At 44.9% G+C, this 144,179-nt stretch overlaps 1 protein-coding gene across 1 annotated transcript; it reads right to left on the bottom strand.

Annotated features, from left to right (window-relative positions):
* Positions 1-31,142: 31,142 nt before the first annotated feature.
* LOC311234644 (uncharacterized protein) lies at positions 31,143-123,361 on the bottom strand (the record flags this gene model as incomplete). The annotated part of the gene is made up of 6 exons (XM_084321891.1): positions 123,169-123,361; positions 74,371-74,515; positions 65,613-66,016; positions 64,207-64,326; positions 46,251-46,479; positions 31,143-31,489 (listed from the first exon to the last, which is right to left on the bottom strand). The coding sequence occupies exons 1-6, from the start codon at positions 123,283-123,285 to the stop codon at positions 31,143-31,145; spliced, it is 1,362 nt and encodes a 453-aa protein (XP_084178017.1). The 5' UTR covers positions 123,286-123,361.
* Positions 123,362-144,179: the final 20,818 nt, after the last annotated feature.

Below are 144,179 nucleotides of genomic sequence, written 5' to 3'. Positions count from 1 at the left end.
AGCTGGTGTGGAGGCAGGGGCCGAAAATAAATGCGAAATAGTAGTTTGCAGGCGGTTTTTGCAGAGCGCTCAGCATGTGCGACGCGACTGCTCTTTTTTTGTTGCAGCGGGGCTTGTGATGGTATTTGACTGGGACCAACCATCGCGCAAACAGTGGATTGTCGAGCCAGTTCTCGTTAAATTGGCACTTTCCCATATTAACGAGTGCAAATGCTAAACTAAACTAAACGTAATGTTAGCGTTATCGCTTCGCCTTGCTAACGTTAGCTATACTCCGTTGGTTCCCCGGCCAACACATTACACAAGGAGTTGTGTTGGTTCCGCCCCATTCCGGTCTGCGTGATTCTACAACACGGTCAATGAAAAGTCAAACTTTATCTCCCGTTAACAGTTTTCCCCCAGATTTCATAATAAAACATAAGATGACATGGCATTTTATCTTTCCTTTCTATGGCATTTTTAAGACCTCTGAAAATGGATTTAAGACATTTTAAGACAAACTAAGGCCTTACCCAGATAGCAAAAGACATTAATTAAATGTTGGATTTTGGTCAGATTGGTTATTTTTGGTTGAGGTTGAAAAAGCTATGTCTATTCAATATCTAAATTACAGACACCATTTCAACATTTGAAAAACTGTTGTTGAATCGATTTAGTATAGATGCTTGTTTTTCAATGTTGAAATGCCCAACAATGAAATTACATGGTTACAACGTAGTGCTGATAATCCCCCCTCCCCTCCCCCCTCCCCTTCGAGGGGGTAGGTCGTAAGCAACTCGCGAGGCCAGCTAGAAGATCTCACGGGACTTGAGGCATTAAAAGAAAAACTTGGCGCCATGGTGTCTTCATTCAGCGTGACTAGTCAAGTGCGCACACGTCTTTGGTAAGTCCTTGACAATATAATGTATTATGCTATTCACATTAGGCATGTGCCGGTAACCGGTTTCACGGTTTGAAAATGTCAAAACCCCCGGCCTGGAAAGTAGCGTTAACTTATAACAGCGCGAGCTAACGTACGTCAGCTATACGTCAGCTCAACCATGCGAGTCTGCTAGCTTAGCCAGCTAACGTCAGCTCGACCATGCGAGTCTGCTAGCTTTAGCCAGCTACACAGACCATGCGAATCTGATAGCTTAGCAAGCTAACGTCAGCTCGACCATGCGAGTCTGCTAGCTTTAGCCAGCTACACAGACCATGCGAATCTGATAGCTTAGCAAGCTAACGTCAGCTCGACCATGCGAGTCTGCTAGCTTTAGCCAGCTACACAGACCATGCGAATCTGATAGCTTAGCAAGCTAACGTCAGCTACACTCTGACGTCACGAGAACGGCGCCATCTTTGTATGGGGGAAACAAATGGATTTCTACTGATCAAATGTCTGCGTTGAGCTCTGTTTTTATTACATATTTTACCACATTCTTGTTGATTTCATAACCTTTTCATATAATTTGTTTTGAAAATATTGAGGCCAACATGGCATTTCACTATTTCGAAAGCCTTTCTGGTGATTCTAAAGTGTATGTTTCCCCCCCAAGCCATAGACATGCACTTAGACAGAAAGTTAAACAGAAAGGAAGTTGACTTCGAGAATGATTCCAATAACTGCTATTATTCGAGATCATTCTACCACAAAAGGTAACGTTTATGACAAATATTGAAACATAGTTAGTTTATCTTCCCTATTGTTAGCATTCAGCAACAATTAGATTTGAAAAGTTTCAAAATGGTGCCACCTTGATCAAATAAAAAAGCTACTGTACATTACAGTAGATTTCATTATCTGTTCTCATGCACGCTGGTGATACTAAATCCAAATTGAACTCGGGCATTTGAAAGATAATATATGTATATATATAAATGTGCGAATTGGCTATAATAAGGTAATTTATGAGCCTGCTATTGTATATTCTATGATAATATTTCAAATTACATTGGTCCGGATGGGAGAATTCAGTACAGTATCTACAGAACCTTCTGTTTAATAATCTTCCCTTTATTTATTTTACACTCAAGAAGGTATTGAACAAGATCAGTGGCAGTTTTTAATGTTTGGTCATTATTAGCATGGTGTTATTCACTGTCAAAGATGCAAAGAAAAATCATAATTAATATTCTCCTTGTTTCATCACAATTTAAGCAAGCCTAGTAATAGACACAATATTTCTGACACTGTGAATATACATTAGATAGATAGATGACGCTATACAAGAATATGCAAATGGCCCTTGTAGAAGTGGAGCAATATTCCATTTACCTAGGTATATATTTTAGGCGGATTTTCAGAAAATAGGCTCCGGGTGGAAGAGGTTAAATATTTTAAAATATGTTGGAAGGACCTGATAAATTAATAATTTGGCTGATATATATATTTGTTTTATGCATATATTATTTTAATAATTTTTTCCCCTCTATTTTCAGGGTTGTGCTACAAGAGAAGAGGACTGGAGGATTCACTGCAAAAAAAAGGCCAAGTAATAACAAAAAAATTATAATCAGCACCACCTCTTTTCTATTTAGACCTGTTGTAACCTATACGTTATTATATACCTTTCAATCCGGGAGTTAATGGGTTAAGATGGCTTCTTATGAATCGTATTGGGCTAAAAGACGTAGAGTCATTCGAACTGTAAGGGGCATAGAGAACGATATCCTTAAGGAATATGAGGAATCTCTGCATAATCAAAGAGAAAATATTTACCCCTGTGTGAATAGGGAACCTGCCTTCACAAGCTCCCACTTTTCCCAACTAGATGCACTACCAGCTTCACATGTAGACATAGAAAATGGTCATATAGATGGCAGTGTAGCTGGCAATGATGAAGTTGAGTCCGATGTGCAAATGAAAAATGATCATTCTGATGGTAGTGCAGTAGCTCGAAATGAAGTTGATCATATGCAAATGGAAAATGATGATATAGACGATGAAGCTGGCAATGATGAAGATGAATCAGATTCTCACTATGAGAGCGATGAGGAGCAGCCGCCTAGTCAGGATCTGCTTATAAGGAGCCTAAGATATTGGGCAACATCCTACTCCATTAGTCTTGTTGCTTTGTCTGCTCTGCTGTCCATCTTAAAGCTATTTCACCCTAAGCTCCCTAAAGATGGAAGGACTCTGCTTGGAACACAATCTCATGTTGCAACCACTCAAATGCAAGGTGGCGAGTACTATCATTTTGGATTGGTGCGAGGAATACTTTCACGATTAAAATGTTTAAGTTTACCTCACAACTCTTACTTTACAGTTCAATATAGATGGTCTCCCCCTCTTTAGGAGTTCAAGACTTCAATTCTGGCCTATACTTGCAATCCTGAATTGTGATTACACTAAGTCCCCATTTATTGTCGGTATATTTAGTGGTTTAAGCAAGCCAAAGTGTGTTGTTGAGTATCTGCAGAAATTTGTTAGCGACCTTAAAAATGTGCTGGCTAATGGCATTGTTCATAATGGTAAGAAATTGAATGTACAGGTTTCCTCATTTGTGTGTGATGCTCCTGCTAGGGCCTACGTTAAGAATATTAAGTCACATAATGGTTATTCAGGGTGTGACAAGTGTGACCAAGAGGGTGTGTGGAGGAACAAAATGACGTATCCAGAAACAAATGTCAGGCTCAGGACGGATTCGAGTTATTGTGATATGATTGATGAGGAACACCACTTGAAACAGAAACTCAGTCCTTTAACAGGGATAGTAAAGATGGTTTCTTCATTCCCAATAGATTATATGCACCTCTGTTGTCTTGGGTTGATGAGAAAACTGTTGCATATGTGGTTAAAGGGCAATCTAGCCACTAGGCTTCCTTCACAAACAGTTAACAGTATATCAAGCAAACTGCTGGTGTTACATTCCCACACCCCTGTTGAATTCAATCGCAAGCCAAGAGGTTTGAATGAGCTTGATCGTTGGAAAGCTACTGAGCTCCGATCCTTCATGTTATACTGGCGTCCTGTAGTTCTGAAGGATTGCCTTCCCAGTGAGTTTTATGACAACTTCATGTTGTTTTCAGTGGCCATGTATTTGTTTTTGTCTCCTGGAACTTCTGGCCAAATGGTTGAATTTGCACATAGATTAATGATATCCTTTGTGGGCCACTTTGGACAGTTGTATGGTACGGGTGAGATTGTGTTCAGTGTCCACCAGCTTATACATTTAGCAGATGAATACAAACAATTTGGACCTTTAGATAATGTTTCAGGGTTCCCTTTTGAGAATTATCTTGGCCAAATAAAGCATCTTTTACGCAAGCCACACCAACCTCTACAACAGTTAGTCAAAAGGCTGTCAGAAATGCCACATGTTGAGGTTCCATTAGCAACAGATCAACCAGTTTTAAAGCACATTCATACTGATGGTCCACTTCCTCAACATTTCAGTGTTGCTCTACAGTACACAAAGGTCTCCAGTTGTCGTTTTACCTTGTCTACAAAGCAGGGGGATAATTGTATTCAGGTGGGAGATACAATTGCAGTAGTGCAGAATATAGTCCAGGAAGAAGGTGAGGTCTATGTGATCTACAGAAAGTTCAGACACCAAGAATTATATTACACTTATCCCTGCGAGTCCTCCCTCATAGGTACATACAAGGTTAGAGAGTTGTGTGATGAGATCGGGGTTGGTAAAATTAGCTTTATTAAACGTAAATGTGTTCTGTATCCAGAGGGAAATAGCCTCATAGCTATTCCAATAGCTCATCTGCAGTAGACATCTTATGATTCATGTTTTTGTCATTATAATTTTTGTATCATTAATATTCTAATTTAATTTATTGTACACAGAATGGAAAGTGAGGTGGTGCTCTGGGGCGTTGTACTGTTTCCAAATGGCGGAACTGCAACAGTTCTTTCCAGCTGGTTCAATCCAACGGAAGGTACATTATTATGGCCCCCAAAAAACACAAATTATTCAAAGGCCCTTAAAGAAAACATGATGCCCTGTGAAGGATGGACCACATATGACAAAATTCGGCTCTTAATTACTTGTGGTAAGTATAGTCACTGCTATTGTCTGATGTGAATTGTTCCTCATACTTCTTATTAATGTCATGCTGTATTTTCTGCTTGTTCTTTTACAGACTCATTTGTAAAGGCCAAGCAACATGAAGACAAGTACGTGACTACTGGATGTCTAACCACTGATTTGGAATCTGAAGAGGAAGCAGATGTACGTCGGAAAAGAAGAGCAAGGTACAGTTGAATTCCTCGTGATCGTTTTTGGTTAAACAGAAATGGGCCATGGGCTGGCTCCTGAACAGTGTCTCAAGGATTGCTCAATTAATTGAATTATCCTGGGAGCCTGGGAATGTTAAATGTTTTTTTTTTAGGACAAATCATATGCACGCAGTGGAGTCAGATGAAGAGCCAGACAGCAGGGTGACGCGAAGATATGCCAAGCCACCTGATGTTCATTTCCCAGGTATAGTGGTGACACTTGTCAGTTATGACACTAACTGCTACACCTACTTTAAGTATTGCCATGTATAATTTCATTTATTTATTAATACAGTGCAGCCAGAATCCAGCCAGTACACCTCGGTGCCAACATCAAATGCAAGCAGTGGTATGTCATTATTTACTAACATAGCAGAACAAAATGTAGTTGCATGAGAGCTTTACAAGCATTTAGTTCCTCTGTCAATACATCCAAACATATCAGTCAGGTTATGTGTTCAAAAGTTACAGTGTCCACTATTCATGTCTTGTGTTCCCTTCTTTTAGTCTCTGGAGGAAGCTGCTCGGTCTCTGGAGGAAGCTGTTCGGAGAATAACCAGCCTAATAATGGTAAGTCAATCACTTCACACTACTAAGTCAGGGTGGAGCCGGTGGACAGATTGTAAATGTGCTTTTGATAGCATTCATTGTTCATGTTTTGTTGTGTTCTCTCATTTTAGGCTTTGGTGGAAGCTTCTTGGCACAGTTGGAGTCAATGGACCACTGCAATGATGGTAAGTAGATTAATAAACTAGATATAGCTATGTGATTCTCTCAGCCACTCTTGTGTCTCCAGTCTGTTTCAATAGGTGGCGGTTGGATTACTAGTCCTGCCTTACTGGATACCTTACTGACTGGAAATGTTAGTTAAATGGGTGGAAATGTAAAGTTGAGTGCATATATGAGTAGCTTATTCAGTGTCTCACTATTTTGCAATGAGCTGTTAATGTTGGCATGATATTATATGAGAACTTGTATTTTACAGTGACTAATTACGGTTATTTTAATCCATTTCAGGAGGGAACCACACTGGACAAGTAAGGAATGGTATGTCTTTTGCTTGCTACTGTATATGGTGCTCATTGATACTTTGATGGTGCTTACCTTATTTTGTTAATTCTGTCGCTCTTTCTCTAGGAAAGCCAATGTATAACTCCAGCCCCTACCACACTGTGCCATCAGAGCGAGCAAGGAATGGTATGCATTTATCATCTTAAATGTTGTTTTTTTGGGTAAAATTCCATAATTCGTGTTCAATGTAAACAATGATGTGTGTCCTTTATTCTCTTTCTATTAGACTTCAATGCCAACTATAGCCGTGGCTCCAGATCAGCTGACTTCAACTCACATCGCCTGGGTAAAGATGCCTATATTCCACTTTACCCCCCGCCTCCCCCATACACAATGACCTAATGTGCAATGCTGATGCCATGTTGATTTCTTCAGCTTCAGCTCCTGAAACGCCGCGGGGAAGATTCCATGGAGAGCCCAGTCAAATGTTACAAGGCAAGTATCATTTTCTGATGCATTGAGAAACATATGTCCCTTGTGACTTTACAGTCTTTGTCACTTTTTTTTTTTCATGTAATTTGTCATGGTGTTTATAGGCTTAATATTTAAGCACTTAATGGTTACTATAAGTTAGGGGTGCAAAGACTTAAGCGTCACATTTAAATGTAAATAGTAACGTTGTTGTCATGTGATGATCCCTTTAATTAGACGTGATTTGAATGTGCTGAAGGCCCTTATTGCTTAGTGTCATTCTAAATGATTGAAATGGTGAATCTATCCTTGAAATTTAATGTAAAACCAATTGTTTTTCTTCAAGACCTTGCTGCCAACAAAAACACCAGGATGCTTGCAGAGCTACTCGTGGAGGTGAAGCAAATTTCACGTGACGTTCAGTTTCTGAAGACTGAAATGGCTAAATCCACCTTTAACGATCACGGAGCTGGACCTGAATCACAGAGAGAAGAGAACTTCCCCATCGTGCTGCCACTCACCAATGAGGAGCAGTTTGATGAGGCTGAAGCTGCACTGAAGGACGAAACAGTCCGTCGAAAGATGGTGAAAATTTTTGTATTTTGTTAAAAATTTATTGTTTGAAATCTAAGTGTTTATAATGTCTGAATTGTAGGAGTGGAGGCATTTATTTAGTTTTTTGCTTGGATGTGTGCTTGGCATAGACATATTGTGAAAATAGCCTTGCAATGATATGCGGGATGATATTTATTTCTTAGTCAATATTTGACAATTCATTTAGCTAATTTGTTTGATGGTATTGTTTGTTGAGTTTTGACACAGTAATGGTCTTTCTTTAGAGTTAATAAAAAAAAGTCTTAAAATGTGTACTTAAAACATCATATTCTGTCCATTTGACATAGTACAATGTACACTTTAGCACACTCACTTTTTTTCCTCTCCAATCTGTTAAGACAACCCGCCTGGCATTAATCGGAGGGACCAACTCAGAAAATATGATCCGGCGAATGCTATCCGCTACCATGACAAACTGTCTAGCATGCATCTTCAACTGGGCGGGAAAGGGACCGAAGAGGGCCTTCAAGGACACACTGATGCAGGACTGCATGTTTGGTGAGTCAATCTGCACCTCAAAATACTAGGTTTACTACAGTGGATTTAGCTATTTTGATGATGGATATTTCATTTAATTAAGTATTTTCACTTTTATCTCAAGTAAATACGAATGGATGCATTTTTATCACCATGGAATGAGCCTGATGGAACATGCAACCACTCTTAAAGAAACACCTCACCCATTTCCAACCTTAACGTCATATAAGTGGTCCTCTGTAATGCTCACAATAAGATTTTTTACGAGCATTAATGTGGATCAATTATATGACTATGGGGTTGAAAATGCACCTAAGGCCACCTGAAAATCTAGTACACTAAAAAGGACACTGTTCACTTTGGAATGGAACGTGCCCACTGCAGCTTTCTTGTTTATCTTTAAGTATTCTTTTTTTCTTTTTTCCCAGCGGCTGCTCGTCAATTTGACCGCAAGTTGACTGACTTGATATACAGAGATGCACTGCAGAAGTGGCTGCGTTATGCACCTGAGAGGAATGGCGGGATACGAAGAAAGACAAAGACTTAAAAGGACAAATGGTTTGGAGGACAGTGGGTTTCATGGGAGTTGGATCATTGGAAGCTGATCCAGGGGCAACATTTATCTCCAGCATCTCTGGTTGCAGCTGTCGCGTGCATGCGTGCGTGCATATGTTTAGCCCCTAGTTTAGCCTCCAGGACCACCCCCTAATTTAGCCTCCAGGACCACCCCCTAGTTGAGACTCAGCCCCCCTCAGGACCACCCCCTAGTTTAGACTCAGCCCCCCTCAGGACCACCCCCTAGTTTAGACTCAGCCCCCCTCAGGACCACCCCCTAGTTTAGACTCAGCCCCCCTCAGGACCACCCCCTAGTTTAGACTCAGCCCCCCTCCAGACCACCCCTAGTTGAGACTCAGCCCCCCTCAGGACCACCCCCTAGTTTAGACTCAGCCCCCCCCAGGACCACCCCCTAGTTTAGACTCAGCCCCCCTCAGGACCACCCCCTAGTTTAGACTCAGCCCCCCTCAGGACCACCCCCTAGTTTAGACTCAGCCCCCCTCCAGACCACCCCTAGTTGAGACTCAGCCCCCCTCAGGACCACCCCCTAGTTTAGACTCAGCCCCCCTCAGGACCACCCCCTAGTTTAGACTCAGCCCCCCTCCAGACCACCCCTAGTTGAGACTCAGCCCCCCTCAGGACCACCCCCTAGTTTAGACTCAGCCCCCCTCAGGACCACCCCCTAGTTTAGACTCAGCCCCCCTCCAGACCACCCCTAGTTGAGACTCAGCCCCCCTCAGGACCACCCCCTAGTTTAGACTCAGCCCCCCTCAGGACCACCCCCTAGTTTAGACTCAGCCCCCCTCCAGACCACCCCTAGTTGAGACTCAGCCCCCCTCAGGACCACCCCCTAGTTTAGACTCAGCCCCCCTCAGGACCACCCCCTAGTTTAGACTCAGCCCCCCTCCAGACCACCCCTAGTTGAGACTCAGCCCCCCTCAGGACCACCCCCTAGTTTAGACTCAGCCCCCCTCAGGACCACCCCCTAGTTTAGACTCAGCCCCCCTCAGGACCACCCCCTAGTTTAGACTCAGCCCCCCTCAGGACCACCCCCTAGTTTAGACTCAGCCCCCCTCAGGACCACCCCCTAGTTTAGACTCAGCCCCCCTCCAGACCACCCCTAGTTGAGACTCAGCCCCCCTCAGGACCACCCCCTAGTTTAGACTCAGCCCCCCTCAGGACCACCCCCTAGTTTAGACTCAGCCCCCCTCCAGACCACCCCTAGTTGAGACTCAGCCCCCCTCAGGACCACCCCCTAGTTTAGACTCAGCCCCCCTCAGGACCACCCCCTAGTTTAGACTCAGCCCCCCTCCAGACCACCCCCTAGTTTAGACTCAGCCCCCCTCAGGACCACCCCCTAGTTTAGACTCAGCCCCCCTCAGGACCACCCCCTAGTTTAGACTCAGCCCCCCTCCAGACCACCCCCTAGTTTAGACTCAGCCCCCCTCAGGACCACCCCCTAGTTTAGACTCAGCCCCCCTCCAGACCACCCCTAGTTGAGACTCAGCCCCCCTCAGGACCACCCCCTAGTTTAGACTCAGCCCCCCTCAGGACCACCCCCTAGTTTAGACTCAGCCCCCCTCCAGACCACCCCTAGTTGAGACTCAGCCCCCCTCAGGACCACCCCCTAGTTTAGACTCAGCCCCCCTCAGGACCACCCCCTAGTTTAGACTCAGCCCCCCTCCAGACCACCCCTAGTTGAGACTCAGCCCCCCTCAGGACCACCCCCTAGTTTAGACTCAGCCCCCCTCAGGACCACCCCCTAGTTTAGACTCAGCCCCCCTCCAGACCACCCCTAGTTGAGACTCAGCCCCCCTCAGGACCACCCCCTAGTTTAGACTCAGCCCCCCTCAGGACCACCCCCTAGTTTAGACTCAGCCCCCCTCCAGACCTTAGTGTGACGATGTACCTTGGCACGCTGGCACGCCACACAGGAGGCCGCCCATACTTTGACGTCCTTCCTAAGGCCCGGCCAGACGAACTTGGCCCCTACCAACTTGACCGACGCCTTTACCCCAGGGTGTGAAAGGGCATGAATGGTGTCAAATACCCGGCGGCGCCAGTCAGTTGGAACCATGGGGCGGGGCTGGCCAGTGGAGACGTCACAGAGGAGCGTGGCGCCGCTGTCGTGAAACACCACATCCTCAAGTCGAAGTCCTGTCACAGCCGTCCTGAACGCCTGAAGGTCTGAGTCGGTGAGCTGGTCAGCAGCCATGGCAGCATAGTCGATGGCCGGGTGCACAGGGCTGACGTGCGCCCGGGAGAGGCAGTCTGCCACCGGAAATGCTAATTGTTGGTTTTGCATGCTTATTCAAGTTCAGAAGGTTGTCAGTAGTCGGTAGTCTGAATGGAGTGATGATTAATGATGGATTAATGGATGCTATTTATAGTGTGGATGTGAATATATATGTGTCTCTATAATACTCTGAAGTATTATACTTAGTTTAGCAATAGGTAAAAGTGTTTTTAGATAGATTTAACTTTTAGATTTGATTCTGCGTTGGAATTTTGGAAAACAACACTTCCTGGAAGATTCTATAGGGGTTCAAGGTTCAGAGTTCTGTATGAATATTTTCAATAACTGTTATTATTCGGTCATTTTTGGATGGGAGAGTCAGCTGAATGTCAGCTGATCTGGAGCCACGTGCGTAGTTGGCATCGAAGTCTAATAGAAAGAGAAGGGACACGCATCATTAAATAGTTTCAATGGTGCCACCCTGATAAAATAAAAAAGCTACTGTACATTACAGTAGATTTCATTATGTTCTCATGCACGCCTGGTGATACTAAATCCAAATTGAACTCAGGCATTTCAAAGAGAATGTGTATGTGCGAAGGTTCAGAGTTCTGTATGAATATTTTCAATAACTGTTATTATTCTGTCATTTTTGTATGGGAGAGTCAGCTGAATGTCAGCTGATCTGGAGCCACGTGCATAGTTGGCATCGAAGTCTAATAGAAAGAGAAGGGACACGCATCATTAAATAGTTTCAATGGTGCCACCCTGATAAAATAAAAAAGCTACTGTACATTACAGTAGATTTCATTATCTGTTCTCATGCACGCCTGGTGATACTAAATCCAAATTGAACTCAGGCATTTCAAAGAGAATATGTATGTGCGAAGGTTCAGAGTTCTGTATGAATATTTTCAATAACTTATTATTCTGTCATTTTTGTATGGGAGAGTCAGCTGAATGTCAGCTGATCTGGAGCCACGTGCATAGTTGGCATCGAAGTCTAATAGAAAGAGAGGCATTTCAAAGAATATGTATGTGCGAATTAATTGGCTTTAATAAATGGTTAAAGCAATAAATTGTCTGTTTCTTTGTTCATAGAGCATGTCGTAAAGCAGCTGTTCTCAACCTTGGTTTCTTGAAGAAGAAAAAAATTCGAAATAGCCGATCTACAAGCTTGCAACATATTTTCGAATATTCACATAGAATGGCATAATTATAATCAAGTTTGGAGTCCCCAAATATTTTTCCTGTGAGGTCTTTGTATAAAAAGGTTGAGAACCACTGCAGTAAAGCATATGGACCATTTCAGCATGTTTCAACCTTCCTCTGTATGTTTTTAATATGTCTCATTTAAGCCAAAAATAATCACTTTACTCTATTTGGTGTTTTAAAGTTCTGCAGGGGTTGCTCCAAGCCTGTCTATCAGTGACATCACTGCCATTCAGGCATATGGCAGTAATGTCACTAGTAGACACCTTTTAGCATGCTCCCGGTGGAACTACAACTAATAATATAATTTAGATGTAAAGTGATTATTTTTCTTTATTAATGAGGCATATTAAAAGCATACAGAGGAAGGTTGAAAAAGTGCTGAAATGGTCATTCAATAATATCATTATTTCAATGTATAATGCAATATATATATATAGTTGAATCAATGTTGATGCAATGCTACATTATTTCAATGTTGATCATATCATAGTTGAATCAACGTTGATTCATTGTCGGCTTTCAAATTGAAATTTCTAAATTTTGGTTGAAAATCCAATGTTCTTTCCATGTTGATCATAGCGAGCACTTTCAATGCCATTTTCTATGTCTGATATCAATGTTGATTCCAATCTTCAGCCTGACAAAAACACAATGTTGATTCAACGATTTTTTGCTATCTGGGTAATTATTGATAAACAAATTTAAGACCTTTTAAGACTTTTTAAGGATCCGCGGACACCCTGCAATAAGAATCATTTCTGCATCCTCAGCTCCAGCTAAGCACGTATCCAACACATCATAAAAGCCATTTTGGTCTGGCGGTCTGTAAATTGTGCCGACTAGAACAGATTTAGCCCTTTCAAATAGAATTTCTATAGCCTCATGTAGAGACAAGAGACACACAAACGGCCTAGACGCGTGGATGCTGCCGGCGCGGCCTGGTCACGGGGACGCTGCATTCGCCGTCTGTTCCTGAGGTCTGTTCCTGAGGAGGCTGGAGAGCACTGAATCCTTTGAAAAAGATATGGTCTCTAATCAAGTTTATTGATTTCGAGTGTGTTACCTAAAACACGCATCATAAAAGCCATTTTGGTCTGGCGGTCTGTAAATTGTGCCGACTAGAACAGATTTAGCCCTTTCAAATAGAATTTCTATAGCCTCATGTAGAGACAAGAGACACACAAACCTAACTTAGTGTATTTCTGTAGAGACAAGAGACACACAAACCTAACTTAGTGTATTTCTGTAGACAAGAGACACACAAACCTAACTTAGTGTATTTCTGTAGAGACGAGAGACACACAAACCTAACTTAGTGTATTTCTGTAGAGACAAGAGGCACACAAACCTAACTTAGTGTATTTCTGTAGAGACGAGAGACACACAAACCTAACTTTGTGTATTTCTGTAGACAAGAGACACACAAACCTAACTTAGTGTACAAGTTGACTTGTACTGAGTTACATGTATTTGATAGTAGCTAACAATTGCTGTAACTATGGATGGCGCACTGTTTTGAGTGTGCGCGAGCTCTCTTTGAGTTCTAACGTGAAAGAGCACAGAGGTGGACTACACGGTGATGATGGTAGCTCACGCCATGTTTTGTATGTGCTGTTTTGGTTTGATAACAGGAGATCACCAATAAAACAACCATCAATTGAGTACCGTTGTCGGAGTCTACTTCCATCTCACACCAGACACAACGCAGATTGGATCACGCTACAAACTGGTGCCGAGACAATCCGGATCAACTGGTCAGCGGAAGCCGACCACCGGTGTTGCTGGAGAGACGTGGAGGCTTCATGTGCGGCCTAGACGCGTGGATGCTGCCGGCGCGGCCTGGTCACGGGGACGCTGCATTCGCCGTCTGTTCCTGAGGTCTGTTCCTGAGGAGGCTGGAGAGCACTGAATCCTTTGAAAAAGATATGGTCTCTAATCAAGTTTATTGATTTCGAGTGTGTTACCTAAAACACGCATCATAAAAGCCATTTTGGTCTGGCGGTCTGTAAATTGTGCCGACTAGAACAGATTTAGCCCTTTCAAATAGAATTTCTATAGCCTCATGTAGAGACAAGAGACACACAAACCCAACTTAGTGTATTTCTGTAGAGACGAGAGACACACAAACCTAACTTAGTGTATTTCTGTAGACAAGAGACACACAAACCTAACTTAGTGTATTTCTGTAGAGACGAGAGACACACAAACCTAACTTAGTGTATTTCTGTAGAGACAAGAGGCACACAAACCTAACTTAGTGTATTTCTGTAGAGACGAGAGACACACAAACCTAACTTTGTGTATTTCTGTAGACAAGAGACACACAAACCTAACTTAGTGTATTTCTGTAGACAAGAGACACACAAACCTAACTTAGTGTATTTCTGTAGACAAGAGCCACACAAACCTAACTTAGTGTATTTCTGTAGACAAGAGCCACACAAACCTAACTTAGTGTATTTCTGTAGAGACAAGAGCCACACAAACCTAACTTAATGTATTTCTGTAGAGACAAGAGATACACAAACCTAACTTAGTGTATTTCTGTAGAGACAAGAGACACACAAACCTAACTTAATGTATTTCTGTAGACAAGAGACACACAAACCTAACTTAATGTATTTCTGTAGACAAGAGCCACACAAACCTAACTTAGTGTATTTCTGTCGAGACAATAGACACACAAACCTAACTTAGTGTATTTCTGTAGACAAGAGACACACAAACCTAACTTAGTGTATTTCTGTAGAGACAAGAGATACACAAACCTAACTTAGTGTATTTCTGTAGAGACAAGAGACACACAAACCTAACTTAGTGTATTTCTGTCGAGACGATAGACACACAAACCTAACTTAGTGTATTTCTGTAGACAAGAGACACACAAACCTAACTTAGTGTATTTCTGTAGACAAGAGACACACAAACCTAACTTAGTGTATTTCTGTAGATGTAGCAGAGTGAAGTTGTTATGCTAGAATCATGGACAGAAACTGTTATCTTTCATCTTAAATAAGTAGGCCAAGACGGAAACACTCTTATTTTGAAGGAACAAAGTGGACCGAGCTCACTCTAGTGTTTTGGAGGGGTGCCTTGGTTACTAGTTTATATTAATTTCCTCATATTGAGTTATTGATTCTCCAAACGAAATCCTTTTTGGTCTTTTATAATGGGTTTAGAGAGGATAGGTCATCTTTCCAGTTGAGTATTTGTTGTATTGTAAATACTTTCAACCAATGTACATAATGGTTTAGCCGGTTCGCCGGCAAGAGAGACGTCAGCGGAAGTGATCACTCTCTTTGAGTTCTAACGTGAAAGAGCACAGAGGTACGAACTTTCGGTTACCTAATATCTGGTTTAATTGCTATGTATAACTTGTAAAATTGATTTATGTTTTGGTTTTGGTACTGAAATTGTCCGGTGTGTGATGACATTAATTCGCCCTGTGTAAAACAGCCATAGTACCGTTGTGGGCTAACTCGTATTCTGTTTGGCAATCACAGGTGGACTACACGGTGATGATGGTAGCTCACGCCATGTTTTGTATGTGCTGTTTTGGTTTGATAACAGGTATGAACCGTTGTTTTTGTATTTCGGTTTAATTAATGCTTACACACTGTCTTTCATTTCATATTATTTCATATGTTTTTGCTGAAGTTGACTTGTACTGAGTTACATGTATTTGATAGTAGCTAACAATTGCTGTAACTATGGATGGCGCACTGTTTTGAGTGTGCGCGAGCTCTCTTTGAGTTCTAACGTGAAAGAGCACAGAGGTGGACTACACGGTGATGATGGTAGCTCACGCCATGTTTTGTATGTGCTGTTTTGGTTTGATAACAGGAGATCACCAATAAAACAACCATCAATTGAGTACCGTTGTCGGAGTCTACTTCCATCTCACACCAGACACAACGCAGATTGGATCACGCTACAAACTGGTGCCGAGACAATCCGGATCAACTGGTCAGCGGAAGCCGACCACCGGTGTTGCTGGAGAGACGTGGAGGCTTCATGTGCGGCCTAGACGCGTGGATGCTGCCGGCGCGGCCTGGTCACGGGGACGCTGCATTCGCCGTCTGTTCCTGAGGTCTGTTCCTGAGGAGGCTGGAGAGCACTGAATCCTTTGAAAAAGATATGGTCTCTAATCAAGTTTATTGATTTCGAGTGTGTTACCTAAAACACGCTGTGAGTATAACGGTAAAAGTAATATTTGATACTGAAAATGACTTTGAATGTAGGAAACACTCCTACAGGGAACTTGACTGTGGGGAGAGGGAGAGGGGTTCTAAGTTACACACCGGTTATGCAGTCTACTCCGGCGAGTCCAGGTGGTTCAGGTTCCTCTAGTCCTGGAAGGGGGAGTGTAGAGGGTCACTCTGAGAGAAATGCCCAATCGTTACTTTTCACCCCGGTTGTTCCCTCACCTGGTGAAATGAACAACACTAGTGTTGAAACATCCCCCAGCCAAATGGCCAATTTGATAAAATCCATTGGGTCAGAAATAGGGGAAGCTATTAGAATGACGTTAATGCAGAACACAACCTTGGGGACTTCACCGGTATTAGTTTCACAAAATCCCCAACAGATGTTCCAACCTGACCAATGTGGGAATACTGTGATTGATGCATCCAAAATGAATCTTGTGTTACGTTCAGATGCAAATGCCCCACCCTATTTTAGAGGGGACAGCACAGATAAGTGCTCTGTTTTTGAGTGGGAGGAACTCATGAGGACGTATATCAGAAAGAAAAATAACTGTACGGGGGCTGAACAAGTTGAGGAGGTTATGAACAAGCTAATGGGGAGGGCCCGGGACGTTACCAAAGTATGGATGCGTAGCAACTCAACTGTCAGTGAGGTGGGTGTTATTTTTAGCATTCTGAGGCAACATTTTGGTGATATTATTCACTCAGATCTTCCATTAGCTGACTTTTATGCAGTCAAAGCATATGCAAGCGAGAATCCTCTTGACTATTGGATTAGGCTTAACAAAGCAGCAGAAGCCACAGAGCAGTGTCTTCTTAGTAAGGGGGAACCTCAGACTAGCCTGAGCCAGCATCTAGTTCTCATGTTCATCCGTAACTGCCCTGATAAGGAGTTGTCCTTAGTGTTCAAAAGTAAGCCATCTCGTGAGTGGACAGCATGTGAGGTGCAGGAACATTTGGATGAATATTTGAGAGAGCATAGAGCGAGTCGAGGTCGGTTGACACAACATGTGGTCGCCATTGAGTCATCACAGGAGAGGGTGGTTGTTAATCACGAACAAAGCGTGTCACCTATGGCTGTCAGTAGTCCAGAGTTAGAGCAGCTGTCGTCTGTATCTGAGAATAACACAATGGATAGAGTTTTGAGAGTGTTAGAAATGGCTTTAGGCAACAACACTCAGTCTGTACAAAATGGCCCTTATGTACAAAATGGCTCCCATAAACAGTTCCCCAAACATTCTCAAGAATGTCAGGTTTGTGGCAGTTTGGAGCACAACACTAGGACGCACTGTAGGACGCACAGGCTGTGTTTCAAGTGTATGGGTCCAGGGCATATTGGTATCTATTGTGGGCAGACCACTCCTAGACAGCCCCCTGGTCAGAGACAGGCTGGTCCTCCTCAGGAAAACTAGACGGCCCCCATTCAAAGGAGGACAATGTGGGCCCCTATGGTTTTTCCTCCAATTGCAATGATGATATTCAGTCTGTCTATACGTCCGTTTGTGAAGCAGCACCCAAAGACAAGACAGTAATTATGCAGAATGTGACCAGAACATCCCAAAGTGACAGTTTATTTTTCACCACCGTATTAACAGGAGACAAGGTTGAGTTACAGGGGATGTTAGATAGCGGATCCATGGCTACTTCTCTGCGCGCCGATGTGGTTCCTCGGCTGAGGGAGGCAGGAGTAGTAACGGGTGATTTGATATCGACTACCAATGTTGTTCTTGTGGGGTGTGGTGGGAAACAGACTAGTCCGGTGGGAACGTGTGAGCTGAAACTTAAGCTTTACGGTTTTGAATACATAGTACCAGTCCTAATAGTGGAGGGTCAGGTTGATGAGCTCATTATAGGCGCCAATGTGATGAAGCCCTTAATCAGACAGTTCAAATCCACGGGGGCCTATTGGCGCATATTGGGAACAGCTGAGTCACCATGTCAGGACGAAAACAGTCAGTTTATCAGGTTCATGGCCAATCTTGAGAGATGGAGGGGGGAGGAAATTCCTGACAAAGTGGGAACAGTCAAGTTGAAACAGGCCGTAACACTTGAACCGATGAGTGAGCATGTAGTGTGGGGTCGTCTCCCACCCAGGACAAAACTTTCTATGGGAAGTACTGTTATTGTTGAGCCCAGCGCCTCTCGTTGTGTGCACCGTAACATACTAGTTGGCAGGGTAGTTACACCTCTCTGGGGGGATGGGTGGCTTCCTGTCAAGATTATAAATCCGACTACCAAAGCTATCACCTTGAGAAGGAATGCGAAAGTGGCTGACGTGTATCCATGCATTGCATTAGAAGATTTCGACAGTGATACGAACACGTCAGTCCACCAGAATGCCGGTAGAGTGAGTAGTGGCAGCTCTCACGGCAGTCTTACAGCTAAGAGTTGTGCAAGCAACAATGTAGCTAGGGGGAATGATAGACTGGCTAGTCTAGGGCTCCAGAACCTGTCAGTTGATGACTGTCAGGTCTCACCAGTCTGGAAAGATAGACTGACTGACCTAATTGAGAACTATGAGGATGTGTTTTCTAGACACCGGTTGGATTGTGCTGAGGCTAGTGGCTTCTGTCACCGTATCCGACTGACTGACGATCGGCCCTTTCGGTTACCTTACCGGAGGCTCTCCCCCGCCCATTACCAAAAGTTGAGAGAGACTCTGAACGAGATGGAGGACAGGGAGATAATTAGGAAGTCGAGTAGCGAGTATGCATCCCCCCTTGTTCTTTGTTGGAAAAAGAATGGGGACTTGAGACTGTGCACAGATTTCAGGTGGTTAAACGCTCGCACGGTAAAAGATGCACATCCATTACCTCATCAAGCAGATGTACTTGCAGCGTTGGGAGGCAATGCCTTTTTCAGTTCTATGGATTTGACATCCGGATATTACAATGTCCCACTGCATGAGGATGATAAGAAATACACTGCTTTCTCCTCTCCTCTCGGTTTACATGAATATAACCGTATGCCCCAGGGGCTTTGTAACAGTCCAGCTACGTTCATGAGAATGATGCTCACAATCTTTGGTGATCAGAACTCACTGAGTCTTCTCTGTTATTTAGATGACCTTCTGGTCTTTGGCAAGTCTGAAGAAGAGAGCTTGCAGAGGCTGGAGATGGTATTTCAGCGTTTACGAGAACACAACCTGAAGTTGTCTCCATCTAAGTGTCAGTTTCTGAGAAAGTCACTGAAGTTTTTGGGACACATTGTTTCTCGGGAAGGGATAGCCACAGACCCCGATAAGGTGCAGGCTATAGTGGGTGTGACGGAGAGCGATATTATGGAGTCGGATGGGGTCACCCCGTCTGCCAATAAGATCCGGTCATTTTTAGGAATGGTGGTGTATTATCAACATTACATTGAGAACTGCTCTGTAGTTGCAAGACCACTGTTTCAGTTGACCACGGGTGTGAAAAAGCCACGGGGAGGCAAAGTAAAAGGGAAGAGAGCTGCCCCCCTTCGTAAGCTTAGTGCAGCAGACTGGACTGTGGAGTGTAGGGAGGCCTTTGAGGCGTTAAAAGCTGCATTGGTGGGACAAGCTCTGTTGGCTCACCCTGACTTTTCTCAGCCATTTTTATTGTCTGTAGATGCATCCACTAGTGGACTGGGAGCTGTGCTTTCACAAGTGCAGGAAGGGTGTAGCACAGCCAGGCCCATAGCTTTTGCTAGTAAATCTTTGAATCATGCTCAGTCTAAATATCCAGCTCATAGGCTTGAGTTTCTCGCCATGAAATGGGCTATACACGACAAGTTTAGCCATTGGCTGCGAGGACATAAATTTACAGTGTGGACAGATAATAATCCACTTAAGTACATCCTCACAAAGCCAAAACTTGATGCATGCGAGCAGAGATGGGTGGCTAAGCTGGCACCTTTTGATTTTGACATTCAGTACATTCCTGGGCCTAAAAATACAGTAGCTGATGCACTGAGCAGGGAGCCTTTTACTAAGCCTAGGGTGATGCTCAGGCTGACAAGGACCTCGTATGATGTCTTGTTGAGGGAGGCTAAGGGTTTGGAGGTGGATGACGTGCAGAACATGTTCCGTCTTACCTGTGAGGAACCAGAGGTGAGGAGGAAGGGCCTAGGGTTGTCCACTCAGAGTTCCCTTAAGGCCAGTGGTGAGGTGGGTAGTGACAGTGGGAGCATATCCCGTGAAGAGGTATCTGCTGTACTCCACACACATCGCTGTTGGGAGGATGGCGCAGCTATGAGAGCAGTCTCTCATGTGCAGCAGTTAGAAAGGTTGGTGTCCATGGGACAGAGCCCATTGCCTGTCCTCACTCATGAGGAATTGTACGACAAGCAGTGCCAGGACCCTGTTACTGGTAGAGTCAAATTCTTTGTTGATAGAGGCTGCCGCCCATCTCGAAGAGAGAGAGTTCATGAGTCGAAAGAAACAAACCGCACACTGAGACAGTGGGGAAAACTCACAACCAAATTAGGAGTGTTGTACCGTGTTTCAAAACACATTGTGAGTAAGAAGAAGGTCTTTCAATATGTTGTACCGAGCGCTCTGAGAGGACAGGTGCTGAAAGGGGTACATGATGAGACTGGTCACCAGGGCCAGCAGCGCACATTGTGGCTCACTAGACAACGTTTCTATTGGGACTCCATGGAAAAGGATGTCAAAGAATATGTGAGTCATTGTAAGAGATGTGTACTGAGCAAAGCATCTGAGCCTGAAGCTAGGGCTCCGCTGGTATCTATAGTCACCACTGCACCACTGGAGTTGGTGTGTATTGACTTTTGGTCGGCTGAGGATGCCAATAATAAGTCCATTGATGTGCTTGTTATAACTGACCATTTTACCAAACTAGCATGTGCTTACCCGTGTCCCAATCAATCTGCAAAGACGGTGGCCAGAGTGCTCTGGAATAATTTTTTTTCTGTCTATGGTTTTGCAGCCTGCATTCATAGCGACAGAGGGGCTAATTTTGAGAGTGCACTCATAGCAGAAATGCTTCAGATGGCAGGGGTTGAAAAATCCCATACCACGCCATACCATCCTATGGGAAATGGACAGGCAGAACGCCTAAACCGCACTTTAGGTAATATGATCCGTGCTTTGCCACCTCGTTCCAAGGTGAAATGGCCTCAGATGTTGAACACATTGACGTTTGCTTATAATTGCACAGTGCATGAGACCACAGGGCTCCCACCCTTCTTTTTGATGTTTGGCCGCACCCCAAGATTACCTGTCGATGTTATGTTTGAGAGTGTCCTTTTGGATGGAGATACGGTGGATGTGGACAAGTATGTCCAGTCACTGGGGAAGGATCTGAGGGAAGCAATGGCACTTGCTCAAAAGCATGCTGAGAAGCAACAGACCAGGCAAGCTGAGGTGTATAACAGACAGGTAAAGGGACATTCGGTAGAGAAGGGGGATCGGGTCTTACTGGCAAATAAAGGGGAGCGAGGCAAGAAAAAGCTAGCTGACCGCTGGGAGAGTGCTGTCTATACTGTAGTGTGTAAAAACAGTGTGCTGAACATATACAGTATCCGTCATCCTGTCACAGGGAGGATTAAGACTGTTCATAGGAACTTGATTATGCCCGTCAATTTCCTGCCTCTGCCGTCATGGGACGAGCCAGAGATTGAGGTGTCTATTCCTGGCACTGTTCTGAGTGAGGAAATGACAGATGATTCTGATCAGGATGAGCTGAGAACTGCCCGGTGGGTTGCTCATCTTCCTGAGTCCAGTGTGGAGGGGGTAGTAGATACCGTGACAGGGACGGGTGTATCAGAGCCGGCAGAGGAGCAGGTGGGAAGTATGGGTAGTGATCAACATCATAGAATTACACTTGAGACACATAATGGTGGGGAGCAGGAGTGTAAACTCAAGAAACCACGCCACTTTTGGATGGAGGGACCAGATGCAGATGTTGAATCAGAGGAGTCATACTCTGTAATTGTTTATCAGGATAGTGATCAGTCGTCAGACACGACAACTGTGGAATCATTCACTGGAGACATGATGGCTTCGGAGGAGGCCCCTTGTAGTTCATCCTTACTTGTACCAGTGAGTGAACCTGAATCGGCCATTGTCACTGTCATACCGAGTGTAGTTGGGGTACCTCAAGGGGTTTACACTAGGCTAGGCCAGTTAACAGGCTCATTCAGACGATGGCTGTACAAAGAGTCAGGGCTCTGCTATCATCTTAAAAGATGACACAATTTTCTTTTGTTTTCTTTTGAGTAATTCTTTTTATTTATAATTTTTTTTCTTTTCTTTCATTGATTTTGCTGTTTGATTTTCTTTGAGTCATACTGGTAGTTACGGTTGTCTATTGCATTAGACATGATTTGGTAATTTTGGTGTATTCCATGGTATAAATATGTACATGGCATGTTTTTGTTCTATGGTTAGATGAGGGATTAGCTACCCTTTATTTTTCCTGATCCTTCATCGGATAGCTTTTGAGCTGGTCAACCTATTTTCTAGGTTTGGAATTAAGGGGATACACCGAGTTACATGTGACGCGTTGACTCATTGTAATTTTTTTATTTTCTATTTCTTTGGTTTATACTTACGCTGTTGAGTTGATTGAAGGGAACACTGTCCATGATCTGGCATAAAACAGTAGGGGTGAATGTAGCAGAGTGAAGTTGTTATGCTAGAATCATGGACAGAAACTGTTATCTTTCATCTTAAATAAGTAGGCCAAGACGGAAACACTCTTATTTTGAAGGAACAAAGTGGACCGAGCTCACTCTAGTGTTTTGGAGGGGTGCCTTGGTTACTAGTTTATATTAATTTCCTCATATTGAGTTATTGATTCTCCAAACGAAATCCTTTTTGGTCTTTTATAATGGGTTTAGAGAGGATAGGTCATCTTTCCAGTTGAGTATTTGTTGTATTGTAAATACTTTCAACCAATGTACATAATGGTTTAGCCGGTTCGCCGGCAAGAGAGACGTCAGCGGAAGTGATCGCTCTCTTTGAGTTCTAACGTGAAAGAGCACAGAGGTACGAACTTTCGGTTACCTAATATCTGGTTTAATTGCTATGTATAACTTGTAAAATTGATTTATGTTTTGGTTTTGGCACTGAAATTGTCCGGTGTGTGATGACATTAATTCGCCCTGTGTAAAACAGCCATAGTACCGTTGTGGGCTAACTCGTATTCTGTTTGGCAATCACAGGTGGACTACACGGTGATGATGGTAGCTCACGCCATGCTTTGTATGTGCTGTTTTGGTTTGATAACAGGTATGAACCGTTGTTTTTGTATTTCGGTTTAATTAATGCTTACACACTGTCTTTCATTTCATATTATTTCATATGTTTTTGCTGAAGTTGACTTGTACTGAGTTACATGTATTTGATAGTAGCTAACAATTGCTGTAACTATGGATGGTGCACTGTTTTGAGTGTGCGCGAGCTCTCTTTGAGTTCTAACGTGAAAGAGCACAGAGGTGGACTACACGGTGATGATGGTAGCTCACGCCATGTTTTGTATGTGCTGTTTTGGTTTGATAACAGGAGATCACCAATAAAACAACCATCAATTGAGTACCGTTGTCGGAGTCTACTTCCATCTCACACCAGACACAACGCAGATTGGATCACGCTACATAGACAAGAGACACACAAACCTAACTTAGTGTATTTCTGTAGACAAGAGACACACAAACCTAACTTAGTGTATTTCTGTAGACAAGAGACACACAAACCTAACTTTGTGTATTTCTGTAGAGACAAGAGAGACACACAAACCTAACTTAGTGTATTTCTGTAGAGACAAGAGGCACACAAACCTAACTTAGTGTATTTATGTAGAGACAAGAGGCACACAAACCTAACTTAATGTATTTCTGTAGAGACAAGAGACACACAAACCTAACTTAGTGTATTTCTGTAGAGACAAGAGCCACACAAACCTAACTTAGTGTATTTCTGTAGAGACAAGAGGCACACAAACCTAACTTAGTGTATTTCTGTAGAGACAAGATACACACACACCTAACTTAGTGTATTTCTGTAGACAAGAGACACACAAACCTAACTTAGTATTTCTGTAGAGACAAGAGGCACACAATTGTGAAACAATAGCTAACACAAATCTTTTAATGCATCTTATAACAAGGAAACAACAAGATACACTTCAGAGAAAAAGGGGAAACAGGATAACAAATACAACAGACAAAAAACAAATACAACCTGTCGACTCACAAATCCCCCAAACAGAAGCCACGCTCTCTCACCAGATGCAGCCCTGTGGACAGAACCAGATAGGAAGGAAGGAAGGAGAAAGGAACAGGGCATCAAGTCCTTTAGGATGAATAAATTACATTGTCATCTTTACCTGCCAGAGTTCTTAGAACCTGGGGTCCATTACACTGGTAGAGGGGAGCTCAACACTTCCAGGCAAGGCTGGCTGGTTGGCTAGCAGGCTGGGTGGGTGGCTGGTTGGGTGACCGTGTGGGTGGTTGGGTGGCCATGTGTCTGGGTGGCTGTGTGGCTGGCAGGCTGGGTGTCTGTGTGGCTGGCTGGGTGGGTGTCTGGCTGGGTGTCTGGCTGGGTGTCTGGGTGGCTGTGTGGCTGGCAGGCTGGGTGGGTGGTTGGCTGGGTGTGTGGCTGGCAGGCTGGGTGGGTAGTTGGCTGGCTGGGTGGCGTCTATACTTTCCGTAGCCGCATTTCTGTAGGACGCTCTCTGATTGGCCACTGACTGACGCTCTCTGATTGGCCACTGACATGTTTGCCCAATCGCGTGACGAGCTGTGTCTTTGCCCATTTCCGCGTCGAACAGCCTGCAAACTACCTGGCGTTCTATCGCCATGCTCTAAGACAAACTCTAACCTTAACCAACTTCGAAAGAGTGCCTAAGCTTAACCGTCGAAAGAACTTGCCGTCACGCTCTAAGACAAACTCGAACCTTAACCTACTTCGAAAGAGTGCCTAAGCCTAACCAGTGTAGAAACTGACGTCGGCCAATCAGAGAGCGTCCTGCAGAAATGCGGCTACGGAAAGTATAGACGCGGCCGGGTGGCTGGCAGGCTGGGTGGGTGGTTGGCTGGCTGGGTGTCTGGCAGGCTGGGTTGGCGAGAGGGATTGATGCCTCTCTAAGCATGGATGAGGAAGAGAGGGGGGCACTAGAGAAGAGGGACCCAAGGGGAGTAATGGAGATGGCTGTGGGAGCTTAATACCACCAAATTAAGAGGTGGAAAATCAATAGAGAAATATCATTTGGCTCCCTGCCAAATAATCCTTCCGTCTCTCTCCATTTAAGGAGGGGGTAAAGGGCGGGTGTTCCGAGTGACGAAGTTCCCCGTCGTCATGTCAGAGAATCTCCCCCTGTTGGTAAATCCCACCAGGGACCTGGGTCCACCATGCAGCCTGTGTGGGAGGGGCTCACCGGGGACCTGGGTCCACCATGCAGCCTGTGTGGGAGGGGCTCACCGGGGACCTGGGTCCACCATGCAGCCAGCGGTGGGAGGGGCTCACCGGGGACCTGGGTCCACCATGCAGCCAGCGGTGGGAGGGGCTCACCGGGGACCTGGGTCCACCATGCAGCCAGCGGTGGGAGGGGCTCACCGGGGACCTGGGTCCACCATGCAGCCTGCGTGGGAGGGGCTCACCGGGGACCTGGGTCCACCATGCAGCCAGCGGTGGGAGGGGCTCACCGGGGACCTGGGTCCACCATGCAGCCAGCGGTGGGAGGGGCTCACCGGGGACCTGGGTCCACCATGCAGCCTGTGTGGGAGGGGCTCACCGGGGACCTGGGTCCACCATGCAGCCTGCGTGGGAGGGGCTCACCGGGGACCTGGGTCCACCATGCAGCCAGCGTGGGAGGGGCTCACCGGAGACCTGGGTCCACCATGCAGCCTGCGTGGGAGGGGCTCACCGGGGACCTGGGTCCACCATGCAGCCAGCGGTGGGAGGGGCTCACCGGGGACCTGGGTCCACCATGCAGCCTGTGTGGGAGGGGCTCACAGGGACCTGGGTCCACCATGCAGCCAGCGGTGGGAGGGGCTCACCGGGGACCTGGGTCCACCATGCAGCCAGCGGTGGGAGGGGCTCACCGGGGACCTGGGTCCACCATGCAGCCTGCGTGGGAGGGGCTCACCGGGGACCTGGGTCCACCATGCAGCCAGCGGTGGGAGGGGCTCACAGGGACCTGGGTCCACCATGCAGCCAGCGGTGGGAGGGGCTCACCGGGGACCTGGGTCCACCATGCAGCCAGCGGTGGGAGGGGCTCACCGGGGACCTGGGTCCACCATGCAGCCTGCGTGGGAGGGGCTCACCGGGGACCTGGGTCCACCATGCAGCCAGCGGTGGGAGGGGCTCACCGGGGACCTGGGTCCACCATGCAGCCAGCGGTGGGAGGGGCTCACCGCGGACCTGGGTCCACCATGCAGCCTGTGTGGGAGGGGCTCACAGGGACCTGGGTCCACCATGCAGCCAGCGGTGGGAGGGGCTCACCGGGGACCTGGGTCCACCATGCAGCCTGCGTGGGAGGGGCTCACAGGGACCTGGGTCCACCATGCAGCCAGCGGTGGGAGGGGCTCACCGGGGACCTGGGTCCACCATGCAGCCAGCGGTGGGAGGGGCTCACCAGCCGCCATTCTGCCTCACGGCTCAGTAAGGCCAGTAAAATAATTGACCATTAAAGCTTCAAAATATCAAAATACGTTCTCAGTTTCTCTCCACCTCAATTGAGTTTGTTTGCCAACCTCTTCCTCGCTCTCCCCGCTGTGACAACGTGAGAGTCGTGATGATGTCATAGATGATTATAGATCGTATCAACCAACCAGCTGCTCACGCATTCTGCCCTCTGATCCAAACACCATCTGATACAAACATAACAGCAGTCTATATAATATATATATTTTTTTTAAACTGTGATATGCAGTAGGAAGTATAACCGGAGCTGAAGTTGGTCTGTTTTGATCTATATGGTAGTGACATTTACGTCAAAAGCTGAATGTGGGACAAAATGGCCGCCGTGTGAATATGGTCAATGACAAAAGCGAAATAGGATCAACCTTAAAGAAACAGGCCAACATTAAGGGAAATGTGCTTACTGTCTTCTTCAGAGTCAGACAAGAAGATATATACCAGTTTCCTCTCTGTGCGTTCAGTAGAAAGCTATCCGGCTGCAAACTAGCCTAGCTTAGCACAAATTAATGGAAGCAGACACGGACCAGCTAGCCGAGCTGTTGGCCAGAAACACCTCTCCCAGTGTTTTAAGCTAGGCTAGTGGTCCGTATTCGTTTCCATTCATTTGCGCTAAGCTAGGCTAGCTTGCAGCCGGATAGCACAGATAGTGGGGCAGATTAAGTCAATATTCCATAAGAATCTTTCACTTGGTGGTACAAGCACCACATTTGGCACAAATTATGTCCATGATGTACTTTCTAAGAAAAGTACGTTATCCAGCTGAAAATCCAAGATGGCCGCCAGTTTTCAAGATGGCCGCCTCGTCAAATGCAGAACAAAATTGTTTTCGAAGTAGAACTTGAATGAACCGAAATGTGTTAATGATCCAAACATCAAAAACGAATGTATTCTGACTGGAAGAACTCAATGGTGTCAATTGAATTCCAATATTACGTGACTAAAAATTTGCATTTTCGGAAGCTGTCTGATCACAGATATTGCATTAAGTTGAAGAGCAACATCCATGATCATTCATTGAAATGCTGTGGTCAAGCTCTATTGGTTTGTCAAATCACAACCAGGGCACACTGGTGACATCACTGCTGTGAGACTCTGGATGGGGTGGCAGTGTCGGCTTGTAGTGTACTAGCTGTAGTTTACTAACTGTTGTAGTGGTGTACTCACTGTAGTTGTAGTATATTTTAGTGCTATCTAATAAGCCCCTGTATATATCTCAACTAGAAGTTGAGTTAGTTGTAATATTGTAGTTAGATAGCCGCACCTGAATTGACAGGATGTGCCAGCGCGGGAGAGCCGAGCCAAGGGTAACAGGGCTTCAGTTACCTGGATGGTGTACAGATCAGATGGGACTTAAATGGCGCTGGATGAACGATCGGGATAGGTGTAGGGCACCAGATGCTTGAACCTAGTTGCATCCCATATTTCAATGTGCTTTTATGTTTTGTACGGTTGGGTGGTAAAAGATTCAGGTTCCTTTATTGTCATGTCATTCAGTACCTTACAGCAAGGAAAGAATGAAATTATATTTGTTGTGGTAGGATAGCCCTCGGCCTTTAACCATATAACACAAGATGTCTGCCAATAATCCATTACGTTGCGCTACTAAAACTGACTGGAGGAAGTGTTGCCTCTGTCAGACAGATACGAAAGAGTTGAAGTCTCCCCCTCCCCGTTGTAGTTCTGACGGCTATTCCATGGTCGCCAAAAACATACCACAATTTAAGGCAATCAACCTGTTGCCCATCAGGTTAGACCAATCCAGATTGGATGATGGAGGTGGCATTGGGGATACATTGAGGCAAAACAGTGCAAAGTCTCACCAAAATTGTTGCCAAATGTTTAGCAACTGCAAACTCGAGTATGCCACTAAAAGAGTAGTTGAAACTCCAAAAAGGGGGTTGATCCTTCAACCCAGGCCAACAGGTTCCTTAGCAAGAGCATGGCTCGACCCGTGCCTGGAGGACCGTGAACTACACAGGAGCGCTTAGAGGGGCTGACTGCTGAAAACAGTACCCCAACAGGGGGGGGGGGGGGGGGGGGGGTCTGGCACGCCGTGTACAATGTCATAGTCTATGGGCCGAGCAAATGAAGGTGCATGTAGCGAAAGCTTTCAGTGTTACAACAAGTAACAATGAGAATATCTACAAGAAGAATCCACTTGACACACTAAAGGAAGGATCGACTGGACTATCGTGAGTGTTTACAACAGAAATGGCTTGGGTTATTGGAAATATTGGACCATTTGATGACAATGTGGAGCAATGGAACTGTTATACTGAGCCAGAGCTACATTGGATTTGTTGAGAAACCTGCTTCTGCAGCAGTCTGTGTGTGAGAAACCAGTCAGCAGCATTGTGAATTTAGAGATTCACTAAAAGACACATTGAGAGACAGGCTTGTGTGTGGATTAAGAAATGAAGGTGCACAGAAGAAACTACTGACAGAGAGTGATTTGACACTGGAAAGAGCTGTCAATATCAGTGTAACAATGGAAATGGCATCAAAGGAAGCCCAGCAGTTACATGCAACGACGAGTAGAGTGCACAAGGTCCATGACGGGCAAAGCGGCCAGGGTCTGTGTTTTCGTTGTGGAAAAACAGGACATCTTGAACCAACATGTTAAACATGTTAAAAAAAGGCCACATAGAAATAAGTGCGTGTAGAAATAAGAAGGGCACAGACAATTGCGATAAGTCTGGTTTTAAAAGAAACACTGGACATTACAAAAAGAAGAGACATGTTCATGCTGTTGAACAAGGAGATAGAACAGCTAGTGACTCCTCAGATGAAGAGGAGAGGATAAATCTCCTCCTCTGGTCATTATTTGGGTAGAACACACATATTTTGAATGCCTTCGGGAGACTTTTTTTTTTATAGCCATTTTAATCTAGATCCATCTAGATTAACTCCAGGATTGCAGATAGATTCATCTAGATTAAATTTTTTTTTATCTATGCCCACCTCTAATCATAATATTCATTAATTTAGATTTTCTAAATGCAGAATTGGATTTATCATACTCAAAAACATATATGTCGATGTATAGGCCATCAAAATAGGATTATTCAATCAAAATACAGTTCAAACACTTTAAAACCACTTCGAATGGCGGCCATCTTGAAAAGTGGTGGCCATTTTGTTTTTTCAAGTGGATAACGTACTTTTCTGAGAGAGTAGGTTCCGCAGCACTTGTGTGCCAAATTTGGTGCTTGTAGCACCAAGTGAAAGATTGTTTCAGCAATCTGCTCCACTAATAGTGCTTTTAAACCGGCCGGGCCCCGGTTCAAGCTCCAGCTCCGTTCTCAACCCTCTGAACTCTGGTGCCCTCTGGTGAACCGGCCCGCATTTACACCCATTTAAGCAGAACCAACATTCCACCGTCTCCGTCATCAACGGGGGCGTTACTCAGCGCGAGAGCGCACACACACGCTGTATACGTTTGAAATGAATCGTTCCAGCAAAGTATACTTCTATTATTCGAATGACTTGTTTTAATGGGTATCATGTAGTAAGTCCTACTGTAGAACATGACATAATAGCATGATATCTGATTTATTAATGCCAAATAATGGACGACGACCACAATTGGCACTTGAAAAGTGTAAATGATGGATTAGTCAGTAGTAATTCATGATGGCCCGTTTAGCTCAGCTGGTTAGTCCGCTGCCTGTGGAAAGGTCCCGAGTTCGAATCTCTTGCTTATTTTTCTTTTTCTTGTAACGTTAAATAATTTATCCACTCTGGTGTCCCAAAAAGGACAATAACACCACCTTATGCATACTGCACCTTATGTGAATACTGTGATACTGTGAATACTCTATATTTCAGTTGGTTAGATAGTCAGTTATATTGACTTATTTGTTTACACTGCTTGTGTTGTTTTTACTACCTGTACCCCCCCACCCATCCCCCATGCTGCTATGATGCCTACATTTCCCCAAGGGGATCAATAAAGGAATATCTTATCTTATCAACCAGAGTGGATAAATTAATTAACGTTACAGAAAAAAAAAAAGTAAGCAAGAGATTCAAACTCGGGACCTTTCGCTGCACAGGCAGCGGACTAACCAGCTGAGCTAAACAGCCCGGCATGAATTACTACTGACTAATCCATCATTTATACTTTTCAAGTGCCAATTGCGGTCGTCGTCCATTATTTGGCATTAATAAATCAGATATCATGGTGTGTGTGCGCTCTCGCGCTGACTCGTTAAGCCTTTCCCTACGCATATTCATTTCTGGAGCATTTCTTTATCCACTCTGGTTGGATGGTGTATTGTACTCGCAAATCGCTTCCTGTTGAATGAATCGGTTGAGTGCAATGCCGACTCTCTACTTTCACGTTTGTTCCTTTAACTGTCTGTCCGCCAACACTGAAGCGCTTTGACTGACTTGACTACAGTATTTTTGGTGGTCGGCAGGCGGTGCCCGTCCCGGTCTCTTAGAGGTATATCTCTCTCTCCTGTCGCCTGGCCCGGTCTCTCAGAGGTATCTCTCTCTCCTGTAGCCCATCCCGGTCTCTCAGAGGTATATCTCTCTCTCCTGTCGTCCGTCCCGGTCTCTCAGAGGTATATCTCTCTCCTGTAGCCCATCCCGGTCTCTCAGAGGTATCTCTCTCTCCTGTAGCCCATCCCGGTCTCTCAGAGGTATCTCTCTCTCCTGTAGCCCATCCCGGTCTCTCAGAGGTATCTCTCTCTCCTGTCGCCTGTCCCGGGCTCTCAGAGATATCTCTCTCTCCTGTCGCCTGTCCCGGTCTCTCAGAGATATCTGGGCTCTCCTGGAGCGGAAGCGGATCTCAGACAGCTTGGAGTTGATGCCGGTGCCGATGACACCCTTCCGGGCCAGCGGGAAGCGAGCCAGCGTGGCATCTGCCAGGGGAGGAGGGGGGGCGTCAGTCAGCGTAGCAAAACAATGTAGGAGAGGATGTAAACAGAGCGGGAAGGATGGAGGGAGGATGGATGAAGGAGGGATAGATTGAGAGAAAGAAAGGGAGGGAGGGGGGAAGAAAGGAATGGATGGATGGCAGGGAGAGGATGAGTGGTAGGGAGGGAGGGAGAGAGGGACAGATGGACAGGAGGGAGAGAGAGATGGAAGGGGTTTGGAGTGAGAGATGGAGAGTGGTAGAGGGGCAGACAGATTGGAAGGAGGGAGAGGGAGGGAGAGAGCGAGGGAGGGAGAGAGAGGGAGGGAGATAGGAGTGGATGGGGGGAATGGAAGGAGGGAGAGAGAGAGGAGTGGATGGGGGAACAGAGGGATGGCAGCAGAGCAGTGACAAGGAGGGACACAGCCGTTCCTCAGCACTGCCAGAGCTGTCAGCCCATTAAAAACAAAATTATGATGAATGAAGGGAGACCAGTGGATCGGAAACAGGCCTGGCCCCCGACTGAGACACGCACACGCACACACACACACACACACACACACACACACACACACACACACACACACACACAGACACACAGACAGACAGAACAGGATTCAGTCACACACGCATGCAAAACGGGACTCACACACGGACACACTCATTGGCCCACATAGACACAGGCACACAGACAAAGAGAGACAGACACAAAGCACTTAATACTTTTGATTGAATTGTGGTGAAACTTTGGTTTTAAGTGTAACCTAATAAATGTACATTTTACATGATGGATACAAATAAAAACCTGGTGCACCTGTACTGTATTAAATATGAAATTGTATTAAAGTGACACATGATTGATGATTATAATCATCTATCATCCAAATTGATAATTAATACAATTGCAAAACAGAATGAAACCAGAGGGTGTGGATCAAAAGGATTTATTCATGTATCGTTTAGAAACACAGGAATAAATATATGACGTAGGTTGAGCTCCGTTCACTTTCAATTCAATCGGTTGAGGAAATGGGTTTTCATAAAATGTAACATCTTTCGAGTTTGAGTCCCTGTGATCATAAATCACAAAATCTAAAAAAAGTGTAACTGAGGGGTACAATTCCCTGACTGTATTGATAAGTATGGTATCATTAAACCACTACCGCTTTATGTACTTTAACTACTGGCCACACAGTACATGATATAGATATGATGAACACTTTCCCACCATGAAACCAAGTCCACACAAATGTATAAGTCGAATATTTAATATATAGCAAAGGGTATATACAACGTTCACTTAATGACATTTATGATTTGAATGCACTTGTAAGGCAAATGAGTATTCGTAGGCAAATCAACATTGAATGTCCAATCTCTGGTTACGCAGGAAGCAAGTATACAACCTGGTTCTTTAGGGAACTATAGCGATGGTACTTAATGATTATAGCTGGATATACTAAAGGGGGGTCCTGCTGGTTGTAAGTCAGTAGGGGGGGGGGTTAGGAGAGCCGCCGGCGATATCCCATCTGGCCAACGATTTCTTGGGAGAATTCAGAGTGCTGAACACGGTGCCCACAGAACCTTGGTCCACAGATGAATACAGTTGGGCCCTCTTGTAGACGGTAGCTGCCGGTCCACAACGAAGAGACGTGAGGCGACCTCACTCGGGGTAGAGCGCCGTCTCACCTGGACTCCTCTCGGGGGGTAGTTCCAACACTCACCAGTGTTGGCTGTTATCCATGGCATAAATCAAAGCACCCAAAGCAAGTAGATAATCCAAGCCGTGTAGGGCTCGCCGTCGTCCGGGTAAGGTAATCCAATGTGCAGGTCCACTCGTCCTAGCCCAGAACTCCTCGGATGAAAGCACCACACGTGGTCTGCCCAGCCTGGTTAAGACTCTAGATAACGCGAGGAAACGATGGGGGTACTACTCACTGTATAACTCTAACCGAACGATGCACCATACATAATAGACTATTATTAACTTAATAGAAATACGTCCCACTCGACGGTATAGTGCCAAACTATGACAATTCAACTATTAATCCACACGATGTCTCAATGCCATTCTGAGGCCAAGTTGACCATACTGCACCACACGTGTATCGTGGGTGAGGCTTAACGTCTTGCCACTAGGTTGGAGGGTAAAGAACTAAGGGCTAAGGGACTAAAAGAAAGTTCTACTTTACTTGCGCCATATATATATGCGCTGTGAACAAATAGTACCATTCGTATTTCGCCAGACGTATTCCTACGCGGAACCGGGCTAGTAACGACATGTTCGTCGGCACGATTGAACTTGAACCAAGGGGCTTGGCTGCTGGCGCCAAGTTCTTGTCCAATGAGAGAATGAAACTATTATGGGCTGTTAGTAGACTAAAGGGATATTCAGTGTATATGTACAAGGAATATACAAGGGATATCAAACGATATACAAATACTATTAAATATATATCCATAAATAAATATATATATTCGGTTTAATCTGATCCTTCACAACAGCCGCCCCCTAATTAGTCCCACCTAATTAGCTAAGCAGAGACAGATTAACCGCACTGTCTACCACTCAAGGTCCGCTGTAAGGGTCAGTCAACTCACAAAGTCGTGGGGTCATGGTCGTCATCGATAGTGTCTGGGAGTCTGGGCAGTTCTATTAGCCTCGCCACGGGTCGTGTGTAAGTTCGCCCTTGGACGAGCACCTCAGCTGCTCGGACCTTGCCATCGGCACCGGTGATCACTTTGCTTACGCGGCCAGCCGGCCACATAGCTCTGGGTAGTGACTGGTCGATAATCATGACGACTGTTCCTTCTGTCAAATTGTCTCTCTCTTTTACCCACTTCTGGCGGGTCTGTAGAGACGGTAGGTAGTGGAGTAGAAAGCTGTTCCAAAACTTGTCAGCTAGTACTTGACTGTACCTCCACATTCTTCGGCCGTTCGCTTCTTCAGGCCTGTACATTGTCTGGGGTAGCGCGGGGTCCAGCCGCACCATCAAGAGTGTGTTGGGGGTGACTGGGTCGACATCTGCTATATCACTGGAGACGTAGCCGAGGGGCTTGGAGTTCAATACTCCCTCGATCTCCGTGAGGACTGTCATTAGGACTTCTTCCGCTACAGTCTGGGCCCCAAGCACGGCGTACAGGGCTGTCTTTATAGAACGTACTTCTCGTTCCCAGGTTCCACCGAAGTGGGGTGCGTTCGGGGGATTAAACTGGAAGTCAATCTGGGATGGAGCGAGGTGGGTCTTAAGTTCTGGGCCCATAGCTTGGAAGCTCTCTCTCAGCTCTCTTTCTCCGCCTTTGAAGTTTGTCCCGTGATCAGACAACAACGTAGAACGGTTTTCCTTTCCGTGATGTGAATCTTCGGAAGGCCATAAGGAATGAGTCTGTGCTCATGGTTGGAAGGAGTTCGATATGTATCGCTCTGGTGGTCATGCATTTGAATACAATACCCCACCGCTTCTCGGTTCCTCTTCCTTTCTTTATATACAACGGGCCAAAACAGTCCATGCCTGTGGAGTGGAATGGCTTGTCGCCGAGTCGGAGGCGACAGGGAGGTAGGTCAGCCATCCGGGGTATGCTGGGCTGCGCGCGCCACTTTCGGCAGTCTAGACAGGTTCGCTGGAAGCGTTGCACTGCTTCTCTTCCTTGAAGTATCCAATAGCGATGTCTGATCTCCGCGAAGACTCTCTCTGCTCCTGCGTGATGCACATCCTCGTCGTATTTCTTTATGATCAGCTCTGTGACCTTGTGTCGGCTGTTCAAGACTATCGGGTACTTAACGTCATCCGGTAGATTGGGGGCCCTCCGCAGACGACCACCCACTCTGATGAGATTATGGGCGTCGCTCTCGGGTGCCAGGTGGAGCAATCTGCTGTCTGACGGGCTTTCCTCCCTGTAGACAGTCTAGCTCGTCGGGGAACGGGTCTCTCTGGGCTCGTTGTAGTAGAAGAAGTTCTGCTTCTTCGTAGTCAGCTGCTGAAATGTCGGCAGTGGGCTGAATCTCTGGGTGGTGCCACAGGAATGTCTTTAGCTGCGCACTCTGTAGGGTAATGCAATCATCTATGTTGGGGTCTGTGGAGGCGACTGTGCTCAGTCCACAGAACATAGGTTTCTTGTTCTCAGCCTCCTCTTTACTCACTTCCCGTGGGGTGGGCGTAGGCCACTCACCTTCCGGGAGCTTGAGGAACTCTGGTCCGTCACTGTAGATGTTGTGACGGGTGAGGTCATCTAGGGACATTCCCCGGGTGATGACGTCAGCTGGGTTGTGTTTGGTATCCACATACTTACAGCCAGCTCGCTGCTTCTGTTAACTCTTGAATCTCTGTGACTCTGACTCCCACGAAGACCTTGTATCTGCATGAATCAGACTTGATCCATGTGAATACTGTCGTGGAATCTGACCACAAGATTGTTCTGTGCACCGGAATGGTGAGTTCACGTTGGATTAACATGGCTAGATGCGCTCCTGCTAGGGCTGCGCAGAGCTCTAGACGCGGGATAGATTGTTGCTTTCGTGGGGCTATTCTTGAGCGAGCCAGGATGAAGGCGGTGTGTATCTCTCCTCCCTTCTCTTGGGCACGCAAGTAGGCCACTGATCCATAGGCTACTTCGGAGGCGTCGCTGAAGACGTGTAGATCCATCTTGCATGTCTCTGGCCTCACTGTGGGTGGGAAGTAGCTGCGGCGTATATTGACGCCTGGGAGTGAGCGGAGTTCCGTCTCCCACTCTCTCCATGTGGAGGCAAGGGGTGCGGGTATTGGGTCGTCCCAGCCCTGGTCCTTGTCCCATAGTGCTCGTACAATCATCTTTGCCCTGGTGGTGTAAGGTAGAATACATCCCAACGGGTCATATTGTCTGGCGAGTGTTCTGTACACACTCCGTCTGGTGGTCGGTATCGCCGTCGACCTTCCCTGCTCCGTGGTCAGGGGTTTGTGTCTATAGTGGAGCGAGTCTGTTTTGAAGCGCCAGACTAGTCCTAGTGTCATTTCTTGGGCTTCTCCTGGGATTGTCGCCATCCAGGTCTCGCTGCTGGCAGCCTTGTCCGCTGGGGAGAGGCTGCGCAATACGTGCGGGTCGCTGCTGGCCCACTGCCTGAGATCAAAGCCGCCTTTGATCAGAGAGGCGCGTAGCTTGAGTAGGAGAGCCTCGGCTTCTTCTTGAGTCGAAACGCTTTGTAAACAGTTGTCCACGTAGAAACTGTTCTTCACACTGTGTCGGACCTCTTCATCTGCTGCTGGGTCCTCTGCGACGTGTTTCTGTAGTGCAAATGTAGCACAGCACGGGCTGCATGTAGTTCCGAAAGGGAGGACTTCCCATTGATAGATGGCGGGGTGCTCATCTCCGATCCTCTCTCTCCATAGGAACCGCAGCAGGGGCTTGTCCTCCTCCACTAGTCTCACCTGCAGGAACATCCCTTTGATATCCCCGCTGATAGCCACCTTGTCCTGGCGGAAGCGTAGTAGCACGCCTAGTAGAGAGGGGCCGAGTGTGGGGCCGGGCAAGAGCTCTTTATTCAGATTTTGGGATCCGATCTGGTAGCTGCAGTTAAACACAATGCGATCCTTGCCGTTGTGGTGGACCTTGTGGTGCGGCACGTACCATGATTCGGTCGTCTGATCGGCCTCTTTAATGTCAATCTTTGTCACGTGTCCCGCTGTGATTAGCTTCTCAATCTCAGCGCGGTACACACTTTCTTGAGCGGGGTCTTTGGCTAGGCGCCGCTCTGTGTTCAATAGATACCGCTCCGTAGCGTCTTTCTTTGCGTGAAAGGTGGGCATTGTCTCTAGTGTCCATAGCCTCTCGACATGCTGCAGGAGAGTGGTGTCTTCTTCTGTCACTCTGGAGTGGAGGCAGCTAGTGGCTGCTGTTCGGTTGAGAGATTTAGCGAGGGGGCCTTGTAGTGTCCATCCTAGGCGGGTCTCGACTGCTGCAGGACAGCCTCTGGGTCCTGTATGGACCCGGTCTATCGGGACTATGAGGTCTGCATGGTCGGAGCCTATCAGCAGGGTCGGGGTGGCGCCGTCTATGAGCGGGATAGGTAGTTGACGCAGGTGCACATATTTATCCATCAGTTTGGCGATGGGGTAGGTGTACTGTGATAGTCCTATTTCTTGGCTGGTGAAAGCATTTGTAATCCTATACCGTCGCTCTGGCTGCCCGCTTGCTGCGATAGTGAAGGAGACATTCTCGCCTTTTATCGTCTTTAAATCTCTTCTTATTGTCCGAATCGTCATTTGGTTCTCGCTCCCCCGCAGTCCCAGCTGGGCCGCAGCGGACGCGAGCAGAAGGGTCTTCTCTGACCCGTCATCAAGGACGGCGTAAGTGTCCATGACTTTATCTTGGTAGCTCAATGTTACACGGACTACCTTTAAGAGCACTTGGGCGCCGCTGCTGCTGGCGGGGTCAATGTACATGACACTTGCCTTTGTGCTGCTCGATGGTGCAGGTGCAGGCTTTCTTCTGTTACTGTCATGTAGGACATCTAGGTGGGCTCCGTCACACCGACTGCACCTCTTCTTTAGGCGGCACTCGGCTGCCATGTGACTGCGCGCACATCGGTAACAGCGCCTGTTGGACTTTATCCATTGACTCACTTCTTCTGCATTCATCTTTGTGAACAGGTCACATTGTGACAGCCAGTGTTCCTTCTCGCAGTACGGGCACACCATCTTCCACTTCTCTTTTCTCGAGGGGGTACTGTGGTTCTTACTGCTCGGTACTGATTCTGATTGGTGCATGACAGTCACCGATCTTCTTCCATCGTTTATTCTCCTGGGTCCCTCTCTGGAGCTTGGTGTGCTCCGCACGAACGTATCCAGTCGTAGGCTGCTGACTTCTCTCGCCAGGAAGTCGGCTAGATCGAGGAGGGATGGTTCGGGACCGTTAGGATCACGGTGGTCTCTCTGCCGCCTGAAGCGCTCTTGTCTGGCGGGTGGCAGCTTCTCTAAAATCCTCTCGACGTTAGAGTTGGCGTATAGCTCGTGCATACCCTTTTCTCGTTGCGCTCCCAGCATCCCTACCAGGGACTGCACTTTTATAGACAGGTCGATCGATTGTCTGTTGCTGGGGGTAGGCGGTCAATATGCCTTATCTCTTGGATTACGTAATCCCATATACGTCCATATCTCTGGTCCAGCGCTGCTAGAGCCGCGGTGTATGGGGTCGTAGAGGTGGCATAGGCTAGCGCTATATTGTGCGCTCGGGGTACTTTCAGGTGCTTCAGTAATATTGCATACTTGTGGCGTTCATCAGCGACATCCACCATCATTGTCTCTAAGCACATCCGGAGCTCCGTGTACTGTGCTCGATTCTCATAGGTGAAGTCTGGAAACGTCGGTGTGCCAATGTATGACGCCGTGGATGGCTGATACATCGGCGAGCGTTGGGGGAGAGGCCTCCTAGGCGAGTCTCCTCTTGCGCCTCTCTGTGGGCTGGTACCGGCAGGGTACCATGGCCCGCTGGTCCAGGTGCTATTCCTCGGGGCTGGTCGTGCGTCATGCTCACCCGTGAATAGAGTCGGGGGTCTGTAGCGCAGCGCCGCGGGGGTATAGCCTGGGCTGTACTGGACCTCCTGGTCCGGTGGAGTACTGTGCTGTCGTCGGGCTTGGTTCTCCTCCTCTCCCTCTTCTTCTTCTATCAGGTCCTCTAGATCCTGTAGTCGTTTATTTAGCTTCTCCGCAGTGTATGCCGCTCCTTCCTTGTAGCTGGGTCTCGCTTGGACCGGTCGGGGAAGGGGGTCTGCGGGGGGTATAGGCTTGGTCTGTTGGTCAAGTTCAGGGTCGCTTGCTCGGTTAGGGGATGCTGCCCTTGACTGTTGTCTCGACGAGTTCCTTGAACCCCTGGCGGAGGGAGAGGGTGTTGCCTTGGTGATCAGCTGCTCCATTAGCTGCGCTTGTAGTCTGTCGCGCTCGCCCTGTAGTCTGTCGCGCTCGCCCTGTAGTCTGTCGCGCTCGGTTTCGCGCTGGATGAGAGCGAGGTCGCGCTCTGTTTCTCTTTGGGCACCGGCAGCGGCACGCTGGGTGTCTGCTCGGTCTCTTGCCATATTCTCTTCCGTCTGAAGGCGTCTCATCTCCAGGCGTATGCGCTCTTCTTCGCTCCATTGCTGTGTCTGGAGTCGATCGCGTTCACCCTGAAGTCGATCGCGTTCACCCTGGAGTCGATCACGTTCGGTAGAGGCTGTCAGGCTGACGAGGAACGCCTGTGATAGCATCCTCTCCGCTTCGCTGGGGGAAGACGGTTGTAGAGGTGAGCCGCTCCTGGCTGTACTCGTTGGGGAGTCCTGGAGCTCTATCTCCTCGGCGCTCTCCTCATCTTGTTCCGTGCAGAGTTCTCTCTCTGTAGGGTTGTCTTCCTCCCGGGGCTGGTCGGGGACTACTTCTTCGGTATTGGCGGGGGGTAAAGGCATGTCAGCTCCCTCCTGGTCCCCACCGTGAGCTTGGTCAGTTACATTAGAACCCACTAGGGCCTCTGTGGTCGGGGTAACCTGGTCGTTAAGGTCAGACATAATTTTACTTTCTACTTTTATTGCGTTTACCGTTTGTCGAAGGCTAGGTAGTTGACTGACAGCGTAATCCTCTAAGTACTGAGGTGTCTGTCGTCTGCGCCGCGGGCGTTCTACGTTAGGAGGACCGTTTCGTGGAGTGTTCATCATAGGCCATTTCAATATTAATAACACTATATTAATATTACACTAGTTACCCTCCGGCTCGAAGGACCAATTGTAACTGAGGGGTACAATTCCCTGACTGTATTTATAAGTATGGTATCATTAAACCACTACCGCTTTATGTACTTTAACTACTGGCCACACAGTACATGATATAGATATGATGAACACTTTCCCACCATGAAACCAAGTCCACACAAATGTATAAGTCGAATATTTAATATATAGCAAAGGGTATATACAACGTTCACTTAATGACATTTATGATTTGAATGCACTTGTAAGGCAAATGAGTATTCGTAGGCAAATCAACATTGAATGTCCAATCTCTGGTTACGCAGGAAGCAAGTATACAACCTGGTTCTTTAGGGAACTATAGCGATGGTACTTAATGATTATAGCTGGATATACTAAAGGGGGGTCCTGCTGGTTGTAAGTCAGTAGGGGGGGGGGGGGGTTAGGAGAGCCGCCGGCGATATCCCATCTGGCCAACGATTTCTTGGGAGAATTCAGAGTGCTGAACACGGTGCCCACAGAACCTTGGTCCACAGATGAATACAGTTGGGCCCTCTTGTAGACGGTAGCTGCCCGTCCACAACGAAGAGACGTGAGGCGACCTCACTCGGGGTAGAGCGCCGTCTCACCTGGACTCCTCTCGGGGGGTAGTTCCAACACTCACCAGTGTTGGCTGTTATCCATGGCATAAATCAAAGCACCCAAAGCAAGTAGATAATCCAAGCCGTGTAGGGCTCGCCGTCGTCCGGGTAAGGTAATCCAATGTGCAGGTCCACTCGTCCTAGCCCAGAACTCCTCGGATGAAAGCACCACACGTGGTCTGCCCAGCCTGGTTAAGACTCTAGATAACGCGAGGAAACGATGGGGGTACTACTCACTGTATAACTCTAACCGAACGATGCACCATACATAATAGACTATTATTAACTTAATAGAAATACGTCCCACTCGACGGTATAGTGCCAAACTATGACAATTCAACTATTAATCCACACGATGTCTCAATGCCATTCTGAGGCCAAGTTGACCATACTGCACCACACGTGTATCGTGGGTGAGGCTTAACGTCTTGCCACTAGGTTGGAGGGTAAAGAACTAAGGGCTAAGGGACTAAAAGAAAGTTCTACTTTACTTGCGCCATATATATATGCGCTGTGAACAAATAGTACCATTCGTATTTCGCCAGACGTATTCCTACGCGGAACCGGGCTAGTAACGACATGTTCGTCGGCACGATTGAACTTGAACCAAGGGGCTTGGCTGCTGGCGCCAAGTTCTTGTCCAATGAGAGAATGAAACTATTATGGGCTGTTAGTAGACTAAAGGGATATTCAGTGTATATGTACAAGGAATATACAAGGGATATCAAACGATATACAAATACTATTAAATATATATCCATAAATAAATATATATATTCGGTTTAATCTGATCCTTCACAACAGAAAGGATACTGACTTTGTCTATTTTGTTGCCATCTATTTAATGCTTATTTTATGTACTGTAGATGAGAACTATTTATTGCACTGCACTATTGAATTATTTTACTCTGTTTATTCTATTTGACTCTTTTATCATTATGTGTTGTCAGATTTGTCCTAGCGAGACGACGGGCCGAAACCCCTGTACCGAATAGTGATCGTTTCGGAGTACCTAAACCACACCCAGGCTTGCGGTAACGTACCTACCGGCGACGGATGGGGTATATCCCGTACTGAGGGGTGTGGCCTCCAGGGCTTCCTTTGGTGTCAAAACAGTACATAGGGATTTTCTGTTATGCAATAATAGAGAGTAATTTTCGGGGTAAAAATTACTAGACCATCATGGGTTCGAGTCCCTGTGAACATAAACCAGTCCAAAAGCTAAAGTGGGTTCGAGTCCCTGTGATCATAAATCACAAAAGCTGAAGTTGAAAGGATATTGTGGGTTCGAGTCCCTGTGATCATAAATCACAAAAGCTAAAGCTGAACGGATGTGTATCAGTGATAATCAAACCGTAAAACAAATAGGCCTATTGAGATGAAAAACGATGTGATTTAATGTTCTATGTTTGTGTAGTCTTCCAACGTGGCTGCTTGTAACATAGCAACCATTGTTTTGTACACGGCAATGTAAGAGATGGTGGTCATTTTTATTGTTGCTATATGAGAAACATATTAACAAAACATAATCATTTGGTGTCTTATAAACAGGTCACAGTAGAAAAGTAATACTGTGCTTTTTTTTCCTACTCTGCCATCGCACAGAAGCATTATAGAAAGAGAACTACACTATCATATCAGCGCGACACCTCTATTGCAGCTGTGTGAATGGACTGAATTGAAAGTGAACTTGAGCAAAAGCTTGATCTGAGAACAGAGTTGGATAAGAAAGCATCTAACCTGTTGTTACAGAGTTTTTCCAGTATTTTAGAGAATTGTGAGAGTAAAGGTCTGTAGTTGCTCAAGGACACTTCGACATGCTGCCCGAGAGAAGCGGGAATCGAACTGGGAACCTTCGGATTACCAGACAACTGCTCTACCTCCTGAGCCTCCGTCGCCCACTGTCTACACCTAAAGGTACTATGGAGCTTTGAGATGGGCAACGAAGACGGTACTGATGGTTTCCAGATGTATTCATCATTCGATGTTCCTGTCAGCTTATCACCGGTATTTGTTCATTTTTAAGGCCCTTATTGGTAAGCTACCTCCTTATCCCTTTCACTGCCACACGACAGCCAGTTAACCCTTTCACTGTGACAATACAGAAGGTTAGCCCTTTACTATCACACAACCGACGGCGATGCTCCATTATTAGCATCATTAGCTCCGCGGATGCGGAGATAATGATGCTAATGATGGAGCATCGCCGTCGGTTGTGTGATAGTAAAGGGTTAACCTTCTGTCGTGTGGCAGTGAAAGAGTTATACTACATCGTTATTGGAATTTAGGAACCTATGGAACGCGTTCTAGTGACTGGCTGGTCAGGTTTGCTCAGAACAGTGTATACTGTATACTGACAGCTAAGGCTGTCCCCGAAGGCTGTTTTTGGGATTCAAACTTCGTCAGGGTTTTTCCGAACGAACGTTCAAACCTTCTTTTTTAATAATTTTTATTTTATTTTATTTAAAAATATTTTTTCTTTCAAAATATATATATATATATATATATATATATATATATATATATATATATATATATATATATATATTCTTTTTTATAAATATCCTCAAACTAAATCCTCAATTTGAATAAAGTGATTCATCTGATTAAATGAGTCTCTTTTTTTATTAAATCAACTTTCTTTAACACTATGATCGCCGGGGACGAGTTAAGACGTCATTCCTAGCCATGCTCATTCTGCCGAAGACGCCGTAACTCGTCTTTGATGTCAATATTTCAAAAATCTGTGATCGAAATCATATTTCCCCTCCGGAGCCCTGAGACACACTGCAAAGCTCCACTCAACTCTCTAGCGGTTCAAGAGCGCCATCTGGTGGCCGATCGGCAGATCGCCAACCGGAAATGAGCCTTTGAACCGGAAGTGCTCATCCATATGTGGTATGACACAGTGAACATCGATCGGTGCAAATAACTCGAAAAAACAACATGATTTGGACGTATATACTAGGGCTGCAACGATTAGTCGACATAATCGACGACGTCGATTATAAAAAATCGTCGACGAGAAATTGTTGCGTCGATTAGTCATTAAAAAAAAATATTATTTAATTTTTTTTTCTTTGTGCACTACCTATCTTTGTGAGAGTGGCTTCTCAGGGTTCCAGACAACATCATAACATGATGATCCCATAGCAAATTTTGGACATTGAAAACATTGTTCCCCTGCAGGAGAGGATGATCAGACTAGACACACAATACATTACACACGCACTCCTCTCACTCACACACAGCGATCAGAGTAAGACACACACATACACACTCCTCTCACTCACACACAGCGATCAGAGTAAGACACACACACATACACACTCCTCTCACTCACACACAGCGATCAGAGTAAGACACACACACATTCACACTCCTCTCTCTCACACACAGCAATCAGAGTAAGACACACACACATTCACACTCCTCTCACTCACACACAGCGATCAGAGTAAGACACACACACATACACAAATTACACAGTACACACCTCTCACTCACACAGCGATCAGAGTAAGACACACACACAAATTACACAGTACACACACTCCTCTCACTCACACAGCGATCAGAGTAAGACACACACACATACACACACGGACTCCTCTCACACACAGCAAACAAAAAACCTAGAAGTCTGTCTGATCTGACTCATCCCCCTCTCCCCTTACAGCTGTTCCACGTCACCCTCCTGGTCCTGGACCAAGTTACAGCCCCATCAGCCGCGGTGCTGGGGGCAGATGCTGCTAGTTATTTTTCTTTTTTATTATTATTTTTTAAGTTATTTAAAGTACACTTCCACTTTAATTTGTATTATTTAATTTATTTATCTTGTTATGAGTGATTGCTGTATTGTTCTTCAAATACATTTTCATTTAAAGTGGCTTAAGATCCAAATTCAAATGTTTCATGAGTCATTATTTTAATTTGCTATGGGATCATCATGTTATGATGTTGTTGTTTGGTCCTGACAAGAGTCTCAAAGTCTGGGGTGATGGTAGACAAGCAACTCTGAGGTCATGCTCAATGTCCAATCTGTTCCTCTGCTCTGTCTTCAGCTGGACCAGAGCTGAGAAGCCACTTTCACAAAGATAGGTAGTAAAAAAAAAAAAAAAAAAAAAAAAAATATATCCTTTTTTTTTTTTACATAATTGGTTTTCGATTAGTCGACTAATCGAAAAAATTATCGACAGATTAGTCGACTACCAAATTAGTCATTAGTTGCAGCCCTAGTATATACCATTATACAACCTGGAAATGGATCGGGCATTTCTCCATCCCATAATAGAAAAAATTCTGTTCCACGCTCATCTGCCAGCGGCGCGAGGAAGCCACGGTAAGATTCAGCGTTATATTCTAACGTGTTCCATATAAACTGCTATGATGAACATATGACCCACTCTGGATGAATCATCTAACGCTGCCCACAGAATTATAAACGATCCCCCGCCCATCCGGTCATCATCAGATGACACGTAGTAACTTCTAGAACCACGTCCAGTTGAAATTTTTTATCTCGCGCCGATTGCTATCAAACTGTATTTCATCATCAATATAATGCATTTGGAGCTATAAATCAAGTTCTGGAGAAAGCTGCAGAAAACGATAAAAACATACTTATACTTTAGACCATATTTTAGTATGAATATGTGAATGAAAAAGTTTAACGTTGCTACACCCTGAACAATACATATAGGACATTGAATGGGCCATAATAATGGCAATTTAGCAATAGAATTTAAAAAGTTATAGCCCTGCAAAGAAGGGGAACTTCTCCATAGACAAATAGAGCTGGCGAGGGATGGTAAATTATGAATTTAACCCATGGCGATCAAAGTGTTAATGAATATAACTCAGCAGTTTTTTTTAATACTATAATATTAGTGTAGCCTAATCTTTATCTGCAACTGTGAAGAAAAACCCCATTGGTTTAAACAGAATGAATAGACACATACAAAATATTAAAAATGTAAAATATTTTTTATAAAAAATTTGAATTTTGATTTAGAATTCGAATGTTAACGTAACGAACGAACGTTCGAACATTCGGGCTCAGCCTTACCTCTAGCTCATGGAATGAACTCCAACAGCCCTTAAAGCTTGAGATTCTCCCCTCGGTTGCAGAGTTTAAAACCTTGATCTACAACCTTTGTCAATGAAGTTGTACATGTTTTAATTGATTGTTATCCTTCCTTGTCTTATTGTTATGATTTAATATTCTGTGTGATTCTATATGCCTTCTGTATGTTTTGCTTAACTCTGTATGTACACTCGACGTGACTGTAAATGAGGGAAACCTCATAAAGGTTTAAATAAAGGTTTTAAATTAAATTAAATTAAATTAAATTAAATTAAATTTAATTAAATTAAATTAAATTAAATTAAATTAAATTAAATTAAATTAGGCTGAGCAGTGACATCATGATACCGTGACGTACTGAAGATGGCGTTGATCTTGTGGGGGTCCAGGGCGCTCCGCTGAGGGTGGAAGGCCGGCCTGCGACTCCGCCCTCCTCTCAGGTTGCTGCTCATCAGGGTGTCCATGTCGAACACACCCAGCAGCAGCGTACGGGCCATCGCCGTGGGAGACTGGGCGTGGTTGGCCGCGTGCCAGGAGCGCACGTCACAGAGGACCCCAGAGCCCGGGTACACCTCCGCATGGCTGACCTGCACCGGGGGAGGGAGGGAGGTGGGGAGGGGGGAGGGGGGGGGGGGGAGGTAGGGAGGGAGGAGGGAGGTATGGAGGTAGGGAAGGAGGGAGGTTGGGAGGGAGGGAGGTTGGGAGGGAGATACATAGGGAGGTAGGTATGGAGGTAGGGAAGGAGGGAGGTTGGGAGGGAGGTATGGAGGTAGGGAAGGAGGGAGGTTGGGAGGGAGGGAGGGAGGGAGGGAGGGAGATACATAGGGAGGTAGGTAGGGAGGGAGGGAGGCAGGGAAGGAGGGAGATAGGGAAGGAGGGAGGGAGGTAGGGAGGGGGGGTAGGGAAGGAGGAGGGATGTAGGGAGGGAGGGACATAGGGAGGAAGGGAGGTAGGAAGTTAGGGAGGGAGGGACATAGGGAGGTAGGGAGGAAGGAAGTTAGGGAGGGAGGGACATAGGGAGGTAGGGAGGAAGGAAGGTAGGTAGGAGCAGGGGCGTTGTTTTTAGGGTTAGAAAACATTGGGGGCTTCAGCCTGTTTTTTTTAACACAGTGTAACTGAGGGGTACAATTCCCTGACTGTATTACTAGATATGATACTTACTACCACTACCTTTGTACTTAATATTCGGCCACCCAGTACACGGCATAAATATATTATCATGAACACTCTCACGTAGATGAAACGGATCCAACACAAATGTACGAATTAGAAACAGGTCTTTATTTCCTACACAGCGATGGTGTGTAGAATAAGCACTTAATCACTTAATTACATTTATGAATTGAAATAGTATGCACTTTTATGGCAAGGAGTATTCGTCGGTATATCAATAGATAATGTCCAATCTCTGAAGGCGCAGGTGGTAAATATACGACCTGGAATAGTTAAGGAATAACAGCAATGATACTTTAATGATTATAGGCTGGATACACTAGAGGGGGTTAATCCGGTCGCTTGTAAGCCGACAGGAGTAGGAGGGGGGGGGGGGTAGAATCCAGCTGCCTCGTCCGGCCAAGGGTATCCCAGGTGAACCCACTGTAGTGCCGTTCAATGCGCTCTTTGTGGGCCGGCTCTCTCCGGTCCACGGGGGAGAGATGTGGAGAGACCTCGTCTTGCAGAGCGTCTCCTCACCTTGCGTCCTCTCCAGGGGGGGGGTTCCAACACACGGTAGTGTCGGGGGTCTTTATCCATAGAATAATCAAAGTATCCAAAGCATAATCCGTGCCTGGGAAGGCGGGTTGTCGTCGGTAGGATAATCCGGTATACAGGTCCACTCGCTCGTCGGCTCTGGGGCTCCTCGGGTGCAGCTTCACATAGGGTCAACCACCCTGGGTAAGCAGCCAGTTCTCTGCCCGAAACGATGGGGTACTGACTACGGTAGTATTCTCACCGCACGAAGCACTATATATTAACAGACTATTATTAGCTTAATAGACTACGTCCAACTCGACGATATAGTGCCAAATATGACTATTCAAATATTAATATACACGATGTCTCAATACCGATGGTAGGCCGAACTTGGCCTTACTCCCACACGTGGCATCGCGGGGAGGCTTTACGTCTGTGACTCTATTGGAGGGTAAGAAACTGGACTGAAAAGAAAGTCCTACTTTAGTAGCGCAGTATATATACGCACTATGAACAAATAGTCCCATTAGTGGTGCGGTAGCCAAATTCCTACGCGGAACTAGGACTTGTTCGTACATGTCGAGCGGTACGTTTGAACTGGGTCTGAGGGGTATGGCAGCCTGGCACCAAGGTCTCGACCAATAGTAGAATGGAGACTATTATGGGATGTTCAGTAGGCTAGAATGGATATTCAATGCATATTGTACAAGGAATATACAAGGGATATCAGGGAATATTAGAGAATATACAAATACAATTAAATATATATATATAAATAAATATATATATTCGGTTTAATCTGGCCCTTCACAACAGCCACCCCCTGAATAGGTCCCAGACCTAATCAGTTAAACGGAGACAGATTAATCGCGTTGTCTATTTACACATAAGGGTTTGCTGTAGGGGTCAGTCAACTTCACAAAGTCATAGGGTTGTAGGGTCATGGTCATCATCGATTGTGTCTGGGAGTCGAGGCAGTTCTATGAGCCTTGCCACGGGACGGGTGTAAGTGCGACCCTGGACGAGCACTTCAGCTGCTCGGACCTTGCCGTCGACACCGGTGATCACTTTGCTTACGCGGCCGGCCGGCCACATAGCTCTGGGCAGTGATTGATCAATAATCATGACGACTGTTCCTTCTGTCAAATTGTCTCTCTCCTTTACCCACTTCTGGCGGGTCTGTAGAGACGGTAGGTAGTGCAGTAGGAAACTGTTCCAAAACTTGTCGGCTAATACTTGGCTGTACCTCCACATTCGTCGGCCGTTCGCTTCTTCAGGCCGGTACATTGTCTGGGGTAATGTGGGATCTAGCCGCCCCATCAGGAGTGTGTTGGGGGTAACTGGGTCGATATCCGCCACATCACTGGAGACATATCCGAGGGGCTTCGAGTTAAGTACTCCCTCAATCTCCGTGAGGACTGTCATTAGGACTTCTTCCGCCACAGTCTGGGCCCCAAGTACTGCGTACAGGGCTGTCTTTATGGAGCGCACTTCTCATTCCCAAGTGCCACCGAAGTGGGGTGCGTTTGGGGGGTTGAATTGGAAATCAACCTGTGCTGGAGCGAGGTGGGTCTTAAGTTCTGGGCCCATAGCTTGGAAGCTCTCTCTCAGCTCTCTTTCGCCGCCTTTAAAGTTTGTCCCATGATCGGACAATAGGGTAGACGGTCTTCCTTTCCGTGATATGAATCTACGGAAGGCCATAAGGAATGAGTCTGTGCTCATGGTCGGGAGAAGCTCGATGTGTATCGCTCTGGTGGTCATGCATTTGAATACAATACCCCACCGCTTCTCGGTTCCTCTTCCTTTCTTTATGTGCAGCGGGCCAAAGCAGTCCATACCCGTTGAGTGGAATGGCTTGTCACCGATTCGGAGGCGACATGGAGGAAGGTCAGCCATCCTTGGTATGCTGGGCTGCGCGCGCCACTTGCGGCAGTCTAGACATGTTCGTTGGAAGCGTCGTACCGCCTCTCTTCCTTGTAGGATCCAGTAACGACGTCTGATTTCCACGAAGACTCTTTCTGCTCCTGCGTGATGTACATCCTCATCGTATTTCTTTATAATCAGCTCTGTGACCTTGTGTCGGCTGTTCAATACGATCGGGTATTTAATGTCATCCGGTAGATTGGGGGCTCTGCGTAGGCGACCACCCACTCTGATGAGGGTGTGAGCGTCGCTCTCGGGGGCCAGGTGAATTAATCTGCTGTCGGATGGGACGGGCTTTCCTCCCTGTAGACAGGCCAATTCATCGGGGAACGAGTCTCTCTGGGCTCGCTGCAGTAGAAGCAATTCTGCTTCCTCGTAGTTAGCTGCTGACATATCAGCGGGGGACTTGCACTCCGGGTGGTACCGCAGGAATGTTCTTTGTTGTGCACTCTCTATGGACGTGCAATCGTTTATGTTAGGGTCGGTGGAGGCTACGGTGCTCAATCCACAGAACACAGACTTCTTAATTTCCACCTCCTCTGGACTTGCTTCCCTCGGGATAGGCATGGGCCACTGTCCTTCCGGGAGTCTTAGGAATGCGGGGCCGTCACTGTAGACATTGCGACGGGTGAGGTCATCCAGGGGCATCCCCCGGGTGATGACGTCAGCTGGGTTCTGTTTTGTATCAACGTAGCGCCACTCTGTTTCTCCGGTTAACTCTTCGGTTAAGTCTTGAATCTCGGTGACTCTGACTCCCACGAAGACTTTGTACTTGCATGAGTCCGATTTGATCCAGGCGAGTACCGTCGTGGAATCTGACCACAGGATTGTTCTAGACACCGGTATGGTGAGCTCACGTTGGATGAGCGTGGCTAGGTGCGCTCCGGCTAGGGCTGCGCAGAGCTCTAGACGTGGGATAGATTGTTGCTTGCGTGGGGCTATTCTCGAGCGGGCGAGGACAAATGCTGTGTAGATCTCTCCCCCTTGGTCTTGGGCCCGCAAGTAGGCTACTGATCCGTATGCGACCTCTGAGGCGTCACTGAAGACGTGTAAGTCCATTTTACATGTCTCTGGCCTCACCGTGGGTGGGAAGTAGCTTCGGCGCATATTAACGCCTGGGAGTGAGTGGAGCTCCATCTCCCACTCTCTCCAGGTGGATGCAAGATGTGCGGGAATGGGGTCGTCCCAGCCCTGGTCCTTGTCCCACAATGCTCGTACAATCATTTTTGCCCTGGTGGTGTACGGTAGAATACATCCTAGCGGGTCATATTGTCGGGCGAGTGTTGTGTACACACTCCGTCTGGTGGTCGGCGCCGCCGCCGGCCTTCCCTGCTCCGTAGTCAGGGGCTTGTGTCTGTAGTGAAGCGAATCTGTTTTGAATCGCCACGCCAATCCCAGGGTCATCTCCTGGGCTTCTCCCGGGATTGTAGCCATCCAGGTCTCGCTGCTGGCTGCCTTGTCCTCGGAGGAGAGGCTGCGCAGTACTTGCGGATCGCTGCTGGCCCACTGCCTGAGATCAAAGCCGCCTTTGATCAATGAGGCGCGGAGTTTAATCAGGAGAGCCTCGGCTTCTTCCTGGGTTGAAAGGCTTTGTAGACAGTTGTCTACGTAGAAGCTGTTCTTTACGCTGTGTCGGACCTCTTCGTCCGCTGCTGGGTCCTCTGCTACATGTTTCTGTAGTGCAAATGTCGCACAGCAGGGGCTGCACGTCGTTCCGAAGGGGAGGACTTCCCATTGGTAGATGGCTGGGTGCTCATCTCCTGGCTTCTCTCTCCATAGGAACCGTAACAGGGGCTTGTCCGCCTCTACTAATCTCACCTGCAGGAACATTCCTTTAATGTCCCCGCTGATGGCCACCTTTTCCTGGCGGAAGCGGAGTAGAACGCCGAGTGTGGGACCGGGCAGTAACTCTTTATTCAGATTTTGGGATCCGATCTGGTAGCTGCAGTTAAATACTATGCGGTCTTTACCGTTGTGATGGACCTTGTGGTGGGGCACGTACCACGATTCAGTGGTCTGGTCAGCCTCTTTAATGTCCATCTTTGTGACGTGTCCCGCTGTGATGAGCTTCTCAATCTCAGCGCGGTATACACTCTCTTGGGCGGGGTTCTTGGCTAAGCGCCGCTCCGTGTTCAGCAGGTACCGTTCTATGGCGTCTGTCTTGGCGTGGAAAGTAGGCATTCCTTCTCGCCGCAGGAGTGGCGTGGCGTATCTCAACACGCCGTTGACCGGGACTCTCTTGGTCCCTGTCTCGAGGAGGTGAATGGCGTAAATGTCATCTTTAGAGCGAATGTCTTTCTTTCCATTCTTAAAGGGCATTTGTTCCAAGCTCCATAGCCGCTCTACGTGTTGCAGGAGTGCGGTTTCTCCCTCTGTGACTCGGGAGTGGAGACATCTAGTGGCTGTACTTCGGTTGAGAGATTTGGCGAGCGGGCCTTGGAGAGTCCATCCCAAACGGGTCTCGACTGCTGCAGGGCAGCCTCGGGGTCCGGTATGAACCCGGTCTATCGGGACAATGAGGTCTGCATGGTCGGAGCCTATCAACAGGGTCGGCATAGCATTGTCTATGAGCGGGATCGGTAACTTGCGCAGATGTGCATATTTCTCCATCAGCTTGGCGACGGGGTATGTGTACCGCGACAGTCCTATTTCTTGGCTGGTGAAAGCGTCTGCAATCTGGTACCGTCGCTCAGGCTGGCCGCTTGCTGCGATAGAGAATGAGACATTCTCGCCCTTTATCGTCTTCAAATCTCGTCTTATTGTCCGAATTGTCATTTGGGTTTCGCTTCCCCGCAGCCCTAGCTGGGCCGCAGCGGAGGCGAGCAGCAGGGTCTTCTCTGACCCGTCATCGAGGACGGCGTAAGTGTCCAGGACTTTATTCTGGTAGCTTAGTGTCACACGCACTACTTTTAGGAGTACTCGGGCTCCACTGCTGCTGGCGGGATCGATGTACATGACGCTCGCTTTGCGGCTGGATGGTGCAGGTGAAGGGCGCCATCTGTTACTGTCGTGAAGTATGTCCAGATGGGCTCCATCGCACTTGGTGCACCTTTTCTTTAAGCGGCATTCGGCTGCCATGTGTGAGCGCGCACAGCGAAAACAGCGCTTGTTGGACTTTATCCATTGACCTGCTTCCTCCGCGTTCAGCTTGGGGAAGGAGTCACATTGCGCTAGCCAGTGTTCTTTCTCACAGTAGGGGCACACTATCTTCCACTTCTCCGTTCTGGAGGGGGTACTGTGGCTCCTGCTGCTCGGTACTGACTCCGATTGGTGCATCACAGTCACCGATCTTCTTCCATCATTTAGTCGTCTGGTTCCTTCTCTGGAGCCAGGGGTGCTCCGTCCGAATGTATCTAGCCGTAGGCTGCTGACTTCTCTCGCCAGGAAGTCTGCTAGATCGAGGAGGTTCGGTTCGGGGCCATTCGGGTCTCTGTGGTCCCTCTGCCGCCTAAAGCGCTCCTGACGAGCGGGCGGCAGCTTCTCCAGGATCCTTTCCACATTTGAGTTGGCGTAAAGTTCATACTTCCCCTTCTCTCTTTGCGCTCCCAACATCCCTACCAGGGACTGCACTCTGATGGACAGGTCGTCCAGTGCTCGATTGTCTATTGCTGGGGGTAAGCGGTCGATGTGTCGGATCTCCTGGATCACGTAATCCCATATGCGCCCATACCTCTGGTCCAATGCTACCAGCGCTGCTGTGTATGGGGTGGTGGAAGTCGCGTAGGCGAGCGCTATATTATGTGCGCGGGGCACCTTTAAGTGCTGCAGTAGGATGGCGTATTTGTGGCGTTCATCCAATACATCCACCAACATGGTCTCCAGACACATGCGGAGTTCTGTATACTGGGCCCGGTTCTCTTGGGTGAAGTCGGGTACCATAGGCGTGCCAATGTATGACGCTGACTGTGGATACATCGGCGAGCGTTGGGGGAGAGGCCTCCTAGGCGAGTCTCCTCCCGCTCCTTGGTATGGGCTGGTACCGGCAGTGTACCATGGCCCGCTTGTCCAGGTGCTGTTCCTCGGTGCGGGTCGTGCGTCGTGCTCACCCGTGTATAGAGTCGGGAGTCTGTAGCGCAGCTCCGCGGGAGTATAGCCTGGGCTGTACCGGACCTCCCGGTCCGGTAGAGTACTGTGCTGTCTTCGGGCGCGGTTCTCCTCCTCTTCCTCTTCGTCTTCAGTTAGGTCATCCAGTGCTTGTAGTCTCTGGTTTAGCCTCTCCACAGGATATGCTGCTCCTTCCCGGTTGCTAGGTCTCGCTTGGACCGGTGGGGGGAGGTGGTCTGTGGGGGGTATAGACCTCGTCTGTTGGTCAAGTTCAGGGTTGTTTACTCGGCTAGGGGATGCCGCCCTGGAGGTGTGTCTAGACGAGTTCCTGGAGCCTCTGGCGGAGGGAGAGGGTGTTGTCCGTCTGATCAGCTGTTCTATTAGTTGCGCTTGCTGTCTGTCGCGCTCTGCGTCCCGTAGAGCACCAGCAGCTGCTCGCTGGCTGTCTGCTCGGTCTCGGGCCACATTCTCTTCCATCTGAATGCGTCTTATTTCCAGGCGTATGTGTTCTTCTTCGCTCCGTTGCTGTAGCTGCAATCGATCGCGTTCACGCTGGAGTCTATCGCGTTCAGTAGAGGCTTTCAGGCTGACGAGGAATGCCTGCTGTAGGGTCCTCTCTGCCTCGCTGGGAGAAGGCGGTTGTATAGGGGAGCCTTCCCTCGGGGTACTCCTTGCGGAGCCTTGGAGCTCTATCTCCACGGTGCTCTCCCCGTCTTCTTCCGTGCCGAGTTCTCTCTCGGTAGCGTTGTATTCCTCCCGGGACTCATCGGGGACTACTTCTTCAGTACTGGCGGGGTGTGAAGTCATGTCTGGTTCCCACTGGTCCCCACCGTGAACTTGGTCAGTTACATTAGAGCCCGTAGGGGCCTCTATGGTCGGGGTAGTCTGGGCGTTGGGGTTAGACATACTTTTACTTTCTAGTTTTACCGCGTTTACTGTTAGTAGAAGACTAGGTTGTTGACTGACAGCGTAAGCCTCTAAGTACTGAGGGAGCCGTCGTTCGCGCTGCGGGCGTTGGTTAGGAGGATCGTTTCGTGGAGTGTTCATCATAGGCCATTTCAATATTAATAACACTATATTAATATTACACTAATTACCATCCGGCTCGAAGGACCAATTGTAACTGAGGGGTACAATTCCCTGACTGTATTACTAGATATGATACTTACTACCACTACCTTTGTACTTAATATTCGGCCACCCAGTACACGGCATAAATATATTATCATGAACACTCTCACGTAGATGAAACGGATCCAACACAAATGTACGAATTAGAAACAGGTCTTTATTTCCTACACAGCGATGGTGTGTAGAATAAGCACTTAATCACTTAATTACATTTATGAATTGAAATAGTATGCACTTTTATGGCAAGGAGTATTCGTCGGTATATCAATAGATAATGTCCAATCTCTGAAGGCGCAGGTGGTAAATATACGACCTGGAATAGTTAAGGAATAACAGCAATGATACTTTAATGATTATAGGCTGGATACACTAGAGGGGGTTAATCCGGTCGCTTGTAAGCCGACAGGAGTAGGAGGGGGGGGGGGGGTAGAATCCAGCTGCCTCGTCCGGCCAAGGGTATCCCAGGTGAACCCACTGTAGTGCCGTTCAATGCGCCGGCGATCCTTGGACCACAGATGAAAGCAGGTGGACTCTTTGTGGGCCGGCTCTCTCCGGTCCACGGGGGAGAGATGTGGAGAGACCTCGTCTTGCAGAGCGTCTCCTCACCTTGCGTCCTCTCCAGGGGGGGGGTTCCAACACACGGTAGTGTCGGGGGTCTTTATCCATAGAATAATCAAAGTATCCAAAGCATAATCCGTGCCTGGGAAGGCGGGCTGTCGTCGGTAGGATAATCCGGTATACAGGTCCACTCGCTCGTCGGCTCTGGGGCTCCTCGGGTGCAGCTTCACATAGGGTCAACCACCCTGGGTAAGCAGCCAGTTCTCTGCCCGAAACGATGGGGTACTGACTACGGTAGTATTCTCACCGCACGAAGCACTATATATTAACAGACTATTATTAGCTTAATAGACTACGTCCAACTCGACGATATAGTGCCAAATATGACTATTCAAATATTAATATACACAATGTCTCAATACCGATGGTAGGCCGAACTTGGCCTTACTCCCACACGTGGCATCGCGGGGAGGCTTTACGTCTGTGACTCTATTGGAGGGTAAGAAACTGGACTGAAAAGAAAGTCCTACTTTAGTAGCGCAGTATATATACGCACTATGAACAAATAGTCCCATTAGTGGTGCGGTAGCCAAATTCCTACGCGGAACTAGGACTTGTTCGTACATGTCGAGCGGTACGTTTGAACTGGGTCTGAGGGGTATGGCAGCCTGGCACCAAGGTCTCGACCAATAGTAGAATGGAGACTATTATGGGATGTTCAGTAGGCTAGAATGGATATTCAATGCATATTGTACAAGGAATATACAAGGGATATCAGGGAATATTAGAGAATATACAAATACAATTAAATATATATATATAAATAAATATATATATTCGGTTTAATCTGGCCCTTCACAACACACAGAATACACAATTTTAGAGTAATTAGAGACGAATACTGAAGAACTAGATTAGAGGTTCTCAAAGTGAGCTCCAGGTCCATGAGAGGGATCTGGGCAGTCCCCATAGAAAATTCAAAGTTAACAGGACCAGATCATCAGTTTCTTATTTATTTATTTATTTAACCTTTATTTAGCCAGATAAAACATTGATCTGGTCCAAGAGGCTCCAACAGGAGTACAAATATACATATATACATATATATAATATACATATACATACATATATATACACCAATAACAAAATAAAAACACAGTTAACACTTTCGCGGCCACTGGGATGAGTCTAATTAATCTCAAGAGGACCGTGAAATGTAAACAGACGTGGGGCTGTTTGTAGAGCTAAATCTATACTTTATAGTATTGCTATCTGTCCATTCTCATTGTGAATTGAGACCATAAACCGTCCCTTCAAAATGGCTTAAAGATTTTTTTTCCCATCAATACGTTCTCATTTTATAGCTCCGTGAATATAAGCATCATACCGGATTTGGTCTAGTATATTTCCTGGAAGCCAAGATAATGGGCTAATAGCTAATAACGTTAAATCCAATGGCATTTCGGTTATAGATACTGTAACTGAAGGGTACAATTCCCTGACTGTATTAATCAAGTACTGATATCATTGAATCACTACCGTCTATGTACTCCTGGCCAATACTGTACATAAGTATGTTAGATTAGAACACTCCAACAATAACACGGTTTTCCACGCAAAATACTCGTTTACAATATTTATTACATAAAGGATTATATTACATGACTTAGTTGCGCTTATAAGGCAAATAGAATGTGCATAGGCGAGTCAATAGTGCATATTAAGGATTATCTCTATGGTTATTCTGGGATAGGGGGTACTACCGGTTGTAAGCCAGCAGAGGGAGGCAAAGCTCTAGGCAAGTCAATGGTTCACGGGGGCGATGTCATCCCTGGAGCAGCGGGGAGAGGCAGCCTGGTCCCAGGATGCGCGCCGTGTAGGTGAGAGCTGTGGAGTCTCTGGTACGTCAGAAACGGGCTTGAGTGATGGTCTCCACGGGCACGTGGATCCCACAGCAGTGGGGTAGGCGGTTCTCTGTTCCAGCAGCTTGGTGAAGAATGAAGAATAATAATCCTTGCCGGAAAAGTGGCACTGCGGGCGGGGTGTAAATCCCCCGTGGTGCTGCTGCTCCGGTGTAGATCCTCCGGTGCGGTAATGCACGGTTAAACTTGACGTTACTATACTATTAGCACGGGCAATAAGTGCTCTATGTAGACGCACAATTACTCACTCCACGTGGTCTTTGACTCGTAATGAAGGTTTACTAATAAATAGAGAACGATACGACAAACAGACGTATTAGGATAACACGAGACTATCTTGGGCAATGCGAGCCCTGCTCTGCCCACGTTGCGTAGTGGGTGAGACGTTGCTTGGATAACTGAACCAGACTGAACTGAAGGCGAACTGAAAGGGAACTGCAAGAGGGGGTTCTGTATTCGCCGCGCTATATTTATATGTGCGGGGGGTAAACGATGGTGCCAGCCTGCTCACTGTCTCGTAGCCTTGGGCGAAAGCGGGCATGTTTGGGCAAGTCCTGGCGGTAGCTTTCAAGTCAGCTCGAGGGGGGTATGGCGCTGGCGCCTAGGGGTCGCTTCCAATAGGAGAACGAATATTATGGTCTGTCCTGCTACCAGGTAAAGGGATATTCCGTATATATTGTACAAGGAATATACAGGGGATATCAAACGATATACAAATATTATACATGGGATCTCAGGCAATAAATATATATATTCGGTTTAATCTGACCCTTTGTAACAGATACGCTCCAGTTAAAACTCAAACTGCATATGATCGGCACGATCCTCACGAATGTATGCATGAAAGGGGGGGGGGGGGCAGGGGACGTCGTTTCTGATTATTGATTACCAATAACCGCGTTAGCCTCATTAGCCTCATAGGCCGAACGCCTGGATGGCTATCAAAACAAGGCCCGATCGGGATGTACTTTACTTTATCTTACCGTGGTCCGGTGGGATCCCCCCGAGCATTTCCCCGTTATCGATCGCCATCTGGTAGATCGATATGTCCATTGGCTGATGATAAATCCCCTTATTGCATGGTGAAATCTGCGATGCAAAATGTAATCCAAGCTACATGCTGCACATCTAGAATCCTGCTAACTGAAATCTCGATTGAAAGTTAAAAAAAAAGACTGATCCATTCAGCCACAGGGCACACTGCATTATCGCGATAGCGCCCCTAAGAGGATCTGGCCGGTATTGCACCTTCTCGAATTCATAGAGTAGGGTAAATCTGCAGTGCAGCTCGGCGACCTTGAATAGGTTATTAACACTTTAATCGCCAGAGACGCCGAAACTCGTCATTCCCCGCCATGCTCATTCTGCCGAAGACGCCGTAACACGTCTTTGATATCAATATTTCAAAAATCTGTGATCGAAATCATATTTTTCCCCCGGGGACCTGAGATATACTGCTGAGCTCCACTCAACTGTCTAACGGTTCAAGAGCGCCATCTGGTGGCCGATCGGCAGATCGCCCAACAGGAAGTGATCTGTGGATGAAGTGGTGCTCACCCATATTTCGTCCGGGCACTCGCTATCGTTAGAGGGACTCCATCTTGACACAGTGAACACCGATCGGTGCAAATAACTCGATAAACAACATGATTTGGACGTATATACTATTATACAACCTGGAAATGGATCGGGTATTTCTACATCCAATAATAGCAATATCTCTGCTCCACGCTCATCCCCCAATGGCGCGAGGAAGCCACGGTGAGTCCCAGCGTTATTTTTTAATGTCTTCGATACGAACTGCTCTAATGATCATATCACCCACACTAGATGAATGATATAACGTTGCCCACGGAATTATAAACGACCCCCCGCCCATCCGGTCAACATCAGATCATACGTAGTAACTCCTAGAAGCACATCCAGTTGAATTTTTTTTTATCTCGCACAGATAACTACCAAACTGTATTTGATCATCAATATAATGCATTTAGGGCTATAAATCAAGTTCTGGAGAAATCTGCAGAAAACGATAAAAACATACTTATACTTTAGACCATATTTTAGTATGAATATGTGAATGAAAAAGTATAACGTTGCTACACCCTGAACAATAGATATAGGACATTGAATGGGCCATAATAATGTCAATTTAGCAATACAATTTAAAAAGTTATAGCCCTGCAAAGAAGGGGAACTTCTCCATAGACAAATAGAGGTGGCTAGGGATGGTAAATTATGAATTTAACCATGGCAATCAAAGTGTTAATATGGAATAAAAGCAATAACAACTTGCCACGGATTTATCCGTGCTTCTGTCCACAACGGGTGGAATCGAAACACAGAGATCTCTGTTGTTCGTCCCCATTGTGTTAAGAATCATACACATAAGCAAATAAATAAACAAACAAACATATGCACAGCCTATGTACAAAAGAAATAAACAGTTCATCTCTAGTCTTTACGGTTTTCTTCGATTGCATAAACACTCAAATCAAAAGTATTACACAATTATCAAAACCTTACACTCAAGGAGCAAAACATAGGCCCAGATTTGCACCCCAAATGTCAGCCTCACACTTTTTGCAAAACAATACACACAGTGATTTGCAAAACACTAAACACACTTGCATTACATTAGACAAAGAATGTCAAATTACCACACATATGAGCCAATTGGTTAAACACAGACATCAGATGCACAAACACACCATTGCTTAATTGTAAATACACCAATGAGGTTTAAAAGCACTATAAAAATGCAGCAGGTGAGTTCACCAAATCAGTCAACATGTCAAGATGGAGAATCACAACAAAAAAATTTCTTGCCAGATCCAGCTAGGCAAAGAGATAATGTCTAGTATTTTCTCTACTCTATTTAAATGTTTTCTATTTTTGTTTTTGTTTTACTGTAATTTTAACCTGTACTGGATACAGTATTTTATGTTTGTCTGATATTTGCTGAACTTACAGTGTTATGCACACTGTAGTAGCATGAAAACTGGGACATGTTTTGTTGTGATTCTCCATGTTGAAATGTTGACTGATTTGGTTATATGGAGAGAAGATTTATATTTTCATCAGTCTGCATCATTGATTTGGGTATATGTAGAGAAAATGTTTTTTTTTCATCAGTCTGCATCATTGATTTGGGTATATGGAGATAAATAAATTATATTTTCATCAGTCTACAGCATTGGTCTTGTGTAGTGTTTGGTGAATTTATTGTATATTTGTACATTATCTGTGTACTTCACTTACAGTACTCTAATCACTGAGAAGTAGAATAGCTAAATGTGTTTTAGGTTAAGCACAGCAGTGTGTAACTGGTTCAAACAGAATTAAATCATATGAAACGTGTGTTTCATAAGGTAACAAAATGTAGTTTTTATAAATTAGTGTATAGTTTTGACAAGAGTGTTTAATTTAGCAAAGGATCTGAGGTGTTCTGATAATTGTGTGTGTGGTTGTGCTAATTGTGTGTTTTCAAAATCGTGCTTAAGCAATCGGAAAAAAAACTGTATTGTGTGTTTCATTATATACATATGTCTCAGTCTTCTCATAAAAAAAATATTAGACTTTTGGGTATTTTCCTGCCTTTGGTCTGCTTTGCATTCACATCTCAAATGAACCGCAGCAGGGTTCACTTGCAAGATGAATGAGCTTTCACGCCACCCCAAACCAACCGGACTATCCGAGGAAATGAACCAGTTTATCACAGTATCATGAGCATGTCTTTGTCAGTGGACACTGGACATGGGTATGGATGGCTCCAGGTGCTGCTGCGTTAAAGTGCACATCTTCAATACCTATCTGTACTATTTAAAAGCACAGTGCAGGACACACTCAAAGGTTATCGCACCTCAGAGATGGCAGTGGACATGTATGACAGGACAAAGGCCATATGTAATGGCCTTGGGATTGAGGAACATACTACCAGCCAAAGGAGGAAGCAGAAAAGGATGGACGAGTATGTAGTTGAGTCATCTTGTGGCACAAGCTCAGACCTCAGCTCAGGAGATCAGCTGAGACAGAGACTGTTCTATCCAGTCCTCGACAGAATGCTGCAAGAGCTTGAGAGCAGGTTCTCATGAGTTGGAGAAACACTTATGAGAGGCATACAGGCATGTTATCCAGCCTCAGACCAGTTTCTCTCAGTGGAATTGCTGCAACCCCTCGCCACACATTACAATATCCAACTACTGCCAGAGGAGATCACAGTTGCAAAGTGTTTCCTGGTCAGGACAGGCAGAGATGCAGTCCCTACTATCCAAAGTGTCTTTTCCCTCCTGGATGATAATAATAATAATAATGCATTTTATTTATAAGGCGGCTTTCAGGACACTAAAAAGAAAAGTCTACAAATCGGTGAATGAAAGAATTATAGGATCAAATGTAAACTACTACTTACTAAAAATGGATGTTTAAAAGTACAAAAAACCAACAAAAAATACCAAACACTAACAAACATTCAGCACAACATTCAGGATGCTGCCATCTTAAAGGGGAACTATCTTATAAATGGCCTTTTTGAGTGTTTAGCATTGTTTCCTAGCTATGTGAACTTATATTAATATGATCTATGTCTCAAAATTCTCATATTGGTGCATTCTTCCAATTATCCTCTCACAATATTCACCCTCACTGAACTGAGTCATCTGAAAATGTGCTGATATGTGATGTCACAAAGACACCGCTGCATGTTAATGTTGAGATACAAGATGAGCTGCACACAGTGGCACCTGCACCTGCACCTGCAGCCCAGGCTCAAAACGGCTCGAGATCTTGAGGTAGAAAAATGCTGTTTTTGAGGACTTGATTAGAAATACAAAACAATGAATAAAAAAAATATATATATTACAGAGGTGTTCCATAGACTCACAGGAATTGTGTAAAAGTGCCCAAATAGTGAAAGAAATAGTAAAATAGTTCCCCTTTAAAAATGCGTTTATGCCTATAACTCACGTTCTATGAATTACTGCAGAAAACGATAAAAACATAGTTATATTCTAGAAGGTATTTAAGAATCTATGAATGAAAAAGTATAACGTTCCTACATCCTGAACGATAGATAAAATGATAGATGTTGAATGGGCCATAGTAATGTCAATTTAGCAATACAATTTAAAAAGTTATAGCCCTGCAAAGAAGGTGAACATCTCCATAGGCTTAGAGTGGTGGCAGTGAGGCTACATTGATGGATATAACCGTGGCAGGGAATGTGTTAATGCTCCGGGGCTAGGAGAAAAACATTATAGGATCTGACAGGGCAACGCCACTGGGTAGGAGATGACATCAACACAAGATTACAGTCATTTCAGTGCAAATATAAGTGTAATCTGTCCCACACACACAGACAAACACACATTGATCACGTTACAGTAGGGCAGCATGTGGTAGTCTACACCCTCCCCAGATTGACAGTAGGGCAGCATGTGGTAGTCTACACCCTCCCCAGACTGACAGTAGGGCAGCATGTGGTAGTCGACACTAGGCTTGGGCGGTATGACTTTTTTCATACCGTTATACCTTGATTGCCTAATACCGCGGTGCACGGTATTCATCAGCGGGGGGGGGGGGCAACCCAACCCGAACCCGTGTTACCAAGTAAACAAATCATCGTCAGCTCTCAGAATGGTAGTCCCGCACTGGTAGAAGCCTGCACCGTTTTAGCGTTAGCATCTAGCCATGGCAGACTATTTGATTCCTTAAGGGCTAGAAATTGCCTGGGTTTTGGCATGCTCCCGAAATGCTCCCGTTGTTTGGCTACTTCTATGTGCAGTGAAAACTACTCGAATGCTTTATAACCTAGTCATTGATTTAGTTCAGGGTAATCTAAGATTAGCCGCAGAGCTAACGCTAGTTAGCGTGAGCTAACGCTAGTTATTCAAGCTCAGTAGCTCACAGAGAGAGATAAACAGCTGACAGCGGATAGTACAGGACGGTACAAATACAATAAAAAGGAGGGTGGGGGCTGTTGTGTAAACCTTGTACTCTTTAGTTCACATATAATAAGAGACAGATTATTTGCTTGCTCCACCAGTGCACCACTCGACAACAACACACACCAACTCTCGTCACAACGCTTTACGGTATTTTCACAGCACTGTCGCAACATTACTGTAAAACGTGAACACCGTTGTGACCCACTCGCTCCACTAGAGCAGTCTCGCCCTCTGCTGGCGCATGTGTGCACTACACTCCGTGTGTGCACTACACTCAAAACTCTGTTTCACTGTTATAGAAACTGAAGCGCATCTGTGATTTTGACGGTGACGGACGGTATTGATTTCAATACCGTCGGTATCTTAATACCCCGGTATACCTTAATACCGTCATACCGCCCAAGCCTAGTCGACACCCTCCCCAGACTGACAGTAGAGCAGCCGTCAGCATGTGGTAGTCTACACCCTCCCCAGACTGACAGTAGGGCAGCATGTGGTAGTCTACATCCTCCCCAGACCGACAGTAGGGCAGCATCTGGTAGTCTACCCCCTCCCCAGACCGACAGTAGGGCAGCATGTGGTAGTCTACACCCTCCCCAGACCGACAGTAGGGCAGCATGTGGTAGTCGACACCCTCCCCAGACTGACAGTAGGGCAGCATGTGGTAGTCTACACCCTCCCCAGCCCAACAGTAGGGCAGCATGTGGTAGTCTACACCCTCCCCAGACCGACAGTAGGGCAGCATGTGGTAGTCTACACCCTCCCCAGACCGACAGTAGGGCAGCGCAACAACCAGGAGGGGAATTGGCATAACGACTCAATTGGGGGGATGGGAGAAAAAGGTAGAAAGTGAGATTGATTGTGAGACACAAATGTATCATTTTACACATTTCAAAAACACCAATAACATCAATAAAACCTAAATCCTTCATCACCTATGAAACAAACAGACAAAACAAGTCGTCTCTTACGTGAGACTTGGACTAAATCCTTCATCACCTATGAAACAAACAGACAAAACAAGTCGTCTCTTACGTGAGACTTGGACTAAATCCTTCATCACCTATGAAACAAACAGACAAAACAAGACGTCTCTTACGTGAGAGTTGGCGTCTCCGTGGACACACTGCGCCTCCGAGCAGGCCGTCCTCATCTCCGGCATGTCTGGCTGGCTGCACAGTGGCACCCCGGAGCCTGGGTACACCTCCACATGGCTGACCTGCACCGGGGGAGGGAGGGAGGGAGGAGGGAGGTAGGGAAGGCGGGAGATAGGAAAGGAGGTAGGGAGGGAGGGGGGGAAGGAGGTAGGAAGGGAGGAGGGAGGGAGGTAGGGAAGGAGGGAGATAGAGAGGGAGGGGGGGAAGGAGGGATATAGGGAGGGAGGGCGGGGAGGAGGTAGGGAGGGATGAGGGGAGGGAGGTATGGAGGGAGGGAGGGAGAGACATAGGGAGGAAGGGAGGGAGGTAGGGAGAGACATAGGGAGGTAGGTAGGGAAGGAGGAAGATAGGGAAGGAGGTAGGGAGGGGGGGTAGGGAAGGAGGGAGGTATGGAGGTAGGGAAGGAGGGAGGTAGGGAGGGAGGGAGGGACATCAACACGATTTATTGAACAAGATTACCGTAATTTCAGTGCAAATATTAGTGACTGTAATCTGTCCCACACACACACAAACACACACATTGATCACGTTAAAAAGGTGATTATTTATTACATTACTAAACAGGTTGAAAGAGAAAAGAGGGTGTGGCTGGGTGGTGTGTAGAGGACTAAGCACTCTCCTAACACCTCAGACCAGGGGTTCAAATCCCAGTGTCAGCGGTACCTCTGCTTTGGTCAGTCATCCCTACGAACACAATGTCAGTGTTTGTGGGCGGGAAGCCGGTGGGGTACAAGTCCTGGTCGTTACTATAGTGACTCCTACTGGTCGGTCGGGGTGATTGTTCAGCAGGGAGGGGATCTGGGGGAGATAGTGTGAACCTCTGAATGTATCGTAGGGCAGCATATGATAGTCTACACCCTCCCCAGACTGACAGTAGGGCAGCATGTGATAGTCTACACCCTCCCCAGACTGACAGTAGGGCAGCATGTGGTAGTCTACACCCTCCCCAGACTGACAGTAGGGCAGCATGTGATAGTCTACACCCTCCCCAGACTGACAGTAGGGCAGAATGTGGTAGTCTACACCCTCCCCAGACTGACAGTAGGGCAGCATGTGGTAGTCTACACCCTCCCCAGACTGACAGTAGGGCAGCGCAACAACCAGGAGGGGAATTGGTATAATGACTAAATTGGGGGGATGGGAGAAAAAGGTAGAAAGTGAGATTGATTGTGAGATTGGACACAAATGCATAATTGTACACATCTCAAAAACACCAATAACATCAATAAAACCTAAATCGTTCATCACCTATGAAACAAACAGACAAAACAAGTCGTCTCTTACGTGAGACTTGGACTAAATCCTTCATCACCTATGAAACAAACAGACAAAACAAGACGTCTCTTACGTGAGAGTTGGCCTCTCCGTGGACACACTGCGCCTCTGAGCAGGTCGTCCTCATCTCCGGCATGTCTGGCTGGCTGCACAGTGGCACCTCCTCTCCCAGGTCGCTCCCGATTCCCAGGTCTCCTCCGTTCACGTCGTCCTCACTGCCGCTGACTGGGGCTCCGTAGTGGGACAGGTCTCCGCTCAGGTCCTCCTCGTCCATCTCAGAGTGGTTGGACATGGGCGGGTGGTGCAGAGACCCAGGCGGACTGAAGCCTCCGTCCTGAGCGGAGTGGATCGACCCCGGATGGTGATGGCTGTACGGGCCATAGCCGCCGGTAACTGCGGAGATGCTCTGATGGGACACGGGGTCGTGGTTGGTCTGGCCCAACGACTGCCACATGGTGGACAGCAGCCCAGGGATCTCTGGGAAATATTGGAAAAAAATATGAATTAGTTGGATATAATATAATGCACCATATCGATAGCTGAAACGAGCAATTCACTTTGGATGATGATGAGACACTTCCTATCTGCACCTATTCAGTCTGTTTGATTGATTGATTGAACATTTTATTAACAGATTGCAGAATGGGTACAATACAGTACGGCTCAATGCACAAAATTGTTAAGGGGATGCAGACCAGAGAAAGACTTTTGTCTAGTTTACATCAGGGTTCCCCATTTTCAATTCATAATGACATTCATGACATACACAACATACAGATATACATCATGACATTTATGACATACATGACATACAGATATACAGTACTGTTACATTTATGACATACAACATATATACAAATACAGTACTGTTTAACAGAGATCCTAACAGAAACTATATACTACATTCGAGGGGGAGGAAACTGTACATTAGGGGGGGGGGGGGGGGGGGGGGGGGGTTGGGTGGGTGAGTGGGTGGGGGGTGTTGGACATTTACAGGGCCAGTTTTGAATTGCAGCCTCCCATAGGTGCTCTTTGAGGGCACTTAACTTAATCATCATCCGGATCATTCTAGCCGTCCCTGGCTTGTTTGTATATGTTTGAATTGCAATGCCGATCGACTATCACCAGGTTCAAGTTTCAAGTTTCTTTAATAGTTGTCATACAGAAGTACAGAATACTTTTATACAAAATGCTTCTTACTGTTACGCTCCAGAGACTGTGCAAGACAAGATAAGTATGAAATAAAATAACATAGTATAGCATGTAAATTAGAAGTAAAAAAATGAGGTCACAGTGTTCAGTATAGACATATGTACAATGTTCGATGCAGAGTAGACGTAACTGAGTTACCATATAATATACAATACTGTGTAGTGTACTGATATACAATACTATATAGTGCAAGGCAGAAATAGGATGAGGTGCAATTTAGGTACAATTTACAGTAGGTGTACGAGTTGTAGTGCAAATCCTTTATCAATAAATATAAAGTGTGTTTGTGTGATCTAAAGTGTGGAGAGTGGGTGCTGCAGTGTGTTGTTTGTTTAAGTGAGTGTGTGCGTGTGGGTGTGTGTGCTGTGTGCATTTGATGGTTGTTGCATAGTGTTTATTGTTCGTTTAGCAGCCTGATGGCCTGGGGATAGAAGCTTCTTCTGAGTCTTTCTGTGCTCGCCTTAAGACTCCGGTATCGCTTGCCTGACCGCAGCAGTTCAAAGAGGCAGTTGTTCGGGTGGCTCGAGTCCTTAATAATTCTCTTAGCCTTCCCCTTGCACCGCTTGTTGTAAATGTTCTGGAGGGTGGGAAGCCCCCCTCCAATTGTGCGTTCGGCTGAACGTGTCACTCTTTGTAGTCTGCTACGGTCTTGTGCAGTGCTATTCCCAAACCAGGAGGTGATGTTGCCAGTCAGGATGCTCTCTATTGTACATGAGTAGAAGTTCCTAAGGATCTTCTGACTGACTTGGAACTTCCTTAGGCGCCTGAGGAAGTAGAGGCGTTGTCGTGCCTTCTTCACAACACTGTCAATGTGTGTGGTCCATGTCAAATCCTCGGATATGTGGGCTCTGAGGTACTTGAAACTGTTCACTCTCTCAACCGGTGCCCCGTCGATGCTGAGGGGGCTGTAGTCCTTGACCCTCGACCTCCTGAAGTCCACAATCATCTCTTTTGTTTTGCTGACGTTCAGGGAGAGGCAGTTCTCCTGACACCACTGTGACAGGTTCTCTACCTCTTCCAGGTAGGCCCTTTCGTCGTTGGCAGAGATCAGGCCCACCACTACTGTAACTGAGGGGTACAATTCCCTGACTGTATTGAGAGTATGGTATTATTAAACCACTACTTAGTTATGTACTTTAATTACTGGCCATACAGTACACGGTATATCTGGTGAACACCCACACAAGAATACGGCTTAACAAAGAAAGTTATATTTAGAAGTATTTATTACTAGAGCAGCAACAATAGGTTACAATATTGAGAATTATGAATTGCGCTTATATGGCGAAGAACACTTAAGTAGGTCAAGAGCGTCAGTCCATGAGCATCATAAGATGGGTATAACTGACACCACCTGTAGCATAAGAATTACATAAGGCACACTCGTAGTCAGCTGGAGATACTAAGGGGGTTCCCTCCGGTTGTAAGCCAGCAGGGGAGAGGAATGTTCGAATGCAAAGTCTGGGTCAACGAGGAATAAATAAGCTCCAGCTACGGGAGGCGGTACATTACTCCCTTGATCGGCAGACAAAAGCAGCAGCTATAATCCAGTATGCGCGACAGCATGGATGAAAGCCAGCCAGCCTCTTCCTAGAGACGGGCTCGAGTGATGCTCCTCACGGGTAGATCCCACACAGCAGTGGGGTAGACGGTTCTCTGCTCCAGCAGCCACAGTACCAAGCAATATAATCCAGCCGGAAAAGGCTCTGCATTCGCCGGTGTAGATTCTCCTGTGCACTATACTTCACATTAACTATGTTGAACTTGACGTTATTTCACTAAACTCTGACACTTTTACTATCTTATTCGCACATGTTATAAGTGCTCTATTTAGACGCAAAGTTGCTCACTTCACTTGGTCGTTGACTCGTGGTGAAGGCTTTAACGTTTTGGATAAGACTACGTTACTTTGAATGAATGATGAACTGAATGAACTGAACGAACTGAACGAACTGAACGAACTGCTGCTGCTTTCCATCTGCGCCGTATTTATACGTAAGGTGAATTATCTAGTGCCAACCTCAGTTCTGTCTCGTATTACTGCGCAAACCTGGACATGTTGAGACAAGCCTTGGCGGTGGCTTTGAACTCGCCATTGGGGGTATGGTCGTTGGCGCCTAGGGGTCGCTGTCCAATAGGAGAACGAATATTATGGTCTGGTTTGTACCTAGGTAAAGGGATATTCCGTGTATATATACAAAGAATATACAAGGGATATCAAACGATATACAAATATTATACAGGGATATTAAGCAATAAATATATATATTCGGTTTAATCTGACCCTTTGTAACAACTACTGTGTCATCAGCAAATCTGATGATGGTGTTGTTGTTCCGCTGTGCTACGCAGTCATGTGTGTACAGGGAGTAGAGGAGGGGGCTCAGAACACAGCCCTGGGGGGCCCCTATGTTGAGCGTGATGGATGAGGAGGTGCAGTTGCCTGCTCTTACCACCTGGGGTCTGCCCGTCAGGAAGTCCAAGACCCACTGGCAGAGGTCATAGTTCAAGCCCAGGTCCCTGAGCTTGGCTATGAGTTTGGAGGGGACTATGGTGTTGAATGCTGAGCTGTAGTCGATGAACAGCATTCTCACATAGTTCCCCTGCCTCTTGTCCAGGTGTGATGCTGCTGTGTGCAGCACATGGGCTATGGCGTCCTCCGTGGACCTGTTGGGGCGATATGCAAATTGCAGAGGGTCCAGGTTGATGGGGAGGGAGGAACAGATGTAGCCCTTCACTAGCTTCTCAAAGCACTTCATGGCTATGGAGGTGAGGGCTACAGGGCGGTAGTCGTTGAGGCAAGCGGGCGTAGATTTTTTGGGTACAGGGATGATGGTGGACTTCTTCAGACAGGTGGGGATGACAGCCTGTTCCAAGGACAGGTTGAAGATGTCAGTGAATACCGGGGCCAGTTGGTCGGCACAGACTTTTAGGACGCGGCCGGGGATGCCGTCCGGTCCTGCTGCCTTTCTGATATTCACTTTTTTAAAGATCCGTCTCACCTCATGCTCTGTTACCCTGAACACTGAGTCTCCATCAGCAGACCCCCCCCCCCCCATTGCCGTGGTTTGTAGGCTGGTGTTTTTATTCACAGCCTCAAACCTCGCATAGAAGGAATTGAGATCATTTGCTAAGGAGATGTCATTGTTCAGTTTGAGGGAGGTGCCTTTGTAATCTGTCATTGTTCTGAGGCCCTGCCACATGCCTCTAGAGTCAGCCTGTTCGAACTGAAGTTCAACTTTATCCCTGTAACGTCGTTTAGCCTCTTTTACTGCTCTCCTGACGTTGTATCTTGCCATCTTGTGTTCTTCCATGTTGCCTGTCTCCAGCCCGGTGTTGTATGCTGATGTGCGCACTTTCCTCACGGATGGATTTGTCTACCCAGGGCTTTTGATTTGGGTAGATTTTAATTGTGGTGGAGGGGATTGTTTCTTCTACCAGAGTACAGACATAGTCAAGCACCGTTTCAGTGTATTCGTTAATATTGGCTGTGTTATCACGGAATACACTCCAGTCTGTGCATTCAAGTGCAGCTTGGAGTGACTCCTCTGACGTCACGGCCCAACGCTTAACCTCTCGCGAGACCACCGGCGTTCGCTTGAGACTTTGTTTATACTTTGGCAAAAGGAATATTGCGGCGTGATCGGACTTACCGAATGGACTAAGAGCCTGTGACTTATACCCATTCTTAAATTGCGAGTATACATGGTCTAATATGTTCTCGCCTCTGGTGGGACAGGTCACATGCTGATAGAAATTCGGCAACACCTTTTTAAGACGCACGCTGTTGAAATCACCCAGAACCAAAATGGCAGCGTCAACGCTAGCTATCTGTTGTTTGTTTACCTCGTCGTGAAGTTTTGAAAGTGCGACCCCAGTGTTCGCGTGTGGTGGAATGTACACTCCGATGAGGATGATGGACGTTAACTCTCTTGGGAGGAAGAAGGGTCGACATTTTATCGTGATAAACTCCAGGTCTGGGGAGCAGTGGTTAGACAATTCCTTTGCGTTGCCTAAATCGCACCACTCCTTGTTTATCATGAAGGCAATGCCGCATCCTTTCTTCTTTAGTGACTCTTCTGCCGTCCGGTCCTTGCGCAGGACGAAGAAGTGGTCTGCCGGTTCTATTGCGTGATTCGGGACATCTGGACTCAGCCAAGTTTCTGTGAAACAGAGGACGTTACAATCCCGAATGTCCCTCTGGAATTGGATCCGTGCTCTGATGTCGTCCAGTTTATTTCCTATCGATTGCACATTGGCCAACAATATGCTGGGCAATGTGGTTCTGTGTCGTTTGGACCTCAGTCTGTTCCGGACTCCGGCTCTCTTCCCTCGTCGTCCTGGCGTCTCCTGGCTTTGGCCACGGCCACAACAAAGGATCTCCGCTGGCCATTGTTGTTGTTCAGCAATCCGATCCAGAGAGTAATCCAATCGGTACATTTTCTTTAATCCAATGTCAATGATTGACTGACGGTCATACACGTATAATGCACCAACAGTAGGTGCAAATAAAACTCTTAATACTATAAAAATTAACAAAAGAAAGCACAGTCTCGACGGAGCGATCAGAGAGGCAGCCGTTCGTTGCGGCGCCATGATCCACTGGCAGTATCATCTGTGTCTGAACTGGAATGGCTTGGTCTTGATACACGGCCTCACTTTTTTTTTCTTGGTAGTGGCCCCCTCTTCCTGCTTGACCGGAAATTCACATTGATCGCCTCGAAATTCCGTTGCCTAAGCGTATTTGACCATCGAAACGTGTATAGACATATACACTGGTAATCGCGATGGCGATGGGCTCACTTGGAATTATTCTTTTTGGAATACCTTCTGACTAAGGTGAGGTACATTATATGTCTATTTTACCGAATCTGAAACGTGTTTTTCTAACAATCACAGTTCTGTGTTTCACCGGACGTAAAACATGCTCGGCAAACACGATCACAGTTTTGAGTTAAACCGACCCCCCCCCCCCCCCCCCCCCCCCTTGATGAAGGTACATATATACATGTTATATAGCTTTGATTTGGGAGTATTCTGGGGTTCAGGGAATCAACCAGAACGATTCAGGCTTATTGCACATAACACGTTTTATCTCGCGTTCTATGAAAAAAGACTGGGTTATCTTGGAAATGCGCGATGTTTAGCGTGTAATAAACTACAAACTACAGTGTGTAGAAACAAACTATTTTTTCCATGGTACACTACAACTAGTGTCTGTCAAATGCGCCACACCATTGTTCCCACAGCTATAATACAGAACCCACACACAGCTTCGCAAACATAGTGAAACACCACGGAAACGACTATCAAAGCCGGCCATCTAGCGGTAAAGATAAGCGATATGTGTGGCAGTCAAAGAGTTAAACGTATGTATAATGTATATTCATTGATTCACTCGTATACCAAAATCCATTTGAATAGAAAATGTTTGCTTTTAGCATCAAATATTGATATGCGTTTAAAATGCGATTAATTTAGATTAATTAACTATAAAGTCTCGAATTAATTCGATAACATTTTTAATCGAGTCCCACCACTAATCACTATACAGAAATTCAATATATCACAATATTATTTTGTGAAATTCAATATATCACAATACAAAAAGATATATTGAAGTTCAATAAACCACAATACAAAGAAATATATTGAAATTCAATATATTGCAATACAAATAACATGACAATATGAAAAATTTATCGCAATATTTGAAGAGTTTATGTGTTTGTACTTTTTTGTTATTCAAATGTTTAATTTGTCCTATTCCTAGGAGAAACTGGAGGTTTTGTAGGAAATGTGGTAGAATTATTCATTCATTTCAAACATCTTATCATGGCAAAGTGGTCACTCATATATCACTGATCACTACATTTGACCATGGTGAAGCAGGTAGTTCCACACAAACCATCACTCAAAACGGCATCGGACACTGTGAATGTTGTGGATACACATTCAACATCGTCCTACAAGCAGTTTAAAAGTTGTTCCCTGGCAACGCAATTCCACTGAAACAGTCGACAGTTAAAACCCTTTCATCTTCCTCACAGGAAGTGTGCCGATATTCAGCCTCAGCTTTGCTGTTGTTAATTGAAGTTGATTTTCTGTACAGAGAACGGAGAGTGGGCCGGTCACCATCTCGAGAGGTTAACTTACATCAGTTAGTATTGAGATATCGCTAAAACCGCTAAATGTCGAAACCGGAGGAAGGGATGAAGAAAAATAAGGATTGGAGTTTCTCTCACGATGGTCGTGGCGTTTTCTTCACAAGAGAAGACGTCCAAACAGTCTTTTAACCCAGAAATCCACCTGTCAGCGCACACAGTCAAGTGGAGTGATCCTCCACAGATAACGGCTTAACCCCGTAGCAACTCCCCGCCCCCCCGCTCGTCCTCTGCAGGTGACTGTGGGCGGCGGGCAAGCGGTCCTCTGTCAGGACGCCTTTATCCAAGTGTCTGGGAGGAGATGAGATGAGTGGTTGCAGAATTGATGGCAGCAGCAACAGATTGAGCTCTGAGCTCAACGCAGTCGATTCTGGTTCAATAGCAGAGTCTGGAAGGATCACTGTGTGGATTCATATGGATTCTGTCTTTTCCCAACGTCTTCCCTCTGTTCTTCACTCAGTAGAACTTGTAGAACACGATAACATTTAGGCCTGGACAACATATTGCATCAACATGGTTGATGTTAGCGTGTACAGCACGGTCACCTGTGCAGGACGCAGTGTGAGCCCAGGTCCAATGAGCTCCACTTACATTTTTAAGTGCAATTTTTATTCATTAATTTATTTAAGTGCAATACAAATGTTTGGGTGTACATACAGTAGCTTATATGTTGTTGTAAATGTAACGTTTGTCCAATAAATATATTGTCAAAAAAAAATGTAACGTTTGTTGTAGAGTCTAATGTCTGTCGGAGTGCTGTGTGTGTTATCCTATTAGAACATGGATTGTTCTGTTCTATGTTCTGTTCTAGCGCAGAAAACCAAGTTAAATGCTGGTGTTTCCCTACATTGGTGAATAAAGTGATAGTGATTCTGATTCTTATCAGTTGCATCATATAAAAAATACTTTTTCGCCACTTAAAGTGAAGTAAAAACTTGCCAGGGTTGTGTTTTCCATGTCTCTAGTCTGGTCTGACAAATAAAAACATTTAAATGAAAACCGTGGACAGTAAGGTTAGGTATAGACCACTGCATTTCCGCGTTACATGGAGCTCATGGGAGAGCGCAGGGGGATAAAATGAATGAATGTTGATTAGAGCTTTGACGTAAGTGGTTGTATGTCTCTCTGGACAATTTGCGCATGTGCCGGTGGGGAGTAGGTGCTGAAAAGCGACTGTAGCTCGGCAGAGAAAGTGCCGATCGACTGGGGGGTCTCTCCATGTTCAGGAGACTCAGCTCTCCCATAATACCGGAAGTGTTGCGGTGGTCTATCTATGGCACTGGTTGGCAAGACGTGATGAGAATATCATTAATATACTGCAAACACCAATAGCATTTTAATATCAAATGATTATTTGATGGGCCATTATTGTTCAGGCTCAATACATTTATCTCCAATTCACCAATTATTTTTTTTATTAATTAATTCACATTCTCATATCGTTCCCCTCCTCACCGTTGACTAGCATGTTTTTCAGCCGTTGGTTTTCAGCCGCCATCTCAGCCTTCTCCCTCTCCAGCTCTCGAACCCGTGAGCGGAGAAACTGCAGCTCTGGGCCGTGGGACGGACTCGGCTGAACCCCGGACTCTACCTTCATCGTCTGGGAAGAAACCAGGAGAGAGAGATTCCAATGTCAGTGAGCAAAGTGAGGTTTCTTCAAAGACATGTCTATAATCTTAGCCTTTTAAATGCCTTTACCGTTAAATCAAATCTCAGAGTAATTAATAATAATACTAATACATTTCATTTCATCTATATAGAATTCACACTATTCACACTTTAAACTCAAACGAGATCTCAAGGAGCTTCACAGCAAAAGAGAAAATACAAGGTTAAAAGTAAAAACATAGGAGCAGCAGAACAGGCCCTAGTGAAAGGCAGAGTAAAATAAAAGTCTTAAGGCTGGTTTTGAAGGCAGCAAGGGAGACTGAGGCCCTGATGGATCCTGGCAGCTGATTCCACATGTGGCCCCAGTGTGGAAAAAGCACAGTGCCCCATGGTTGATAATTGTTCATTCTCTTTTCACAAATATGAGTGATCCGATTATTTAATTTTACAATAACTGTAATGGACAGTTAACAGTTACCAATTAGATCATTGTAATGCCCTTACTTGTAAACTCTCCCCAACCCTGAATGCAAATGAAGTCGCCAAATGCAACAGTTGAGATGGAAAATAATTATGAGGCAAGGCATATTCCAAACCCTTCCTAATCCGTCAAGCTCTCTTGCCACGTTGAAAAGCAAAGAGAAACGTTTTTCTCTTCTCACTTCAGAGATCGAGGGCAACGCATGAATGAACCTTGATCCGTGTCAAGGATTCACAAATTGATTCTCATTACAGACCGACCTCCATTCCATAAGGTCTCGTGGTCCCACATGTGAGCAGAAGTTACAGTAACTTACAGTGCAGTGGGATGAAAAGATATAATCAGAGAAAATTGTTATTCTTGAATACATTCTTACTTCTAGTAAATGTAATATAGCACAAAAAGAGGATCCCACACACATCAGCTTGCAACTAGGAACTTATCACTTTCTGATCACAAAAGCATCTTCTCCAGGTCTGTAAAGGACCCGAAGAAGACCCTTTGTGATCTAAACATTGTTTTTCAATAAGCAAGTTCTAATTATCTGCTATGAATCAAATAGTGAAATCTATATCTATACTGATCTATAACAATGTCACCTGGTTCTCCCTGCCTATTGAGAACCACGGATCTATAACAATGTTGCCTGGGTTCTCCCTGCCTATAGAGAACGACTGATCTATAACAATGGCAATGGTATCTGGTATGACCACCCGCATTTCACTGTATGTATGTATGTGACAAATAAACCTCTTGATTCTTCTCCCTGCCTACAGAGAACCACTGATCTATAACAATGTCACCTGGGTTCTCCCTGCCTATTGAGAACCACGGATCTATAACAATGTTACCTGGTTCTCCCTGCCTATTGAGAACCACGGATCTATAACAATGTCGCCTGGGTTTTCCCTGCCTATAGAGAACCACTGATCTATAACAATGTCGCCTGGGTTCTCCCTGCCTATTGAGAACCACTGATCTATAACAATGTAACCTGGGTTCTCCCTGCCTATTGAGAACCACTGATCTATAACAATGTCGCCTGGGTTCTCCCTGCCTATTGAGAACCACGGATCTATAACAATGTCGCCTGGGTTCTCCCTGCCTATTGAGAACCACTGATCTGTAACCTGGGTTCTCCCTGCCTATTGAGAACCACTGATCTATAACAATGTCACCTGGGTTCTCCCTGCCTATTGAGAACCACTGATCTATAACAATGTTACCTGGTACTCTGTACCCTTTCCTTACTGTATATCTCTGTACCTTTTCCTTACTGTCCAAATAGCCGTCCGATCAGTATTTTACCGTTGCTAAGCAAAATAATATATTTGTTTTTATTCAAACAGGTCATGGACTACTTATTCAATAACAATCTACTAAAAACAATTCAGCATGCATACAGGGAAGGCCATTCTACGAGCACTGCTATCATGGTTTATTCATTATCTCTCAGGGAGACAACAGAGTCTTCTTTAATGGCAGCTTTTCAAAATGGAACCCCATTAACTGTGGGGTTCCACAAGGAAGCTGCCTGGGGCCTTTGTTATACTACATCTTTACTGATTGATTGATTGATTGATTGAAGATTTTATTAAGAGATTTTACCTCCTCCCGTAGGTGCTCTTTAACACTTTGAGTGCCGGCGACGTGTTATGTCGTTATTTCATGCCGACCGTTGAATGCCGACGACGCTAATTGTCTTTTTATTCTTTTTATTAGCGATCTGAATTCATATTTCATCAACCGAGTCTCCCGTTGGTACAGCAGCCCCTCTAGGAGCTCCGATGGGAAAATACCGCCCCCTATCGTCTATCCCTATGTAACTGCAGGCCATTCGATTACACTGGTGGATGTGTGGGGGGGAGCCTACTGGCTCCACTATGCTGGCGAGCCGTCTGATGAAGAGGGAAGTGATCGCGAGATGGAAAGCAGCCTGGAATATATATTTACAGCAGCCAATAATCAATCAATAAACGCGATCGATATTTGGAATGGCGATCAGGAATTGAAATAATCTTTTTGGAGAACATCTGATCTAAGGTAAGGAGTCTATGTGTGAGGATTCGCCTGTCCCTGGACCTTTTTCCTGTGTTTTCCCTGTCTACTCTCCTCTACTCTTCACCAGCCCCCACCCTTGCGATGATTTACTCTCCTCTACTCTTCACCAGCCCCCACCCTTGGACATCCTTGATCCTCTACCTTCACGCACCTGTTGGGAGTTTGCAATCACCTCGGGAGAGTACATAGGTTGCAGACTCCCCTCCAGTCCTTGTCGGGTCATTCTGTGTTCTGGACTCTGTGTTCGTTCTGTATCTGTATCTGTGTACACTCTGTGTTCATGGAGTTCTGTACGTTACCATCCTGTACGTTACCATCACCTGCCGCGTCTCCGGCGTGAGACGACGTGCCAGCCATCACCACCTGTCGCCGTTTGCCTGGAGTGGGACACCGTCTTCGCTCTCTAATTCTCTACGGGAGGTTTTCCAGTGTTCCCACTCCAGACGTCAAGCCGGCTCGTCATCGCTCCCGATTCCACGGGAGGAAGGCGTCTCTTCGTGATCCTCGTTCCTGGGGGGTGAGGCTCGTCGTCGCTCCCTAGTATTCCACGGGAGGACGGCGTGTGCCCATCCCGGTCCCCTGGGACCCCCTTTGTTCTGCGCTGCCCGTCTGCAGCATCCGAAGAGGAGGAGGAGGATCTCCGTGCCAGGCCCCGCTGTTGGGCCCCTGTTCCCGTGCCAGGCCCCCGCCGTCGGGCCCCTGTCCCCGTGCCAGGCCTCCGCCATCGGGCCCCTGTTCCCGTGCCAGGCCTCCGCCGTCGGGCCCCTGTCCCCGTGCCAGGCCTCCGCCGTCGGAACCCTGTCCTCATCCCTGTAAGCAGCTCTGGCCCTCGCCCTGTCCAAGGCCTTAACCCTGTTCTCTGTCCCTGTCTCCAGCCCGCCTCTCCGGGCCTCTGTCCCTGTCCCCCTCTCCAGTGCCCCTGTTCCTGGCCCTGACACTTAGCCCTGGTCCTTAGCCCTGGCCCTTAGCCTTAGTCCCTTAGCCTGTTCGCCTCTTAACACTTTGAGTGCCACTCACAAGATTTCTCTGTTTTTTTTTTAGGTGGTTGCATGCCACTCACGAGATTTCTCGGAATTATTATTTTTTTTTTGCGATCTGAAAAATTATTGCATCACCCGAGCCTACCCGAGTATAGCCGAGGGGCGCCGGCGATCACTGTGGAAAAAAGCGCCCCCCTGTCGTCTCCCAGATGACATAAGTGATTTTGGAATGGACTCAATGAAAATGAATGGGGAAAAAAATCCGGTACTCCACATTTTCCAGTTCACTGATCCAGCCGGGGTTACTAGAGTTCATTCTGGAGCCTCAGAGCCCCGCGGATCATGGAGTTCTACTGTATCGCGTTGGATCCATACACGTATCGATTTTTTCGAATGGTGATCAGGAATTGGAATATACCAGTTGGATACCATCTGATGTCAGGTAAGGACTCTATGTTATCAGTGGTAGGATAATCAGAGTAAGTTTGATGAAGTTATAAGCTGTTTTGTGAAATGTCTTCTTTCGGTTTCACTGTAAAAGTCTGTGAGGAAATCAACGGAGCGATTATCAGTGCGCGGCCGTAATGTGCGTGCGTGCACGTATAATATTGATCATCTAGCGTTTATTTGAAAACGATTCATAAAAAGGCCGACGAATATCAACGTTGTGGAATATTCCACTAAAAGACGATTTTCATAGAATGCTCCAGAATGAGCTGTTTTTTATATCAAAACGGGGGCTTTTCTAACTGCTCTAAAACGGCACGACGCGATAAAAAAACAATCTGCCTTCACAGCACTGACTGGAAAATAGTCTTTGATAATGCGATGGGCAGATTAGACACATAGCCATAATTTAAAACATAGATTAGGCGATATTAACGTTAACATTGGCGCCGATGGTGGCATTCAAGCGGTAAAACGGAAAACCAGGCGTGGCGCTGAAAGTGTTAAAGGCACAGTGCCGCATTTTCCAGATTTCCTTGACTCTAGTGTTTTTGTGTTTTCCCTTAAAGGGACTGTGCCGCTTTTTGTTCTATAATAAATATTTGCCCTGTTTGGCTTACTCTCATACCTGTCTTGTGTTGTGCGATTGGGGTCGGTTACAAACCATAACACTATGTTACCAGTTTTAGGATAATGAGAGCTGTTTTCACTGAGATAACAGCGTGTCCCGTATGTGTGTGTGTGTGTGTGTGTGTGTGTGTGTGTGCTGTTGAGGAAATAAGAGAATCGATTTCTCAGCTTGCTTCTATAGCGTGCATAAGTACACATATACTATCGATAATCTAGCATTTATTTGAAAACGATTCATAAATAGGCCGACAAATGACAACGTGTCTAGTGTATTCGAGAATATTCTATTAACCCTTTAATCACCAAGGACGCCTTAACACGTCATTCCCCGCCATGCCAATTCTGCGGATGACGCCGTAACACATCATTGAGATCAATATTTAAAAAATCTGTGATCGCAATCATATTTCTCCCGCGGAGACTTGAGATCTACTGTTGATCCCCTCTCAACTCTCCAACGGTTCAAGAGCGCCATCTGGTGGCCGATCGCCCAAACCGGAAACGGAAACTGGTGCTCATCCAAATTCGGTCCGACCACTCGCTATAGGTCCAGGGACTCGAGCTCGACACAATGGATAGCGATCCGTTACCAATAACTCGATAAACAACATGATTTGGACGTATATACTATTATACAACCTGGAGATGGATCGCATATTTCAACATCCCATAATAGGAATCTTTTTGCTCCACGCTCATCGCCCAACGGCCCGAGGAGACTGGGGTAAGTTTCAGCGTTTATTTTTACTGTGTTCGATACAAACTGCTCTAATGATCATATCACCCACACTACATGAATCATCTAACGTTGGCCACGGAATTATAAACGACCCCCCCCACATCCGGTCAACATCAGATGATAAGTAGTAACTTCTAGAAGCACGTCCATTTGAAATTTTTTATCTGGCGCCGATCGCTATCAAACTGTATTTGATCATCAATATAATGCATTTAGGGCAGGGGTGTCAAACTCATTTTCACAGAGGGCCACATGAGCATTATGGTTGCCCTCAAAGGGCCAAATACCGTATAAATGTTAATGTAATGTAAAATAAATGTAGCTACTCATTTACATATTGTTAAACATGTTGTTTCTGTATTTATTACTTATTCAAGTTATACATATTGCATATGCATTTGCATAGATGTAAAAATATATGTTAGCTTATGTTATTTTAACAAATTATTTTAGTTTATCAGAACCCCATATTACTCCATTAATCAATGATCAAACCATTCAAGTAAATAACAAAGAAGAAGATCATCAAATACAAGCTATGACATTAAGTTTGTTCAAAACCTTTTTGTCACAGTCAAGAGGGGCAGAACTAACAACTGAGCAGCAAAGAACACGTGGGACAGATGTAGCAGATGTTACAAAAACAAATGGCTGCACACAACCTTGCAGAGGCCATACATCCAACTAATGGAAGATAGTTTAATTAACTTTAATTAACAGATTGCAGAATGGGTACAGTACAGTACAGCTCAATACACACAATTGTTAAGGGGATGCAGACCAGAGAAAGACTTTCGACTTGTTTACATCAGGGTCCACCATTTTCAATTCGTAATGAAATTGCTATTATGTGTCTGCATGAACACATAACTGTAACTGTACTCAAAAATAACAAAATAAGGGTTGTCTCAGTTCACAACAATATTGGTCAAGTTTTGGGTGGGACTTGTTTGCGTCCCTACAGCTTCTTATTCAATTGAGCGAGATGCTCAGTTATGTCACACAGCCAGTTTGCATCTGACAGTTCAGACAATATTTCTTCAACCCTTTGTTACCTATTCCGCCTGGATCTTTTTTGTATTTTGGGCTGTAAAATTGTCAAAGAATGTCTGAGAAGTAAGTGCTTTTGGCTTTTTTCCTTTGTTACTTCATCAATACCTCAGATGTTCAACATACATGTATGTGTAAGAATGTGTAATAACTAAGGCTGTCGTTAAAGCTTTATTAATGCATTAACCCACAATTATTTTAAAGCAGCTATTTTTTAACCAAAGATTAATGTTTAAAAAAAAAAAAAAAAGAAAAGAAAAAACTTTTTTTTTTACCAGAGCTCCCGGGGGGCCACATCAAATGAGGTGGCGGGCCACATTTGGCCCGCGGGCCATGAGTTTGACACCTATGATTTAGGGCTATAAATCACGTTCTGCAGAATGCTGCAGAAAACGATAAAAACATATTTATACTTGACCGTATTTTAGTATGAATATGTGAATGAAAAAGTATAACGTTCCTACATCCTGAACGATAGATAATTGACGTTGAATGGGCCATAGTAATGTCAATTTAGCAATACAATTTAAAAAGTTATAGCCCTGCAAAGAAGGGGAACTTCTCCATAGACAAATAGAGCTGACAGAGGATGGTATAAGGATGTACATAAGCGTGGCAGTGAAAGGGTTAAATGCCGTTTATGACGGAATCTTTCTATTTTCCTGAAATTTTCGAGAAAACGATAGCTTTTCGAAATGCTATAAAAAGGATATGAACCGATTAAAAAACAATCCGTTTCGACAATGTTGACTGCAAACAAGTCATTGATAAGCGACGGGCAGATTAGACACATAGCCATAATTTAAAACATAGATTATGCGTTTTTACCGCCATCATTGAAGTGGATGCTGGCATCCAAGGACATTAATCAACGTTAATGGCCGGCACTGAAAGTGTTAAGAGCGGTTTTGAATGTGGGTAGGGATTAACATCTTTTTACGGCTGTGGGTAGGGCGTTCCACATTGTTGTGGCATAATTGCGAAACGTGTTTAGTCGTTGTGAACCTGCACGGTGTGGGTGGAGTTGAAACAAAGTCAGAAGCTTTTGGCTTTTTGGACGTTTTATGACTTTATTGCTCTATTGGTCTAAAGCACCAAAGCAGTTTTCTAAAGTCAGTGAGCAAAGTGAGGTTTCTTCAAAGACATGTCTATAATCTTAGCCTTTAAATGCCTTTACTGTTAAATCAAATCTCAGAGTAATTAATAAAAAAGCAGCCATTTACCATTTGCAGGGAAAAGCCCTGCTTACTAAATGACAAGTGTGACATTTAACAATGTACACCATAAAGTTAAAATAGTTGACATTTAAATGGCAATAATTGTTTGTCGGGTTGAGTATACAGTAAATGGATCACCTGTTCCCAGAAAAGCTGTGACAGACAGCAATAATTATAGCTTTGTGAAAGTCAAGAGTGACTCAGTGAGAGGTAGAAATTAGAAAATAATATTGAGAAGAGAGAAGAGGCTAGGAGGAACTGGAGAACAGCTATTGTGGAGGTAGACTATAGGGGTAACTGGTGAACAGTTATTGTAGAGGTAGGCTAGTAGGGGTAACTGGTGAACAGTTATTGTAGAGGTAGACTAGTAGGGGTAACTGGTGAACAGTTATTGTAGAGGTAGACTAGGGGTAACTGGTGAACAGTTATTGTAGAGGTAGACTAGGGGTAACTGGTGAACAGTTATTGTAGAGGTAGACTAGGGGTAACTGGTGAACAGTTATTGTAGAGGTAGACTAGTAGGGGTAACTGGTGAACAGTTATTGTAGAGGTAGACTAGGGGTAACTGGAGAACAGTTATTGTGGAGGTAGGCTAGGAGGAACTGGAGAACAATTATTGTGGAGGTAGGCTAGGGGTAACTGGAGAACAGTTATTGTGGAGGTAGGCTAGGAGGAACTGGAGAACAGTTATTGTGGAGGTAGACTAGGAGGAACTGGTGAACAGTTATTGTGGAGGTAGGCTAGGAGGAACTGGAGAACAGCTATTGTGGAGGTAGACTAGGAGGAACTGGAGAACAGTTATTGTGGAGGTAGGCTAGGAGGAACTGGAGAACAGCTATTGTGGAGGTAGGCTAGGAGGAACTGGAGAACAATTATTGTGGAGGTAGGCTAGGGGTAACTGGTGAACAGTTATTGTGGAGGTAGACTAGGAGGAACTGGAGAACAGCTATTGTGGAGGTAGGCTAGGGGTAAGTTAACTGGTGAACAGTTATTGTGGAGGTAGGCTAGGAGGAACTGGAGAACAGCTATTGTGGAGGTAGGCTAGGAGGAACTGTAGAACAATTATTGTGGAGGTAGGCTAGGAGGAACTGGTGAACAGTTATTGTGGAGGTAGACTAGAGGTAACTGGTGACCAGGGTATGTGTGCAGGTAATGAGAGATTACAAAGTCATGGTATTGTGGAAGATTGTAGTGTATAATTATAGTAGCCTATGTGACCCCATGTGTAAGTCAATGTTAATGTAAACAAAACATCTCAGATAATACTCACTGTAAACTGAGAAATTAATGTATGAAATTGCATAATAAATTAATAAATACATGCATTTATAATGAATCAATAATAAAATAGGAATATGTATATGATATATTACTTTAACACAAAAATTATGTTGAGGATGCTTTAAGGATCTACAGATACTTGTCATTCTACTTTCTTTGACAGCCAGATTGAACAAGAAGGGTTTGACGAACAACAGGAGATTGAGTTATAATGTAATGTTTAAGTTATGTAGTTTGCCTGGAAAAATAAAACACTTACTCCCTGAGGAGAAAGGGGGAAAAAAGGCCACATATTATAATCTGTCATCTCACTCATTAATATGCAAATTGAATGGTGTTTAGTCAATCATTTCAGCGTGTGAGTTGTTATAAGCCTATTTCATATTTGAAGAGATGCAGAAAACATTACGTTGATGCATTTTCAAATTCAAATTTTAATTAAGTTTCCTGAGATTCAGCAGGTCCCAGCATTTATTAATGCAGACACAACTAGAGCCCGACCCATACTGGATTCTTTAGGCCGATGCTGATATTTTGGAAGTAAAAAAAACTCCAATATATCGATATATTGGCCGATATTCGCACACATTTCAAGGATCACTCAAACTTAGTTATGAAAGAGTTGTGACAAAGATATGTAGTGGAGATGGGATATGTTACAGTTGAATAAAATGTACTGTGAATATGAATATACTGTGTGTGTGTGTGTGTGTGTGTGTGTGTGTGTGTGTGTGTGTGTGTGTGTGTGTGTGTGTGTGTGTGTGTGTGTGTGTGTGTGTGTGTGTAAAATCTCCACACCCTATTTTTTTTTTTAACAATAAAACAAACATAAAAAAATAAGAAGCTTGCCAGCCATTCCACACCCAGACCATGGCTACCAGATGCAGTGAGAGAAGAAAGATGGCAGAGAAGAAGTATAAAAAGACACGCCTCACTAGTGACATCACTATCTGTCATAACCTCACTGGTGACAACATCACTACCTATCATAACCACTACCTATCATCAGCTTTCTACAAAAACATTACTACTGCCAAAGCCTCTTTCTTTCACCATGATATCGAGGCCTGGGCTAAGAACCTCCTCAAACTGCACGCTAGGGGTGGGGGGGGGAAATCAATACGTAGTAGTATCGCGATACTTTGCGTGGCGATACTGTATCGATACAGGGACGCCAAGTATCGATATTTAATTATTCATAAACATTAAAAAAAAATTAAAAAAAATTGTATAAGGAAGTTGCATTGTTCATTTCAATACCTGTAATAGTACAGTAGTCCACACACACACACACATGTGCATTCAGTTAAGTTGGAATATGACTGTAATACAAACAGTTCAGTTTGTCAGGTACATGCCACACAGATTACAGTGTTTACATCTGTCTGCTTGAGAAAATACCATGTTCTGCAATAAAAATGATTGAAGTGAGATGAACAGACTGAACTTTATTTTATTAGATAAAACATGTTGACAAAGTTTTACTTTGCAGTTGAAAAAAGGTAATACATTTAATTTGATCAACAAAAAAAAATTATATTTAGTATCGCGATACTATCGTATCGTGAAGCAAGTATCGCGATAGTATTGTATCGTGAGGTCTCTGGCGATTCCCACCCCTACTGCACGCCACCATGTCCTCCCTCCTCACTCCCCCTCCACCTCCTCCCTGCTCCTCTCTCGGAAGACTTTTACTCTGTCATCTTTCTTTCCCATTACAGACGCTGAAGCGTTGACACTGGTAACATCGAACCATCGCACTCCAAGACTTCTCATATCACTGCTCTTCCTTGGGTGACCAAACGTCCCGATTTGTGCAGGACAGTCCCGCATTTCAGCCCTCTGTCCCGCATGCCGCAACAGAAGAAAGATGTCCCGCATTTCAATAAGTGTCCTGCATTTCAATAAACAATTATTATTATTATTAATCATTATTGTTTTTGTCCTCTCATTAATCCCCAAACATGCACTAATGCACGCATGCGTAACGTTATGTAACATAGCCTATAGTCTAACCAGCACGAGCGCATTATGTATACCTGGCACGAAGTTGCGCGGCAATAAACAGCTCGCACCAGGTACTAGTGTTGTCAAAAATATCGAAGAATCGATACATATCGATACTGAATATTTAAAACGGCTTCGATACTCATTTCCCGAAATACCGATACTTTCTGCAGTATCGGTACCAGCTGGCGAGTGTTCTACAGCAAGTTGTTGACACGCTGTTCAGAGCACGCTTGCCCCTCCGCCTGCTCCGAGTCCAGCCCTCCCCCTCACAGAGCCGTCTTCAGTTAGTAAACAAACATTTTAGCTGAAGAAGATGGCAAATGCAGAGCCTCCGCAACTTGTGCTTGTGGATAAAGAAAACAGCAGAAGTGCTGTTTGGAGGTACTTCGGGTTTGAAGTAAACAACGAAGGACAAGCTAAAGCTGCCCCAATGCTATTTGCAAGCGGTGCAGAGCAGTGCCAGTGCGGATCTCCATAAAGAAATGAAAGAGGTTCGTGACAGCTGCTCTTTCAACGTCACTGTGACTGAAGCATTAAACCATTAACTCTAGTTTAATACATGATACGTTGTCTACTGATGGCGCATAATATCAACAGCTGATTCGTTGTAAGGTTACAGCTTTCAGCTAACGTTAGCTACTGCTAGCAGTTAGCTCCGTTAGCTTAGCTGCCCATTTATAATTACTGCATGGAAATGGAGTAACGTTAACGTTTAAACGTTATGTCGAGGTCATACAATACTACAGTCGACATAAGGTTAACGTTACCCCGTTTCCATCAAGTGTTTAAATAGCAGCAATCTTGTTGAAAATGTAACGTTACTAAAATGCTCCGAGCATAGCCTCTCTCTCTCTCTCTCTCTTTCGCTCGCTCTCAAGTTTCAAGTTCAAGTTTCTTTAATAGTTGTCATACAGAAGTACAGAATACTTTCATACAAAATGCTTCTTACTGTTACGCTCCAGAGACTGTGCTAGACAAGATAGTATCAAATAACATAGTATAGCATGTAATTTAGAAGAAGAAAATGAGGTCACAGTGTTCGGTATAGACATATGTACAATGTTCTGAGTTACCATATAATATACAATACTATGCAGTGTACTAATGTACAGTACTATATAGTGCAAAGCAGAAATGGGATGAGGTACAATTTAGGTACAATTTACAGTAAGGTGTACGAGTTGTAGTGCAATCCTTCATCAATAAATATAAAGTGTGGGGAGTGGGTGCTACAGTGTTTGTTTAAAGTGGGTGTGTGCTATAAAGTGTGTGGAGTGGGTGCTACAGTGTGTTTGTTTAAAGTGAGTGTGTGCGTGTGGATGTGTGTGCTATGTGCGTTTGGTGGTTGTTGTTGTGTAGTGTTCAATGTTCGTTTAGCAGCCTGATGGCCTGGGGATAGAAGCTTCTTCTGAGTCTTTCTGTGCTCGCCTTGAGACTCTGGTATCGCTTGCCTGACCGCAGCAGTTCAAAGAGGCAGTTGTTCGGGTGACTGGAGTCTTTAATGATTCTCTTAGCCTTGCCCTTGCAACGCTTGTTGTAAATGTTCTGGAGGGTGGGGAGCCGCCCTCCAATTGTGCGTTCGGCTGAACGTGTCACTCTTTGTAGTCTGCTTCGGTCTTGTGCAGTGCTATTGTGCTAAAGAAACTTGAAACTTGAAACTATTCCCAAACCAGGAGGTGATGTTGCCGGTCAAGATGCTCTCTATTGTACATGAGTAGAAGTTCTTAAGGATCTTCTGACTGACTTGGAACTTCCTTAGGCGCCTGAGGAAGTAGAGGCGTTGTTGTGCCTTCTTCACAACACTGTCAATGTGTGTGGTCCATGTCAAGTCCTCGGATATGTAGGCTCCGAGGTACTTAAAGCTGTTGACTCTCTCAACCGGTGCCCCGTCGATGCTGAGGGGGCTGTAGTCCTTGACGACCTCCTGAAGTCCACAATCATCTCCTTTGTTTTGCTGACGTTCAGGGAGAGGCTGTTTTCCTGGCACCATCCCGCCAGGACCTTGACCTCTTCCAGGTAGGCCCTCTCGTCGTTGGCAGAGATCAGGCCCACCACCACTGTGTCGTCAGCAAATTTGATGATTGTATTGCTACTCCGCTGAGCCACACAGTCGTGTGTGTACAGGGAGTAGAGGAGGGGACTCAGAACACAGCCCTGGGGGGCCCCCTCGTTATCTTTAAATAAAAATCGAAACTGTTACTAACTGTAATACAAACAGTTCAGTTTGTCAGGTACATGCAACACAGATTACAGTGTTTACATCTGTCTGCTTGAGAAAATACCATGTTCTGCATTTGCAATAAAAATGATTGAAGTGAGATGAACAGTTATTTTTAAATGTGTGATCTAAAGATAAACAAAGGGTTTTAAAAGTATATATTTATATTTATCTTCTCTTATAGTACCAGAGAGAACCTGAGGAGAATCAACCAGCAACAAAAGCTAAATTTGTTTAAAAAAAAATAAAAAAAATAAAAAAAAATATATATATATATTTTTTATTTATTTTTTTGGTATCGAAATGGTATCGGAGTATCGATACTTTTCAAGGTATCGTATCGAAGTCGAAATTCCAGTATCGTGACAACACTACCAGGTACTAATATATAATGCAAGCTGTTATTGGCGCCTTTAGTGTACAACAACAACAACAACAACAACAACAACTGTATCTCCACTCATGCTGCGGCTGCCTGCGATCATAGCTGTCTCTCTACCCTGCGTGGGGAAACTCCAGCAAAGGCTCACGGATTCCTTCTTTGGAACAGAGGCCAGTGTCCTTCTCCGCCACTTCCCAGATGCGAGAGTGACAAAGACAAGAGCAGACTTCACATCGTTCTACAGGTCTGCCATCGTCTACCTCGAGAAGTGGTTCGATTTCTCCAATGAGAATTATCTGAAGGCTGAAGGCTCTTTCTGTCATGTCTCTAAAGAGAAACGTCAGCTTCACTGACCTGTGAGCTACAGCTGAAGCCCTTAAGATCAACGGCATGTTAGACATGGATGCGCTCTATGAGGAGTTTTGTTTAATCGTTCCACGTCAGAAGGAAGTGGTGGACTGGAGATGGGGGCGACTGTTGGAGTGAAGTGGGGGCTGCTGTTAAAGGACATCCAACCTGACCCAGCTGGCTTCATTCTTCCTGAGCATCCCGGTCACGAATGCGTTCGCAGAGAGGTTGTTCTCCCTCATGACCGGCGCGTGGACGGACCAGAGAAATAAATGCAGTGTGGAGCTCGTGAAGAGCGAAATCCAAGTCAAAACTAATTTCTCTCTCACATGTGCAGCTTTTTATAAATATGCTCTTGGTCAGAAGGCTCTACTGGAAGCTGCACGGTCCAGTAATAAATATAGATTCCTCAAGCACTAACGGCACTATGATGCTCTCCATGGTGCTGAAACTTTCCGAGGCACTGAGGCGCAAATCGTGCAACGCAAACAAAGGGCATAGTGTTACAGCCATTTGCTTAGCCTATAACCTACTGTTCCCCATAGGATATATTTTGTATATAGTTGTTTCCTGTTGTTCACTGCTGTTTTCATTTGTATATATGTATTTCACTTAGAGGATAACACTCTAGAGGCCATAACACAGGCCTACTAATGCTCATGTTATTATATTCATCCTGTATATACCTATTTACATTTAACCTGTTAATTAAAGTTTAAAAAAATGTCATGTATATATGATAAAAAAAAGTATTAAAAGTATTATCATTTTAATAATTGTACAATTTTGTCAGATTATCATTGAATGACAAATGAAATGTTTGTAGTGTTCTGCACAGGTTTAGAATAAAGGAAGCCACTACCATTGTAATTTGTAGACAATGTAATACATGTATGCACTTCAGTATCACATTACAAGAGAGATCACAGGGTACATGTATCTTAACTCTATAGCCATATAACCTCTAGGAGTTGGTAGGTAATTTAACAGCATGCTGGTATTCTTCTATACAGTGATCATGAGTATAATAAGCAATTAAGACACAACACTATTGTGTTTTTAATACATTAAATGCTTATATTTTGACCAAAATGTATACATTATGTAAACATGATTATTGTATACTATACATATTCATTACTGTCCCGCAATTTCAACAAATGTCCCGCAAAATGTCCTGCATTTGGATCATATGGATTTGGTCACCCTAGCTCTTCCTCTCCTTTCCTCCTTCAGATATCCAAGTATCTGTCTGCCTGTCCGACATTTCCGCCTGGATGGTTACCAACCACCTCAAACTGAACCTAAGCAAAGAGTTACTTTTCGATCACAGTGGAGAATGTAGCCATGTTTAAGCTGCTGCGGTCAGGCAAGTGCCTACGGTCACACGCTGCAAGAACAGAGAGACTCCGACTCAGCTTCTTCCCCCAGGCCATCAGAACACTGAACTCTCCACTCACAAATACACATGAGCAGGGGAGGAAATTAGGCCATTTTACTCACCAAATGCAAGTATTATTTATGTTTGGCGAGTGATTCATGAAGAGCACTCGCCACACTGGCGAGTAGTAAACAAAACAAAAAAAATCATTCTGCAATCTGCTGATTCGCTCACCGGCACAAGTCGAACTCTGACTCCCCCCTTATGATTCCTCCCATTTGCGCCTCATAATAATCCATAACCAATGAACATCATCGTTGCGCTCTAAACTCCTCCAATGAACACTCATTTTCTAGAAGATGCCGCCCATCTAGGGGAAGTGGACAGACCACTGCGTGCGGCCCTACAGACTCCTGTCACCGGCTTGACAACGTAGACAAACTTAGACAAAAACACATCAGTGGATGAAAATAATAGCATGTAGAGTCGTCGCTTTCGGATATCAGTGCGGTCTGACATGGGGGTGAACAACAGCACGCGACGCATCTCCTTCGAGTCGGATAAGAATGACAAGTGGGCGTGAGGCTAACGATTCCATAGCCCCTTTCGTGACTGCGATATGCAGTCACTGGCTCCCACGTTACTAGCCATGTTAATATGCACATCAAGCACTGGTTAAAGACGAGCGGTGGGTCCAAAATATATCAGATATAAATTTCAAAGGTACTCACCGTTGCATTAGGGTTTCACACACACACGCGGCGGGGTTTGAAAGCTCGGCGTTGCTAATAAACATTTTAAATTATTTTTATGAACGAGTAAAAAAAATCACTGAGCTAGCCTTGGCTAAAATGGCTGCTTCCGCATTTTCACGCAGGAGCGCTGTGATTGCTGGGCGCACCAGGCACGTGACAAAGCAGCCAGCAATCACAGCGCTCCTGCGTGAAAATGCGGAAGCAGCCATTTTAGCCAAGGCTAGCTCAGTGATTTTTTTTACTTGTTTATAAAAATGATTTTAAATGTTTATTAGCAACGCCGAGCTTTCAATGCAGCCGAGTGACATTTTATTTAACACGAACCTAAACTAACTTTAGGTTAGTTGTAACGTTAGTTTAGGTTCGTGTTAACGTTAGATAATGTACAAAATAAACGTTTTCTGCTGCTATAAACGTTGCACTTTTATTTTGAAAACCCCAGAAAGGAAGTCATTATATTTGCTTTACCATCCTGTTCTGTGTTAGCTCCGGTAAGGCAGTTTGACATCAGGCACATTATTTTGACAGTGACGGTTAGAGCTAGGAGAGATTTTGGTACAGCAAGATGGGAGGCATTGCTGATTTAAACATGCTTGGTAAAAAAAAGGTTTACCTTTAATAATGTTTGGCACACAAAGACCGAACTGACTGAAAAATATAGGCAACATTTGTCAAAGTATTAACTTAGTGCAAACAAACAACATAATTAAACCTTTCTATTTTTGTGGCCACATTATAGACAAAGGCCATCAACATAAAGTATGCATATGCTCAACCAGCACTAGACTTTCTTATCAAAAACAAAAAGGAAAAGTCAGTGTAAAAGTAAAAGTCAACAGTAACACAGCGTTGGAACCTGGAGAATCCCTGATGATATAATATAAACGAACAGCCAATAAACGTGAAGTTATCTTTGAACCTCTGTTGTCAAGCCTCGTCAATATACCCCCCCCCCCCCCCCCCCCCTTCCCCACTAATGGAACTGGTGTCGTGGAGTCACTTCGCTGTGAGCGTTCGCTGCGGTTAGCTCGCAGCTAACGCTAGTTAGCTTAGCTTGCGGCTAACGTAACGTTAGCCTAGCTCGCGGCTAACGCATCCCAATAACCGAACAATACACACATTCCCCGAACCGTGGAGGTCGTACCGAACGGTGTATGGTTCGAATGCATACCGTTCCACCCCTAATAGTTATAGTGTGCTGTATGATGACAATACATTTTAATCAAATCTCATTTTGATCCATCGCAAAGTACTTCCGCGCTACCTGTTGAATACAGGGAACAGCACATGCAATGCTGACCCTTGTTTTGCACACGGACCTCGCATTATAATGAGCTGTAGGGGCGTGTCTGAATGCAAATCGTGTCTAGGATAACACGCTCCCCAGTTTGTGAATGAGTGACGTACGATCATTCAGGGGTCCGCAGCTGTGATCATTTGGCAAGTTAAGACAACCTCTCCATGCGTTGATGAATCCGGGGGTAACTGTCGTAGGCTTTCTCTTACGAACTTCCAAGGAGGTTGTCGTAAGAGAAAACTTAAGACAATGTTGGTGAATGAGGTCCAATATCTCTGTGCCTGAGAACAGACAGCTCATATTGACTGGGGTCCCTGGCATAACTCATTGCTGTTTCCCATCTCTACTCAATGGCGCCAGCGTTATTGACCATTTCCGCGATGCGGACCCATCGTGTGTTCTGTATTATAGCTATGGAGACAATAGTATGGCTCATTTGACAGGCATTGTTTATAGTCCAACACTGACTAACCAGTTAATTTCTACATACTTTAGTTTGTGCGCTATTCCATGCTAAACATCGGCCCTTTCCAAAATAATCCAGTCTTTTTTTCTAGATTGCGAGATATGATGTGTTAGATGCATTATGCCCAAATAGTTTGGGTTGCTCGCCTGAAACTCCAAATATTTCCAAATGAAAGGTATATAACATATATGTTTCTTCACAAAATCATCAAGGGGGGTATTGCAGTTTCATTGAAACTGCAATCGTTACCAAAAGCATGTTTTAGAAAAAAAAAAAATACCAGCAGGTTACCTAAAATAGACCTTACCGTAGTCAGAAGGTACTCCATAATGAATAAATCCCAGTCGTCCCATCGCGATCGCAATTACTCGTGTATATTGGGCACGGCTATCATACGGGAAACAATAGTTCTGTATCGTATGGCTCTCGCTCGGCGTCACTCATGCACTGTCCTCGCACGTGCACGCGCACTGAATAAAATACCACAATGTACCTTTATATCCCAATATTTGTCTGACCACACCCCTATCAGCTTCCCATATAAGCAGGGGTGGGGCCACCCCCTCGCCTCCTTTCTCGCTTCACCACAAGGAAGTGCCTCGATAGCCCCACTTGACGATGTTGTTAGTAGGAGAAAGTTGGAAAACAAGAGATACGTTGACATCATATCTTTATTTTCTCTCTCACTATATTCGAGAAAATACGGCGATATTGTCTTCGTACTGGAGTGTCTGGAAGATGATGATCATTCTACACCTCCGTCGGGTTTCGTATTGGGAGTTTATGCCGCTACATGCCTCTCAACTGCAGTCCTCCTTGCTGCGGCTGGTTGCGGTAAAAACCTTCCAGCGACACAGCGGGACTGTAGGACGCGCCGCTGTTGTGAGAAGCGGTGGGTTCCAGGTTGGTGAGTAATGTTGCTTGCGAGCTCCACTTGTCTGTTAGTGCTATGGGGGCTAGCTGACAATGTTTACGAAAACCGGCCCCAGATTAGGGTCCTTTGTTCAGCCTTTAGGTGACGGCGGAGGATCCTGGTTTGAAGCCCATTATAGCAACTAGTGGGCCACACGACCAGTAACTGGTAATCCCAGGATCTCTGGACACGTGGGTACTTCTCTGTCACCGTATAAGGCCCCGTCTTTCATATACAAATGAGAGTATACCCTAAACGAGGAAATGGGAGCATGGATGATCGTTATCGGAAAATCCATGTTCAAGTCGGCTACAGCCCAGATGGGATTGTACCGGCTCCGCCGGATGGTAAAATCACCGTTGTAAAACTGTGTTAACATCTCGTTTCTCTTCTCTCTTAAAAGGTGAGGAGGGTTTCAGAACGGCGGCCTGTCTGAGTGTGACTTGTTATATCGTTGTGTACGAGTTCAGGTGATAGCTGCTTAGCTTGCGTGCTAGTTGTGGCCTACTGTGTTAGCCAGTCAGCTGTTAGCTGCGGCGCTAGCTCGCTGTGTTTACCAGGAGCCTGTTGTGTCACTAGGCTAGGTAACGTTAGCTTGCTGCTATCGGCCAAGTGCGGCCGTTAGCTTAATGCTACACTGTTGAACGTTCTGAGACTATAACATACTTAAACACTCTGACTACGACGTCATCTTTGACAGAGGATGTTAGTCGAACCTACCCTGGGGCCAGCCGGCGAGGACTGCGTCAACAAGGGGGACCGTAGCGGCGGGATGGAGCGGCGACGCTGCCCAGGTCGACAACACAGGACGGCTGTGTTTACTACGGTGCCTTGTTAGAGACTGCAGTTTCGCTTGATCTGCGCTCACGGTAGGAAGGGTCCTGACCAGACCTTGAACACTTCTTCTTGCTTTCCCTTCTAAATGTTTTGTAAATAACGATGTTTTCCAAAACGAGTGTTGCTGCACTACATTTAGGATACGACGCAAGTTATGTGTGAATTGTCTTGTCACTGGTCTCCATGCAAATCGGGTTATTTGTTACAGATGTGAAAATGATCTGGTTTGTTGTGTTGAGACACATTGTGTGTTCATGTACCGTGTACTCACAACTAAGGGGGTTAAACTAACCTATAAAGCTATGCTTAGTGACATATGAGTGAAGAATGATTCTTTTCTCAGCCTGTAATGACAATGAACAGTGTGTTCACATATTAACAGGTTTACCTGTTTAACTGGCCGTATTAAGGGTAAAGTAGGAGGGGTGTTCTTCCCCCAGGTTCCCTGGGGACTTCTTCACCCTCCTCTCAGACGTGTTGTTACAATATATTGTACACTGTGTGGTAGGGATACGATGTAACCCTTAGCTTGATTGCTGGGGTTGTGCTAGAACTGCTTGAGAAAATATATTTTCCTAAAAGAAAAGATTGTTTGGTCACTTTTTCGTGTGTGCTTAGCAAGGCCTGTGGCCGATACTAATCGAGAATTATGTATTCTCTCATTATGAAAAACGGCGTTCCTCTGTAGAGTGTTTTTGCCATTTTTTTGGGTTGGGTTGGCCACAGAAGCGTAAGTCTGTGTAAGTCTGGTACCGGGGCTCTTGAGAGGGCCCTCTCTATTCTGTGTTTTTTCCTTAGTAAAAATCAGATGGCAGGTTAGCACATGCGCTGTGTGAAGCTGTTAGACGCTTCATGGAGCTGACTATGACTGCGTCATACTCTTTTTGTCATTACATCGTATCATGGGTGTGGGGTCGTAAAGGGGTGAACTGGTAATCCTTTTCTCCCCTTCTTTGATGGGCAGGGGTTAAAACCTCCTGTCTTTCAAGGTTCCTGTCACGTTGCTGTTTGGCACGTTACAGGGTAAGAGGGGGGGGGGGGGGGGGGGGGGGGGGGGGGGGGGGGGGGGGGGGGGGGGGGGGGGGGGGGGGGGAGTTTCCTGGTCCCACGCCCTGGAATATTGGGCGTGTGCACCGCAGAAATCCCCCGCCATAGAGTACGTCACTGTGCGCGTCTCTGTTGGTAGGACTTCCGTGTGCTGTTCGGGTCCATATGATGGATCTGTTTCGGGGGGTGGTCAGGGCTCCTCCTTACGAAGCTCCTATTCGGGCCTTCTGTGAGTTAGGACTCTCCTTCCATGTGAGGGAGCCTCCTCAGAGTACAGAGCCTCCTCCTCAGATTGTCAAGGTGAGTGGAACCTCAAGAAGGAGTCCTACTCTATTGTGTGTGTATTCGATTCAATTCGATTATTGAGTGTGTATGGGTTCAGTGCCTCCTCCCCGGAGAGCCCTAAACCCAAACTTTTACATGGCTCAAGGTGCAATATATTCTTTTCAATCTGTACAGCTCGCGTGGGAAGTCTCTCTGGGGATTTCCGTCTCCTCTCTATGGGAGGGTGGTGGAATGTAAAAATGTAAAAAAAATGTACCCCCGGCTGTGTAGACTGGGATACATGCTGTTGGTGCTTCCTTCTTTTCTATTAAAAAGGGTTGGAGTTAGGAAGCATCGCACCCCTCTTGTCGTTCCCCTGGGCGCCTTGGGGATTCAATGACAGGTCTAAATAGCCTGTTCATTGATGTGGTTGTGTCCCGACGCACGCATAGTGCTAGCTCTGGGTGTTCTGTTGAAGATCAGGCGAATGACTGGCACGCCTTGGTTGCTTGAGGTTAAAACAGCGTTTTTATAAAGCAACTGGGATGGAGGTTTTTCCTCTTCCGACGACCTGTTTTGGTTGTCGACGGATTCTCGTTCATATCTGGGGGATGATGACGGAATGGATCTGAACATATGTAGAGGGGTCTCACGCCCTGGGGGTGGGCCACCGGGCGCGGTTCGCACCGAACGTCTGGGTGGCGCCTTCTTTTCATGTTTAAGATCAACACGCTTATCTGCCCCTTCTCCTGGAAAAGGCATGTCGGCGTGGTTAGGGCACGGGACTGGTTCTGGTCACGCTGGTTCTGATCAGTTAAACCCGTTGTCCACCGGGGATGCAGATCTGCTGTTCTGGTACCCTGAGGGACTTGGGCTTTTTTCAGGGGAAAAAATGCCAGGTCGGTCCGGGTGTCACAGGGTTAAGCGCTATGGAGACCCTGGTTGGGTACATTTTGTACTCTGCTTTGTCGTAATGGCTTACGGCCATGCCAACCTGTACACCAGTGGGGCCCAACCAGTCGATCGCGATCGACAGGTAGATCGCGAGCTGATTTCAAGTAGATCTTGATTAATAAAATTCGATTATTAAAAAAAAAAAAAAAAAAACATTTTTTTTTTTTTTTTCTAAATCAACTCTTCCTCTCCTTGTTAACTACAACAAGCAATGCTGTTTGTTATTTAAGATGAGGTCAGACTCGGCACTGACAGATTTGTGTTCATTATGCTGCTTTTATAAAGCCTCAAATGACGGCTTACAATATACAATTTTGGCTGGTAGCTCTCGGGCTAGGTGGTAAATAAAAAAGTAGATCTTGGTTCAAAAAAGGTTGGACACCCCTGCTGTACACGCTCGATCTCGTCAGATCTCGGCAGCTACGCAGGTTGGTCCTGGTTAGTACTTGGTTGGGAACCGCCTGGGAATACCAAGTACGGTGTGCTTGGGGCTGGTTCTCCATTCTTTTCGCTCCTCTCTCCCGCATGGCGAAGAGGGGCCTGTTGGGGTGGTCTTTGACCTCCTCTGGTGACCCTGTGCTTCCCGTATCGCCGGGCCCGGTCCGAAGTAATGTTTCGTCGACCCGTAGGCCTGGGATAACCCTTTTTTGAAAACTGAAACACTTGTACTGCGGTATAGCCGGTGTATACCCGCAGGTGTGTTTTGGAGTTTTTTCTTGAGGGGTTATAGGAACAACCACCGCATTGGGTAACGACAAGGTGGTTGATTCCCTGGTGTGTTGGAGCAGTGTCAACTCCCGGGTTACCCGGTTGAGGGTGCCCCTGCACGTTCATGACGTCTGCCAATCGTGTCAGCCTTCTCTGCCTCAACCCCTCTGGGTGGGTTTTTTTTTAATGGAGGCTTGGTCATGCAACAACGCCAGCATACGCCCCTTCCGCCGGGGGGGCTGTTCTCAGCTGACTCCTTTGGCGCCTGTCTCGTCCGCAGTGCTCCAGGCTCAGGTTACAGCCTGTTGCCTGGTTTTCCCCGGTGCGCTGCCTGCTTCCGTTGGTTAACCTTTTTTGTGTGCTTACGGCCATGCTGACTGCCTGTTCTGCATGCGGGTTGTGCGTGTGTGTAGTCGTGGGGTCAGGCCACGGTCTGCTCACCCTGTGCGTTGAGTTGCTTGAGTGCCTCTTCGCACGGTCGGGTCCGTCGCCCTCCCGGGAACCTCCAATAGGGGGGGTGCCCTCCATTAGGGGGGGTCGGGGGGGCTCGGTCCTCCCTGATCTGATGGTTGTGGGGGGCCTTCAGCGGGGTGTATTTGTCGGCCGATGGCTCTCGCTCGGCCTCCCTTGTGCATGAGTGACGCCTGAGCGAGAGCCATACGATACAGAACGTTAGGTTATGACTATAACCAAGTTCTGTTAGTAGTGGTGACGCTCGGCGTCCGACGCCGCTGCAGCCCTTGATCTCGCCTTGTGGTGAAAGCTTGGGAAGGAGGCGAGGGGGTGGCCCCACCCCTGCTTATATGGGAAGCTGATAGGGGTGTGGTCAGACAAATATTGGGATATAAAGGTACATTGTGGTCTTTTATTCAGTGCGCGTGCACATGCGAGGACAGTGCATGAGTGACGCTAAGCGTCACCACTACTAACAGAACTTGGTTATAGTAGAGCCATATGAAATCCGCGTTCACGGAATCGCGGACGGAATCGCGGAATTAACCAATAAAAATGGAATCAACTGCAAAACGTGGAATATTGCAGAATTTGGCCTAATCTGGACTGAAATTTCGTTTTTGGGTGGAACGTTTGGTGTACACGCGACCGGGGAGGCGGGGACGCTACAGCGTGTTACACACAACACAGCCGCGGTGCTCAAGCGTCTGGCTGCTTGTGTTAACATCGTCAAGAAGCTAAACTATTCCACAATAAGCCCTCAATTCAGAGCAGAACAGTATCCTAATGACTTTTATGCCTCCGGTGATAAGGTGTTTTGCTAATTCTGTCAACGTTTCGTGGACTGGACCCGCAAAAACACTTGCGACACTATTGTGAGGACGTTAGGACGTTTAGCTTCTAGCTAAATCTAGTGCACCCATCCATTTGTTTAATGCAAACGACTGCCCTTTATAAACTAAATACACTTAAATAGCTATGTAACGTTATAGGACTATCCATGGAAATGATAGCTTCTAGAAGTTCTAGCTAAATCTGGTGCACCCATCAATTTGTTTAATGCAAACGATTGTCATTATACACTGCCCTTTATAATCTAAATAAACTTAAATAGCTATGAAACGTTACATTACATAGGACTATAGATGGAAATGATAGCTTCTTGCTAAATCTAGTGCACCCATCCATTTGTTTTACACTGCCCTTTATAATCTAAATAAACTTAAATAGCTATGAAACGTTACAGTACATAGGACTATAGATGGAAATGATAGCTTCTTGCTAAATCTGGTGCACTCATCCATTTGTTTAATGCAAACGTTTGCCATTATACACTGTCCTTTATAAACGAAATAAACTAAACTAAAGGTGCCTAAATTATGCATTACTATATTTCATCACAATATAATAGATATAGCTAGGTTACTGACATTGTCATTGTGATAATGTCAGTAGTAGCTAGCTGTATCTATTGTTTACACTTGAAATATGTATTTTTATTTTGTCACAATATTAATTGAAAAATATTGTGTAAAATTGAACTGTATTTCTGAGTTGAAGCACTTAAAAACATTAAATGGACTGTTATATCTTATTCAATTGTGGACATTTATTCATTCCCACTTATTAGACACTATTTCTGATGGTAAAATGAGCATAAAAGGCAAAATACAGAATTCTGAAATATTAAAACGGAAAAAATGGAATTTGGGAAAAAATAAAATGGAATTTGGAAAATAATAAAACGGATTTCATATGGCTCTAGTTATAGTCATAACCTAACGGTTTGAGGCATCAAATCTCCGACCGATTGCTATGTCCTGATTCCCTCTGAGGGGGAGGAGTTCCTGCAGCAAAAAAAAGCAGAAAGACCGAGAGACCATACCCAGTTCAAAAGGTAGGCGATACTGCCACCTGTCAGGATTCGTTCGGCATTGCAATTTTAACGTATGCAGCGGTGCCAGGGAGACACAGGCCGCTCCGAATGAGTGTTTAGAATGGGGATCAAAGGAAAAATATCAAAGGATCTAAAAACGAGAAAACTAGTTTTTGGCGCTCAACCGTTGGCGACAGAACACGAGAATAATAGTTTTTGGCGGCCAATGAGTTAAGTTGGAGCTGTCTGTCACTGCCAAACAAGGCAAGGAAATCCCACATTTTGGATTAATCCCAACATAAAGGTTTATGAATGATGTTTTAATATAAAAAGTGTTGTCATAATAATTTTACATCAGTCTAATATTGCAGAAGAGGAAGCTGTGCCTGCACAGTAAATTTCGCAGAGTAAATTTTACTCAAACTGAGTACATTTTACTCAAACTGAGGGCGTTTTCACACCTGGCTCGTTTGGAGCCGTTGATCCGAAACCTGGAGCGTTTCCCCCCTATTTCGGTTCAGTTGGGCATATATGAACACAGCAATCACATTCTGTTGCGGAACAAAACAAGCGTTCACTATAACTATCATTATAGTCCCTGTTTCTCCCTGAATCGGAACAAAGCAAACGAACTACAGGTGTGAAAACACCTTGAGTAACAGTTTACATTTACATTTACATTTAGTCATTTAGCTGACGCTTTTATCCAAAGCGACTTACATGTTCTGTACGACAAGCCATCAGGAAGGGCACAACTCTATCAGCTGAGCAACAATGTTCATCAAAGTGTTGAGTGTTTACAGTTTACTCACTTGGGCTCAAATGGACTCAGTTTGAGTAAAATTTACTCTACGAAATGTACTGTGCATGCTAATCTATTCAAGTCGACACCAGGAAGTAGAGGACACAACATGTGGTTTCATTGCTGTGTTTTGTGTGATCACTAATTACTGTAATTAATAGCAGGTGCATCCAATTACTAATTTAATTTATCGTGCACTGGGATTGGCTAATGCAGCCTATATAATTAATAACCTGTGGGTAGCTGAACGTCGGCTGAACAGCGGCTGCAGGAGCAGGATGGAGACGAGCGACCTTCGCCCAGGAGGAGGAAAGGTGGAAACATCTACTGCATGTATCTATTTTGTTAAGGAGGTGGAAACATCTACTGCATGTATCTATTTTGTTAAGGAGGTGGAAACATCTACTGCATCTATCTATTTTGTTAAAGGAAAACATCAACATTTTGGGAAATTAGCTTATTTGCCATCTACCCTGGAGTTTGACAAGAAGATACATACCTTTTTCTTCTCTGTGCATGCAGTAGGAGTAGGAAGACGTTGAGAACTAGGCTAATGGAGGAACCTACTTCCAGTGACTGACGCTAAGCTAGGCTAACGGTGCGCGTCTTCCTACTCCTACTGCATGCACAGAGAAGAAAAAGATATGTATCTTAACACTCCAACATTTTGGGAACCCTGGAGTTAGACAAGAAGATACATACCTTTTTCTTCTCTGTGCATGCAGTAGGAGTAGGAAGACGTTGGGAACTAGGCTAATGGAGGAACCTACTTCCAGTGACTGACGCTAAGCTAGGCTAACGGTGCGCGTCTTCCTACTCCTACTGCATGCACAGAGAAGAAAAAGATATGTATCTTAACACTCCAACATTTTGGGAACCCTGGAGTTAGACAAGAAGATACATACCTTTTTCTTCTCTGTGCATGCAGTAGGAGTAGGAAGACGTTGGGAACTAGGCTAATGGAGGAACCTACTTCCAGTGACTGATGCTAAGCTAGGCTAACGGTGCGTGTCTTCCTACTCCTACTGCATGCACAGAGAAGAAAAAGGTATGTATCTTCTTGTCTAACTCCAGGGTAGATGGCAAATAAGCTAATTTCCCAAAATATTGGAGTTTTCCTTTAAGGAGGTGGAAACATCTATGATCTATGTATCTATTTTGTTTAGGGGGTGGAAACATAATGTATCTATTTTGTCAAGGAGGTGGAAACATCTATGTATCTATTTTGTTAAGGAAGTGGAAACATCTATGTATCTATTTTGTTAAGGAGGTGGAAACATCTATGTATCTATTTTGTTAAGGAGGTGGAAACATCTATGTATCTATTTTCATAACCTCTTAAGCCGGTACTAGGCCGAGATTTATTTAATGTCACAAATGGATCAATACAGTCTGTATTAAGTGATGTTGTGTTTCTTTTTCAAATGTAGCCAAGAGTAAAGACCCTAACCCTAACCCTATCAAAACAGCAGTCAAAGTGTATATTTTCAGCACTACGTTTGTTTACCTGCATGCAGATTGCCCAGGGAGTCTCTCTGGAGTGTCTCTTGTATGTAATCATTGGGCTGTCCTTCGGATTTCTTTTTGGAATTCGAAGCTTCGGGGCCGAGATTTGATTTAAAAAAAATTAATAATAAAAAAAAAAACGTAATTTTTTTTGATGTTGTGGGACTTGTACAGCACTTTGTTCAACTTTGTCAGTGCTGTAAAGTTTAAACCTTTTTAAATCTTAGACAAACAAAACACTTTGCTTTCATGAAATATTGTAAGCCGTCATTTGAGGCTTTATAAAAGCAGCACAATGAACACATCTGTCAGTGCCGAGTCCGACCTCATCTTAAATAACAAACAGCATTGCTTGTTGTAGTTAACACTTTCTCTGCCAAGGACGCCTAAACTCGTCATTCCCCGCCATGCTAATTCTGCCAATGACGCTGTAACACGTCATTGAGATCAATATTTCAAAAATCTGTGATCGCAATCATATTTCTCCCCCGGAGACTTGAGATCTACTGTTGATCCCCTCTCAACTCTCCAACGGTTCAAGAGCGCCATCTGGTGGCCGATCGGCGGATCGCCCAAACCGGAAACTGGTGCTCATCCAAATTCGGTCCGATCACTCGCTATAGGTGCCGGGACTCGAGCGCGACACAATGGATAGTGATCCGTTACCAATAACTCGATAAACAACATGATTTGGACGTATATACTATTATACAACCTGGAGATGGATCGCATATTTCAACATCCCATAATAGGAATATTTTTGCTCCACGCTCATCGCCCAACGCTACGAGGAAGCTGTGGTGAGTTTCAGCGTTTTTTTTTACCGTGTTCGATACAAACTGCTCTAATGATCATATCACCCACACTAGATGAATCATCTAACGTTGGCCACAGAATTATAAACGACCCCCACCCCCATCCGGTCAACATCAGATGATAAGTAGTAACTTCTAGAAGCACGTCCATTTGAAATTTTTTATCTCGCGCAGATCGCTATCAAACTGTATTTGATCATCAATATAATGCATTTAGGGCTATAAATCACGTTCTGGAGAATGCTGCAGAAAACGATAAAAACATATTTATACTTTAGACCGTATTTTAGTATGAATATGTGAATGAAAAAGTATAACGTTCCTACGTCCTGAACGATAGATAATTGATGTTGAATGGGCCATAGTAATGTCAATTTAGCAATACAAATTAAAAAGTTATAGCCCTGCAAAGAAGGGGAACTTCTCCATAGACAAATAGAGCTGGCAGAGGATGGTATAATGATGTACATAAGCCTGGCGAAGAAAGTGTTAACAAAGAGAGCCAGAGTTGATTTTGCAAAAAAAAAGAAAAGAAAATTACATATATATATATATATTTTTTTTTAATAATCGAATTTTATTTTCATATTCGAATCCCATGCCCATCGAACGAAGCTTCGAAGTATTTAAGACTAAACATGCTAAAGGCTAAAGAGTAATCCTGTATCCGGAGTCTTATTACTACACCTCTACACCATTACAAAATACTACGTACGTACATCATAACAATTGGCGACGAGTGAAGTTGAACCGGGGAATTTTTTAACAGACGTTTTTACTGCAGGAGAAAATGGCTAACATGCATGTGCCTTCTCCAACGTCGTTTTTACCATGCCCCGGAGAACCTACTATGCCGTTCAAGACTTGGCACCAGATGTTCAAGAATTACATGCTGGTAATAAATGCGACTGGAAATGGTTGGTCCGAAGCTCAGAAGAGAGCTACCCTTCTACATTGCCTTGGTACCGAGGGTCAGCGGATTTTCTACACATTGCCTGATACAGGTGATTCTGTGGCTGACGCTGTGGCAGCGTTGGACGCACATTTTACTCCAAGAATCAACGTAGTAGTCGAGCGACATACGTTCAGAAAGCGTGCACAAGCACCGCATGAAAGCATTGCACAATACGTTGTTGCTTTGCGTGACCTAGCCACCAGATGTGACTTTGATAATAAAACTGAGGAAAACCTCTGGGATCAGTTGATTGAACATGTAGCTAGCCCACAGATAAGGGAACGTGTGCTGCTTGAACCAGGTTTGACGCTGGACAAGGCTATCAATCTAGCTACGCAGTTTGAAGCAGCTGCACTGCACGCTAAAGCTATACGTACTGAGCGTGCTGCTCCAGTACATGCCGTGATGCCACGGTCTCAGAATACTTTCAAGAAACGGGACTGGCAGCGTCCAGCTAAACCTGCTGCTGCTACTGATTCTGCCTCCACTCGCTCTTGCTACCGATGTGGCTCGGGGAGTCACCTGGCGAACTCTTCACAATGTCCAGCAGTAAAAGTGACTTGCAAATTATGCCAGAAAACAGGACATTTTGCTCGTGTCTGCCGTGCTAAAACACAGTCGGTGAGTACAGTGGAAATTACTGAAACTACAGTGCTATGATTGGAAGCTTCTGACATTACAAAAAGGATTGTATGCAATGTGCATGTACACACACCTACTACCCAGGCTCAAGAATTGAGACTGGTTGTGGACACAGGTTCAGCAGTATCCATAATGCCACTGTCTACTTATGAGGAATACTTCAGTGAAACTACCCTATCTGCACCTACTGTTCGGCTGGTGTCGTACACCAAGGCTAGCATACCTGTCATGGGGTGCCTACAGGTAGAGCCATATGAAATCCGTTTTATTATTTTCCAAATTACATTTTATTTTTTCCCAAATTCCGTTTTTTCCGTTTTAATATTTCAGAATTCTGTATTTTGCTTTTTATGCTCATTTTACCATCAGAAATAGTATCTAATAAGTGGGAATGAATAAATGTCCACAATTGAATATGATATCACAGTCCATTTAATGTTTTTAAAGGTGCCATGCATTATAAATGTCATTTTTCAGTCTCTAGCATTGTATTATAGTAATAGGAGTTCGTATCAATGTGTTTTTGGGCCTAAATACTATATTGGCGAATTCCTCAGCTACAGCCCATCCCCTCTTTGCCTCTAGTAAATCAGGTCATGTTGATTTGACGACCTGGTGCACGTCACAGGGCGCTGTGGATAGATGCCCGCCCCCATTCTACCTAGACTAGACAGCGAGTGAAGCTGCGGGGCGAGAGGAAGAGAGAGCCGAGAGGGAGCCGAGAGAAAGGAAGAGAGAGGGAGAGAGGGAGAGAGAGGGGGCACTTGGGGGGGGGGGGGGTCCGCGCGACACACACACACCTCCGAACGGGAGAGTGATAGAAAGAAAAAAAAGAAGAGAGAGGGAGGGAGGGAGAGAGAGGGGGCACTTGGGGGGGGGGGGGGACCTGCTGCACGGAGGTCCGCGCGAAACACACACACCTCCGAACGGGAGAGTGATAGAAAGAAAAAAAAGAAGAGAGAGGGAGGGAGGGAGAGAGAGGGGGCACTTGGGGGGGGGGGGGGACCTGCTGCACGGAGGTCCGCGCGACACACACACACCTCCGAACGGGAGAGTGATAGAAAGAAAAAAAGGAAGAGAGAGGGAATGAATGAATGAATGAATGAATGAATGAAAACTTTATTAACAGATTGCAGAATGGGTACAGTGCAGTACAGCTCAATACATACAATTGTTAAGGGGATGCAGACCAGAGAAAGACTTTCGACTTGTTTACATCAGGGTCCCCCATTTTCAATTCATCGTAACATATATGACATACATGACATACAGATAGACAGTACTGCTACATCTATACATTTATGACATACCAGATTTGCAATTACAGTACTGTATTTGTGATACAAAAAGAGTCCAGAAAGAAAAGAGTATATACATTAGGCGTAGAAACTGTACATTGGATTGGGTAGGTGGGGGGGGGACTGTACATTGGAGGTGGTTGGGGGGGGGGGGGTTGGGTAGGAGTGGGGGGGGGGGGGTTGGGTAGGAGTGGGGGGGGGGGGGGGGGTTGGGTAGGAGGGGTGGGTGGGGACTGTACATTGGAGGGGCTTCTCTCTCTCTCTCTCTCTCTCTCTCTCTCTCTCTCTCTCTCTCTCTCTCTCTCTCTCTCTCTCATGGTATAAATGATTATTTGTGTAAATATATGGTTATACGCCGACCAGGGGCGGATTTAGGATTGTAGGAGATCCGGGGCTTAGCCCAGATGGGCCCCCCCCCTTTTTTTTTTTTTTATGTTTTTAAATTTTTTTTTTGTATTTTTTTTTGTATTATTTTTTTTAGTTTTTGGGAAGGCAAGGGGTGGTTTGGAGGGGGTCCGGCACAACCCCCTCCACGACAGATTTTTTTTGAATTTAATGAACCTGTACGTGCAATTTCCTGCAATATAGAGCCTTCAATCTTGACCAATAAAGCTGCTCTTTTCACTATAAAACTCAGTTAACCATAACGTAGTTATGGTTAGATTTATATATTGGGGGGGATATATCATATTTTTCATATAATCAAAAAGTGGTGGAGCAAGATCATACCTTTGCTCCCCCAAGTTCAATAGTGGGAGAGCAGAGATGCTCCGAATGCTCTTATGGCCAGGCGTCTATGATTCACTGATACAAAGTAAAATAGTGCAGTGCAATAAAATAGTTAGTCAAATAGAATAAAATAATGCAATAGTGCATTGCAATAAAATAGTTATCATCGTATTTTTTCGGGAGGCCGGTAAGGAGTGCATTACAGTAGTCGAGTTGGCTTGAGATAAAGGCATGGATCTGGTTTTCAGCGTCCTTTTGATTTATAAATGGCCGTACTTTAGCTATGTTTCTAAGGTGGAAGAATTACGTTTTTGTCAACTTGTTGATTGTGATTTAAAGCTTAGGTCTGAGTCTACCATAACACCAAGACTTAACTCACTCAAATACAGTTAGCAGCTGGATAGACCACAGATGGAAATTAGCTTCTGCTAAATCTGGTGCAAACATATTTTCATGTAACAATGATGAATTGTAAAAAAAAAAAAAAAAAAAATTTTTTTTTTTTTTTTTTTTTTTAAATAGATTCGGGGCTTTTCAGAATACATCCGGGGCTTGAGCCCAGGTAGCCACCCCCTAGCTCCGCCCCTGACGCCGACCATTAAGAAAATACATGTTAGTTTAGGAATAAGGGGCAGGTAACTATATAACTATAAGATTTATTCTTCTTCCTGCTCCTTTTGTCCATGGAATGACTATTTATGATTTTTTAATGAAGAAACTATGATTGTATTATTCCATGTGGCAAATAAAAACTCTGAACTGAACTGAACTCTCTCTCTCTTCCCCCCCTCCCTCCCTCCCTCTACCAGTGCAGCCTGTGGTCTGACTATCACTCAAAGTGCTTATGGGCGGGGCCATAACAGCCTGATTTCTCGAGGCTGAAAAATGATGGTTTAGAGTACTTGATTAGAAATATAAAACAATGAATTTTTTTGAAAAAAAAATTACAAATGTCTTCAATAGACTAACAGGAATTGTGTAAAGTTGCCCAAATAGTGCTAGGAATAGCAGTGCATAACCCCTTTAAGTGCTGCAACTCAGAAATACAGTTCAATTTTACACAATACTTTTCAAATAATATTGTGACAAAATAAAAATACACATTTCAAGTGTAAATAATAGATACAGCTACTACTGACATTATCACAATGACAATGTCAGTAGCTTAGCTATATCTATTATATTGTGATGAAATATAGTAATGCATAATTTAGGCACCTTTAGTTTAGTTTATTTCGTTTATAAAGGGCAGTGTATAATGACAATCGTTTGCATTAAACAAATGGATGAGTGCACCAGATTTAGCAAGAAGCTATCATTTCCATCTATAGTCCTATGTACTGTAACGTTTCATAGCTATTTAAGTTTATTTAGATTATAAAGGGCAGTGTATAATGACAATCGTTTGCATTAAACAAATGGATGGGTGCACTAGATTTAGCAAGAAGCTATCATGTCCTAACGTTATAGCTATTTATTCACAATAGTGTCGCAAGTGTTTTTGTGGCTCCAGTCCACGGAACGTTGACAGAATTTGCAAAACACCTTATCGCCGGAGGCATAAAAGTCATTAGGATACTGCTCTGCTCTGAATTGAGGACTTATTGGGGAATTTCTTAGCTTCTTGACCGAAGCAGCGAGACGCTTGGAGACTGCTGTGTTGTGTGTAACCCGCTCTAGTGTCCGCCTCCCCGGTCGCGTGTGCACCAACGTTCCACCAACGTTCCACCCAAAACTGAATTTCAGTCCAGATTAGGCCAAATTCTGCAATATTCCACGTTTTGCAGTTGATTCCATTTTTATTGGTTAATTCCGCGATTCCGTCCGCGATTCCGTGAACGCGGATTTCATATGGCTCTACTACAGGCTCAGGTGAGGAGAGACAATGTCACGGTCCCTGCTACATTTTACGTCGTGGATAAAGGAACTCCTCTGCTGGGAATGGACCTGTTGACTGCACTCCACCTCTGCATTAGTGGAACTACTGTCCTCCCCTCCTCCGCTCCTACGCCGCCTACACCTGCCCCTGTGATGGCTACTACTGTCACAGTTCCTATGGCATTTGGCTGTGCAAAAGGCTTTGTGCATTGTGTAAAAATGTACCCTACTGTTAAGCCAGTCCACCAGAAGTTACGCCGCTTGCCTTTCGCGGTCAGGGACGCCGTCTCTACTGATACTACTGCTACTACTGCTGCTGCGGATACTACTGCTACTACTGCTGCTGCGGATACTACTGCTACTACTGATACTCTACTACTACTGCTACTACTGCTGCTGCTACTACTACTATTACTACTGCTGCTGCTACTACTGCTGCTGCTACTACTACTGCTGCTACTATTACTGCTTCTACTGACTCTGCTATGGATGTGGAGCCCGAGATAGTAGCACACATCTCTGCTACACTCAGTGCCCTGTCGGTGACCGAGTTTGGGGCTGCTTGCAATACCTGCCCTGAAGTGACTGCACTGCGTGGTCAGATTAACAGGGGTTGGCCTCACTCAGCGAAATCAGTGAGCCAAGATCTGATTGCATACTTCAAGATCAGAGAGGAACTGTCAGTCAAGGACAATTACGTCCTCAGAGGCAACCGCCTCATCGCACCAGTGTCCTTACGCCATACATTGCTCACACTGGCACACGAGAGCCACCAGGGGGTCGTACGCACTAAGCAGCGTCTGCGGGATCTCTATTGGTGGCCGAAGATGGACTCTCAGGTTCAGGCCGACATATCCAAATGTGTCTCTTGTCAGTCTAATGACAAGACGGCCAAGATTTATTTTGCACCTCTACAGCCAGTTCCACTGCCAGACGGCCCGTGGAAGAAGCTAGGCCTCGACATAGTCGGGCCCTTCGAGTCAGCTGTGCCAGCCTGCCGTTACGCGATCACACTGACTGACTACTATTCTAAGTGGCCAGAGGTAGCCTTTTCTCAAAACGCTACAGCTACGGATGTAACCAAGTTCCTAAGCTCTGTGTTCGGTCGCCATGGTAACCCAGAGAGCGTCGTCACAGACAATGGACATCAATTCACATCAGCAGCCTTCGCCGAGTTCCTCAAGGAAAGAGACATTGCTCACAATCGGATTTCAGTTTACTATCCGGCGGCTAATGGTGCTGTCGAACGCTTCCATCGTGTTCTGAGGAGTTGCATTCAGACAGCGATCCAGCAGTCTCAACCATGGAAAGAGGCTGTGTTGGGTTGTCTGCAAATATACAGAGCCACTCCCCACGCCACCACTGGCGTTTCACCACATGAACTGCTTTACGGTCGTAAAAAAAAACACCAAACTGGACGTACTGCTCTTGCAGCCTACTGTGAGTTCACAGGATGAGACTGTGAGAGAAACGGTCCAAAACAAGCAAGCCAAAATGAAGCGCTACACAGATGCTAAGCGTGGCGCTCGTGCACCTGTTTTTCAGGAGGGGGAGAGAGTCAGGATTAGAACACCACATCACGTCCCCAAAGCACACCCGAGATACAGTGCACCAATGACAGTGAAAAAGAAGATTGGCAAAAACACCTTTCTGCTCAGTGATGGAAAGAAATGGAACGCATCCCGTCTGGCTCACACTTCTAACACTCCAGATGAGCATGACTTAGGGATCCGCCCTGCCCTGACAGCGCTCAACGGTCACACTCCAGCACAGTCGCGGGCAAGAAACAAGCCTAGTTGGCATCAGGACTTTGTTGCACACTGAGTGAGAACTAAGAGTAATATTGGTTGAGCATATATAATTATATCTTGATAATGATTGAATAACCTGTGCTCTAGGGATGGGTACCTTTCACATTTGAACCGATACCGGTACCTGTGAATCGATACCGGTACCCAACGGTACCTTTTTTCGGTACTTTAGTCTCAAGAAATTTAATTTAAAAAAATTTAAATTTAGTTTTCGGCTTGTCATTGCTCCGACTGCTTTGTTGTTGAATCAAGTCAAATCCTAGGTAAGCATATATTGTGCGTGTGAACGTTGACATGAAAAGAAAAAAGTTAAAAAAATAAATAAATAAAAATAAATTCGGTATCTCACTTGATTCGATACTCGGTAGTACCGACGTGTTTCGGTTCGGTACCTCAAAAGTACCGAATTCGGTACCCATCCCTACTGTGCTCCCTTTGTTTAATGATTACCTCGAGTTACACGTTTTATGATACTGACTGTTGGTTCAGTTTACTTAAGAAAGTGAAAAAGCAAAAGTTCTAAATTTGCATAATGCTGAGTAGCAAGTAACATTCTTTTACAGAGAAGGGAGATGTTGTGTTCTCTAATATTACATGTTGAAGCTGTACTCCCAAGAGTCTCCACTATGGGGCGCAGTTAATACAATGCCATGTTATGCATACAGGTGAAGAGCAGAAGAAGAGTACACGATGCTGGCGTGATTACGAAACCTAGCCGCATTTCTCGGAGACGCTCTCTGATTGGCCGACGCCTGTTTCTACACTGGTCAGATTATTAGGGATATCTTTTTCCTTATTCTACTTTGGCTATAGCACATCAGCCATTTAATTTAGCAATCAATAATCAAAAGCTCCACAGGGGGGGGGGGGGGGGGTCACAAATCTCTTCATTTTCAGGGTGTAAGACTTTTTATATAAAATATATATTATTCAGCATTTAATTTATTTCTGTGAAGACAACTAAATTGAGGGGTTATTTTAGAAGTGTATATATTTATTTGTTTATGGTAATTTCTTTTTTTAAAGGAGACATGAACATTAGGAGTATTCACATAAGCTAGCAGAGCAATGACTTCCGGTTTCGCTCCACAGCACATGGCTGGCTGATATTTCGGATATTACATTATACCTGAATACGTTTTATTTTTTATACCATTTGTTTTTTCCAGAAGTTTGAATTATGTCTAAACACACGCAGAGCAAGCTGGGATCTCTGACCGAGTTGGATAAGGAGATCATCAGGGTGATATTCCGAGAAGAAACGGATGCTATCTTGGCTAGGCTAGGGGCAGGGTAGATGCATTGCAGGTGGAGGTAGCTGAAATAAGCACTCGGGTAGCCGTGGCGGAGGAAGATATATCCTCGGTCGTACAGGTTGCTGAGACCAACATCGCGGGGATATTGAGCTTGGAGGACAGGCTGCGTGATTGTGAATTGAAGTCGGCAGACCTGGAGGACTGCGGAATGAGATGCAATGTGAGAATTTATGGACTGCCTGATGAAATGGAGGATGACGAGCCGATAAGGTACATTGAGGAAATGGTCCCAAAATGGTTTCCAAAGCTAGCCCGACCTGAGATCGAGAGGGCACACAGGATTTATAGGCCCGCTACCCAGATGAATGGCGGACGTGCAAACCCCCGCACATTTATTTTCTGCTGCCTGAGATTCCAGACGAGGCAGCACATACTAAGGGAGGCCAGGCAGAAACCTCCGGTGGTAAATGGACGTACATTAAGATTTGCCGCTGACTTTAGCGACCATATGGCTAAACGACGGAGGGCGTTCGCAGGAGCTATGGACCTGGCACGGGAGCGAGCTGTGGAGGTGTTTTGCTGTTCCCAGCGATATTGAAGGTAAAGACGGGACGGGGAGAGGTATCATGCAACCGGCTGTTCAAATCACCATCCGAGGCGGAGGAATATATCCGAAGATGCAGCAAGGTCGCTCCGACGGAGCAGAGCGGACAGGCCGCGGTGGAGCAGACGCCGAGCGACGGGCAGTGAGAGGCTGGGGCGGATACCTGAGGCGGGCTTCACGCATGGCCTGCTAACATGCTAGCTATCCAGGCTAGCATCCCTATAGGAGCGACGATGATTCCACATGTGGTCGGCTAGCATACAAGCTAACCAAGCTACCGTCCCCACTACAAGAGTGCTTTTAGCACACTGGCTAGCTAGCCAGCCCAGCGTTCTGGTATTCGCTTTCGACGCTGCTTGTGCATTCTTCAAGACGATAATACCTGACTTCTCCATACGGTACTCTCTCAATCACGAACATGATTACGGACTAATTTAATGTAATTCAGACGCCCTATATACTCTTATCCGTTTTTTCATTATTATTTATCTCTTGCCTTTTTACCATCCAGCACTTGAGCTATCCAGTAAACGGCGCAAGGATTTACATTTATTACGATTGTTTATTATTTCTATTCAACTCTAACCGGGCGGGATGAAGATCACAGTCTTCACTCAAACAGACTAAATATGTTTATGGTCCATCCATTCGAGGGGGTTATTCCCCCTTGCAAAGAGCTGTATGCACGTGGCAGGTCGAAGCTATCCTGCCGCAGCGGACAATGTTGTTTGAATTTAACTCTCCTTCTTGTCATAACAGACTACAAGTATGCCGCCGGCGCTGCACAACTTCAACGTGGACAGCACGTAATGATCGGGGTTTATCTACACAATGGTGTTATTTCGACATGTGTTAAGAGTACGTCACTTTAATCAAGTTCAGTTCGGTCAAACTATGTTTCATGTGCCTCTTTCGTGTGAATAATGTTATATGCACTGATTTCTATATAAACATAGATTGATACTCTCTGTTGAGAGACAGGGGAGTCCACTCCACTCCTCTCGAAACTTTTTTATATTTGAATATCAACATTATATGTCCATCCTCAGTAATCCTCAGTTTACTATAATATACTCCTGTCCTGAGTCCTGACTAGTGACTCTGTCGTCTTTCCAAACGCACGCACACACACACACACAGGGAAGGGGTTGAGTGCCCCCCCCCATTTCCCTTTCCTCAGTGCTGTTCACTATGGCTCTGCCTCGTCTGATCATCAGGATTAGCTTGTTAGCTTACGTTAACGTTGTAGTGATTGGTACATAAACGTTCATTTCGGGCGATGTGGGCATAAAGGAATGGCGACGGTGCAAAGCATGTAGCTGCATTGGACTCGTTGTGAGAAGAAAAAAATCATCACAGACTTATTTCGCGTCTGTAGGCGCACTGCTGTGTTAACGCTGCTCTGTTTTCATGACTCGCGGAGTTGGTTTTTCAAAATAAGAGTATCATATGAACCTGAACGTTGCTAGCTGCCGGAGCCCAGATATTATGACTGGAGCTGCGCTTGGGTCGGCAATGAGACCCGCACAGGATTTTCAAAATAAGAGTATCGATATGAACTACACGCCAGCTGGCGGGCAACTATTATTTTTAGTCGCCAGACGGTAAATCTACACGCATTTGGCGAATGGCGTGTAGTTATTTTGTTCCCTGCGTATAACTATTTAGGACAAAGTAAATCCATAGGCTGAATATGATTTATTATCAGCATTTTAGGTCTATTATTTTACATTTCAAAAGCCCCCTCTTGAAAAACAAAGCACAAAAACATAATTCAGAATAGTATAATAGGATCTAGACTGTGAGGAGAGCTGGCATTTCTTTGCGAGGGCGTGGCCATGCAGGTTATCCAGCTAACTGAACTTAACCCTGCCCTCGACCAGGTTCAAACTTTTTGATCTGTTGCCATAGTGATTTAGACAATCGCGCGTCGGGGAACCGATAGGTCTAGCTTAAGTCAAGTTATCCTGATAATTATCCGGCTAACTCAGTTAGCCAGGTACGAGGAACAGGGCCCAGACTACACCAGACTACTAAACACTCTCCAAACCAGACAACACCAGACTACTAAACACCCTGCAAACCAGACTACACCAGACTACTAAGGCCTAACAAAATAAATTGTTTGGTTCCGGTTGGTTGTCAGTTAACACAGTGTTATTGCCCGCCATGCATTGACCGCCAACATCACTGTACAGCATTTTTGAGATTAATATTTCATTTTTTCGCCATGACATTCATAATTCATCCACCCACCCCCGGTGCTGCAGCTGGACCCTAAATGGGACTGCAACGGCTCAATACCGCCGCCTGGGGGATGGTCGAGCGAGTTACACTCTCGCCAAAACCGGATGTTGTCATCGGTGCGTTGAGGAAATTCCTCCGGCAGTCACATCTCTCTACGGGACTCCTGACAAACACTACATATGGATCGCTGCCATAGCGCAATAATCGATATGATTTCGGCATTTATTGCGCCATACAAACCGGAAATGGATGTAGGCGATCGGCGTCGAATAATTGGAATCTTTCTCCTCCAGTATCATTGGCGCACGGTAAGAGGACACTAACGTTATTTTCAACCCGATTGTCCATTTCCTTGTTTGCAAACAGTCTGATCAATATATCCACCCATACTACATAAAGCCGTTACTGATGATCAAGGAATTATAAACGACCCCCCCCCCCCTTTCCTCCACGCATGATGAAGCATAATGTATACCGATCATATACATTTGAATTTTTTTAATATAGCGTGTATGGGAAAGAAACTCCAATCGATAATCTATCATATGCGTCAGGGCCTATAACTAGCATTTTTGGAATTACAGCAGAAAATATTAAAAACTTATATTCTAGAAGGTATTAACACAACAATGTATGAATGAAAAAGTATAACGTTCCCACATCCTGAACGATAGATAACCGATGTTGAATGGGCCATAGTAATGTCAATAATAGCAATACAATTTAAAAAGTTATAGCCCTGCAAAGAAGGTAAACATCTCCATAGGCTTTTAACGGTGGCAGAGAGTGGTATAAGATGGGCACAATGCCCGGCGGTCAATGTGTTAAGGCCATGGGTAGGTAGGGAATTTGTTTATTTAATAAAAATGTTCACGACAACATGGATGCATGAATGAATGAATGAATGAAAACTTTATTTAACAGATTGCAGAATGGGTACAATACAGTACGGCTCAATACATACAATTGTTAAGGGGATGCAGACCTGAGAAAGACGTTTGTCTTGTTTCCATCAGGGTCCCCCATTTTCAATTCATATAGACATTTATGACATACACAACATACATGACATTTATGGCATAGGGACACATAGGTATTTAGTACTGATACATTTGTGACAAACGGTATTCAAATATACAGTACTGTTACCCCTAGATCCTGACAGAGTATATACATATGATGGGGAGGGGACTGTACATTAGGAGGGGGTGGGTGGGTGGGAGAGAAATATACATACGGCGGGGAGGGAATATATACATGCGGTGGGGAGGAGACTGTCTATTAGGAGGTGGTGGGGGTGGTGGGCATATGTACTCTGCCAGTATGTTTAATATATACTAAAGGTTACTTAAAATACAAAGACACTGTACTACAAAAGTACAAAGGTAGTAGTATTAAAAATTCCACCCCTAAATACTACTCAAACGTGATTTATACAGAGACATTTGACAATTGCCCATTAATGGTTCATACATACTGTATAAAGACAACGTAAATCTATTTTATTTTTGTTAAACAGCCTACAATATGACATAACCTAGTTCTAGATTATGATAGGCTAGAATCAGTCTCACTCATCAAAATGTAACTTATGGTATCTCAAACTAATTAGGCCCTCTGCTATGACAAATGTATAATAATACAACCATACTTTTTCTACCCCTTGAATTTTTTTTAACTACAGAAGTCTGCTGCATTTGGCTCACAGTGTGACTCCCCCCACTCAGAAGCAACCTAACCTCCGCTTTTTTTTAGCAGCATATTAATTTAAGTACACAAATTAGTCCAAAGATGATAAAAGGCTCAACAGGGCAGTCGCAGAGTTCATCTGTATGGACCAAGTTCCAATATATATACAGTTGAGAAAGCTGGGTTCAGAAACCTTGTACAGCAACTGTTTTGAGTGCAAAAAAAGTTCTCCAGCATTTTGAATGCCATTGCTTTTAATTTTATTTATTTATTCTTGTCATTGTTCATTGTTGTGTTTTAAAATAAAGAACAATAATGACATCTGAGAGTTTTTCCCTGATTTTGAGGAAAAGTATCGAAATTAATATTGGTATAGTATCGAAACTAAAATGTTGGTAATGTTGGTATCGTGACAACCCCGACCAGACTACTGAAGACCCTGCATACCAGACTATACCATACTACTAAACACCCTGCAAACCAGACTACACCAGACTACTAAACACCCTGCAAACCAGACTACTAAACACCCTGCAAACCAGACTACTAAACACCCTACAAACCAGACTACACCAGACTACTAAACACCCTGCAAACCAGACTACTAAACACCCTGCAAACCAGACTACACAAGACTACTAAACACCCTGCAAACCAGACTACTAAACACCCTGCAAACCAGACTACACCAGACTACTAAACACCCTGCAAACCAGACTACTAAACACCCTGCAAACCAGACTACACCAGACTACTAAACACACTGCAAACCAGACTACTAAACACCCTGCAAACCAGAATACTAAACACCCTGCATACCAGACTACACAAGACTACTAAACACCCTGCATACCAGACTACTAAACACCCTGCAAACCAGACTACACCAGACTACTAAACACCCTGCAAACCAGACTACTAAACACCCTGCAAACCAGACTACACCAGACTACTAAACACACTGCAAACCAGACTACTAAACACCCTGCAAACCAGACTACTAAACACCCTGCAAACCAGACTACACCAGACTACTAAACACCCTGCAAACCAGACTACTAAACACCCTGCAAACCAGACTACACCAGACTACTAAACACACTGCAAACCAGACTACTAAACACCCTGCAAACCAGACTACACAAGACTACTAAACACCCTGCAAACCAGACTACACAAGACTACTAAACACCCTGCAAACCAGACTACACAAGACTACTAAGTAAACACCCTGCAAACCAGACTACTAAACACCCTGCAAACCAGACTACACAAGACTACTAAACACCCTGCAAACCAGACTACTAAACACCCTGCAAACCAGACTACACAAGACTACTAAACACCCTGCAAACCAGACTACTAAACACGCTGCAAACCAGACTACTAAACACCCTGCAAACCACACTACACAAGACTACTATAAACACCCTGCAAACCAGACTACTAAACACCCTGCAAACCAGACTACTAAACACGCTGCAAACCAGACTACTAAACACCCTGCAAACCAGACTACACAAGACTACTATAAACACCCTGCAAACCAGACTACTAAACACCCTGCAAACCAGACTACACCAGAGTACTAAACACCCTGAGCCAGTGGGTCAACCCAGGGAGGTTTTACTCACAAAAAAATGAACTTGTAGTGACAAACGGAACACTAGAGGTTGTTCCAGGGCTAAGTTAAAGGAGAACTTTGCAAAACTCAGTTTTGCAGACAGGCATTTAGTTTGACAGTTGTTGAGCGTAAGTTAGTTTGAATATGGCCAACAGTGATGTCATGGGGGGACATTGAATCATTGTGTTGTGTTAATTACAGCACCATGCAATGATGTAGATGAAAGAATAGCAACACATTACCAATGCAATAAACAACACAAGTTTGTCCATATTCAAAAAAATGTACTCTCAATAACTGTCAAACTAAATTAATGTGTGGTGGAGAAATTAGTTTTTGGATGTGTGTGAGATTATGTGCAAAATAAATCGGCATTGTTTATTTTGGTGAAGTGCACATTTAATTAACCCACCAAGATGGCGACCGGTGTTCATCTAACCTCCAACCCACTTTCCAGGCTACAATATGAGTGGACAAAGAATTTGAAGAAATCGAGGACAGTCCTGGTCATAATGGTGTCATGCTGCCAAGGGTTTGAGTAATAGATGAGTGTTTCTATAGAGTAATCATAATATGATGATATGCTGTAATGCTGGTGAGTGGGGGTGTAACGATGCGACCTCACAACGATTAAATTCGATTACGATTCTTCAGGCAACGATTCAATGCATCATGAAATCTCTTCATTTGACCACGATTCGATTAATTTTCTATCAGTTAATTCCCCAAAAGAATTTGAATACACAAATGTGGCTGGGGGAACTGATTCACTCAGCATGAATGGACTATAGGTCAATAAAAACAATAGACAAAAAATATATATATATAATCGATTCTAACATTTTCAAATCGATGCAGTTGAATCGTCACATTAGGATCGATGCATTTCGATGCATCGTTACACCCCTACTGGTGAGTAATAGATTAGTGTTTCTATCTACAGTAATCATAGGCTGGTGAGTGGCGTCGTTAGCCCTGGGCTTCCGGGGCTTTAGCCCGGATCTAAAAAAAAAAAAAAAAAAAAAGTTTACATTTTTTTTTTTTTTTTTTTATGTCAGCATCCCCATTGTCTGTGCTGAATGTTTGTTAGTGTTTGGTATTTTTTGTTGGTTTTTAGTACTTTTAAACATTTTTAGTAAGTAGTTTTCATTTGATCCTATAATTCTTTCATTCACCGATTTGTGGACTTTTTTTTTAGTGTCCTGAAAGGCGCCTTATAAATCAAATGCATTATTATTATTATTATTATTATTATTATTATTATTATTATTATTATTATTATTATTATTATTATTATTATTATTATTATTATTATTATTATTATTATTATTATTATTATTATTATTATTATTATTATCATCCAGGAGGGAAAAGACACTTTGGATAGTAGGGACTGCATCTCTGCCTGTCCTGACCAGGAAACACTTTGCAACTGTGATCTCCTCTGGCAATAGTTGGATATTGTAATGTGTGGCGAGGGGTTGCAGCAATTCCACTAAGAGAAACTGGTCTGAGGCTGGATAACATGCCTGTATGCCTCTCATAAATTGTTATCCAACTCATGAGAAGCTGCTCTCAAGCTCTTGCAGTATTCTGTCGACGACTGGATAGAACAGTCTCTGTCTCAGCTGATCTCCTGAGCTGAGGTCTGAGCTTGTGCCACAAGATGACTCAACTACATACTCGCCCATCCTTTTCTGCTTCCTCCTTTGGCTGGTAGTATGTTCCTCAATCCAAAGGCCATTACATATGGCCTTTGTCCTGTCATACATGTCCACTGCCATCTCTGAGGTGCGATAACCTTTGAGTGTGTCCTGCACTGTGCTTTTAAATAGTACAGATATTGAAGATGTGCACTTTAACGCAGCAGCACCTGGAGCCATACATACCCATGTCCAGTGTCCTATAATAAGCTTTAATCGAACCTCGGATAGTCCGGTTGGTTTGGGGTGGTGTGAAAGCTCATTCACTCTTGCAAGTGAACCCTGCTGCGGTTCATTTGAGATGTGAATGCAAAGCGGACCAAAGGCAGGAAAAGACCCAAAAATCTAATCTTTTTTTTATGAGAAGACTGAAACATATGTATATAATGAAACACACAATAGTTTTTTTCGATTGCCTAAGCATGATTTTGAAAACGGGGCCCGGTGTTTCAAAACACACAATTAGCACAACCACACACACAATTATCAGAACACCTCAGATCCTTTGCTAAATTAAACACTTGTCAAAACCATACACTAATTTTGTTACCATATGAAACACACATTTCATAATGACTTAATTCTGTTTGAACCAGTTACACACACTGCTGTGCTTAACCTAAAACACATTTAGCAATTCTACTTCTCAGTGATTAGAGTACTGTAAGTGAAGTACGCAGAGAATGTGCAAATATACAATAAATTCACCAAACACTACACAAGACCAATGCTGTAGACTGATGAAAATATAATTTATTTATCTACATATACCCAAATCAATGATGCAGACTGATGAAAAAAATAACATTTTCTCTCCATATACCCAAATCAATGATGCAGACTGATGAAAATATAAATGTTCTCTCCATATAACCAAATCAGTCAACATTTCAACATGGAGAATCACAACAATACATGTCCCAGTTTTCATGCTACTATGTGCATAACACTGTAAGCTCAGCAAATATCAGACAAACATAAAATACTGTATCCAGTACAGGTTAAAATTACAGTAATACAATTTCTTTTTGAAAAAATCTAAACAGAAAATACTAGACATTATCTCTTTGCCTAGCTGGATCTGGCAAGATAATTTTTTGTTGTGATTCTCCATGTTGACATGTTGACTGATTTGGGAAAATGGGAGAACATTTATATTTTCATCAGTCTGCATCATTGGTTGTCTTGTGTAGTGTTTGGTGAATGTATTGTATATTTTCACGTTCTCTGTGTACAGCACTCTCCTTCCATTTTGGTTGAAGACAGGTGAACTCACCTGCTGCATTTTTATAGTGCTTAAACCTGATTGTGTATCTACAATTAAGCAATGGTGTGTTTGTGCATCTGATGGCTGTGTTAACCAATTGGCTCATATGTGTGGTAATTTGACATTCTGTGTCTAATGTAATGCAAGTGTGTTTAGTGTTTTGCAAATCACTGTGTGTATTGTTTTGCAAAAAGTGAGGCTGACATTGTAGGGGTGCAAATCTGGGCCTATATTTTGCTCCTTGAGTGTAAGGTTTTGATAATTGTGTAATACTTTTGATTTGAGTGTTTATGCAATTGAAGAAAACTGTAAAGACTAGAGATGAACTGTTTATTTATTTTGTACATAGGCTGTGCATATGTTTGTTTGTTTGTTTATTTGCTTATGTGTATGATTCTTAACTGTGTTTTTATTTTGTTATTGGTGTATATGTGTATGTATGTACAGTATATATATATATATATATATATATATATATATATATATATATATATATATATATATATATATATATATATATGTGTGTATATATGTATATTTGTAATCATGTAGGGGCTTCTTGGACCATATCAATGTTTAATCTGGCTAAATAAATAAATAAGAAACTGATGATTTGGTCCTGTTAACTTTGAATTTTCTATGGGGACTGCCCAGATCCCTCTCATGGACCTGGACCTCACTTTGGGAACCTCTAATGATTCTAGTTATTCAGTATTCATCTCTAATTACTCTAAAATTGCGTATTTCTGTGCTTAAAAAAATTAAAAATTAAAAAAAAGGGGGGGGGGGTTACCCCCCCCCCCACCCCCCTGGGCTGAAGCCCCCAATGTTTTCTAACCCTAAAAACGCCCCTGCTGGTGAGTAATAGATTAGTGTTTCTATCTACAGTAATCATAGGCTGGTGAGTAATGATTAGTGTTTCTATAGTGTTTTATTCATTTTAAATTGTTTTATTCATTTAACTTCATTCATTTATCTCCTGTAGCACTCTGAGATTCTCACGAATGTAGAGCGCGGTACAAATTTAATCCATTATTATTATTATTACTATCTACAGTAATCATATGCTGGTGATGAGTAATAAATTAGTGTTTCGACAGTAATCATAGGCTGGTGAGTCATAGGCTGGTGAGTAATAGATTAGTGTTTCTATCTACAGTAATCATATGCTGGTGATGAGTAATAAATTAGTGTTTCGACAGTAATCATAGGCTGGTGAGTAATAGATTAGTGTTTCTATCTACAGTAATATGCTGGTGAGTAATAGATTAGGTGCTGCGCCGCTGCTGAATTAGTACAGCTGCTGCTATGAACAAGACTATTAAAAAATATATATTTAAAAAAAATTATAATAAAGGTTTTATAATATTATTATTATATATATTTTTCTCATTTCATTTGGGCTGTGGGGGGTGCTTAATGTAAAAGACTGACCTGAGGAAAAGGCTGCAGGGAGACCATCTGGCCGCTTGTATGCGTCTCAGCATCAATGGGCCTCCTACCAGTGAATTCCCCTACCAAAGGGGAGCTTTTCTTTCAAAAGCCCAGGAAAATTAAATGCTCTAAGGCAGAATGTAGCCTATGCCAATGAGACTTCTTAGGTGTAAAGTGTTGTAGTGTTATGATTTATGTATGTTAGACAGTTAGTATGTTAGTATAATATTATCTATTAAAAGCATCTATCTATGTTCAATACAAATAGTGTACAAGTGTTGAGGCATGTCATTAATCTTGACATTTACTTTTGATTACAACTACACTGCAAAAAAAATCTTATCAAGTGAACATATCTTGTATTTTGTACAATAAGTCTATATTGAGTAGAAGTATCTTGAATTATCTTATCCCACTGGCAGATAATTTAGTTTTTTCTGATTTTGGTCAATTTAATCTTGTTTTAAGAAAACAAGATTAACATTTTCTTAAAACAAGATTAAATTGACCAAAATCAAGAATAAAAATAAGCAAAATTATCTGTGGAATAAGATAATTCTACTCAATATTAGACTTATTGTACCAAATACAAGATATTTTCACTTGATACGATTTCTTTTTTTGCAGTGTACAAATGTGCAGCTACCTGGGCCTCCAGAGCACTTGTCAGCGGACACACCAAAAACATCCTAGCAAATTTACACGCACATGACAATTCTAATGTAGTTATTTCTCCGGCAGCGTGCGCCAATATGGATTCCGGCGGCACGTGCGCACGCACAAATATGGATTCCGGCAGAGTGCGCGCAGCACAGCAGCGCTGTTGCATTTTTTTTTCTCAGGGGAAACAGGAGTAGTGTTTCTACAGAGTAATCATAGGCTGGTGAGTAATAGATTAGTGTTTCTATCTACAGTAATCATATGCTGGTGGTGAGTAATAGAGATTAGTGTTTTTATCTACAGTAATCATATGCTGGTGAGTGGTGAGTAATAGGTTAGTGTTACAGTAATCATATGCTGGTGAGTAATAGGTTAGTGTTACAGTAATTATTATGCTGGTGAGTAATAGGTTAGTGTTGAAATCGAGTGGTAATGTTGTGATTGCTTTGTTATCATATCACAGAGGAGGGTATCTCTGAAAAAAATATCTCTACTTTTCTTTTGACCAATGGATGGAGACAGTGAAATATGGTGGCCTCCTTCATTTGTAGTTCTCAGTTTACTGGCCTCCTGCATTTTGAATCAATCAATCAAATCAAACCTTGGCAGGGAAAGGAGGAGTGGAAAGGAAAGGAGGAGGAGGAGATGGAGAGGAAAGGAAAGGAAAGGAAAGGAAAGGAAAGGGGGAGGAGATGAAGGAGCGTATATACCTGCTATCGTGGAAACATGACATCACGAAGCAGAGCTTTTAAAAAAAATTGTTTTTTTCCACCAGATTACAGACCAATCAGTCGTTCACTCTCTAACGTTAAACACCGGTAGTTGCCTGTGTGATGGTGAAACACACAGGGTGAGCTGCCATAATAACAACTTGAAGAAGAAGAAGAAGTAAAAGAAGAAGGAGAAGAAGAAGAAGAAGAAGAAGCTTACTCCGGTGCCATTAATATGAGCTGTCTCTGTCTTCTGCTGCAGGAGATTCCTCCCTCCTTCACGTTTGCTGCTGGCCGCCGGCTGGTACTCTGCTGGCATCTCTCCCTCCTGCTGCATGACGACACAACTAACTTACACACCACAACAACGTTTTCTGTCGCCGTTTTTCCACCTCCGTTCATCGATTTATCTCGTATTTTACAGCCACGCCGCGGTCACACAGGCCACCGAGGTCCATAAAAACAAAGAAAAATGCAAAGCGAAGTTATTAAAATTCATAAACAACACCATGTCCGGTGGTGGTTCTCTACGCTGTATGTTTCCGGTGTGTTCACTTTTATTTTATTTTTGTTTTCATCTTTCACACGGTGGACGTGCCGCTCTGTCGTCAACACACACGTTAGACATGCTGTCCAACTATATCGTGACGTGAGCTTCGTGAACCGAAACACACGTAGCGTGGTCAAATAAATCATTGTAGTAACTCGTAGGACTTCATTTCCCATAATCCTCTGCGCAGCGGCAGAGTGTAAATAATACAGGAAGCCCCTGACGCGACCAGCGGCTCTAAAGGACACGCTGAGCAGCAGCATGAGAGGTATGTGATGTCATGGTGTTTGAGTCCTGCTGCCTGTTCTCTGAACACGACTTCCCCCAATATGCTGCTTCCTGACTGCTGCACTTACATTATAGCTATAGTTAGCTGTGTGTGTGCGTGTGTGTATGAGGGTGAGTGTAGTTTATACAGTACGTGTGTGTCTGTGTGTGACTGTATACAGTGTGTGTGTGTGAGGGTGAGTGTAGTGTATACAGTATGTGTGTGACTGTATACAGTGTGTGCGCGTGCGAGAGAGAGACTGCTAGACTGTAGTCGGGTTACATTCAGTTCAGTGGACTCCTTCACTAATTTGCTAACATAGTTTAGCCTAATGTATGTAGGTGAGTAAACGAAAATAACAGTAAACAATAATGTCCCATTTATACTACTAACGTACAGCTACTGCTTGATTAATTGATTGAAAACTTTATTAACAGATTGCAGAATGGGTACAATACAGTACGGCTCAATACACACAATTGTTAAGGGGATGCAGACCAGAGAAAGACTTTCGTCTTGTTTACATCAGGGTCCCCCATTTTCAACTCATCATAACGTATATGACAAACATGACATACAGATAGACAGTACTGCTACATCTATACATTTATGACATACCAGATTTACAAATACAGTACTGTTTGTGATTACAAAAAAGAGTCTAAAAAAGCTGCTAATATGCTGATAATATATTGTAATATATCATAATATTATTAGGCTAATAGAATAGAATATAAATACTTTATTCATCCCGAGGGAAATTTGGCACTACAGATCGCTCACAGTAAACGGTAAACAGTTAGGTAGTCAAAAACATAAGTCACGAGTAAGAATAAAAATAAGACTAAGAATACGAATAAAATACGGTCCGGGATATACATTTCCTATGTTATGTATACATTATAATATAACATATACAGAAATATACTGTAAGTGTACAGTAAAAAGTGTGTTGATTGTCCTAAACAAACAAGTGTCGATTTAAGAGTAAAGTAAAAGTCCAGGTTAGAATAGATGACCTCCGTTGAAACTTCACTGAGAGTCTATTTGTCTACAGTCTATTTGTGCACAGACGTGATGGAATTCAAGTTCGCGTTTTTATTGATCACATAGGCAGGCTACACATGGCATATATGCAGGCTATACATGGCAGTGAGATTCATTGTTATTGTATGCTCTCGTATTATTGTTATAGTATATATGCTATTGTCAAGAAAGGAAGTACATTATTTTCAATCGTGGCTTTAATTCGTAGCCGAGAAGCAGTCTAGTCCTAGCAGCTTCATTAATCCCGACCCGTCTCAGCCACAGCATAACTGAGACCGGCTATGGAAACAAATCATAAATAGACTACCGTAAATAAAATAGCCTATAACATTATAAAGGATAGGCTATAGCAGGGATTCCCAACCTTTCTTCCCCAGAGCCCCACGATTCCTTGGAGACATAGGAATATGATATGATATAAGGTATACTGGTCCGTCAGCGAGGAGATAGCCCACAGCGGATAGCCATTAATTGCCATTTCAGAATATAGGCTATTAAGGCAAAACGACGGCCTATAGCCTATACATATTATTTAATGTTTTCATAAGCGTAAAGATACAACAGCTAGATTAACGATCAAGTTAGTTTACTGTATGCAGGCTTCGCAGGGCTGTGCCATGTGTTATATATGCGCAAGTTACTGTTGCAGTTGCATAATGTAGGCTATGCTATTATATATAATTTATATAGGCTACCTAATACCGACAACAAAATAGATTGTATGCCTCTACAAATCATATTATACCCGGTAGCCAATCGAACGAAACGAATAAAGGCATTCATATTCCAGCATGGTTATAATGACATTGACACCAACGCCAAACAGTGGTCAACGGTCTTTATTAGTATTTTGCGCTGTCCAGGCAGAATTGCAGCAATGGTCTTAGGGAGTCGTTGATATCTGACATCACCGTGTACAAGTCCGGCGCCAGCCTGTCGCGTATTTCTCCCATAACACGCGTTGTCTCTTCTTCGTTCGACAGTGCGTTAAATTAGTTGCTTAGACCGCCGTGATCAATCTCGCTCTCAGTGAAGTTTCTCAGAGTTCGCTCGGGTTAGTCCATTATTTCACATCCCATGGGTGTGTTTCATTACCATATATGGATAATCATGCACGAGCATAGACGGTAGAACAAATGGTATTTATCAACACGGAGTGTGCGTAGGACCCGTGTACGCACGGTTAATAAATCCCGATTTTTTTCTGTGCGTAGAGACATTCTAAATTCTGTGCTTAAGAACGAAAATAGAACACTTTCTAAGCATTGTTGATAAATGAGGGCCCAGAAAGATTTGATAGTAGGCCTACTGTCACCCTGTACTCGGTGATGCAGTGAGGCACAGTGATGCATTAGTCTCATGGCTGTCGGAATGAAGGACTTCCTGTGCCGTTCAGTGTTACATCTTGGGAGTCTTAGTCTAACACTGAACATGCTCCTTCTGTCAGCCAAGTCTGTGTATAGTAGTGATGTGACGATTCATCGATTTGCATCGGTGCGCCGGCATACACGTTCACGATGCGAGTGCACCGGTGGAATAAGTCCGCGTCGGCTACTAGGCTTGGGCGGTATGACGGTATTAAGGTATACCAGGGTATTTAGAAATACCTACGGTATTGATTTTCAATACCGTCCGTCACCGTCAAAATCACAGATGCGCTTCAGTTTCTATAACAGTGAAACAGAGTTTTGAGTGTAGTGCACACACGCGCCAGCAGAGGGCGAGACCGCTCTAGTGGAGCGAGTGGGTCACAACGGTGTTCACGTTTTACGGTAATGTTGCGACAGTGCTGTGAAAATACCGTAAAGCGTTGTGACGAGAGCAGTGTTGTTGTGGAGCAATCCGTCTCTCATTATATGTGAACTAAAGAGTACAAGGTTTACACAACAGCCCCCACCCGCCTTTTTATTGTATTTATTTTGTACCGTCCTGTACTATCCGCTGTCAGCTGTTTATCTCTCTCTGAGATACTGAGCTTGAATAACGCGTTAGTTCACGTTAAGTAGCGTTAGCTCTGCGGCTAATCTTAGATTACCCTGAACTAAATCAATGACTAGGTTATAAAGCATTCGAGTAGTTTTCACTGCACATAGAAGTAGCCAAACAACGGGAGCATTTCGGGAGCATATGACCAAAACTCAGGCAATTTCTAGCCCTTAAGGAATCAAATAGTCTGCCATGGCTATAGGCTAGATGCTAACGCTAAAACGGTGCAGGCTTCTACCGGTGCGGGACTACCATTCTGAGAGCTGACGATGATTTGTTTACTTGGTAACACGTAACCCCCCCCCCCCCCCCCCCCGCTGATGAAAATGAAAGTCATACTGTCAAATACCGTGCACCGGGGTATTATAATATAAAGGTTTGCCGGTTTGAAAATAAGGATACCGCCCAAGCCTATCGGCTACAATTCAGGCTGAACTCGCGATGCATCTTGTTGTAGCGTCTTTGCATCGGTCAAAAACCGATGCATTCATATAATTTCCTCTCATCCACTTGTCAGCAGTGCACTGTGACTGCACACACACACAGCAGATACTATTGCTTCGCTACTACATAAGGCGAGAGCCGCGTCACAGTTATCAACAAACAGTGGAAGTCGAGGAGACATAGAATAGAATTGATCAACATGCTAACGCTAGTAGCCTCTGGCTAACGCCAGTTAGCCGTTCAGCTAACGCTAAACTAGTGTCTAACTAACTGACTAAAGTGACTCTGCAACACCAGTACCATTAGTGAGGAGGGGGTATATTGAAGACGCTTGACAACAGGGGTTCAAAGATAACTTCACATTTATTGGTTATTCGTTTCTTAATTATATCGCTTCATGCAATCCATCCAGCCTGGCTCCGTGTTGTTGACATACGGTCGGAAAGTATAGACGCATCCTAGTGACCTAGTCTAGTGTGTGACATCATCAACTGTCGACGGCAGCTCAGACGGAGAGGGTCTCTCTCTCTCTCTCTCTCTCTCTCTCTCTCTCTCTCTCTCTCTCTCACTCTCTCTCTCTCTCTCTCTCTCTCTCTCTCTCTCTCGTGTGTTTTTAGCTAAAGTGGATAGAAAAGACAGTTTATGCAAAAGTCTTCTTAGGCACCCAAGAGTTTTTATATAAATTGTCTTACAGTAGATTATTTTATTTTTAATAATAATATAAGCTGCATATAATGAATAGAAAAGACAGTTTATGCAAAAGTCTTCTTAGGCACCCAAGAGTTTTTATATAAATTGTCTTACAGTAGATTCTTTTATTTTTAATAATAATATGCTGCATATAAGGAATACAACCAAATCCTCTGTCATACCATAAAATTGTATCATTATTTTGCATCGTGTTGAATCGCATCGTATCGCCCCGAATCGCATTATGTTTAATCAAATCTTATCGAATCGTATCGTATCTCAACAGGGGGTGAATCATATCGCATCGCCCGGTGCTTCAAATGTATCGTTAATGTATCGTATCGTTGGCACCGTATCGAGATGCGCATCGCATCGGCCTCAGTGAGGAGATGCACATCCCTAGTGTATAGTGGGTGGGAAGGGTTGTCCATGATGGCATGGAGCTTAGCAAGGCTCCTCCTCTCTGCCACCACCACTAGAGTCCAGCTCCATCCCTACCACGTTACTGGCCTTCCTGACTAGCTTATCCAGCCTCTTTGCGTCACCTGCTCTCAGTCCGCTGCCCCAGCAGGTCACAGCGTACAAGAAGGAACAAAACAAAAATGTCCCAGTGTTGATTAGGCAGGTTGTAACTGAGGGGTACAATTCCCTGACTGTATTGATAAGTATGGTATCATTAAACCACTACCGCTTTATGTACTTTAACTACTGGCCATACAGTACACGATATCTAAATATGATGAACACTTTCCCACCATGAAACCAGGTCCACACAAAGGTAATAATCCAATATTTAATATATAGCAAAAGGTACATATAATATTCACCATTACATTTATGATTTGAATGCTCTTGTAAGGCAAATGAGTACTCGTAGGCAAATCAACACTGAATGTCCAATCTCTGGTTATGCAGGAAGCAAGTATACAACCTGGCTCTTAGGGAATTATATCTATGGTCACTTAATGATTATAGCTGGATATACTAGGGGTCCTGCCGGTTGTAAGCCAGTAGGGGGGGTAGGAGAGCCGTCGGCTGTATCCCGTCTGGTCAACGATGTCTAGGGAGACTTCACGTACAGAAGACAGTGCAGTAGAATCTTGATCCACAGATGAATACACCTTGGCTCTCTGGTAGGCTGAAGCTGTAGCTGTAGCTCCACAGTGAAGAAGAAGCGAGGCGACCTCAGTCTGGTCTGAGCGCCGTCTCACCTTGACTCCTTTCGGGGTAGATCCAACACTCACCGGTGTTGGCGATTATCCGCTCCACAAATCAAAGTACCAAAGCAAATATATATTCCATGCCGCATAGGGCTCAGCAGTCGTCGGGTAGGTAATCCAATGTACAGGTCCACTCGGTCCTCGCCTAGAACTCCTCGGATGAAAGCACCACGTGTGGTCTGCCCAACCTGGTTAAGACTCTAGATAACACGAGGAAGCGATGGGGGTGCTGCTCACTTTAGAACTCTAACCGCACGATGCACCATACATAATAGACTATTATTACTTAATAGAAATACGGTGCCAAACTCTGGCAATTCAGCTATTAATTCGCACGAGGTCTCACTGCTATTCTAAGGCCAAACAGGCCATACTACACCGCACGCGGTATCGTGGGGTGAGGCTTCACGTTCTGTTACTTAGTTGGGTAGAAGGGTAAAGGACTAAGGGATAAGAGAGGAATTCTACATTTCTTGCGCCATATTTATATGCACCGTGAACAAATAGTGCCACTCTGCTTTCGGTAGCCGTATTCCTGCGCGGAGCCGGGGCTAGTAAGGGCATGTCTCGTCGGTACCTTTGAACTTGAACGCCAGGGGCTGGTCCCTGGCGCCTGATCCTTTTGTCCAATAAGAGAATGAACTATTATGGGCTGTAGTAGAATAAAGGAATATTCCGTGTATATGTACAAGGAATATACAAGGGATATCAAACGATATACAAATACTATTCAATACATATCCATAAATAAATATATATATTCGGTTTAATCTGATCCTTCACAACAGCCGCCCCCTAATTAGTCCCACCTAATTAGCTAAGCAGAGACAGATTAACCGCACTGTCCACTACTCAATGTCCGCTGTAAGGGGTCGGTCAGTTCACAAAGTCATGGGTCATGGTCGTCATTAAGCGAGTCGGGGAGCCTTGGCGACTCTATCAGCCTCGCCACAGGTCGGTTGTAGGTCCGCCCTTGGCCGAGCACTTCTGCCACTCTGACCTTTCCGTTGGCACCAGTGGTCACTTTGCTTACGCGGCCGGCCGGCCACGCAGCTCGGGGTAGTGACTGGTCTATGGTCATGACGACTGGACGGGATGAAGGGGGGCTTAGGAGGAAGCGGGCTTGAGACTGCTTTGATCTGTGCTTGGCTGTGCTTTCTCCTCCTCCGTCTGTTTCTCTTGTTTGCTCTGTAACCCATCTGAGGAGGGGCCGGTCCCGGCCGCCCCGTCAAGGAGTCGCTTGGGGTGCTGGGTTCGAGGTCAGCTACGTCTGGAGCGCAGCTGAGGGGGGTGGAATTCCGAACTCCCTCTGGTACCCACGGTTCTCCCACGGGCCTCTCGCTTAATGTCAATAGCCTCTGCTGTACGGGGGAGAGGCCGGTGTCGCTCGCCTCTGTGTGTAGGCAGCGTGTAGACGTGGGTTGACTGTCAAGTCCGTAGAGGGGGCCCTGGAGCGTCCATCCCAGTCGGGTCTGAACCACGACTGGGCATCCTTTGGGTCCGACGTGGGCCGCCTCAATTGGGAGAATGAGGTCCGCGTGGTCGGAGCCGATGAGCAGGGTCGGTGTGGCGCCGTCGATAAGCGGTATAGGTAGTTGACGTAGGTGCACATACTTAGCCATCAGCTGTGGGATGGGGTAGGTGTACTGAGACAGGCCTATGTCGTGGCTGGTGAAGACGTTAGTTATACTATACTGCTTCTCGGGCTGGTCCACCGCTGCTATCTTGAAGGAGACCTTTTCACCCTTTATGGTCTTCTGGTCCCTTCTGATGGTGCGTATGGTCATTGTATCTTTGACACCTCGCAGGCCCAACTGGGCTGCGGCGGAAGCGAGGAGGAGAGTCTTTTCAGACCCATCGTCCAGGACGGCGTAAGTGTCCAGGACCTTGTCCTCGTAGCTCAGGAGCACTCTGACCACTTTGAGGAGCACTCGGGGGGTCCCGCTATGCTGGTCAATGTGGAGCACTCCTGTGTGTGGTGACGTAGAATCTATATGGTGCGAGTCGCACCGTGGCTCCCAGTGTCTGCCGTAGCAGTCGGGACACCAGGGAGCGGTCTGGTGGAACTTTGGTGCTGGTGCCACCGCCTCGGCATGGTACATTACCGCGACGGGCCCACTCGGTTGTCCTGGCTGACGCCTGTTGATGTCATGCAGGACCTCCAAGTGGGTGCCACCGCACCTGCTGCACTTCTTTTTCAAGCGGCACTCAGCTGCTAGGTGGCTGCGCGCGCAGCGGAAGCAGCGGCGGTGGTCCTTGACCCACTGACTCACATCATCCGTGGTCAGCTTCTTGAAATCTTCGCACTGATACAGCCGATGTTCTCCCTCACAGTACTGGCACTCAATCTTCCACTGGTCCTCTTTCGTCAAGGGGGTGTTGTGGTTCTTGTGTGGTACTGATTCGGCTTGGTGCATAACGGTCACCAACCGGCGCTTATCCGTTTGTCCCCGAGGTCCGAGTCTTGGGCTTGGTCCACTCCATACGAACGTGTCGAGTCGTAGGCTACTGACCTCCCTGGCGAGGAACTCAGATAGGTCTAGGAGGGATGCCTCTGGACCGTTGGGGTCGCGGTAGTCTCTCTGCCGCCTGAAACGCTCTTGTCGGGCGGGAGGGAGCTTCTCTAATATCCTCTCTACGTTAGAGTTAGCGTACAGTTCGTAGATACCCTTTTCCTTTTGGGACCCCAGCATCCCTACCAGGGACTGTACCTTGATAGACAGGTCATCTAATGCTCTGTTGTCTCTGGCTGGGGGGAGACGGTCAATGTCTCTTATCTCCTGTATCACATAGTCCCATACGCGTCCATAGCGTTGGTCTAGTGCTGCTAGAGCCGCTGTGTATGGGGTAGTAGAGTTGGCATAGGCCAGCGCTATATTGTGCGCTCGGGGCACCTTGAGGTGCTTCAGTAGGGTAGCATACTTGTGGCGTTCATCAGCTACATCAACCATCATTGTCTCTAAGCACATCCGTAGCTCCGTGTACTGTGCTCGGTTCTCATGGGTGAAGTCTGGAAACGTCGGTGTGCCAAGGTACGATGCCATGGATGACTGGCACATCGGTGAGCGTTGGGGAAGAGGCCTCCTAGGCGAGTCTCCCCGTGCGTGTCGTCTTGGGCTGGTACTTGGTGGGTACCGAAGGTCGGGTACCCAGGTGCTGTTCCTCGGGGCTGGCGGTGCGTCAAACTCACCCGTGAGTGGAGTCGGGGGTTTGTAGCGCAGGGCCTCGGGGCTGACTTCTGGGCTGTACTGGACCTCCTGGTCCAGAGTACGTTGCTGCTGGTCGGGGCTGTACTGGGCCTCCTGGGCCAGAGTACGTTGCTGCTGGTCGGCTTGACATTCCTCCTCTTCCTCCTCCTCTCCCTCTGCTAGGACCTGGAGTCTTCTGTTCAGTCTCTCGGCGTGGTCCGGTTCTTCCCGGTTGCTGGGTCTCGTATGGACCGGCCGGGAAGGGGGTTCGGAGACGTGGACAGGATCCTCCTGTTGGCGGAGTCCCGGGTCGCTTCGTCGGGTAGGGGAATGTGTCCTAGACCCATGTCTTGACGATCTCTGAGAGCTCCGTGCGGAGTGAGGGGGTGTCGCCATGGCAACCAGTTTGTCCATCAGCTCCGCCTGCAGCCGGTCGCGCTCTGCCTCGCGCTGGGCATGGGCTGCGTCGCGCGCTGCTTCGCGCTGGGCATTGGCGGCGTCGCGCTGCGCATTGGCGCTGGCCTGGGCGGCGTCGCGCTGTGCGTTGGCGGCGTCGCGCTGGGCATTGGCGCTGGCATGGGCGGCGTGGAGCTGTGCATTTGCGACGTCGCGCTGTGCATTGGCGGCGGCGTGCTGTGCATCGGCGCGGCTTCTCTCAATGTTCTCTTCTGTCTGGAGGCGTCTCAGCTCCAGACGTACGCGCTCTTCTTCGCTCCGTTGCTGCGCTTGGAGGCGTTCTCTTTCAATGGTAGAATGTTCGCGCTCGCTAAGCGTCTGTGCTTGGAGTCGATCGCGTTCACCCTGAAGTCGATCGCGTTCGGTAGAGGCTGTCAGGGTGGCGAGGAACGCCTGTGCCAGCATCCTCTCTGCCTCGCTGGGGGAAGACGTTGGTTGAGGTGATCCGCTCCTGGCAGTACCGGTCGGGGATGCGTTCCCCTGCGGGGAGTCCTGGAGCTCTATCTCCTCGGCGCTCTCCTCATCTTGTTCCGTGCAGGGTTCCATCTTTGGAGGGTTGTCTTCCTCCCGGAGCTCTGGGGGGACTACTTCTTCGGTCTTGGCGGGGGGTAAAGTCGTGTCAGTTCCCTCCTGGTCCCCACCGTGAGCTTGGTCAGTTACATTAGAACCCACTAGGGCCTCTGTGGTCGGGGTATCCTGGTTGATAGGGTCGGACATAATTTTACTTTCTACTTTTACCGCGTTTACCGTTTGTAGAAGGCTAGGTAGTATACTGGCAGCGTAATCCTCTAAGTACTGAGGTGGCTGTCGTCTACGCTGCGGGCGTTCTACTTTAGGAGGACCGTTTCGTGGAGTGTTCATCATAGGCCATTTCGATATTAATACCACTATATTAATATTACACTAATTACCATCCGGCTCGAAGGACCAATTGTAACTGAGGGGTACAATTCCCTGACTGTATTGATAAGTATGGTATCATTAAACCACTACCGCTTTATGTACTTTAACTACTGGCCATACAGTACACGATATCTAAATATGATGAACACTTTCCCACCATAAAACCAGGTCCACACAAAGGTAATAATCCAATATTTAATATATAGCAAAAGGTACATATAATATTCACCATTACATTTATGATTTGAATGCTCTTGTAAGGCAAATGAGTACTCGTAGGCAAATCAACACTGAATGTCCAATCTCTGGTTACGCAGGAAGCAAGTATACAACCTGGCTCTTAGGGAATTATATCTATGGTCACTTAATGATTATAGCTGGATATACTGTAGGGGTCCTGCCGGTTGTAAGCCAGTAGGGGGGGTAGGAGAGCCGTCGGCTGTATCCCGTCTGGTCAACGATGTCTAGGGAGACTTCACGTACAGAAGACAGTGCAGTAGAATCTTGATCCACAGATGAATACACCTTGGCTCTCTGGTAGGCTGAAGCTGTAGCTGTAGCTCCACAGTGAAGAAGAAGCGAGGCGACCTCAGTCTGGTCTGAGCGCCGTCTCACCTTGACTCCTTTCGGGGTAGATCCAACACTCACCGGTGTTGGCGATTATCCGCTCCACAAATCAAAGTACCAAAGCAAATATATATTCCATGCCGCATAGGGCTCAGCAGTCGTCGGGTAGGTAATCCAATGTACAGGTCCACTCGGTCCTCGCCTAGAACTCCTCGGATGAAAGCACCACGTGTGGTCTGCCCAACCTGGTTAAGACTCTAGATAACACGAGGAAGCGATGGGGGTGCTGCTCACTTTAGAACTCTAACCGCACGATGCACCATACATAATAGACTATTATTACTTAATAGAAATACGGTGCCAAACTCTGGCAATTCAGCTATTAATTCGCACGAGGTCTCACTGCTATTCTAAGGCCAAACAGGCCATACTACACCGCACGCGGTATCGTGGGGTGAGGCTTCACGTTCTGTTACTTAGTTGGGTAGAAGGGTAAAGGACTAAGGGATAAGAGAGGAATTCTACATTTCTTGCGCCATATTTATATGCACCGTGAACAAATAGTGCCACTCTGCTTTCGGTAGCCGTATTCCTGCGCGGAGCCGGGGCTAGTAAGGGCATGTCTCGTCGGTACCTTTGAACTTGATCCTTTTGTCCAATAAGAGAATGAACTATTATGGGCTGTAGTAGAATAAAGGAATATTCCGTGTATATGTACAAGGAATATACAAGGGATATCAAACGATATACAAATACTATTCAATACATATCCATAAATAAATATATATATTCGGTTTAATCTGATCCTTCACAACACAGGTTATTGATCTGGAAAATGCAAGAATTCTTTTTTGTCGGTTAATAACATTTACCTTTTGTTAAGTCTGACGACGCCATGCATGACATATATTCATATCTGGGGACAAATGCTCCACTTCAGACAGCGGGAGATACTAGGAGCTCAAACCCCAAACAGATCTATCAAAACAACAAGGGACACTGAGGCATGTTGAAAAGACCAGACCCTCAGCCAACACAGGCCGCTTGTCCCCGAAAACGGTTTAATCGAAGGTCAATACGTCACAACTTGACAACCCCATTCACTCTCATTTCTACCCTAGTTTTGAGACGCATGCAAAGTGAGAAATGCACCATTTACCATTTTTATTTACCATTTAACATAAGTGAGTGGTTTTAATGTAGAGTGGTAATCATAGTATTTGAATGGAATAGATCAGCGCTCTGGAGGAAAGTCATTCACACCTTGCTACCAGTGAATCATTTTAAAGTTATTTAATTTTGTTTTGAACTGTGAATGCACTAGAATTTAAATCCTAATTATTTAGGAAAAGTCATGAACGGAGGAGGCCGTTGCATTGATGGTGTAAGAGTAGCTCATTGAGTTTAGACAACACCCAGTGGCTCAGGCCTATGGTGCTTTTTAGTGTGAATCATTATTATTCTCGTTTGCATTTAATTGTTTAGCTGAAACATCTTACTGTAAACCTGAACTTGGTGCAGCCTTCTTTATGTGAGCAGACTGATTTTATGTTACTTAAAATAATTTTCCTGGGCGGCTGGGTAGTAGTTGGGTCAAGAACCAAAATTCCGTGACCATTCTCTGGCTAAGATGTTTTGATGATTGATTTGACTTCTATGGACCTTTTATCAAATATTTAGCCCCCGTGTCCCTCCCAAAAATCCCGGCATTTTTTGTCAGATGGCCAAATCCAAAATACCTGCTGACGCCATCTTGAAAAATTTACTTTTGATCCAGAGCACCTAGAATCATGTATGAATATACTTTTTTGTGTAAGTCAACCATGACGATTCCAATTCTGACATCAGTTTGACTCTATGACATCAATTTGACCCAGAAATCCAAGATGGCCACCATCTAGTAGAGCGAAAATGTAACTTAATGTCAAAACCAATTTTCAGAAAAATCTCAGCAAAATAATTGATGAATGTACAGTATGACAAGATAACTAATTATCCTTCAAAATATGCTCTCTTAAATAGCTGTAACTTGAACAGGTTAACAATGAAACCACTTTAAACATGTCATGATCAGTCCGAATCAGAGCATTCTGCCTCTAGATTCTGAATCATCAGATTCCAATGAATCACCCCTCCTCCTTCATACATCATCATCTCCCTTCTCATCATCATCCTCCTCACTCTCCTCTTCCTCACTTTCTTCAGCTGGCCCTGGTGCAGGTAGATGTGTTGGGAGAGCAGGTCGTGTGTGGCGGACAAGGCGACAGCGACCACCCACCAGCCATGTCCGAGTGGCGAAGGGTGTCGCTTCAGGGAGGGGTGGTGCACTAGATATGCCAAGTAGTTGGCACGGAGGCAGTGTTGGCGTAGGCTATATGCATCTGGAGGGAGATGGATAAATGATTTGTTCTTCATTCTCTTCCACTTTGTGGCATGGGCCTCAGCCATGGTCTTGTCCATAAATAACATGCATCCCTTCATACAATGGGTTTCACGCTGGCTTGAATATGGAGCAGAGGAAGAGCAAGGCTTATTTTCATACATCTTACAATCAAGTCAGTTGTGAATGACATCATGGAGAAGCTGTCTACCATCATCGCCACTAAGCACATGCACTTCGCCTTCTTAGTGGGAGATCATCCTGTGTACGTCCTCATACACACAACACATCAAAGCCATGAACACTCCCCCCCCCCCCCCCTTTGAACTTTCCAGCACATGGTGAGGCCTATATGCATATCCAATAATGTAGCTTAGCCTGTATGTATCGATTTGAACCTGCATGAATAAAATAATGGCAATATAACATCCAAATAAAATAAGCAGATCATTGTGCATCAATGCCTGCATCACACACACCACACACACACACATACACACAACACATCAAAGCCATGAACACTCCCCCCCCCCCCCCCCCCCTTTGAACTTCCCAGCACATGGTGAGGCCTATATGCATATCCAATAATGTAGCTTAGCCTGTATGTATCGATTTGAACCTGCATGAATAAAATAATGGCAATATAACATCCAAATAAAATAAGCAGATCATTGTGCATCAATGCCTGCATCACACACACACATACACACAACACATCAAAGCCATGAACACTCCCCCCCCCCCCCCCCTTTGAACTTCCCAGCACATGGTGAGGCCTATATGCATATCCAATAATGTAGCTTAGCCTGTATGTATCGATTTGAACCTGCATGAATAAAATAATGGCAATATAACATCCAAATAAAATAAGCAGATCATTGTGCATCAATGCCTGCATCACACATACACACAACACATCAAAGCCATGAACCCCCCCCCTTTGAACTTCCCAGCACATGGTGAGGCCTATATGCATATCCAATAATGTAGCTTAGCCTGTATGTATCGATTGGAACCTGCATGAATAAAATAATGGCAATATAACATCCAAATAAAATAAGCAGATAATTGTGCATCAATGCCTGCATCACACACCACACACACACACACACACAATCAAAGCCATGGACAAGGCCTATATGCATATCTAAATGATGTAACTGTATCGATTTGAACATGCATGTAAACACACAATATTCACATTGCATTCGTCAACATGACTTACCCTTCTCCCCTCGACCACCACCACCACCATGTCCCCCGTCGGACTTGTAAGATGAATCAGATCCATAGTATCTCCGACCAAGATCAATGTCCTCATCAGATGACTCCCGATCTATAATGAATGCATACCGGCGTTGGTTGGCGAACTAACGTTACATATTCACAGTATACAATGAATCAATTAGCGTTAGGTAAATCATCATCAAATATACACGTTTCACACACACACAATCACATCTACACGACCTTACCTGGTGGTTTGCAATTGGCGCTGCCGTCAGATTCATGCACAGTTGAATCGCTGTCCGATGAGGCTGAAGAAGATATCAGCACAGCCACCTTCCTCTTCCTCGAACTGCGACAGGGAGATACGCTCCCGGTCCCGGGGCGAGACACGTCGCTGGGCCCAGCGACGGTCTCACGGCTCTCCCCGGTCGGAGCTACCAAAGGACTGGTCGTTGGTGCTGCTGCTGCTGCAACGGGTCCAAATGCCAGCTTGGTTTGAACAAACCGATCCGCCGTCGGCCTGTCCCCTCGCCTAGTACCTACACTACGTCTCCTCATACTGAACTAATAATCTAAATGGAACTACTAACTGATCAAACTACTATTACTACTACTACAATATACTAACTAGACTACACACTAATCCCTCACAAAAGTACTACTAGTTAGCACGACTAAGTACTTCTAAAGCACAGCTGAAACCTTACAATTATTCTGATACTACCACTACTGTATAAAACTATAAATATAGACTATAGGCTGATCTCAATACAAATATCTCTCTCTCAATCTCTCTCTCTATCTATCTCTCTCTCCCCAACAAAACCTCGTCGATTCTGGGACGGCGTAAACTTTTATACCTGTGGTCAGGTATGCTGGCCAATCAAATGTCAGCTTCATTGTAGGCTGCAATATTCATTCTCTTGTGATACAGTGTTAGAAAATAGGGGGACACTGCCACCTAGTGTAATTTGAGAGGAAATGCAGTTTTCGGTTCAAACTCGCTGCCAAAAGCTCCGCGGTGAAGTTCAGACTGGGAAAATCGAAAAAAGATGTAAACAGATCAAAGACGAGTTACGGCGTCTTCGGCAGAATGAGCATGGCTAGGAATGACGTCTAAACACGCCATCGGCGATTAAAGTGTTAAGAAGTCAATGTTTTTAAATATTTCTTTTTTGTAGCCAAGAGTAAAGACCATAACCCTATCAAAAACAGTAGTCAAAGTGTATATTTTCATTTTTACCGATGTTTTATGTTTTATCGGAAATACACATTTATTGGAAAATGCTAATTATCGTAAAAAACGCAAGAAATTACTAAATCCAGATTCAACCCTGCCATTGGAAAGAGGAGCATTTTCCCTATCCATAGATGTATGATTTGGCCATAATAAGGTCAAGTTCAGGGTTAAATATGAATTTATAATTAAAGTCGATTATCATTAATTACTGTATCTACAAATCCTTCTGTTTAATCATCTTCCCGCGGTTCATTTGCTTAGACTTTTTGTACACATGATCATAATTAATTTATTCATTACAATTTACTCAGCCTAGTAACAGACACAATATTTCTGACACTGGAAATACATACCCCCAGGTCCCTAGATGTTCCTAGATACCAAGAACATGCAAATTGACCTTGCAGAAGTGGAAGCAATCTTCCATTTACTTAGGCATGTACATTTAGGCGAAAACGGTCTACAGATTAACAGGTTAACACATTGACCGCCAATCACGTTGTACGACGGGTTTCAAGGTCATGCGAATTCCGCCAATCCACGGCGTACGACGTTATTGAGATCATATTTCATTTTTTCGCCATGGTATTCATAATTCCCTCACCCAGCCTCGGCTGATACAGTGGGAGCCTGCACAACTCTGCAACGCTTCAATACTGCTGCCTGGTGGATGATCGGGCGAGTTACAACCGGAAATGGATCTCTGGTGATCTCTGTGCATCTGTGAAATGCGTCCGGCACTCACATATTGTTGCGGGACTCTAGACACACATCCGTGTATATGGATCGCTGCCATAACTCAATAATCGATATGATTTGGGCGTTTATTATTATTATACAAACCGGAAATGGATCTAGTTGATCCACGTCAAATAAGTGGGATCTTTTTCCTCCAGTCTCATCGGCGAACGGTAAGAGGATGCTGACGTCATTTTCAGCGTGATTGTTTATTATTATTAATGCAAACTGCTCTGATCAATATATCACCCATACTACATAAAGCATTTACTGACGATCACGGAATTATAAACGACCCCCCCCCCCCCCCCGTTCATCCGTGCATGATGAGTCATAACGTTTAGGATCGTTTTCAGTTGGATTTTTTAATATAGCGTGTATCACGAATAAACTGCAATCGATAATCTATATTATGCGTTTAGGCCTATAACTAGCGTTCTAGGAATTACTGCAGAAAACGATAAAAACATATTTATATTCTAGACGGTATTTTCGTATCAATCTATGAATGAAAAAGTATAACGTTCCTACATCCTGAACGATAGATAGTCGATGTTGAATGGGCCATAGTAATGTCAATTTAGCAATACAATTTAAAAAGTTATAGCCCTGCAAAGAAGGTAAACATCTCCATAGGCTTAGAGTGGTGGCAGAGTGGTATGAGAGGGGCAAACTCTGTGGCAGTTAATGTGTTAATAACAATGCAGGACCTCTTTAGAGACGTCTTTATTCGGCATGCAACCACATGCACGCACGGGGAGAACATGAAAACTCCACACAGAAAGGCCTGGGAGATACCCCACCTGGGTACCTGGCAACGCAGAAATCTGGTCCCCAAGCCGGTATGATGCATGCAGTGCACAGGTCTGAGAAGAGGACCTGCACATTTTGCTCGGTCCCGAAACGCCTCTACATGCCCCGATTTAAAATGGTTAACGACAGTAGACATTGCTAACGTCTAGTACTTATGGACAGCTAGCTACACGTCACGGCCGGCTGATAGCACCATGGCTAACTAACGTAACGTTACAAGCTCAAAAACCTTATAACTACTACTGTCGTGTCCATAAGTTCCCTGGCAGAATACTTTGTGAGGACAAAAGTAAATAAGAACGATATATATAATGCTGTATCGCATATTCTCTAAAAAGTATACAAAGATGAGAACCATTTTAAATCGGGGCATGTAGAGCCCGCCGTAAAAACAATAACGTTAAACTATACACAATATGTACAACGAAACAATGATTTACATTAATATTTACAGTGATTTAATATGCAGTGAATACAAATAATGATAACGTGGTTGTTGCTTTTAGAAATGGTGTTTGGCTTCATCTGATAAATGGATATGATCACCAGAGAGATACTAGCCACAGATTCAGGGTTAGTTATTTTCCCATTGTACGATTTGTTAAGCTTATCGAATGTAAGGGAAATCTGATCCTAGGTCTGTGACTACAGGCAGGGTTACGCTGTGGTGACGTCAGTCAGCAGCAGTGTTGGGACTAACGCGTTACAGTAACGAAGTTACTTTTGGCGATAACTAGTACTCTAACGCATTACTTTTGAAATTCAGTAACGCTACTTGCGTTACTGAATGGTTCGTCACTGCGTTATTTGCGTTATATACGGCGTAGATTGATAGCGAGCGGTAGTGATTATTATTATTATTATCCTGTCTGCCTGGCTGCGGGGAACGCTATGCTGGGGGCGTGTTTTGTTTACTATTCCTGAGATTCCTGACTGATAATGGCAGCGCCCAGGCAGGCGGCAGCTACTCGCGTATTTCTCTTTTGTCGAGCGAAAAGAAAATAACGTTTTAGTTATGTCATTTGTGTTTTGGCTCAAAGATACTGGAGTCTAACGGTAACTACGAGGACTCATCCAAATCCACTCGCCACCCGCGTAGAATGATACGAGGCGACACACAGCAAATGGGACCGAAAACCTTTTTCCAACTACTTGGAGAGAGAATATACAGTACAACATGGAAATGAAACAAAGAAAATGTTTAAGGGGCTGCTGGACTAACTTTACATCTCGACAGACACTGGTGAGTGCAGTGATGTGAATGTAAATTAATGGAAACTCAAGTTGATCAACTACAAATCTGCCAGGGAATCTCATCAATACTAATCAAACAATATAAATATAGTCCTTTCATGCACAATTGATATCCTAACTATTCTAACGTTGCAATGCACGATTGATATCTTAAACAACGTTGCAAGACTGTTATAATGAAACGCTCCGGCGACAGATATCAATGCTGTTCATCAAGCACTTATTTTCAACCTAGAACCTAAACGTGCATGCGCTCAACCTAAATGTGCATGCGCGCAACCTAAACATCTCCCGTCTCCGACCCTCACTCTCAGACTCTGTGGCTGAGACCCTGATCCACTCATTTGTCACCTCCCGGTTGGACTACTGTAATGGAGTCCTGTTCGGGGTACCCAGCAAAGCCCTGGACAGGCTCCAGTATGTCCAGAACTCAGCTGCCAGGGTTCTCACTCACACCAAGCCCTGGCAGCACATCACCCCCACCCTCATCCATCTCCACTGGCTTCCAGTCAGGTTCCGCATCACCTTCAAACTCCTGCTCCTCACCTACAAATCCCTCCATGCCCTCGCCCCCCGGTACCTGTCTGATCTCCTCCACCAGTACACTCCATCCCGGAACCTACGATCCTCTGATCTAGGTCTCCTCTCCATCCCTCGCACCAGGTTACAGACTTTTGGGGACAGAGCCTTCAGCGTGGCATCCCCTACCCTCTGGAACTCTCTCCCCCCCCGAAATCCGCAACGCCCCAACCCTGGACACCTTCAAATCCGCTCTAAAAACACACCTCTTCACCAAGGCTTTCCCCATCAGTTAGTTTTAGATTAAATTAGGTCCATTATCCCCTACTTTCCCTCATCCCCTTTTCCCCCTCCCCCCCCTACTTTCCTTGCCCTATTTTTTGTCCTGATTGTAAAGCGACCTTGGGTTCTATGAAAGGCGCTATATAAATTTGATCTATTATTATTATTATTATTATTAAACGTGCATGCGCGCAACCTAAACGTGCCTGCGCTCAACCTCCCCGAGCAATTAGGCACGGTGCATTTCTTATTACGTCGGGACATTTGTGTTTGTGTCAGATTTGTGTTTGTATATTCTAGACCACATTGCTTAGCAGAGTTCAGTGATGTGAATGGAAACTGTCAAGTTGATCAACCGATTTTGAGTATCTGTATCTGGCTGCATGGGAGCAATTTTTTTCTTCTTCAAGTAACTAAATAGTTACTTTTCACAGTAACGCATTACTTTTGGGTGTAAGTAACTAGTAACGTAACGGAGTTACTTTTGAAATGAGTAACTAGTAAAGTAACTGAGTTACTATTTTTCAGTAACTAGCACAACACTGGTCAGCAGCGCCAAATAGCAGTGTAGTTTCCCAGCGAACGAAAACATAAACGTTGTTATTTTGCTACCTTTACGATTAATTGCGAATATTTTCACGTTGAGCTATAGATTGTGGATAAATACGCACAGAAAGGTACACCATGCCAACGTTAATGCTTTATTTATCTAAAACGAGCCGATTTAGAAATGGTCAATGGGGAAATACATTAAGTGGAAAAGGAAAAAACGAAAATTACGTAACCACTACACCTCCCTATAGGCAGTAAGAGAACTGAGCCGAACCTAAACAACAGTCAGTGTGTGAATCATCCCACTGTCTGACTTGGGATGTTTTGAAGGATGAAATGACAGCACAACTGTAGCTGATTTAATTTGGATTGACACTACTCCTATCCCCCAAATCCCTGCCCCTCCCGTTGCTGGACAATCTTTCCTCCCTCCCTCCCGCCTGGCGCAACGACACCCCAGTGTTGCTGCAGCCGACAATTAGGGATGCCTATCGTTATCGGCCACCGATCGTTATCGGCCGATAATCAGTATAAATGTGCGATCGGTGATCGGTGATAATGCTTTATTTTCGCCGATCGTCAAAACCGATCTCACTCGCTGAGTTCTGTCTCAGACACCGGGAGCTGCACACAGTGCTGCAGCGTCTGCTCCTCCTCCAGCTCCTCCCGCACGCATGTAAACACGGGTCTAGTCTAGTCTAGTGGGACGGGACCTCCGTGAGGCGCTAACGTTAGCTACCGTTACAAAATGACCCAGTCAACTATTCACTTTTAGTTTAATACATGATGAGGCATTGTCTAACCGAACGGTATCTAGCCGGCTAGCTACTGATAGCTCCTGATATCAACAAATGCTCCAGCAATAGTCTAGTACTAGTGTATGATACCTCCGTTAGCTCACGTT

Source organism: Notolepis coatsorum (assembly GCF_963971535.1).
Source record: "Notolepis coatsorum genome assembly, chromosome: 9".
NCBI lineage: Eukaryota > Metazoa > Chordata > Actinopteri > Aulopiformes > Paralepididae > Notolepis > Notolepis coatsorum.
The sequence above is the reverse complement of the archived record's forward strand: the minus strand, read 5'-3'. Positions and strand labels throughout refer to the sequence as shown.